The 144,179-nt window shown below is 44.2% G+C and overlaps 4 protein-coding genes and 1 non-coding gene across 9 annotated transcripts; 1 reads left to right on the forward strand and 4 right to left on the reverse strand.

The window, feature by feature from the left end:
- Positions 1-5,805: 5,805 nt before the first annotated feature.
- On the forward strand, positions 5,806-38,771 carry slc7a10a (solute carrier family 7 member 10a). Of its 2 annotated transcripts, XM_034287068.1 has the most exons (12): positions 5,806-6,082; positions 16,970-17,174; positions 21,112-21,263; positions 28,670-28,795; positions 31,233-31,386; positions 33,664-33,787; positions 34,000-34,103; positions 34,290-34,386; positions 34,656-34,805; positions 35,222-35,399; positions 35,898-36,028; positions 36,074-38,771. In XM_034287068.1, the coding sequence occupies exons 1-11, from the start codon at positions 5,926-5,928 to the stop codon at positions 35,999-36,001; spliced, it is 1,551 nt and encodes a 516-aa protein (XP_034142959.1). In that variant the 5' UTR covers positions 5,806-5,925; the 3' UTR covers positions 36,002-36,028; positions 36,074-38,771. The 2 variants fall into 2 exon arrangements, with proteins under 2 accessions (XP_034142959.1, XP_028970116.1); XM_029114283.2 differs by having other exon boundaries at positions 35,898-38,771.
- A 7,329-nt stretch (positions 38,772-46,100) lies between these two features.
- On the reverse strand, positions 46,101-78,782 carry lrp3 (low density lipoprotein receptor-related protein 3). Of its 3 annotated transcripts, none has more exons than XM_029113847.2 (11): positions 78,092-78,782; positions 68,213-68,348; positions 61,537-61,742; positions 59,465-59,658; positions 58,135-58,335; positions 55,586-55,807; positions 55,117-55,323; positions 54,697-54,858; positions 53,199-53,302; positions 50,675-50,807; positions 46,101-47,958 (listed from the first exon to the last, which is right to left on the reverse strand). In XM_029113847.2, the coding sequence occupies exons 1-11, from the start codon at positions 78,165-78,167 to the stop codon at positions 47,191-47,193; spliced, it is 2,409 nt and encodes an 802-aa protein (XP_028969680.2). In that variant the 5' UTR covers positions 78,168-78,782; the 3' UTR covers positions 46,101-47,190. The 3 variants fall into 3 exon arrangements, with proteins under 3 accessions (XP_028969680.2, XP_028969681.2, XP_028969679.2); XM_029113848.2 differs by lacking the exon at positions 78,092-78,782 and adding an exon at positions 73,498-73,527; XM_029113846.2 differs by having other exon boundaries at positions 46,102-47,958; positions 68,213-68,351.
- Positions 78,783-79,031: 249 nt separating this feature from the next.
- On the reverse strand, positions 79,032-79,105 carry trnat-agu. Its single transcript has one exon. It is a non-coding gene; the product is annotated as a tRNA-Thr (tRNA).
- Positions 79,106-79,309: 204 nt separating this feature from the next.
- On the reverse strand, positions 79,310-86,565 carry LOC105006295 (WD repeat-containing protein 88). Of its 2 annotated transcripts, XM_010864748.3 has the most exons (11): positions 86,354-86,565; positions 85,212-85,322; positions 84,772-84,860; positions 81,961-82,024; positions 81,650-81,788; positions 81,244-81,373; positions 80,840-81,024; positions 80,649-80,731; positions 80,471-80,539; positions 79,991-80,089; positions 79,310-79,701 (listed from the first exon to the last, which is right to left on the reverse strand). In XM_010864748.3, exons 1-11 carry the CDS (start codon positions 86,453-86,455, stop codon positions 79,573-79,575), a joined length of 1,200 nt encoding a protein of 399 aa, XP_010863050.1. In that variant the 5' UTR covers positions 86,456-86,565; the 3' UTR covers positions 79,310-79,572. The 2 variants fall into 2 exon arrangements, with proteins under 2 accessions (XP_010863050.1, XP_019910934.1); XM_020055375.2 differs by lacking the exon at positions 79,310-79,701 and having other exon boundaries at positions 79,999-80,089; positions 80,471-80,531.
- Positions 86,566-86,832: 267 nt separating this feature from the next.
- On the reverse strand, positions 86,833-99,405 carry gpatch1 (G patch domain containing 1). The gene is made up of 20 exons (XM_029113845.2): positions 99,311-99,405; positions 98,749-98,883; positions 98,575-98,660; positions 97,852-98,012; positions 97,643-97,740; positions 96,918-96,976; positions 96,390-96,638; positions 95,928-96,078; positions 95,430-95,509; positions 95,102-95,309; positions 94,067-94,268; positions 93,782-93,945; positions 92,213-92,397; positions 90,819-90,946; positions 90,517-90,623; positions 88,575-88,720; positions 88,043-88,391; positions 87,781-87,887; positions 87,348-87,496; positions 86,833-87,054 (listed from the first exon to the last, which is right to left on the reverse strand). The coding sequence occupies exons 1-20, from the start codon at positions 99,378-99,380 to the stop codon at positions 87,021-87,023; spliced, it is 2,868 nt and encodes a 955-aa protein (XP_028969678.1). The 5' UTR covers positions 99,381-99,405; the 3' UTR covers positions 86,833-87,020.
- Positions 99,406-144,179: the final 44,774 nt, after the last annotated feature.

Raw genomic sequence — 144,179 nt, forward strand, 5'->3', positions numbered from 1 at the left:
GCTTTTACTGAGGGAAGGAGGTTGTTGGCCAAGATCTCACGATACATGGCCCCATCCATCCTCCCCTCAATACGGTGCAGTTATCCTGTCCCCTTTGCAGAAAAGCATCCCCAAAGAATGATGTTTCCACTTCCATGCTTCACGGTTGGGATGGTGTTCTTGGGGTTGTACTCATCCTTCTTCTTCCTCCAAACACAGCGAGTGGAGTTTAGACCAAAAAGCTCTATTTTTGTCTCATCAGACCACACAACCTTCTCCTATTCCTCCTCTGGATCATCCAGATGGTCATTGGCAAACCTCAGATGTGCTTGAGCAGGGGGACCTTGCGTGTGCTGCAGGATTTTAATCCATGACGGCGTAGTGTGTTGCTAATGGTTTTCTTTGAGACTGTGGTCCCAGCTCTCTTCAGGTCATTGACCAGGTCCTGCCATGTAGTTCTGAGCTGATCCCTCATCTTCCTCATGATCATTAATGCTCCACGAGGTGAGATCTTGGAGCCCCAGACCTAGGGAGATTGACCGTCATCTTGAACTTCTTCCATTTTGTAATAATTGTGCCAACAGTTGTTGTCTTCTCACCAAGCTGCTTGCCTATTGTCCTGTAGCTCATCCCAGCCTTGTGCAGGTCTACAATTTTATCCCTGATGTCCTTACACAGCTCTCTGGTCTTGGCCATTGTGGAGAGGTTGGAGTCTGTTTGATTGAGTGTGTGGACTGGTGTCTTTTATAGAGGTAACGAGTTAAAACAGGTGCAGTTAATACAGGTAATGAGTAGAGAACAGGAGGTTCTCCACACATATTGTGATGTACGAACTGCACCGACAATGAACACATTGCTCTTGATTTTGGTTTCTATAGCCTAGTTCACACATAGTGGTTAGCTATTCAACTGTGATTGTTTTCTAAAGAAACGAACCAGCCATGGAGTAATTGGAGTCATTGTTTCATTATAGGTACTGTACAGCTATTAGCTAGCCATCTACAGTAATCTCTTTCAGTTGTAACGTGTTGAATGTTGTGTAGCGACACTGTAATACCTTTTGTTGGTTTGGATGTCAGCCAATGTAGGGAACTAGTTTCGAGAACCGTGTAATTTTGACTTATTGGTATGGCAATACAGAAGTAAAGAGACACCACATCTCTACACACGTATCACGTGCAACAACACCCTCTGTTTATTTAGCAGTAAAAGTGATAAAAGACACACTCAGACACATAGAAAACTATGGATCGAATTCAGCCATGGACAACAACATTCATCCCTCCTATGGCGAGCCGACAGAACAAGGCTTGCCTGGTACTTTATCTTGTCTTTAACAATTTTTTACACATATTTACTAGGGGTGCCAATATAAAATCAACATAGACTTGGTACTGCCTCTGTTTCTTCAGAAAGGCAGTAGCTATTAGTGGTCACACTTACATCTAACACTTTCTGCTACCCTGAAACATGAATAGTTCAGCTGAATCAATGGGCATCAGTCTTCTCATATATACCTTATATACCACTCCACTCTCCCTGCCTTTCCAAATGCTTTAAATGCTGCTTCTTTTCTCTACTTGTTTTTTTCTCCTGTTCTCTCTACTCCAGTTTTGGGGCCCAGCTCCCTTGATTATTGTGTATTCCACAGACTGTGTTAGGTGGGGGTGGTGGAATGGGGTGTGCGTATGTGTGGTGGGAGGGTAATTCTAGGAAAGGCCTTGACAGTTCTACTCCTTTAGACTCCTGTAGTACTACTCCTTCAGACTCCTGTAGTACTACTCCTTTAGACTCCTGTAGTACTACACCTTTAGACTTCTGAAGTACTACTCATTTAGACTCCTGTAGTACTACTCCTTTATACTCCTGTAGTACTACTCATTTAGACTCCTGTAGTACTACTCATTTAGACTCCTGTAGTACTACACCTTAGACTCCTGTAGTACTACTCCTTTAGACTCCTGTAGTACTACTCCTTTAGACTCCTGTAGTAATACTCCTTTATACACCTGTAGTTATACTGCTTTATACTCCTGTAGTAATACTCTGGACTGCCTTGTGTTGCCCTCCTGAAGTGATTATGTCATTGGAGGAGAAGAAGAAGGAAGGGCGTCACAGCCAGGGGACAGGCCTGATGGTGACCCTGGTGCTGTCAGGCTCAACTCTCTTTCTCAGCGGCAAATCGGCAGAAGACCTTGTTGGCTCAGTCCTGAAATCCTGTTATTGATTATGCAATAATATAACATTCAAATCTGGTTTTGTGTTTTTTTATTGGTGCATGACAGAGTAGCTTAATGACTAGATTTGTTGTAGTCATATTATACACACTGATACCTGACTAGACTAATTGACTGGTACAGGACTGATCTAGCGAGCAGAGGGAAATCTAACAAAGAACACAGCAGGCAGAATGTGGAACACAAACATTATGACATTTATGTGAACCTCAGACAGGGATCTATTGTTAGGTTTACATGTGGGAGGGAGGTCTGGAGAGGGGACGGGACAGAGGTTGAGAGAGGGGTGGGACAGAGTGGCAGAGGGGATGGGACAGAGTGGCAGAGGGAACGCGACAGAGGGTGAGAGAGGGGTGGGACAGAGGGAGGGTGGGAGAAAGAGAGGCTGCGGGAGAGCGGATGGGACAGAGGGTGGGAGAGGGGTGGGACAGAGGGTGGGAGAGGGGTGGGAGAGGGGTGGGACAGAGTGGCAGAGGGGATGGGACAGAGTGGCAGAGGGAACATGACAGAGGGTGAGAGAGGGGTGGGACACAGGGAGGGTGGGAGAAAGAGAGGCTGCGGGAGAGCGGATGGGACAGAGGGTGGGAGAGGGGTGGGACAGAAGGTGGGAGAGGGGTGGGACAGAGGGTGGGAGAGGGGTGGGACAGAGGGTGGGAGAGAGGGCAACACTGATGTAGGGGGAATAGTGGCATACTGAAGCTGGTAGCCATGCTTGGGGTTGGAGTAAGGGTGGAACGGGGCAGTAGTCTATGGGTGGGGGTTGGAGTAAGGGTGGAACGGGGCAGTAGTCTATGGGTGGGGGTTGGAGTAAGGGTGGAACGGGGCAGTAGTCTATGGGTGGGGGTTGGAGTAAGGGTGGAACGGGGCAGTAGTCTATGGGTGGGGTTGGAGTAAGGGTGGAACGGGGCAGTAGTCTATGGGTGGGGGTTGGAGTAAGGGTGGAACGGGGCAGTAGTCTATGGGTGGGGGTTGGAGTAAGGGTAGAACGGGGCAGTAGTCTATGGGTGGGGGTTGGAGTAAGGGTGGAACGGGGCAGTAGTCTATGGGTGGGGGTTGGAGTAAGGGTGGAACGGGGCAGTTGTCTATGGGTGGGGGTTGGAGTAAGGGTGGAACGGGGCAGTTGTCTATGGGTGGGGGTTGGAGTAAGGGTGGAACGGGGCAGTAGTCTATGGGTGGGGGTTGGAGTAAGGGTGGAACGGGGCAGTAGTCTATGGGTGGGGGTTGGAGTAAGGGTGGAACGGGGCAGTAGTCTATGGGTGGGGGTTGGAGTAAGGGTGGAACGGGGCAGTAGTCTATGGGTGGGGGTTGGAGTAAGGGTGGAACGGGGCAGTAGTCTATGGGTGGGGGTTGGAGTAAGGGTAGAACGGGGCAGTAGTCTATGGGTGGGGGTTGGAGTAAGGGTGGAACGGGGCAGTAGTCTATGGGTGGGGGTTGGAGTAAGGGTGGAACGGGGCAGTAGTCTATGGGTGGGGGTTGGAGTAAGGGTGGAACGGGGCAGTAGTCTATGGGTGGGGGTTGGAGTAAGGGTGGAACGGGGCAGTAGTCTATGGGTGGGGGTTGGAGTAAGGGTGGAACGGGGCAAATCCAGCTTGGGATCAGACTCATTCATCACAGGGCCTTTCACGCTCTTCCTGTCCCTGGTCACCAGTAATAGTGTTTACGCAGAGAAAGGGGCTCTCCACTGCTCAGAGGGATTGAGTGAAAACACGCCAGGGTTTAGAAGACTTCCATCTGCTCAGCAGACTTTTTAACACAGCAGCAGTAAACGTCTTCCACCACCTTTGGCGCAGCGCCACCTTTTGACTTTTATTTCAGTCATTCAGCTGATGTTCCTAACCAGAGCATGCATGTATCATCTTTAGCCCGTTTCATTGATTTCAGTCACACATGTGAGCAGAGGGTATGAGTGAGCCGGGTGGAAGTTGGAGATGATTATTGAAAATGTAACATTCCATTCCTTCAATAAATGCAATGGAGGCTTTAGCAACATCATTAATTCAGATCACCTGTTCACATTAAAATTTTATTAATTTCACAGACACTCTTATCCAGAGACAGTTAAATGTCCAATCACGGCACCCTATGTAGGAAAAATCCTCCTCCTCACTGCCTTGGGAATTGGGGTGTTATCTTTACACCAGAGAAAACAGTGCCCCCTACTGGCTCTTCAACGGCACTTCCAGCAGCATCTGGTCTCCACGGGCCACTAAAAACCACCATGCTTAACTTCGGAGACAAAAGGGCGATGATGGCACCTGTTCTCTTATTTGATGCCTTTATTCTGTCTGTTTTCTTGTTGATGTGTCTTCCTGTTTGATGCCTTTATTCTGTCTGTTTTCTTGTTGATGTGTCTTCCTGTTTGATGTCTTTATTCTCTGTGTCTTCTGGTTTGAAAACTGATGTTTTTCCAACATCCAGGGACACTATTCTTGTACAGGGGCCAATATGCTGGTACTAGAACAATATTCTGGCACTGGGACAATATTCTGGTATGAAGGACATTTTTCTGGTACCGGGGGAATATTCTGGTACCAGGGACAATTTTCAAAAAAGTTGAAAAGGAAGGTTTTGAGTAAGGAACAGAAGGGTTAAGAGACTACTGCAAATTGACCACTCAAAACATTCCTATTAATTTTTTTTGGAAAGGCAAGAAAAAGGTGCAGTGGTCTCTTAATTTTTTCCGGAACTGTATAGTTCCTCCAGGTTGTTCTGCACCCATAATGGGCCAGGTGCTGGCCAGGTGCAGGCCAGGTGCTGGCCAGGTGCAGGCCAGGTGCTGGCCAGGTGTAGGCCAGGTGCAGATCAGGTTCAGACCAGGTCAGGTTCAGGCCAGGTGCAGGCCAGGTGCAGGCCAGGTGCTGGCCAGGTGTAGGTCAGGTGGAGGCCAGGTGCAGGCGAATCATGCCCGAACTACGAGGCTGGAGAGGGGAAGACAGCTTTTAACAAGGTATGGAATGGAATACTTTAAATGGAATGATATCTTGTAACATTCCATAAATTCCGTTTCAGTCATTACTTTTGGTCTGTGTTCCCCAATTAAGGTGAAACCACAACTCAGCCAGTGTTAGCTCAGACACGAAAAATACGTACTGGAAATACTGCTTGGACCACACCCTTTACACTACGTTTTGAGAGAAAGACTAGTTTTAACAATGATGCAATGCAGCTTATTGGACATAATACTTCGTTCGGTTGTTCTGTACTTAAGATAATTTAAAATGGCGTACCATATTTTGAAAGAACAGTACGGTTCAATGGTTTAATGTAATGAATATAGGCTACTGTAACAGGGACGTTCACTAAAAGTTCGGCTACAATACTTTTACTTTATTGGGTTATATATTTCAGATAATTTCAAACAGTGGCTTAAATTCTACAATGCTAAATTAATTTATTAACAGTCAAATTAACATTTTGTTATTACACCACAACAGAAACTAAATTATGTTATATTATTTTTAAGCATATTACAATATGGTTATTGAATGAAACGTCATCAGGTTAGGCGATTATCAAATACCGTACAAACTTCAGGTAACCTGTCCACCAGTCACTACCTCTCCGCGTTGGAAAAAAAGTGCGTTTTGCATGCTTTCCAAATCAAGAATGCACAGCTGCGCATGCGTGTGATGTCCATCGACCGTGAATCGGTGTAGTGTGGGAGCGCAGTCGAAGGATCCGAGGGCTGTTTTGTGGAAGCGCCTCAGACATGGATGGGACAGAGAGGAGTAGGAAGAGCGGCGCTGGTTCGCAAGCTGAACTGCCCGTGATGGAACTCAACGGAAAAGATAAGAGCGGCGCGCCAGCAGACAGAGTCACACTAAAGAAAGAAATCGGACTTCTCAGCGCCTGTGCCATTATAATTGGTGAGACAATATAACATAATTATCCTACATGTCCTGTTATATGTGGATGAAGTGTAGTTGCAAGAGTTCTAATTGTGGAAATGTAGTTATCCTGAGTATTTCAATTACAGTAGTCTAATAATACAATATTTTCTGCTTTTAGTTGCTTCCGCATCTTTCCAGTCTCGTGTGGAGCACGCGAGGTCTGTTAATGAATTTAGATGGCATTGCATTCATATACCTTTGTTTGCGTCAATATGATACTACATATAGATGAGTAAATAGGCTATTGAAAAGATTGGCTGTTTAAACATTAGGCACGAGTAGCCTACTTTTGATGATTTTGTGATGAATGCCGCTATAATCTAGTTTCCCTGCTTATGAATATCTGAGTATCTGAATAGAGTACAGGTTCTCCTAGGAAACTCTTCGCGATGTTGCATCATATGAGGGGATAGCTGGTCGAGGCTACTGTAAAACAATGCTTACGTGGCTGGAAATCTCTCATCTGATCTGGACACCGTAAGACGCCGGTGGACGGTATGAATGGCCATCTGATCTGGAGTGTTATCAGTTTGTGAATTGTCGGTCACTGACGGGTCAGTTCAGCTGTTGCGCTCAAATCTATAACTTAACCGTATGGTTTCTGACAGCACGGGCTATGATGACGATATTAAAGATTGCTGCTTATCAAACGGTACATACAATTATTTTAATGTTATCATTGAACATTTAATGTTCAACTAATTGTCCGGTGACGTTAAAGATAGATCTAGTTTTTGCAGAGGTAATACCTATTATTAGAAAAGTTATGTGTTAGCCTGTTAGGTGGCGTAGCCTATCATTTCACCCTTTAGAAAGAACACGTTATGTGTGTTATGTGTTGAATTCATTGTAATGATAGATAGGCCTAACTATGCTTTTATTCTTTGCTATAACACTAGTTTTATTAGTCGCTGAAAGGGGGAACTGTTTTGCATTGCAAAACACCTGCTGTCAAGGGCACGTTAATTGGTCTTGTATAAAACAATAAAGTCTTATACTAGCCGGATAATTCAACTTGTTAACTTTATCCGTTCCCTTATCAGAAAAAAACCGTTCTAATTCTGAAGCTAGGCCTGTGTACAATTCCCTGTACAATGTCCACATTCCATAAAGGGATAATATCTTGTGATATCCTTGTGATCATGCGTAGGTTTCTCTTGCATATAGGGGCGGTCAGGGTCAATGTGTGCTGGGTTTTTCACGTTGGCTGGGAGGTGGGGGTGGGGGGGGGGGGGTATGACCACACTCCCCTCAACTCTAGGCCCGGGTACTGGATATTCGAGTTCAGTAACCCAGTAGCTTGAAATTTACGATTTTGTTTGCTATAGGCAACCTTGTTGTGTTGGTCAAGCTACAGACCTCGTTTTCCAGTCATGAAAACAACCTTTCAAACATGCACACATCTCACACCAATGTCCTCTTGAAAAGCTTACTAGGCTAAGTATTTCTTTTAAATTTTAAACACTTTTTTGTTTTATTTTATTGAATACATAAAAAAAAGATATATTTCAAGAAGTTTCTCAAGTTTGTATGAACTTAAATATTTATTAATGAAGTGTTGGGAACACAGGTTTTACTGTTGACTCAGTTTTTGTTGTGAGGCCTGTGAAAGAGAGCCTATTCCACATACCTATATTGTCTTTATTGTTTTTGTTATTACTGTGATATTTGCTGTAGTTGTCTCTGGTTGCTAATCCGAGAACCAATCCTGTGACATGGACAGCATTTTCCTTTGGTTGTGACTAGGGCTGATTCTCAAATTACATGCAATCCATACTATACCAGATTAGTATGCCAGAAGATTAGTATGTCCCAAACCGTAGTACGCTGAAAATAGCATGCCAAAACTCCCCAGGTGGTCTACTGTTTCCGGTGGATTCTTGAAGTATGTAACCATGCATGCCTTTTGGGGTAATATAGACTACAACCCCTTGCTCAGTGAAAGAGGAGGGGTTTGCAACAAGTCTCTCAATAAATCAACCAATCAAATGCATTTTATAAAGCTCATTTTACATCAGCAGTTATGAAAAAGTGCTTTTACAGACACCCAGCCTAAAACCCCAAAGAGCAAGCAACAACAGTTCATGCACAATTGCTAGGAAAAAAAACCTTGTAAGGTCAGTTTGGTTGGGTGTGGATTGAGACAGGACTGGGACAGTCAGGTGGGGTGTGGACTGAGACGGTCAGGTGGAGTGTGGACTGGGACAGGACTGGGACAATCTGGTAGGGTGTGGACTGGGACAGGACTGGGACAGGACTGGGAGTAGTCAGGTGGGGTGTGGACTGAGACGGTCAGGTGGAGTGTGGACTGGGACAGGACTAGGACAATCTGGTAGGGTGTGGACTGGGACAGGACTGGGACAGGACTGGGAGTAGTCAGGTGGGGTGTGGACTGAGACGGTCAGGTGGAGTGTGGACTGGGACAGGACTAGGACAATCTGGTAGGGTGTGGACTGGGACAGGACTGGGACAGGACGGGGACAGTCAGGTAGGGTGTGGTTGGGATGGTCGGGTGGGCCTGGACTGGGACAGGACTGGGACAATCAGGTGGGGTGTGGACTGGGACAATCTGGTAGGGTGTAGACTGGGACAGGACTGGGACAATCAGTTGGGGTGTGGATTGGGATGGTCAGTGGGGGTCTGGACTGGGACAGGACTGGGACAATCAGTTGGGGTGTGGATTGGGATGGTCAGTGGGGGTCTGGACTGGGACAGGACTGGGACAATCAGTTGGGGTGTGGACTGGGACAGACTTGGACAGTCAGGTGGGTGTGGACTAGGACAGTCCGGAGGGGTGTGGACTGGGACAGGACTGGGACAGTCGGGTGGGGTGTGGGCAGTGGCCACAGGAGTCATCTGGCAACAACCTGATTGGCAACAAACCAGGAGAACTTGGGGCAGGGACAGCTGCGATTCACTTAGGCCAGGTAGATTTGAGATGTGGTCCAAGTGCTCATGTCCTCATAAGGTCAACTAGAACACCAAGAAAGTTTGAGAGAGCAGACCTCACAAGAATACCTAATCACACTATTTCCCTGGTATAATAACTAGGAGGTACCTTTCCCAAGGTTTTGGCATATTCCTGTCCAGATAAAATCTGGTCAATTCTCCCAGGGGAACAAACTACTCTCAGGCTGAACTTTATAAATAATTGCAGTGTAAAAACTAGGGACTAAAACACTCCTGGACCAGACTACCCTTAATCATAGAACTTGCTAAAGAGATGAGTCTTCAGTAGATAAGTCAGTGTCTCTCAATTTAAACAGCAGATCATTCTACAGTAGTGGAGCTCTGTGGGAAAAAGCCCTGCCTCCAGCTGTTTGTTTAGAAACTCTAGATATAATAATAATGCCTGCATCTTGTGATTTTGGTGTATGTGTATGTATGTATGGCTTTGACCAAGTCAGAGAGATAAGTAGGAGCAACTCCATGTAGTGTTTTGTAGGTTAACAATAATACTCTGAAATCAGTCCTAGCCCTTACAGTCAGCCAGTGTGAAGAGGCAAATATTGGAGTAATGAGATACTTTTTTAAAGTTCTAGTTAAGATTCTAGCACCTGTGTGCTTCAAAAGTCAGATTTTGTTTCCGATGATGGAAAAAAAACTGTTGTTAAAAATCTATTTTATGTGTTCATCGAAAGAAAGATCAGTGTTGAGGGTAATGCTATCATGTCGGTAAAGTTAAATAAAACTATGAGCAAACAGAAAACACCATGGAGAACCACCATGATGGTAAGAACCCTGAAAAGAGAATGTAGGAAAGGGGAACGTAAGTGGAGGAAAACTAAACTTCAAATCCACTATGACATCTATAAACAAAGCCTTGGTATCTTCAACAAAGAGTTATGCAGGGCCAGACAGCAACATTTATCAGGAATGATCAACAAAAATATCAACAATACCCGCACTCTATTTGTCATGGTCGAACAAGCTTACAAACCCAATAAAGCAGATAGCATCAGAACTCATGTCCACTGTGTGTAATGAATGTGTGTTTCTTTAGTGAAAAAAGTAGACGGACCATCAGAACTACACAGTCTAACAAGGACTCTGTACCGTCACCACGACCACCGAGACATAACTTGGTTATTATGTCGCAGTTTAATACAATTAATCAAAAATCCCTAGAAGAAACAGTTCGACATCTTAAAACTTCCACTTGCTGTTTCGACATACTGCCATCAGACTTTAAAAAAACATGTTTACTCTATACCAATGGACCTACAGCAAATAGTTAATAGCTCTCTGCAATCAGGCATTTTCCCAGCATCTCTACAAACTGCTGCCATTAAGCCCCTATTAAAAAAGAGAACACTGGATGCATCTATAATGAACAACTATAGACCTGTATCAAATCTCCCTTTTATAACCAAGATCATTGAGAAGGTTGTCTTCAATCAACTCAGCAATTTTGTGACCTCAAGCGGTCTCTTAGACACATTTCAAACAGGTTTCCGTCCTCACCACAGTAATGAAACGGCCCTGATTAAAGTTTTAATGATATACAGGTGAATACTGATTCAGATAAAATAACAGTTCTGGTTATTAAGATCTCACTGCAGCATTTGACACTGTAGATCAGGGGTCTCCAAACCATTCCACGGAGGGCCATGTGTCTGCTGGTTTTTGGTTTTTCCTATAAATTGGTTCCCAGTTCACACCTAAGAAACCAGGTGAGGGTAGAAACGAACCAATTAGTAACCTAATTAGTCAATCAAATACAAGGAGAGAGCGAAAACCTGCAGACACTCGGCCCTCTGTGGAATAATTTGGAGACCCCTGCTGTAGATCATAGAACACTTATAGATAGGCTGGAAAATTGGGTAGGACTCTCCGGGACAGTCCTTGATTGATTCAGATCTTATCTAGATGGCCGGAGTGACTTTGTCACCATTGGTAATCATGAATCATGACATGCGGAGTTCCACAGGGATCAGTTCTCGGACCGCTTCTGTTCAATCTACAGTGGGGAGAACAAGGTTTTCCCACTATACAAAGCATGTAGAAGTCTGTAATTGTTATCATAGGTACTCTTCAACTGTGAGTGACGGAATCTAAAACAAAAATCCAGAAAATCACATTGCATGATTTTTAAGTAATTCATTTGCTACCTCTGGGCCAAATTCTACAGAACAACAACATTTCCTACCACAGCTTTGCCGATGATACTCAAATACTGTATATATGGCTCTTGAACCGTATGACAGCAGCTCAATAGACTCCATGTCACTGTATAGAGCACATAAATACCTGGATGAACCAAAATTGTCTACAATTAAACTAAATAAACTGAGATGATTGTGTTTAGCAACAAAAATAAAAGAACAAGTATTAGTAAAGAGCTGGATTCTCGGGCCCTTAAAACCAGGGATCAAGTGCGTAATCTTGGTGTTCTGATAGACTGAGACTTTTAACAATCATATCAAAGCGGTCACCAAAACAGCATTCTTTCATCAAAAAAATATAGCCAGAATCAAGGGCTTGGTGTCCCAAAAAGACCAAGAGAAGCTCATCCATGCTTTAATCTCTAGTAGGGTTGACTACTGTAATGGCCTCTTAACTGGAGTCCCCAAAAAGACTGTAAAACAGCTGCAGCTCATTCAGAATGCTGCTGCTTAAATGTTAACCAGGACCAAGAGAACAGAGCACATCACTCCGGTTCTTAAATCTTTGCATTGGCTTCCAGTCAGTTACAGAATAGATTTCAAAGTGGTGCTTTTAGTCTATAAATCTCTGAATGGTTTAGGACCCGAATAATTTTTTTTTATTATTATGTTTTCGTTTGTTTTGATGTTTTCATTTGAGTATTTGTTTTTATGTTATTGTATTTTTATATATTTGTTTTATTTTTCATTGTAAAGCACATTGAATTGCTTCGATGTAAGAATTGTGCTATATAAATAAACTTGCTTGCTTGCTAATGCCAAGGTTTCTCAGAGTTTTTTGCGATGTGACCGTGCAAATGTCAAGATTCACTGTGAGATCAGACAATAGATCTCTTTGTTTCTGAGTTTAGAAGCAAAAAACCTTTCTAATTGTTTCACTTGATGAAAATGTCTGTTACCGTAACCTGTATTAATAGTTGTTGCCTATCATTCACGTATGAAAGAAAAACAAATGCTGTTAGTGCCATGAAATGTAACACGCTAACTTGGTTAACATTTTAGGTGCAATCCAGTAGGTTCAGATGTCAGCTGTGTTTAACTAGCCGTAGCCAGCTACCAAGCAAGGTTAGCATTGTCAGTGTAAAGTTAGTCTGCAGTCTCGCTTGCATGTACTCAATTCTTATGTCTATTCCAAGTAGTAAGATACTACTAGAACTACTGGCTTGTGAACTATTAAAACTTCCAGTGACAAAAGCCACACAGTACATGCCACTTGTAGTGGAAGTAAATGTTTCCTTATAATGTTAGTCAGTTTCACACAATGCTTAATGGTGTCCAGCTAAACATTCAAACTTGACATGATAAAATGATCTAATGTTGAGACGCAATTTCAGGACAAAGTAGTATGTCCCAGTCGGCCCCAGTACTGGCATACTAGCTTACTATATACTAAACAGAACGTACTTCACCATCACCCACAAAGTATGTACATGCTGTACATAGTATGCAATTTGAAATTCAGCCTAGAGCTGAAAGTTCATGACACCAGCCCCTGGCCCTCTGCCCAAGCATGTAGATACACGTTAAACAAGTTTTTTGTGGGAGAGAGTCAATTAATATGTTTCTGGCCCCAAAAGCAACATATTGTCTATCTAGTGAACTACTTTTGACCAAGGTCTCCTGGAGGTAGGGCATTGTGTGTCCTACCTAGTGAGGTGGGAACTACTGAAGAGCCCCAGGTGACTATGAGTTCCTGTTTTAACCCCCTTTTAATTGGTAGCTTTCTGTCCCAAATTAAAGGATTATTTTAATTTAGTTGACAATTGAACAACAAACATTTGACCTTCTGAACAGTTGATTTTTAACCTTGCTTGTTGCAAAAACCCAGCTTTGATACTTTAGAATCAAAGAAATCCACAAGTGAGCTGAACACAGGTCTGCTTAAAATTGTGCTGTTTAGACAAAACTGGTAGAATTTGTATAGAATGTTACTAGCCGATATCTGCCTCATGTCATCAAAAACACTTGCTTGGAAACTTGGAATTTCATGTCTGTCTGAGGTATTATAGAGATTCTACTTATGTGATATGTATGTACAGTATGTACATTGTAAATTATTTTTATGTCTCTATTGCTGGTCATGCAGTATGGCACTCTGCTGCACTTGCAGTCTTTTTTAACTTAAAGTCAGATTTTTATTTTTTATTTATCTTTTACTTATAAGAATTTGACTCATGGATCCTTAATCCATGATATTCTGTCGGACACTTACCTCAAATGTCCTCGAAATGACTACTCTGGATAGATGACTTTTCCTGGATGGTTTGACAATCTTGGATAGATGACTACCCTGGATGAAATGACTACCCTGGACAGATGACTATCCTGGTCGGGTGACTACCCTGAAAGGATTACCTACCTGGACGGATGACCACCCTGGACAGATCCTGTCCCCCTCCCTGTCTCTGTACAGCCACCCTTCTGTCCCCTTCTCCCCCTCCCTGTCTCACCCGTTATAAAACTACAACACATAGTTTGCCTCTGTTAAATGGTTCTGTCTCTTACACTCACAGTACCTATTTCTATCTTCACCAAAACATTGTGATAAACTTCTGGCTGTTATTTACTATATCAATATTGTGAGTCCTGTGTTCTCAGGATTTTATCTGGACTGGATATCTTTTGGACAAGGTCAAGTGCTTTTCCACTACGTGTAGGAAGTGGCTCAGCAACTACTCAAGTACTTTACATCTTAAGACATGGAACGAGTAACTCAGCCAGTTCACCCAGAAGTTAGTATTTGTTTGATGTTGCTTCCGTTTATTTAGGCTGAGGTTTCTGAGTTGTTGTTATGCATAGAACTGCTGTCAGTTGGAAGAACATGGGCCTGTCCTTCGTCAAGTCTGTCAGAGGAGTGTTGATCCAGGATCAGTTGAGTGTTCAGATCATAATGAATTGGACTACATAGAGAGATCCTAGGTTGGCAATCCTACTCTGACTTGATCCAGGATCAGTTGAATGTTTGGATCATATGGAATCAGACTGCAGAGAGAAATCCCTACTCTGATGCTTTGTGAATATAGGGGCTGGACTCTTGGTCTTGTGGAAAAAGACTGTCACTCTGCTCTCTCTCTATAAAACATACTGTGTACATAAAATATATTATAGAACCATGGACTTGAAGCGTGTTGTGTTCAAAGTCAGAGACAGGAAGTCATGTACAGTGAACAGGAAGCCACTGGATTAACAGAATCTAGGCACTGCTCAAAGGCAAATGTGCCCTTGGAGACAGATCGAGGAACAGCTCCTTCTCCACCAACCATGACCTTTTGTGTTAGCAGGAAAATACAGAACTGACTCACGATCAGCCTCTCTGGATAATTATACCCTCCAGGCTTAAAGGCTCTCCACGTCAGCACGACCTCTGCTCTTTGTGCAGGGTTGTTCTTGTGCTCTGGGGGAGCTCCATTACTACAGGTAGAGATGAACCGAGACCACAAAGTAAGAAAAGATTTATGCTTTTTTTTATCCATCTTTTAGTTAAAAGCTTGTTGGATCCTAAAAATATATAACTTGATCAGGACCATCCGCTGAGCGTCTGAAATGCAAATGTCTTTATCGGTTTCATAGTTTAAATCTATTTCAAGCGACAGGGGCTGATATGTCTGCCAAGACAGATGCAGTTGTGCGGGCGGCAGATCTTAGTGGGGCTTCCCCACCGGCCATTTGTCATGGTGACGGCACTGAAAGGTCAAAATGTCTCCCCTCCCCGTTTGTGGAGTCACCCATATAATCTCCACGGCGATGCCACTACCGATTTGTGATGAGGGACGAAAAACAAAACACAACAGAATTATGTAATGCCCCCCCCCCCCTGTCAGCGCTCCTCAGCGTCCTCCCTCTTGATCAGAAGTGACAAGAGGAAGTGTACTGTTCAGAGCTGCCCTATTCACTGGAGCCTTTACAGTACATTGAGGGAGCAGGAGTTGTTTGTGATGGATGCTTTGCTTTGCCGGGCCTCTCCGGAGATCATGGCCCTGGCTGCACTTTCCCACGTCGTTTAAATGTTTGCAGGGGAATGACTTCGAAACCCCCGTCAGCCCTTACCCCCAAATCCCTCTGACTACTTTGGGTTTCTTATCCTGTTTTTAAAAAAGTTTCCCTATTCCCCAGTGCACTTTGAGCCCATAGGACCTAGGTCAAAAGTATGCACTTTAATAGGGAATAGGGGGTCATTTAAGACACATGGTGTCTTGCTGTGGTGTTTGCTTTGACAGGTCTAGCCCGGTCAGATGTAGCCTGGTAGTCTGGCCAGATGTAGCCTGGTAGCCTGGTCAGATGATTCCTGGTCAACTGTAGCCTAGTAGTCTGGTCAGATGTAGCCTGGTCAGATGTAGCCTGGTAGCCTGTTCAGGTGTATCCTGGTAGTATGATTAGATGTAGCCTGGTAGTCTGATTAGATGTAGCCTGGTAGCCTGGTCAGATGAACCCTGGTAGCCTGGTCAGATGTAACCTGGTAGTCTGGTCAGATGTACCCTGGTAGCCTGGTGAGATGTAGCCTGGTAGTCTGGTCAGATGTAGCCTGATAGTCTGGTCAGATGTAGCCTGGAAGTCTGGTCAGATGTAGCCTGGAAGTCTGGTCAGATGTAGCCTGATAGTCTGGTCAGATGTAGCCTGATAGTCTGGTCCGATGTAGCCTGGAAGTCTGGTCAGATGTAGCCTGGTAGTCTGGTCAGATGTAGTCTCCGCTATCGTCAGGATAAGGAGGCTGCTCTGTATAGGGACTATGGTGCCATTTTGGACACAATGTCCAAGCTCCATGATCTGTCCCCGGTGATGAAGACAGAACTCAGACCTACTGACAAACAGATACAGGTTATATAATTTCTCCTAGAGCCTAACTGAAACAGGATGCACTATACTGGCATTAGGACTGATGTCGGGCCAGGGAGAAAACACCACGAATCAGTGAGAAGATCTAACACATTCGGATGACTCCACGAGGGATTTAAATTCTGATGATAACAAGGAGATCATAAACACCCCAGAACTACAATATTCTGATGATAACAAGGAGATCATTAACACCCCAGAACTACAATATTCTGATGATAATAAGGAGATCATTAACACCCCAGAACTACTATATTCTGATGCATTTGATCCACCAGTATGACAACTAGAGGATGGGAGAATATTGTGGTGTCTATTAGACCACATGGTTTGTGAGTTATTATTAAACTTCATGGTAATTCAAACAATGAAATATGTTTTTATAAGTTCCTTTTTAAGCAATTTTAACCATATGCTTATATATGAAATAGCAAGGAAAAACTAATAAAAAAGAGAGTTAATGTATGTTAATGTATTTTACTCATGGTTTCTGCAGATTTTGACCCCCCCCATCAAGGGACATGAGGTTGTTGACAGCCAGATGAATATTCCAGACAAATATATATCTTCACTGATTATGTTTCGAAACAGTGACAACCAGGAAATGGAAGTCTGGAGGTTATCGGCGTAAACCTTTAGACTTGACACTATTGAACACAAAACAAATCTATTTATTTTTAAAGATATCTTTTTTCCAGGCATATTTTCCTTGTACAGGAAACTTTTGAAAGACCAGAGGAGAAAGAGCAGTAGGCCGGATGTAAACCCATGCTGTAGCAGCCCTGGTGCCCTGGAAGCATTGAGGCTGTCCAACAGACCGCCCCGCGCCACACACTAACCTGTCCTCCATGGTCTTCCTTCGCAGGCAACATCATCGGTTCTGGCATCTTCATCTCCCCTAAGGGAGTCCTGGAGCATGCTGGGTCCGTGGGCCTGTCCCTCATCGTGTGGGTGTGTGGAGGGGGCATCTGTGCCCTGGGATCCATGTGCTACGCCGAGCTGGGTGTCACCATCCCCAAGTCGGGGGGAGACTACTCCTACGTCACGGAGATATTCGGAGGCCTGGTGGGGTAGGTGTTGTCAGGGTCGGCGTCCGTTTGTACTGAATGGAAATCAGTTTAGATTATTCTAATCCAACAATCTCAAGTCCATCATTTCCCATTAAACATTAATCTATTTATAAGACGTACCTTTTTTGACTGGGGTTTGAAATTTAAATGTACTTTTTGAAATTGACGACAGTTGACCTGAATTCACCCAAATCAAATGTCATTGGTTGCATTCACAAATTAGGGAGATTTTATGGGGAGATGTTAAATGTGTGAAATGTGACTGTTTCAAGCTCCTAAGAATGCAGGCAAAAAATTACTGACAATAATATCAAGAGAATACCAATGTAAATAAATAAAAAACTAAAAAGAATACAATAAGAAGGGGAACACAATGAGAAGGGTTAAGGGAACTTAGACCTCATCCAATACTACTGAGAAGGAGGTGGCAAGAAAATAGAGGCCACGTGTGTCTTTGTCAGTTATCGCAGTGAAGTAAGTGGATTAAGTCAAATGTAGAATGACCCATGACTCTAATTTCAATTGAGGAAACCAGTGAATGCTCCGGTAAGAGCTCATGGAGAGGTAATTGAGCTTATATAAAGCCTGAGGTCCCTGGAAGTTTTTTTTCTTTACATTCTGTCGTGTTGGGGTCTCAGAGTGTCATGCATCTAAAAATGTTGTATATTGTGAAAAGTCTTCACCGCCCAGAGTAAATACCAGGTGGAAAATACATTTAGCACCTTATATTACGGGCTGCTTGTGTTTGGATATGTCTCTGACAAATTTGCACATTGCGATTTGGCCAAATTTGACCATTACTCTTTATGAAACGGTTTTAGCTTTTTCAAGTTGCTTGTTAAACATTGATGGACAGGTGAACATTTTTGTTTGGAGTTAGGTTGAGGTTTCTGACTGAGCCACCCACTGTAATGCTTAAAGGTGAACTTCCATCACCTGCATACAAGTTTTCCATTTTCCATTTTCATTTTAGTCATTTAGCAGACGCTCCTATCCAGAGCGACTTACAATAGGTGCATTCATCTGGGAAAAATAACATATGACAATCATAATAAGTACATTTTCCTTCACCGAAATCATTAGTTGACAAATTCAGTGCCAGAGAAAAGTTAAGTGTCCCTGAAGTACACCAGGAGTGAGAGGGTGTGGCGCAGACACAGACCCGCTCCATTAAACCTGGTAGGAGCAGCCTGCCTGGTAGGATGCAAACCAAGTGTGGGCAGAACCTGAGACCCCCAGCTCTGAGAGGGTGGAGACGAGGATCTGGTGGTTCACAGTGTCAAAGGCAGCAGAAAGATCAAGGAGGATAAGAACAGAGGAAAAAGAGCTTGCTTTGCCAGTACAAGGTGGCCTTGTGACACAGAGAAGAGCGGTCTTGATCAAGTGACCTGTCGAAACCTGTTTGGTTAAGGTCCAGAAGATTGTTCTGGGACAGATAAGAAGAGAGTTGGTTAGAAACAGCACGCTCTAGCGTTTTAGAAAGAAAAGGAAGAAGGGATACAGGTCTGTAGTTTTGGATCAGAGAGATTAAGAGTTGGTTTCTTGAGGAGGAGGGACATAAGCTGACTGGAAGTCAGAAGGAACACAGCTGGTGGATTGGGAGCAGATGATGAGGAAAATAATGTAAAAATTCCTCTATCACTGTGGTTTATTCCAGATGATGGCTGAGAAGTGAGCCATCATCTGGAATAAAGCTTTCTTACGGAGGGCAGCAGCATTTCCTGAAGGACTTTTCTGTGAATTTCTCCATAGATTTTTCCTTCTATTCTAACAAGTGCCCCTGTCCTTGACAGTGTGAAACATCCCCATAACATGATGCTGCCACCTCCTTGCTCCACAGGCGGGATGATGTTCTTTTAGTGATTTGCTGTGTTTTATTTGCATAAAACGTTCCACTTTCGACCACTGGCCCTTCTGTTCTTTTGAAAGCTCCTTGATTCACATTCTTTGTTCAGAGTTTGATTTGCGGTTCAGAACCCGTCAGAGAGCACCTACAGAAGCTGTTGAGTTTTTCCTGAAATCCTGTGAATAACGAGAATTTAATACAGGTGAAAGCCAATGAACTTCATGTGTGACTGGTTAACCTAAGCTGTATTAGGAACGGTTTTACAAAGGGGTGGAGACTTATCCAATTGTGATTTTTCACTTTTCTAATTGTTCTGTATCATTTCTAATAATTCCTTTTTTTACAAACCCGATTCCAAAAAAGCTGGGACACTGTACAAATTGTGAGTAAAAAAGGAATAATATACAAATCTCATAAACTTATATTTAATTCACAATAGAATATAGATAACATATCGAATGTTGAAAGTGAGACATTTTGTAATGTCATGCCAAATATTGGCTCATTTTGGATTTCATGAGAGCTACATATTCCAAAAAAGTTGGGACAGGTAGCAATAAGAGGCCGGAAAATTTAAATGTACAGATAAGGAACAGCTGAAGGACCAATTTGCAACTTATTATGTCAATTGGCAACATGATTGGGTATAAAAAGAGCCTCTCAGAGTGGCAGTGTCTCTCAGAAGTCAAGATGGGCAGAGGATCACCAATTCCCCCAATGCTGCAGCGAAAAATAGTGGAGCAATATCAGAAAGGAGTTTCTCCGAGAAAAATTGCAAAGAGTTTGAAGTTATCATCATCTACAGTGCATAATATCATCAAAAGATTCAGAGAATCTGGAACAATCTCTGTGCGTAAGGGTCAAGGCCGGAAAACCATACTGGATGCCTGTGATCTTCGGGCCCTCGGACGGCACTGCATCACATAAAGGAATGATACTGTAATGGAAATCACAACATGGGCTCAGGAATACTTCCAGAAAACATTGTCGGTGAACACAATCCACCGTGCCATTCACTGTTGCCGGCTAAAACTCTATAGGTCAAAAAAGAAGCAGTATCTAAACAGGATCCAGAAGCGCAGGCTTTTTTCTGGGCCAAGGATCATTTAAAATGGACTGTGGCAAAGTGGAAAAGTGTTCTGTGGTCAGACTAATCAAAATTTGAAGTTAATTTTGGAAAACTGGGACGCCATGTCATCCGGACTAAAGAGGACAAGGACAACCCAAGTTGTTATCAGCGCTCAGTTCAGAAGCCTGAATCTCTGATGGTATGGGGTTGCATGAGTGCGTGTGGCAAAGTCAGCCTACACATCTGGAAAGGCACCATCAGTGCTGACAGTTATATCCAAGTTCTAGAACAACATATGCTCCCATCCAGACGTTGTCTCTTTCAGGGAAGACCTTGCATATTCCATCATGACAATGCCAGACCACATACTGCATCAATTACAATGTCATGGCTGCATAGAAGAAGGATCCGGGTACTGAAATGGCCAGCCTGCAGTCCAGATCTTTCACCCATAGAAAACATTTGGCGCATCATAAAGAGGAAGGTGCGACAAAGAATACCTAAGACAGTTGAGCAACTAGAAGCCTGTATTGGACAAGAATGGGACAACATTCCTATTCATAAACTTGAGCAACTTGTCTCCTCAGTCCCCAGATGTTTGCAGTCTGTTATAAAAAGAAGAGGGGATGCCACACAGTGGTAAACATGGCCTTGTTCCAACTTTTTTGAGATGTGTTGATGCCATGAAAACTTATTTTTCCCTTAAAGTGATAAATTTTCTCAGTTTAAACATGTGTTATGTCATCTATGTTGTATTCTGAATAGAATATTGAAATTTGAAACTTGCACATCATTGCATTCTGTTTTTATTCACAATTGTACAGTGTCCCAACTTTTTTGGAATCGGGTTTGTAAATGGGGAGTATAATTTCTTGATAAGTGGATTTTATTTTGTACATTTATTATAAGGAAAATCTGACTTGACAAAACATTCAAGGGGCGATGTAGGCTTCCTAAAGGCACTCTCTATTATAACAGTATATAATGGAACAGAAGTGTGTACTGTCTCTATGTTCCTACAGGTTCTTGCTCCTGTGGAGCGCTGTGCTCATCATGTATCCCACCACCCTGGCTGTGATTGCTCTCACCTTCTCCAACTACGTTCTGCAGCCCGTCTTCCAGAACTGTGTGCCTCCATACTTAGCCATCAGGCTACTCTCGACCACCTGTATTTGTAAGTCATATAGCATTAGCATTCCCAAACATCCACTTATTATGGTGAATGTGGTTCCAGGAGTTGTTCCCAATCTGCACATCAAGCCCTGTTCCTACCTTGTTCTGACATCTGGCCTTGGTCCTAATGTTGTCTGCACATTCTGATTATGATAGAAAATAACTAGTGCTTCTCAGCTCTCACTACAGCTTCTCATTCTTACTCAACTCTTACAACTGCCTCTTACCCATATTCAACTCTTGTACTGCCTTTCAGCCATAGTCAAATCTCTCAGCCTCATGCAGACCTTTTACCAGTGAGTCATACTATAAATGTAATCATTAGTTATGTAACCATGTGTGTGTGTGTCTGTTTGTGCAGTATACGCACGTGTGTGTGTGTGCATGCGTGCGTGTGTGTGTGTGTGTGTGTGTGTGTGTTTGTTTCTTCAGTGTGGAGTGCCACAGTGTTTCCTGCCTGTCATGACTTGTGAGTTGTGTTACATAGTTTCAACATTGCATTGATAGTGTGCACATTGAAGCAGACGTTATGGTGGTTATTCTCCTCCTCAACAGTACACATCTAGTTAACAAGGATATAATCACAGTGAATACTAAACTAAAAAACAAATGTAACTGTTCATTATGCATTGTAGTCATTTAGCAAAGGCCATTATTCAGAGTGACTTAGGGTTATGACAATGGTTAGACCAATTTCTGTCGAACACTCCTGTCAGTCAATATTTAGTTGATCAGATGTGTTTGAAATAACAACTACTGAAGTCATATCGCTAAATTATATAACAGCACCTTCCACCCCACCGCTGAAGAGAAAGACCTCTGTCTACCCTATATAGGGAATAGGGTAGACTATATAGGGAATAGGGTAGACTATGTAGGGAATAGGGTAGACTATGTAGGGAATAGGGTAGACTATATAGGGAATAGGGTAGACTATGTAATGAATAGGGTAGACTATGTAGGGAATAGGGTTGACTATATAGGGAATAGGGTAGACTATGTAATGAATAGGGTAGACTATGTAGGGAATAGGGTACACTATATAGGGAATAGGTTGTACTATGTAGGTAATACTGTACACTATGTAATGAAAAGGGTAGACTATATAGGGAATAGGGTAGACTATATAGGGAATACTGTACACTATGTAGGGAATAGGGTGTAGTATGTATGGACTAGGGTGTACTATGTATGGAATAGTGCACATTATGTAAGGAATGGAGTGTACAATGTTGGGTATATGGTGTACTATGTACGGAGTAGGGTACACTTTGTAGGGAATAGGATGCAGATATGTAGGCAATAGGGTACACTTTGTAGGGTATAGGGTGTACAGTGTAGGGAATAGGGTACACAATGTAGGGAACAGGGTAGACTTTGTTGGGAATAGGGTGTTCTATGTAGGGAATAAGGTACACTATTTAAGGAATAGGGAGGTATTTGTTGTTGAGAGATGTCTTGTGGAGAACATTCTGGTTTGTCTGTAAGCCACTGTATAAGGCTGGTGTAAACCAGATGAAGTGGGGAGTGACTAAGGTGTGTGTGTGTGTGTATTTGTGTAAGACTTGCTCACATACTCACACATACTCCCCAGCAGGAACTGGCATGACAATCACATGCCCATGGTCTTGGCACCTGGGTGGTGAGAAGTTGATGCTGCACTATATCTGGCATCAGAATGTAGAGCCAGTGAATTTAGTTATCCAGTCAGTCAGTGTAGAGCCAGTGAGTTTAGTTTTCCAGTCAGTCAGTGTAGAGCCAGTGAGTTTAGTTTTCCAGTCAGTCAATGTAGAGCCAGTGAGTTTAGTTATCCAGTCAGTCAATGTAGAGCCAGTGAGTTTAGTTATCCAGTCAGTCAGTGTAGAGCCAGTGAGTTTAGTTTTCCAGTCATTCAGTATAGAGCCAGTGAGTTTAGTTATCCAGTCATTCAGTGTAGAGCCAGTGAGTTTAGTTTTCCAGTCAGTCAATGTAGAGCCAGTGAGTTTAGTTATCCAGTCAGTCAATGTAGAGCCAGTGAGTTTAGTTATCCAGTCAGTCAGTGTAGAGCCAGTGAGTTTAGTTTTCCAGTCATTCAGTATAGAGCCAGTGAGTTTAGTTATCCAGTCATTCAGTGTAGAGCCAGTGAGTTTAGTTATCCAGTCAGTCAGTGTAGAGCCAGTGAGTTTAGTTTTCCAGTCAGTCAGTGTAGAGCCAGTGAGTTTAGTTATCCAGTCAGTCAGTGTAGAGCCAGTGAGTTTAGTTTTCCAGTCAGTCAGTGTAGAGCCAGTGAGTTTAGTTATCCAGTCATTCAGTGTAGAGCCAGTGAGTTTAGTTTTCCAGTCAGTCAGTGTAGAGCCAGTGAGTTTAGTTTTCCAGTCAGTCAGTGTAGAGCCAGTGAGTTTAGTTATCCAGTCAGTCAGTGTAGAGCCAGTGAGTTTAGTTATCCAGTCAGTCAGTGTAGACCCAGTGAGTTTAGTTATCCAGTCAGTTAGTGTAGAGCCAGTGAGTTTAGTTATCCAGTCAGTCAGTGTAGAGCCAGTGAGTTTAGTTATCCAGTCAGTCAGTGTAGAGCCAGTGAGTTTAGTTATCCAGTCATTCAGTGTAGAGCCAGTGAGTTTAGTTATCCAGTCAGTCAGTGTAGAGCCAGTGAGTTTAGTTTTCCAGTCATTCAGTATAGAGCCAGTGAGTTTAGTTATCCAGTCATTCAGTGTAGAGCCAGTGAGTTTAGTTATCCAGTCAGTTAGTGTAGAGTGTTTAGTTAGCCAGTTTGTTGTTCCCGGGGTGTCGGCTGGTGACTTTCCATCATCTCATTGGGGCCTGACCTGTCCCATCTGTGTGTGTGTTGTCACGCGGTGTGTGTGTCAGACTATATAATGGTGCCAGCCTTTGACTCCACCGCTAATAGGAAGGCGTGTCTTCTCAGCCATTGTGAATTGTTTCCATGGTTGCCGTGACAGTTGCCATGATACTCCTGACGTTGATTTGATTGGCAGTGCAATGCGTGGGCGGGACCACCCTATTAACCACGGTGTGAATGGCGCTTGGTGCCGTTCATGATCCTGTAGGCTAGCTGGGGTTCCAACGGTCTGCCTACATACTATGACGAATGTTTGGGAGATCCTTCTAGACTGTAACAGAATGCCAACCGCCATTCAAAACATCTGAATAGACAGGTACCTGTTCAAATGGCAACCAGCTAGTCTAGCATCACCTGCAAACAAATTCATGTTACTGTTTACATAAACAAATACCTGTATGCATTGGTTTTCCCTGTTCTCAGTCATTCTGTAGATTATAGGCACTAGAACATTCCAGACATTCCTGAGCTAGTTTTAATACCAACGGGTGTCTATCTGACCTTTTCACTACTCCTGGGGCTCCACACATTTACATTCAGCAGACTTACATTGAGGAGGCGCTCTTATCCCCAGGGATTTACAGTAGTGAGGAGATACATCTTCTTAAATGTTTCTACTGGCATCCTGTGGGAATCAAAACCTGGCGTTATAAGTAGTGTCCTTCCAGCTGAGAAACGCAGGAGGAACTGAGGTTTTGGAGCAGAAGGTCCTCTGATACCTGAGACATCACTTCTACACATCCTCTCTGTCTGATTGGTCGTGTCCCAAATGGCTTACTTTCTTCTTTTATAGTGCACTGCTTTTCAGCACAGCCTCATTGGACTTGGTTAAAGGCAGTGCACTTAAGGGAATATAGTGTCATTATGGTCTTAGCTTCTTTCTGCCTGTCTGTCTGTCTGTCTGAGGATTGGCTGGAAAGCCCTTAAGGTATGAGGCCCTCATCCAGGAGGCTGGTAGTTGGGTACAATAAGTATCTTTGAAGACTACGCTCATTACGAACTCTGCCTGCAGGATTCCATGAGTCCTTTATACAGTGAGGCTTTGCTTCAAACAGAATCTTCTACAATGAAATAAAATACTAACTGTACATTGTTTTGTGTTTTTTCCCCTTATTAATAATAAGGTGTATTATGAATTTGTTTTTTATCCAATCCCAAAATTGGTTACGTCACCATGTAGCGATGGGGCGCCCAAATGAACACCTGATTTTAAGATCTTGGAAGTATGTCCCCACAAGGTGCTTAGCAGGACGCTGTTAACCCCCGTTGAAATGGCATGACAATACGCCCGGTGGTTGACAACGGCTTGCTGTGCTTAGTATTCATGTGGTCCTCTAAGTGAAGGCCTGAGTTTTGGCCCAGGATCAAGTCCCCTCCCCCTGGGTCATACATCAACCTGCCTGTGGGGTGACTAAGTCGCTTCTATTTCACATCCCGACTGTAGCTGCAGTCTATAGCCCCCCCCCCAAGCATACATTAACACCCAAATGACACCCCAAACCAGAGCCCTATTCTGTATGTAGTAGACTACCCTGACCAGGGCCGTTTGGGATTCATCCTGGGGCCGAGGGAACAGTTTGTTCAGTATTCATCTGGTTGTCATGCAGTTAGTTGGTTAGCGGGTTACAAAGAGGAACGTTTAGCTTCAAGCGGCTTTGCTGTGTGGCTCCATTACGTAAGAAAGCATCCTGCTACACCTGCAAAAACTGAAATCTGTTATGATCTTTCTGAGTGAGCCGGTGTCCTGAAGTGATCTAGCAGCGTGATGCTTGACTGGTGGAACAAATGTCTACAATGGGACACTGATGTCTGAGTTCCTAGTTTATTTTGTGTTTTATTTATTAATAACCTAATTCAAACAAATAACACCAGATGGAATGTGTGTCGAAATGAGAGTTAACATTCAGGATTACCCCATTATAGTCTCTCTCCATAGTCTTTTTGTAATAGAGCTGTTAGCAGTGTTGTTTTTCCAGGTTTTTAGCGTCTCAGTCAGTGGAAAATCAATTGAAAGGGCCATCCGGGTGGCGCAGTGGTCTAAGGCAGTCTTTTGTAGCACCAAGCCGACCACTGCGGTCTAGATTCAAGCGTCGACTGTATCCCTCATGTATCCGGGAAGGGGGGGGGGGGCGTCTTCTGGGGAGGGGGGAACATTGTGTGGGGATGAGGCGAAGGAAGAGTGTTGGCCCAAGTCGCCACCTCCCGTGACACACACTTCCCTTTGATTATTAATGCGGGCAGTTGCGTCCTGCTTGTGGTGAATTGGCCAGGTAGTCACAGTAAGGAGGTCACAAGGAACGGAACCCCCCCCCCCCGTCGTAAACATGTTGGGGACCACACTGCTCGGTGCCACCGGACCAACGTGCCAACTTTCCGGGGGCAGACAGGGAGCCCACTTCTAAATGTGTTGCGTGTCCTAAATGGAACTCTATTCCCTATGTAGGGTACTACTTTACACCGGGACACTGGGAGAAGTGCCCTTTATAGGCAACAGGGGACCATTTGGGCTACAGTCCAGGCCTGTGGACTGGGTTTTGTTTGTCCGCATCGGAAGCAGTTTGTTTTGGGGGTTAGAGGTTCTGACAGCCCCTCTGTGTGGAGGCGGGACTCTACCCATTGATGGATGAGGCCCCTGTTCCCACCTCCTTCGCCCCCACTTTTCATCCTGGTCTGCACCGCAGACCTCCTATTCCACCCTGCGTGCCTGGCGGTGGGAGGACAGCCCTGGAGACGGACAGCCCGTCATGTCCCAGCATGCACCATTCCAGTCACACAGGAAGTTGTTGCACACTAGACTAACAGGGTTGGACATCTTTGCTATATTGGATGTGCCCACAACGTGTCCAGCCTCAGAGTCTCTGTCCTGGTTGGGAAAAGACTGGTCCAGTCCAGTCTCAGAGGTTCTGTCCTGGTTAGGAAAAGACTGGTCTAGTCCAGTCTCAGATGTTCTGTCCCGGTTATAAAAATATTGATCTAGTCCAGTCTCAGAGGTTTTGTCCTGTTTTGGGAAAAGACTGGTCTAGTCCAGTCTAAGAGGTTTTGTCCTGGTTTGGGAAAAGACTGGTCTTGTCTCAGAGTTTCTGTCCTGGTGTGGGAAAAGACTGGTCCAGACTGAAAAGAGGTCTCTCAGTTTCCATGTTCTTCATACTTCCGCTGCCTCCCCAACAACTGGAGTGGCAGGGCAGTCTAGGGGTTAGTACGATTGGTCGCCGATTCCAATCCTTTAACGTGCAAGGTGAAAAATCTGTTGTTCTTTCCCTGTTCAACGCACTTAACTCAGATGTCTCTCAGTTTGTCTCTGCAGAAATTGGGAATGTTCTTAGTCTGGAAAAAATAAATAAATAGAGACTGAGACCCTGTGATGCAACGCAAGCAGACTGACAGACAGACAGACTGACAGAAAGATAGACAGACAGATAGACAGACAGACAGACAGTCCGTCCAACAAGTAGACAGACTGGCACGCAGACAGGCAGGCAGATAGACAGACAGACAAACAGTCAGGCAGATGGGTAGACAGACAGGCACGCAGACAGTCAGGCAGGTAGACAGACAGACAGACAATCAAGCAGACAGGTAGACAGATAGGCAGACAGACAGACAGAAAGACAGACAGACAGGCATTCTCAGTGATTACAGGGTGTATTACAAAAATACTGTAACAGAATCTGACAGATTTGACTCTGTGAAGAAATAGGAGAAACACGACACCAATTCTCCGCCGACACGGCCATGCTGTTCTGATTAGCCACGTTGTAACTCCTCCCTTTTCCCTCTCTCTGTCCTCCCCTCTCTCCCTACATTACGTTCTCTCTCCCTCCCTCCTTTTCTCTCCCTCCCTCTTTCTCTCCCTCCCTCATTTCCCTCTGAAGGGAACATGTGATTTAACTTTTGTAATTGCAGACCAGCAGCCATGTCACAACTGTTGGGGGAGAGGAAAGATTGAAAGATGAAAAGAGAAGGAGAAATGGAGAGAGAAAAAAGAGAGGGACAAAGGTTTAAAGGAGAGGGAAATCTAGGTGAAAGATGGTACAGTGGGATAGAGGGAAATTATAAAACGTGTACAGAAAGGAGAAAGAGACATGGAGAGACAGGGAGAATTAACGCTAAATTCACACTAATTATAACGACCTCCCTCAGGCTAGCATTTAAAACAGTCAAAGTGAGTTAGAGAGACGGGGAGAAAGACGTTTCTTGTGTGAGAAAGAGACCGTAGAGAAATGGCACTAGAAAACTGTCATCGGTCAGAATGAGTTTGTTGGTTTATTAGTGAAGCTAAATGATTTCTTATGATTGAGGATTATTTTAGTTATTATTTTGGTTAAACACAAGATCTAACCCAACTGGACTCCTGTCTTTAACTTGATCACTCCTGGTCCTGGACTGGGCTCTATATCTATAATGGTCCTGGTCTGGTCTCTCTATATCTAGAATACTCCTGGTATGGTCTCTATATCTATAATGGTCCTGGTCTGGTCTTTATATCGGTAATGGTCCTGGTCTGGTCTCTCTATATCTATAATGGTCCTGGTCTGGTCTCTCTATATCTATAATGGTCCTGGTCTCTGCAGTGTTCCTGACGTGGGTGAACTGTTCCAGTGTTCGCTGGGCCACCAGGATCCAGGACTTCTTCACCGTGGGAAAGCTTCTGGCCCTGGTCCTGATTATCATTGTGGGACTGGTTCAGATATGCAGAGGTGAGAGACACACACACACACACACGCACACTGTTTTCTGTTGAAAATATCTCCCATGTCTGAACTGATATTTAACTATGACTCCCTTAGCGTGCCAAGCAAAGCGCCTACCTCCTTAGCTGTCTCTGCTAATTTTAAAGCTGCTTCTACTATCTTTACAGTTGTCTCTACTACCTTTACATCTTCTACCTCTACAGCTGTCTCTAGTACCTCTACATCTACTACCTCTACATCTACTACCTCTACAGCTGTCTCTACTACCTCTACACCTACTCCCTCTACAGCTGTCTCTACTACCTTTACATCTACTCCCTCTACAGCTGTCTCTACTACCTCTACATCTATTTCCTCTACAGCTGTCTCTACTACCTCTACATCTACTTCCTCTACAGCTGTCTCTACTACCTCTACATCTATTTCCTCTACAGCTGTCTCTACTACCTCTACATCTACTTCCTCTACAGCTGTCTCTACTACCTCTACATCTATTTCCTCTACAGCTGTCTCTACTTCTGTCTGTCATAGAAGACTCATCCCTCCTCCTACAGAGTCAGCGTAAGCAGGCTGAAGCATTCTCAAAGCCTGTAGCTATAGAGTAGAGGTCTGCAGCCCCCCCCCCCCAAAAAAACAAAAACAAAAACTGGTTTGATAAATCAGGTTTTGCGCCCTCACCAGAATTGGGGGTAGGGAACAGTCCATCAACAGTTACAGTTACACATTCCTAAAGGCTTCTGTTTGAGTTGACCTTGTGAAATGCTGAGGAATGTCAGCAAGTGATCCGGTCCCTCTCAGTGTTCAGTAGACCTCTCTCACAGGTCCCTCTCTGTCAGTGTTCAGTAGACCTCTCCCACAGGTCCCTCTCTGTCAGTGTTCAGTAGACCTCTCCCACAGGTCCCTCTCTGTCAGTGTTCAGTAGACCTCTCCCACAGGTCCCTCTCTGTCAGTGTTCAGTAGACCTCTCTCACAGGTCCCTCTCTGTCAGTGTTCAGTAGACCTCTCCCACAGGTCCCTCTCTGTCAGTGTTCAGTAGACCTCTCCCACAGGTCCCTCTCTGTCAGTGTTCAGTAGACCTCTCCCACAGGTCCGTTTCTGTCAGTGTTAAGTAGACCTCTCCCACAGGTCCCTTTCTGTCAGTGTTCAGTAGACCTCTCCCACAGGTCCGTTTCTGTCAGTGTTAAGTAGACCTCTCCCACAGGTCCCTTTCTGTCAGTGTTCAGTAGACCTCTCCCACAGGTCCCTCTCTGTCAGTGTTCAGTAGACCTCTCCCACAGGTCCCTGTCTGTCAGTGTTCAGTAGACCTCTCTCACAGGTCCCTGTGCTCCTTTGATAATGATGCACCTCACCATGCTGGTTGCCGTCATTAACTTCTGGTCACATGAGGGAATACATGCTGTGAAACTAACGACTGTCCCTTCTGTGGTCACGTGTAGCTGACTGAACAGCGAGGATGTCTTCCAAAGATGGGTTGAAAAGTCATGTCAACCTTGGGACACACTCTTGACTTGAATGATGCAATTTGTTGTTAAATTTTAATTCAAATATGCTCCTGTGGTTTATAAGAGTAAATAAACATCATCAACATCATTCAGGCTGTTTAGTTTTCCATGTGTCACGTCTTGAAATTAAATGTAAATAAATGCGTGTCATTTAATTAGGCACGCCTGTCAATTCTTTTGCGTGAAATCGCTCATTCACAAAAATAATGTGTTGCTTTCTGGGGTTCTACACTGCCAACTGCTTGTAGGTGTTGGGCAGAGGTTGGAGTGGTCCATTTGGCATTTAGCTATTCATTGACTCTTCTGCCCCCTGTTGGATGAGCTCGGTCACTATTCATATAGGAGCTTCCACAAGCACAATCACAGATGGTCTCACTGACCTCTAGTGGAGATGGAGGTGTACTTTTCCGGGTCCATCAGGGCATTATCTGGACTGTCCAATAAGGATATCAGTGTAATCTCAGAACTCCTTTTGGTTTGGACACAGTTGGTTTCGTCTTGTGACATTATGACCTCTTTACTAACATGTTGAATACACGGCCTTACATTTGGGTTTTTAAATACTATGCAGAGTTGGTTCTTTCTCATGATTTCACCACTTCTCTGACCACGTCTCTTCAGACAAGATATAATTGGTTCCCTCGTGACTAAACCACATCTAAGAACCCCTTCTTCCCAAGTTGGAACCCTGCATTTGAATAGCATCTTCTCCCATTCTAACTGGCCTTTTCTGTTGCCTGGGTTGATGTTTCCTCAGATGTACAGATGTATTTGGAATATGCACAGATGTATTTGGAATGAAAACGATGAACATGTTTAGTCATCAAAATAGATGGTTTCCCAGAGCCACAGTGTCAAATTTTGATGAAACTTAACATGGCGTTACCTGGTAAAAGTGGAATAAACTGTCCTGATATGATGGTGCATTGCCCCCCTGTCAGGTCACTATGATGCTCTGAGACCCAGTCAGGCGTTTGAGTTCACACGGGACCCATCCGTAGGGCAGATAGCCCTGGCCTTCCTCCAGGCTTCCTTCGCCTTCAGTGGATGGAACTTCCTCAACTACGTCACAGAGGAGGTGGTTGAGCCGCGCAAGTAAGAATGGAGGCACAGACAAAGGACCCATACACCCATGGACACATAGACCCATGGACCCAAAGACACATAGACCCATACACCCATAGACATATAGGCCCATGGACTCAAAGACACACAAACCCATGGACTCATACACCCATAGACATATAGGCCCATGGACTCAAAGACACATAGACCCATACACCCATAGACATAGGCCCATGGACTCAAAGACACACAAACCCATGAACTCATACACCCATAGACCCATTGACGTGTGATGCTGGGACCCATAGACCCATGGATGCGTAGACCTATAGAGCCATAGAACCATAGACATACGGTTAGGTTGGGAAATATTTTGACACTGACACAATTTTCATAATTTTGGCTCTGTACGCCACCACAGTCGATTTGAAATGAAGTGCATACTTTCAGCTTTAATTCAAGGGGTTGAACAAAAAATGAAACGTCTTCAGTTGTTTGTTTGTGGGTTTTTCTGCCTTAAGTTTTGTCTTCAGAAAGTGAAATGCATGCTCGATCAGGTTGAGATCAGTTGATTGACTCAGCCATTGCAGAATATTCCACTTCTTTGCCTTAAAAAAACAGTGTTTCTTTGAAAATATGTTTTGGGTCATTGTCCATCTGTATAGTGAAGAACTGTCCAATCAACCTCACTGAATTTGGCTGAATCTGATCAGATAATATATCCCTATACACTTCAGAATTCATCTGGCTGCTTCTGTCTTCTGTCACATCATCAATAAACACTAGGGACCAGTGCCATCGGAAGCCTTGCATGCCCATGCCATCACACTGCCTCCACCGTGTTTTACAGATGATGTGGTATGCTTCAGATCATCAGTCGTTCCAAGCCTTTCCATACTTTTTTCTTTCTATCATTCTGGTACAGGTGGATCTTAGTTTCATCTGTCCAAAGAATGCTGTTCCAGAACTGGGCAGGCTTCTTGAGATGTTTAGAGTTTTTTTGGCAAAATCTAATTCTATTCTTGAGGCTTATGAATGGTTTGCACCTTGTGGTGAACCCTCTGTATTTGCTGTCATGAAGTCTTCTCTTTATGGTAGACTTGGATAATGATATACCTACCTCCTGGAGAGTGTTTTTCACTTGGCTGAGAGTGTTTTTTTCTTTACCATGGAAAGGATCCTACGATCATGCACCACTGTTGTCTTCCGTGGACGTCCAGGCCTTTATGTATGCAGAGCTCACCAGTGCGTTATTTTTTTCTCAGAATGTACCAAACTGTTGATTTGGCAACTCCTAATGTTCCTGCTATCTCTCTGAAGGATTTTTTTTGCAGCCTAAGGATGGCCTGTTTCACTTGCATTGAGAGCTCCTTTGACTGCGTGTTGTGGGTTCACAGCAACAGCTTCCAAATGTGAATGACACACCTGGAATCAACTCAATACATTTTACCGGCTAAATTTATAAAGAAATTAAGAAGGAATAGCCCACACCAGGCCTTTTGAGTCAATTGTCGAATTGCTTTGGGTCCCTTGAAAAAGAGGGGGCTATATATTAAAGAGCTGTAATTCCTAAACTCTTCCTCCAAGTTGGATGTGAATACCCTCAAATTAAAGCTGAGAGACTGCACTTTAAGATGATATTCATTATTTAACTGTTACTTGAATATATTGTGGTAAACAGCCAAAATAACAGAACTTGTTTCAGTGTCCAATTATTTCCAGACCTAACTGTGTAGACCTGTGGAGACTGACCCATAGACTTATAGAGCTATAGAAAAATAGACCTGTAAACCAATGGAACCTTAGACCCATAGACCCATAGATCCATGGACCCATAGCACCATGAACTCATAGATCCATGGACCCATAGACCCATGAACCCATAGATCCATGGACCCATAGCACCATGAACCCATAGCACCATGAACCCATAGCACCATGAACCCATAGATCCATGAACCCATAGACCCATGGACCCATAGATCCATGGACCCATAGCACCATGAACCCATAGCACCATGAACCCATAGATCCATGAACCCATAGACCCATGGACCCATAGATCCATGGACCCATAGACCCATGAACCCATAGATCCATTGACCCATAGACCCATGAACCCCATAGACCCATGGACGCACAGAATAGATCTTGACAGCATAGATCCAGACAGTAAAGTTACAGGTCTTTCTCCACGTTGGCCTACGTTCTGGTAGCGTCCGACTCATTCCGCCACAGGGCAGAATGTCTGCTGGATTTGACTCCTACTGGAGTTCTGTAATACACAGCCTTTACTGTATCCCACAGGAACCTACCCAGAGCCATCTACATCTCCATCCCATTGGTGACGTTAGTCTACACAATGACCAATATAGCCTACTTCTCCTCCATGACCCCTGAGGAGCTGCTGGCGTCCAATGCCGTGGCTGTGGTGAGAATTTGTCCAATGCTCCTTTAAGACCTATAGCAAACGCAAAGCTGTGACAGGGAATTAAAACGTTGTGTGTAATAGAACCCAGGCCTTAGCGTCTGGTTTTCACCAGGTCAGCAGTATAACGCATGCATTTTTGGATAAGGTCCATGCGTGATTTCCTCAGGTCATTTAGCTGTGTGCCGTTGGTTTGTGTGATTGTTCTCTGCCAGACGTTTGGTGAGAAGTTACTGGGTATGTTCTCCTGGGTGATGCCCATCTCTGTAGCTCTGTCCACCTTTGGGGGGATCAACGGCTACCTCTTCACCTCTTCCAGGTACTAGTCACAATCTTATGGTCATTTAACCCTTTTACCCAAAGTATGTTATACTTGTGTAATCAAAACTGTAATCAAACCCTGTTCCGGGTTGAGTTACCGTCCATCTACATAAGCACTTTGCTTGAACGTACAATAGTCTGATGACACCAGACTCTAGTCCAGCTACTCTGCTTTTCTGCAAAGGTTGTGTTTCTCTGGGGCCAGAGAGGGACATCTGCCCTACCTGCTGGCTATGATTCACCTGAAGAACTGCACTCCTATTCCTGCCCTCTTAGTCTGTGTAAGTACTGTCACTTGCCTGTGTCTGTGTGTGGGTGTGTCTGTGTGGGTGTGTCTGTGTGTGGGTGTGTGTGTGTGTGTGTCTGTGTGTGGGTGTGTGTGTGTGTTTGTGTCTGTGTGTTTGTGTGTGTGTTTGTGTGTGTGTGTCTGTGTGTGGGTGTGTGTGTGTGTCTGTGTGTCTGTGTGTGTGTGTTTGTGTGTGTGTGTGTGTGTGTGTGTGTGTGTTCGCGTATGATCATTAGTGGTGAATATTCACATCTGCCTCCACAGTGCACAGCCACCATCGTGATTCTGTGTATCGGAGAGACCCATAATCTCATCAACTACGTCTCCTTCATTAACTTCCTGTCCTATGGGGTGACCATTGCTGGTCTCCTGTACTATCGATGGAAGAAACCCAACATCCTGCGTCCCATCAAGGTAGAACAATGGCAGCTCAACTCTGACCAATCGGATAAGCTCTGAAAGTCTTTTGATGGGATTGGTCAGATGACTAATTAGTAGACAAAGTGATCAGAATTGGGCTGGCTGTGGGAATGTAGTGTTTGAAATTCACTATACATTAAACTTATTGGACTGACGGTTTCCCAGAAATATTAGAAGCAATGTGTGGAATGTATTCTCCACGTGGAAGCTAGGTGAATTGCACAACTATTCCTTACAATAATCAAACATTGTTTTCTCACAATGTAATGTACATTTCCTACACAGTAGAATTTAAACATCCACATTTTAAGGATTCCCAGTCTGGCCTCTTGAACGAAGGAACGACGTATCTCCATCCCTTCACATACATTAGAAAGACATAATAATCCAAGCCCCGCCCCTCCATCCAGGTGAGCGTACTGATCCCTGTCAGTTACCTGGTGTTCTGGGCCGTGCTGCTGGGGTTCAGCCTGTACTCGGAGCCCGTAGTTTGTGGCATGGGGATTGTGATCATGCTGACTGGTGTACCTGTCTACTTCGTCGGGGTCCACTGGAAGAACAAGCCTAAATTTGTCTACAACATCGTGGGTGAGTGACTTGGCAATTTGTTCTTACTGCAGTAGAGCTCCTGGAAGGACATGCTAATGGACAAAAGGTTGTAGTTGATGCTTTTATGTGGATTTTTAGGTAGGCGTATTAATTTATATGCCAGGTAACATGCTTTGTTTAGTTTTATGTGATTATAGTTTGGAAACAAATGTCTTCAAACTTCATAAGATGATGCCTTTGAATGACCCTGTTGGAGTTCTGTCCCTAATTGCAAAGACAATTTTCTAATTTAAAAGGAAGTTGCCTCAGAGGTGCTGTCCATGGATCTCACAGGACTGTGTGGGTTTCCATCATTTTCTGTGTCATGTAATGTTGCCATCTTCAGGCTATGTGTCGTTAGTGAGGTTATTGAGCACTAGAGGGCAGCACAAGCCTAATTTCCCTGTTTCTTTTGTTATTTTCCCCACAACTTATTGACACCACTGCTTATGTCCCTGGACGTCTGTAGTGTCTTGACCCTGTTGTATTGTGTTCCAGAGTGCGTGACCTACGTGGGCCAGAAGCTATGTTTTGTGGTCTTCCCCCAAGAGGACCTCTCAGAGATATCCCCCCTCACAGCCCCCAACAAACACAAAGACTGACCCTGCTGCCTGTCTTCTGGGGACTAGTTAAAACACAACGACTGACCCTGCTGCCTGTCTTCTGGGGACTAGTTAAAACACAACGACTGACCCTGCCACCTGTCTTCTGGGGACTAGTTAAAACACAACAACTGACCCTGCCGCCTGTCTTCTGGGGACTAGTTAAAACACAACGACTGACCCTGCCACCTGTCTTCTGGGGACTAGTTAAAACACAACAACTGACCCTGCCGCCTGTCTTCTGGGGACTAGTTAAAACACAACAACTGACCCTGCTGCCTGTCTTCTGGGGACTAGTTAAAACACAACGACTGACCCTGCCACCTGTCTTCTGGGGACTAGTTAAAACACAACAACTGACCCTGCCGCCTGTCTTCTGGGGACTAGTTAAAACACAACAACTGACCCTGCCGCCTGTCTTCTGGGGACTAGTTAAAACACAACAACTGACCCTGCCACCTGTCTTCTGGGGACTAGTTAAAACACAACGACTGACCCTGCTGCCTGTCTTCTGGGGACTAGTTAAAACACAACGACTGACCCTGCCACCTGTCTTCTGGGGACTAGTTAAAACACAACAACTGACCCTGCTGCCTTTCTTCTGGGGACTAGTTAAAACACAACGACTGACCCTGCTGCCTGTCTTCCTGGGACTAGTTTGACCTCCATTAGCTTCTTCTGGTTTCGTTCAACTCCTGGTGCTCCTGATTGGCAGTCTTACCCACCATGCACTGCTTCCTTGAGGGCCCCCAGGCGCCTGTTGTTTGCTCAAACGCGTCCCAACCACTGAGGCCCTGAAAATTCCAAGTAAAGCTAGGAAACCACACTGTTTGAAAACGGACCTCCTCTTTCACAAGGAACTTTTTGCACTCCGATTGGTTTTCAGGGAGTTTTGTTCTCAATTTTGTCTTTTGTTTTTGAATATTCTATTGTGCCTTACCAGTGGGAAAATGTTTGTTGTTTTGTTGATTAATTATTAATTTACTTAAATGTCCCACTGCTTCCTGAGACTTCCATGAACCTGACTGACCTACTCATATTGTTTGGTGTTGCCAGGAGAGGGGGAGTGTGGTACCCTATTCCCTTTGTAGTGCACTACTTTGGACCAGAGCTCATGAGGAATAGGGCGCCTTTGGGGATGCTCACAATCTCGTTGTGGAGGAGAGATACAATGGAAACACCCTGAAGCGTTCCTCAGAGATAAGAAAATAATTCCAGCACTTGCTCAACTTGCTTTTTAGTCCAAGTGCCTGAGACATTTGTGCTTTATCTTTCCAAGTCCTTGTAGCTCATTGTGATGTTTGGCTAGACAAAGTCAGCAATGGGCTTGACTAGAGGCCACCTGCCTCTAGACTCACCTGCCTCACTTTTCAAGGAAATTCTAAACGTAAAGATGCGTGTTCCAAACCAGACGCCATTAAGTTACATTAGTCACTAGAACTTTGTCGTTGAGGCACTTGCGATGTCCACAACTATGAAGGCCAGAGGATTAGCCCTGTTCTCTCTAGATATATTTCAGTCTGACAGTATTTCCTGCAGGACTCCCTGTTTAGTCCATTGCTTTTCCCACCTGCTGTCCAGGGAATGCAGATGAGGATTCATTTTTATCGGTGTGGCCCATAGCAGCTGTCAGACAGCTGGGGTTCTGATGTTCTGCACTTGGATGGTTCTGCAGGGTTCTTTAAATGCATGGGTTGGTAATTATGGTAACTACACTAGTTAAATGAAGCCAGGCGTCTTGTCCACCTACAGCCAGCACTGCCAATCATCAGAGCAATGCATTGTTGGGTTATACCGACACTACAGACAATGTCCCAGGCAGTACTTTGTCATGGCTTCAATGCCTCATGCCATGGCATCTCATTGGTGGAAGAAGTGATGCATCCAGGTCAAATACACAAGAAGTGACCTCCATTAAGCCTGGAAGTGACCTCTGTTAAGCCTGGAAGTGACCTCCATTAAGCCTAGTTCTTTCCGTTTTTGGGGCTTTAATTTGTCCCTGTGATGGATTGGCTGTCACTCATGCATCTGAATTGTTAAATGTCAACAACACGCATTTGACTGAATCCTTCCCTAAAGGTCCCTGATCAATGGAAAGTGACTGTTAAGATTATTTCAGTTAATTATATTAGACTTATATTATACTCTCACACACACACTCACACACGCACACGCACACACATACACACACACACACACACACACATACACACACACATACACACACACACATACACACACACATACACACACACACACACACACATTTACCTTTTACTATCTTGATATTATTCCCATTTTTAAATCCTATTTCCTTAAACTTATAACTAACCCCAACCCGTAATCTTCTGACCTTAATTCTAACCATAACCTCTTACCATAAGCTTAACCCTGGAATTGAGAACATCCTGGAGACGGCCCGGCGCGAGTTAAGACAGGATGGGTTTTATTCAACTTTTTATTTGATATTTTTGTTCCTACCTGGAAAATAAAACATGCCCACAGGTTTTATTCTGTTTCAAATGCCACCCTATTCTCTATAAGGCCATTTGGTACACACTAATGTACAACGCTGTTTCCCAAAAAATGACGCTGCGCAAAATGTAAATAAAAACAGAATGCAATGATGTGCAAATCATTTATCTCAATATTTTATGGAAAATGGTTGCGTTTGGTTGGTGGTCCAGTTCGGGGTCCCCGCCAAATGTTTTCAATGGGTGATAGGTCTGGACTGCAGGCAGCCCGGTTTAGCCCTGAAAAATATGTTGCCTGGATGGCAGCGTATGTTGCTCCAAACCCTGTATATATTGTTCAGCATTAATGGTGCCTTCCCAGATGTGCAAGTCACCCATGCCATGTGCATTAATGCACCCCCATACCATCATGGATGCTAGCTTCTGAACTGGGCACTGATTACAAGCTGGACGGCCCCTTTCCTTTTTAGTGTGGAGGATGCGGCATCCATGATTCCCAAAAATAAGTCCATCTTAAATACGCTCAGGCCCAGAGAATTTAGTGGCGTTTCTGGATCTTGTTCATATCTTGTTTCTTCTTTGCATGGTAGAGTTTTAACTTGGATGTAGCGACATACTGTGTTCAAAGACAATGGATTCTGGAAGTGTTCCTGAGCCCATGCAGGGATGTCCACTGCAGAATCGTGTCAGGTTTTAAATGCAGTCGTGTCTGATGGCCCGAAGGTTACGGCCATCCAATATTGGTTTTCGGCCTTGTCCCTTGCATAAAGAGATTTCTCCAGTTTCTCTGAATCTTTTAATGCTATTATATTCCTTAGATGATGAGATCCCCAAACGTTATTCTGAAATTGCTTTTCTATTTGCCCGCAGTCTTTCACAGAGTGGTGATCCCCTCCCCATCTTTACTTCAGAAAGTCTCATCCTCTCTGGCAGTGGCGTCAATAGGCCTGGGCGCCCTCAGATCTTTTATGAATAGCCCTGAAATTATCTCAAATTTACTTTTTTTTAAACAAAAACAATAATAAAAAAATGGCACCTGATCTATTCATCTGTAACTCTAATCATGCATTGTAGCCCTCAAAAAATACTATGATATGTTGATTGAAAAATGCAAATGTTTTAGATCCTCTGTGTTTCATTCACTCAGCAGATCTACTGTCATTTCCCATTTATAAACTGTGGTTTGTACACACAGAATTTAATCATTCTACGCGGAAGTGCAGCTAAAGAGTTGATGTCTGATTGACAATGTATAAGTGCAGGCAGCTCGCATGTACATTACATTTCCCAAATGTATTGTGATCCTAGCAATGCCTCTGCTGTCTGGGATGCTGTTTTTATACCCAATCATGTTACTGACCTGTTGTAACATGTTGCTAGCATCAACTTCAAAGTGGGCATATATCTTTCATGGAACAATAACATTTTTCCGTTTCAACATTTGATGTGTTGTCTTTGTACTATTTTCTATTGAATATATGATTGCGGTCTATTTTTATTTCCATTTTATACAGCATGCCACCCTTTTGGAAACAGGGTTGTATGTTATGTGAGATAACACCAATGGCCAATTCTGCGGACCCAGATGGAGACAAGTCCTGGACTAAAAACAAGATTCCCCATTGAGCTTGATTTTTCTTAGTCCAGGACTAGTCTTTATCCGTCTCAGAGAAACCAACCCAAGTCATTGTTTTTTAAACCAGAAGACTAGCTCGCTAGAATGTGGCTTGTTTATGCTGGACATTTCTGGCCAGACAGACACTCTGCTACCTGGTTTGGGGTCAATTCAGGATGAGATTTTAGAAAAAGGTATAGAATACGATTTTCACTTTGTTGCAAAGCAATTGAAATTATGTCCATTTATGAAATTACTGAATTGGAATTTGAGATTAATTCATGAATGAACTTCCTTCGTATTGAATAGACCCTAAGCCTCCCAGTCTTTCTGTTCTGCTTTCCTATGCATGTCAAGTGGAACAAGCCCATGTTGTGTGGAATGTTGTGTGGCGTGTTCCAGGTAGTCTGTTTTGCCGGTAAACTACGCAATTTACAATATGAAACAGCTTTGTATAATATTTATGGTATTCCAGAAACATTCCAAATCTGCTAGTTAATGTGAGGTCTGGGTAACTATGTATAAATCCTAATAGATCACAATGACTAACTCTCCACAGAAAAGACAACCTGGAACGCACACACACTCAATGCTAATGCTAGAAAAACAACCTGGAACGCACCCACACTCTCAATCCTAAAACTGTAAAGACAACATGGAATGCACCCACACTCTCAATCCTAATACTGTAAAGACAACATGGAACGCACCCACACCCTCAAAAGACCACACGGAACACACCCACACTCTCAATACTAATAATGTAAAAAACTGCTCGGAACGCACCCACACTCTCAATACTAATACTGTAAAAAACTGCTCGGAACGCACCAACACTCATGTGTGGATTCTAAAAACGCCACATTCCTCATGGCCTACTGTCACACGTGCCTCATATAATGAACGTATGGTGTATTTTTGGTGTATCTGTCCGTTTTGTCAAAGATTATTGTCAAACAATAATAGCTCAATAAACAGACGTTGGAGAAAAAGGACATCATGTGTGGATCTTCCTCTACCTTTTCCCCACTAGGCCTTCGTTAGTCGTAGTCGTTTTGACACCAGCGTGGACGCCATGCATCTGTTGACTAGAGACATTCACAGACATGAAACAGTCGTAATCAAAGTATTTTTTATTAAAGACAGAAGGCACCTGGGAATGAGTCTCATAATGGCACCCTATTCCATATGTAGTGTGCACTACTTTTGACCAGGGCCCAAGGTGGTGAAAGTGAATAGGGTGCAATTTGGGGTGCATTCCTTAAAGACAATCAGAAGGCTGTACAGTGTTGCTGTGGCAACAGCTCAACGTGGAACTGTCGCAACGGCCTGCAGTTTCACAAACTCTCATGACAACTTTCAAATCGAGTTTGTAGCGCAAATATACAAATAGTTGCAAAAGAAAACCTCATTATATACAAACATATACACGTATGTACACTTTCTTCTCATTGGGGTTAACATATTCTGATATTATTTGATTAGAAGTGACAATATGCATATCAAATGGCAGCAATGTCTTTCTCCCACCGAGGACACAGAGTTGCAGGAATTTGCGACGCCAAAATAAAACGGCTGCTATTACAACTAATATTATAGCAGTTTTCAAAGCTTTGGGATAGTCATTCTTCCATTCTGATACTCTTATTTTATCCCCTATAACATTTAGGCATGTCTTTATGTGGAGGGAGATGTTTTTAGATGTTTTGGTTCAGATATGGTTTGGAATGTAGGCTTCAATTCTTTTAATAGTTGTTTAAAAATAATAACTTTAGAAATAAAAATGTTTTATTGGCGAGTGAGAATTGTGCCTCTTCCACAATGAGTTGCATATTAATGGTTATTAAAATATTTACAAATAATCAATCTCACTCTTGTGATCGTTATAAATTTGTTTTCCATTTCAATGTGTAAAATATGGAGACCATTACTAAAGCGTCTGAATTGTTTATCCCTGCAGAAAGACATCACGAAACACCCGTGTTGATCTCTGCAGAAAGACACCCTGAAACATCTCCAGTGTTTACCTCAGCAGAAAGACACCCTGAAACATCTCCAGTGTTTACCTCAGCAGAAAGACACCCTGAAACATTTCCAGTGTTTATCTCCACAGAAAGACACCCTGAAACATCTCCAGTGTTTACCTCAGCAGAAAGACACCCTGAAACATTTCCAGTGTTTATCTCCACAGAAAGACACCCTGAAACATCTCCAGTGTTTATATATGCAAAAAGACACCCTGAAACACCTCCAGTGATTATCACTGCAAAAACACTTCCTGAAACACCTCGTGTTTATCACTGCAAAAACACATCCTGAAACACCTCCAGTGTTCATCACTGCAAAAACGCATGCTGAAACAGCTCCAGTGTTTATCTTACAATTCCAGAACTCTAACCAGAAACTTCAGTGTTATACTTTGACCGACTGTGTTGTTGAAGTCATATGAAGGCTTGGCTTCTGAACACAAGCCACCATATGCTAGCAGTGATATTGTCTTGGCCATTGGATTACAATCATAGACATACAGTATCACACAAAAGTGAGTACACCCCTCACATTTTTGTAAATATTTGATTATATCTTTTCATGTGACAATGAAGAAATGACACTTTGCTACAATGTGAAGTAGTGAGTGTACAGCTTGTATAACAGTGTAAATTTGCTGTCCCCTCAAAATAACTCAACACACAGCCAATAATGTCTAAATCGCTGGCAATAAAAGTGAGTACACCCCTAAGTGAAAATGTCCAATTTGGGCCAGTATTTTGTGTGGCCACCATTATTTTACAGAATTGCCTTAACCCTCCTGGGCATGGAGTTCACCAGCGCTTCACAGGTAGCCACTGGAGTCCATGACGACATCACGGAGCTGGTGGATGTTAGAGACCTTGTGCTCCTCCACCTTCGGTTTGAGGATGCCCCACAGATGCTCAATAGGGTTTATGTCTGGAGACATGCTTGGCCAGTCCATCACCTTTACCCTCAGCTTCTTTAGCAAGGCAGTGGTCGTCTTGAAGGTGTGTTTGGGGTCGTTATCATGTTGGAATACTGCCCTGCGGCCCAGTCTCCAAAGGGAGGGGATCATGCTCTCCTTCAGTATGTCACAGTATATGTTGGCATTCATGGTTCCCTCAATGAACTGTAGCTCCCCAGTGCCGGCAGCACTCATACAGCCCCAGACCATGACACTCCCACCACCATACTGTAGGCAAGACACACTTGTCTTTGTACTCCTCACCTGGTTGCCGCCACACATGCTTGACACCGTCTGAACCAAATACGTTTATCTTGGTCTCATCAGACCACAGGACATGGTTCCAGTAATCCATGTCCTTAGTCTGCTTGTCTTCAGTAAACTGTTTGCAGGATTTTTTGTGCATCATCTTTAGAAGAGGCTTCCTTTTGGGACGACAGCCATGCAGACCAATTTGATGCAGTGTGCGGTGTATGGTCTGAGCACTGACAGGCTAACCCCCCACCCCTTCAACCTCTGCAGAAATACTGGCAGCACTCATATGTCAATTTCCCAAAGACAACCTCTGGATATGCATGTGCACTCAACTTCTTTCGTCGACCATGGCGAGGCCTATTCTGAGTGGAACCTGTCCTGTTAAACTGCTGTATGGACTTGGCCACCATGCTGCAGCTCAGTGTCAGGGTCTTGGCAATCTTCTTATATAGTTCTTTGCTGTGAGGTGCCATGTTGAACTTCCAATGACCAGTATGAGGGAGTGTGAGAGCGATGACACCAAATTTAACACACCTGCTCCCCATTCACACATGAGACCTTGTAACACTAACAAATCACATGATACTGGGGAGGGAAAATGGCTAAATGGGCCCAATTTGGACATTTTCACTTTTGTTGCCAGCGGTTTAGACATTAATGGCTGTGTGTTGAATTATTTTGAGGGGACAGCAAATGTACTTGTTATACAAGCTGTACACTCACTACTTTACATTGTAGCAAGGTGTAATTTCTTCAGTGTTGTCACATGAAAAGATATCATCAAATATTTACAAAACTGTGAGGGGTATACTGACTTCTGTGAGATACTGTATATATCCCTAGACAGTCTAATAACATAGGTTTACAATCATAGATATATGGAACCCTAGATGGCAGGGGCCACAGGGTCAAACAAAAGTGACATAAAGCCAAGAAGGAGCCTGTCACAGCGCGTCTGTCAGTCTATGTATGTCTTGCAGTTATTATACAGGCCCACTGGGACCAAATGAAAACCCCAAAGGACAGGCCCACTGGGACCAAATGAAAACCCCAAAGGACAGGCCCACTGGGACCAAATGGCCCAAAATGCTAGATTGCCAGTCTGCTCTTGATACCTTGTGATCGACAAACAAACAAAAAGACAGACAGGGACAAATGTCTCTAAGGGCACATCATTAAGTCTCAATGGCACTGATTAACAACATGACCTGAACAGAAACCAGAATACTTTCTGGTGTCTGTTTCTCCATAGCAGTTGCTAAGCCTGTGTCCCAAAGGGTATCCTATTGTAGCGCGCTCATTTTCCAGTGATTAGCCACGTACAGACCATGAACCATTTGGCTCTGAAAGTAGCACACTAAATAGGGAACATCAAGCCATTTAGAGTCACATCCATCTCCCAGTGACGAACGATAACAGGCATGGGTCAGTTTACATCCCTGAGGTGTCGCCCCCTGACACGACCTTAAGACACACCGCTATGACACGCTACTACGTCAAACAAACACACTGAACGGAATGCAAGCAATCAACAGACATCACACTCAGACATCACACTCAGACATCACACTCAGACATGTCGCAGAGACATCACAATCAGACATCACACTCAGACATGTCGCAGAGACATCACACTCAGACATCACACTCAGACATGTCACAGAGACATCACAATCAGACATCACACTCAGACATGTCGCAGAGACATCACACTCAGACATGTCGCAGAGACATCACAATCAGACATCACACTCAGACATGTCGCAGAGACATCACACTCAGACATGTCGCAGAGACATCACAATCAGACATCACACTCAGACATGTCGCAGAGACATCACACTCAGACATCACACTCAGACATGTCACAGAGACATCACAATCAGACATCACACTCAGACATGTCGCAGAGACATCACACTCAGACATGTCGCAGAGACATCACACTCAGACATGTCGCAGAGACATCACACTCAGACATGTCACAGAGACATCACACTCAGACATGTCACAGAGACATCACACTCAGACATGTCACAGAGACATCACACTCAGACATGTCGCAGAGACATCACACTCAGACATGTCGCAGAGACATCACACTCAGACATGTCGCAGAGACATCACACTCAGACATGTCGCAGAGACATCACACTCAGACATGTCGCAGAGACATCACACTCAGACATGTCGCAGAGACATCACACTCAGACATGTCGCAGAGACATCACACTCAGACATGTCACAGAGACATCACACTCAGACATGTCACAGAGACATCACACTCAGACATGTCACAGAGACATCACACTCAGACATGTCACAGAGACATCACACTCAGACATGTCACAGAGACATCACACTCAGACATGTCACAGAGACATCTCACTCAGACATGTCACAGAGACATCTCACACTCAGACATGTCACAGAGACATCACACTCAGACATGTCACAGAGACATCACACTCAGACATGTCACAGAGACATCACACTCAGACATGTCACAGAGACATCTCACACAGACATGTCACAGAGACATCTCACACTCAGACATGTCACAGAGACATCTCACACTCAGACATGTCACAGAGACATCACACTCAGACATGTCACAGAGACATCACACTCAGACATGTCACAGAGACATCACACTCAGACATGTCACAGAGACATCACACTCAGACATGTCACAGAGACATCTCACTCAGACATGTCACAGAGACATCTCACACTCAGACATGTCACAGAGACATCTCACACTCAGACATGTCACAGAGACATCACACTCAGACATGTCACAGAGACATCACACTCAGACATGTCACAGAGACATCACACTCAGACATGTCACAGAGACATCACACTCAGACATGTCGCAGAGACATCACACTCAGACATGTCGCAGAGACATCACACTCAGACATGTCACAGAGACATCACACTCAGACATGTCACAGAGACATCACACTCAGACATGTCACAGAGACATCTCACACTCGGACATCTCAAACATGGACATCACGTGTACAACAACACTTCAGAACATCCTCTTCCTGTTGCAACCTATTTGTCATTTCAGCAATCCAGACGGTGATGTCCGACTAAACCACACCACCCAGTCAGTGTCAGTTAGTGGATGAAATGCCCTGAGTGAGGCCGGGGGGTGTGAATCAAGGTGGGGGGGGGGTGACAGGACATGGGAGGAGGGGTGTAAGCTTTGTGACTTTCAGATTGTGACAGTCTAATATCCTTCAGAAATTCACCAAACTGTAACTGTTTGGGTGGCTTCCACACCAGGAGCCCAAAGAGCAATTAGGGAAGAACTGTCTTAAACAACAGACATTTATTCCCTTTTCCGGGTCAGGGATTCAAACAAGTAACCTTCTGGTTACTGATGCTCAACCACTGGGCTGCCTTCTGTCGAAATAGGCCCTGTCTTTCTATGATAGTGTGTGTGTTTGATTGCGTGTATTGTGTGTGTGTGTTTTGTGTGTATGTGTGTATGTGTACGTGTGTGTTTGTGTGTTGGCACCTGGTCAAGTTAGAAAAGACAGTTCCCTACCAGCTGGAACTATAAACCGAAAATGATCGACATCGACCAAACAGAATGTGATCTCGTTCATTAACAATATACATGGCACTGTTAGAGAAATGTTTCAAATGAAACCCGTTTGTTAATGTTTGTGACGGCTACAGGGAACATCGACGGCTCCAACATTTGAAGTGGCAGTCGTTTGAAGATGTAATATAAAGAAACTGTGGTCCACGACAATGTTCTAGATGTACATTATAACTGACAGTTATCGTGACAATGCCGTTAATTCCGGGCGAACACAGACGTCTGTCTTCACGCCCAGGTAGGTCCCTAGTAGCGGACCAGGGTCTCACCTCCCTCCTCATCACTGCTGCCCAGAACGTCCAGCTCAGGGTGGCCCTGGTCCCTCTCACTGTCCTCTGATGGGGATGATGTCTGGGGCGAGGTCAAGGGGTGGAAAAGGGGCGTTTGCGGGTCAGGGGTGCGGACGGGGGGAGTAACAGGGGAGGGGAGCCCCAGGGGGGAGTACTGCCGGAAGGCCACCCCTCTCAGGTTGGCTGCCAGGCCCAGGACCATTTTCCTGGAGGCCCGGCGGGTGTAATGACACGTGTCGCCCTCCGTGAGGCGCTGCTGGGCCAGCGAGCAGGGGTGGGGCGCTGCGGAGACGTCCTCCTGCCCGGGGCTGGACGGGAAACTCACTCTGCCTCCCCGGCTCTCTGGGGAACACGGGGAACCTGCGGACAGCTCGCTGTCAGAGGGGGAGACGGGGGACAGGGGTGACGGGGGTGACTCCGAGGCGGGGTAAGACTCGGACAGAGCCTGCGGGGTTGTGGAGCAGGGCGATGGGGTCCTCGCTGTCATCGGCCCCCCGCCGCCCCCGGACCTCCCTGTGGTGTGATAGGAGTGCAGGCCGAGGGCCACCTGACCCGGGTGGGGGCCGGGCGGGGTGAGGAGGGGTGTCTGGCCCCGGAAACGGGTTCCTCGGTGGAAGAGGCGGCTCCACAGGCGGCCGAGGCGACGGCGAGATGTGGCCCGCCGGGAGGAATGTCGTCTGATCTGCCGCCGCATCGCCGTACGAATGTTCTGGAGCACAGACGCCTGGCGACGGGGTTACAAGCAATGGAGAAAGAGAGAGAGGAAAGAGAGAGAGTTGGTCAGCGTGACCATAAAAGCTGGCAGTCATTTGTTAACCCATTGCCATGGGAACACTCAGATCTCACACATCAGAGTCAGATCCAAACTGAGAACCCAGTGATCCAGATAAGTCCCATCTCAGACATACAGGCAGGCAGACATCTGGGGAAGGGAGTGGGCTCTAGGCCATCATTAGTAACTAACTACTATTTCCTAGGAGAATAATAAAGTACACAAATTACTTAAAGCATAGACACTGGTTTCTGACACAGTGTGCACCGACAAAGACCATTTGGTTTGAATAACAGGAAGGGTGCCCCCTAGTGGTATGAATAACAGGAAGGGTGCCCCCTAGTGGTATGAATAACAGGAAGTGTGCCCCCTAGTGGTATGAATAACAGGAAGGGTGCCCCCTAGTGGTTTGAATAACAGGAAGTGTGCCCCCTAGGGGTTCGAATAACAGGAAGGGTGCCCCCTAGTGGTTCGAATAACAGGAAGGGTGCCCCCTAGTGGTTTGAATAACAGGAAGGGTGCCCCCTAGTGGTATGAATAACAGGAAGTGTGCCCCCTAGTGGTATGAATAACAGGAAGGGTGCCCCCTGGTGGTTTGAATAACAGGAAGTGTGCCCCCTAGGGGTTCGAATAACAGGAAGGGTGCCCCCTAGTGGTTTGAATAACAGGAAGGGTGCCCCCTAGTGGTTCGAATAACAGGAAGGGTGCCCCCTAGTGGTTCGAATAACAGGAAGGGTGCCCCCTAGTGGTTCGAATAACAGGAAGGGTGCCCCCTAGTGGTTTGAATAACAGGAAGTGTTCCCCCTAGTGGTTTGAATAACAGGAAGGGTGCCCCCTAGTGGTTTGAATAACAGGAAGTGTGCCCCCTAGTGGTTTGAATAACAGGAAGGGTGCCCCCTAGTGGTTTGAATAACAGGAAGTGTGCCCCCTAGTGGTTTGAATAATAGGAAGTGTGCCCCCTAGTGGTTTGAATAACAGGAAGTGTGCCCCCTATTGGTTTGAATAATAGGAAGTGTGCCCCCTAGTGGTTCGAATAACAGGAAGTGTGCCCCCTAGTGGTTTGAATAACAGGAAGTGTGCCCCCTATTGGTTCGAATAACAGGAAGTGTGCCTCCTAGTGGTTTGAATAATAGGAAGTGTGCCCCCTAGTGGTGTGAATAACAGGAAGTGTGCCCCCTAGTGGTTTGAATAACAGGAAGTGTGCCCCCTAGTGGTTTGAATAACAGGAAGTGTGCCCCCTAGTGGTTTGAATAACAGGAAGTGTGCCCCCTAGTGGTTTGAATAACAGGAAGTGAGTCCCCTAGTAAATGCTGGCTTCATTCGCCTCCCCATCCTATTTCGTGACCCAAGCCCAGGCTGACGTCCAGCGTTGTGTGTGATGATCAGGGGAGAGAGAGCCTTCGCGGCCAGCCTGTGTTGGGTTAATACTGGCTTCACAAGGTGTGTGTGTGAGTGTAAGTGAGAGGGGGCCAGAGGGGGAGAGCCGTAATACTGCACAGGAGGTGTCCCAAATGGTCCTCTATGCCCTAAATGTTCCATAGTGGCGCTGTATATAGGGAACAGGGTGGAATGTGGTCTGTCCTCCTGTCAGTGTCGTGGGACTGAGCCACTCTGTTCAGTCCCGATTAGCCGCAGGTGGAGACATTTAGACATTTAGACCCTGGGCTGCAGGAGGCCTGACAGACATCCGCATTATCCCAGAACTCAAACACATGTAAGTCTCTTCCCTAATCTTCTGAAATCCTGACACGGATGGAAACCCAAACACCGAAACTATTATGACTGGATTAGAATGTTCATAGAATCTATTGAAACTGAGTTATAATATATAGATATACATAAAACTATTAAATCAGATTTTTTTTTTTTATTGTCCTTAACATGATTTTGCATTGTTTATTGGCATTTCATTACAGTGGAAGTAGTAGTAGTTGTAGTAGTAGTAGTGGTGTAGTGGTAGTAGTGTAGTGGTAATAGTTGAAGTGGTAGTGGTAATAGTAGTAGTAGTAGCAGTAGTATTAGTGAAGTGGTAATAGAAGTAGTGGTGGTAGTAGTAGTAGTAGTAGTAGTAGTCGTATTATAGTAGTAATAACAGCAGTTTAGTATTAGTAGTAGTATTGTAGTAATAGTAGAAGCAATATGGTGCTAGTAGAATACTTATTATGGAAGTTGTAATTATGGGAGTAGTATTAGCAGTATTGTTAGTATGGTGGTAGTAGTAATAGTATAGTAGTAGTAATAGTATGGTGGTAGTATTAGTAGTAGTAGTGGTCATAGTAGTAGTGCTAATGGTGGTAGTAGTAGTAGTGGTAGTAGTAGTAGTGGTATGGTGGTAGTAATAGTAGTTTTTGTTGAGGTATGGTGGTAGTTATAGTGGTAGTGTAGTGGTAATAGTTGAAGTGGTAGTGGTAATAGTAGTAGTAGCAGTAGTAGAAGTAGTGTAGTGGTAATAGTTGAAATGGTAGTGGTAATAGTAGTAGTAGTAGTAGTAGTAGTAGCAGTAGTAATAGTGTAGTGCTAATAGAAGTAGTGGTGGTAGTAGTAGTGGTGATAGTAATAGTAGTAGTAAGTAGGTGGTATTATGATGGTGGTAGTAATAGTATAGTAGTAATAGTACGGTAGAATTAGTAGTAGTAGTGGTGGTAGTAGTTTTGCTTGTGTAAGTTACCTGAGTAGGATTGTATACAGGGAAGTCTTCAACAGGTGGAATGAGGCCCTGGGCAATCAGCTGACCGTAGGAGGGTGGAGCCTCTCTCTGAACAAACTCTGCCTCCAAACGAGTCATCTGGGTCTCAAAAGCTCTGCAGAAAGGAAGGAAGGAAGGAGGGAAGGAACAAAAAGAGATAGAGAGAGAGAGAAATTGAGGGGAAACGAGGGGGAGGATTTCTTAGGTACATCATCACTGCAGAGAGGACAGTTAGTCCATGGTATTGAACAATGGATGAAGTTAACATATACACAGGGAGGACAGTTAGTCCATGGTACTGAACAATGGATGAAGTTAACAAATACACAGGGAGGATAGTTGGTCCATGGCACTCAACAATGGATGAAGTTAACAGATACACAGGGAGGATTGTTGGTCCATGGCACTTAACAATGGAGGAAGTTAACAGATACACAGGGAGGATTGTTGGTCCATGGTACTGAACAATGGACGAAGTTAACAGATACACAGGGAGGATAGTTGGTCCATGGCACTTAACAATGGAGGAAGTTAACAGATACACAGGGAGGATTGTTGGTCCATGGTACTGAACAATGGACGAAGTTAACAGATACACAGGGAGGATAGTTGGTCCATGGCACTTAACAATGGATGAAGTTAACAGATACACAGGGAGGACAGTTAGTCCATGGTACTGAACAATGGATGAAGTTAACAGATACACAGGCTGCACCTGAAACAGCAACCTATTCACAATGTAGAAAGCTAATTCGCTAACTAGGGATTAGAGTGCCATTTGGGATACTGACTGAATCTATAACCTCACAGTGGCTGAACTCTGGTAGTTAGAAAAAATCATTATAACCACAAATCGACCTCTACACCGCTTTCTCTCCATAACCCTCTCGTCTCTGGCTGTCCACCTCTCCTCTACCTTTAAAGGTTAAACCCGACAGATGACATAGCCAGCTGCGTTGTGAAGAAAGGTGTCTTTAAATGTCTGATGGTTTATTGTACTTCATTGCACACTGTAGTGTTATGAAACCAAGGCTATTAACAGATTAATACAACAACCTCCTCCTGTCACAGGTTACATTAGTTTGGATGCCAGGCTTATTCCCTCTCTTCCTGTCTCTTCCCAGCTCTGCACACTCTCATTCCATCATACTTCTATCCCTCCCTCTCTTTTCTTTGCTGTCTCTCTCCCTCTCACAGCCTGTCTTTTTCACCCCTCCTCGTGTCTCCGCGTCACATCAGTAGATCAGTATAGTGAGTCATGACAGACTCTGCAGAACCAGATACACTTAACCACCGACGCCACAGGACCGCTAATGATGCAGCCGCGCAATTCACCCTTCTCTCTCCCTCACTCTCCCTCTCTTTACCATTCTCTCTCTCTCCCTCTCTCTACCATTCTCTCTACCATACTCAATCCCACCACAACAATGCTAACAGAGCCAACGAGGCTAGCAGCGTTACCCTATTAGCGCAGCCCCCCCAGTGGGAAATGGAAGCTGTGCTTATTGGCTAACCTCCCAGGCGCCATGGCCTGGCCACAGCTCTCATTAATCATTAAGGGGTTACGTCAGAGTTTTTTGAAATGTCTTTCAACTCTAAATCCACTGTTGTAGGTGATCCATTTTACTCACAGATCGTTTTTGACATTTTGCTTTGTCAGATTTCTTTTCAAATTGTTTGTGGCTTGCTTGAAATGTGTGTGTTTCCCTGCATTGATTAGTGGCTGAACACTAAGAGACTGGGTGGCTCAAAGGGTGGGGAGGAAAGGCTAATTAACTACAAATCCAATCAACAAGTAAAAATAGAGGAGGAGGGAGAGAGGAATTCAACAGAGGGTGAGATCATGGTGCGGAAAGAGAAAGATAATGTTATCAACAGACAGAGTTAGTAACAGAAAGAGAGATAATGTTATCAACAGACAGACTTAGTAACAGAAAGAGAGATAATGTTATCAACAGACAGAGAGTTAGTAACAGAAAGAGAGATAATGTAATCAACAGACAGAGAGTTAGTAACAGAAAGAGAGATAATGTTATCAACAGACAGAGTTAGTAACAGAGAGAGAGATAGACATAAAGAGAGAGCGACTGAGAGAAGGAAAGAAATAAAAGATGCTTCTAACCGGTAGTCTCTGATACATACGTTAGCGTCCCAGACAAAAGACAGACAGATTAGAGACAGACAGACCAGAGACAGACAAACCAGACACATTCAGACCAGAGACAGACAGACAGACCAGACACATTCAGACCAGAGACAGACAGACATACAGACCAGAGACAGACAGACCAGATACAGACAAACCAGACACATTCAGACCAGAAATGGACAGACAGGCAGACAGACCAGAGACAGACAAACCGACAAACCAGACACATTGAGACCAGAAACAAATAAACATACAGACCAGAGACAGACAGACATATAGACCAGAGACAGACAAACAGACATACAGACCAGAGACAGACAGACATACAGACCAGAGACAGACAGACAGTGGTCCTACCTGTACTCTCTGGTCCGGAGGGAGTAGAGTTTGAAGGCACAGCCCAGAGCGATGACCAGAAGGAGGCCACAGACCAGTGAGCCAATGAGTGCTGCAGTGATCACCTGGAATAAAGGAAGGAATATGTTACTGTCCCATAATAACACAGGTAATAAAGGAAGGAATACGTCACTGTCCAGTAATAACACAGATAATAAAGGAAGGAATATGTCACTGTCCCGTAATAACACAGGTAAATAAAGGAAGGAATATGTCACTGTCCCGTAATAACACAGGTAATAAAGGAAGGAATATGTCACTGTCCAGTAATAACACAGGTAATAAAGGAAGGAATGCGTCACTGTCCAGTAATAACACAGATAATAAAGGAAGGAATATGTCACTGTCCCGTAATAACACAGGTAAATAAAGGAAGGAATATGTCACTGTCCCGTAATAACACAGGTAATAAAGGAAGGAATACGTCACTGTCCAGTAATAACACAGCTAATAAAGGAAGGAATATGTCACTGTCCCGTAATAACACAGGTAAATAAAGGAAGGAATATGTCACTGTCCCGTAATAACACAGGTAATAAAGGAAGGAATATGTCACTGTCCAGTAATAACACAGGTAATAAAGGAAGGAATATGTCACTGTCCCGTAATAACACAGGTAATAAAGGAAGGAATATGTCACTGTCCCGTAATAACACAGGTAATAAAGCAATACGTCACTGTCCCATAATAACACAGGTAATAAAGGAATACGTCACTGTCCAGTAATAACACAAGTAAATAAAGGAAGGAATATGTCACTGTCCCGTAATAACACAGGTAATAAAGCAATAAGTCACTGTCCCATAATAACACAGATAATAAAGGAAGGAATACGTCACTGTCCCGTAATAACACAGGTAATAAAGGAAGGAATATGTCACTGTCCCGTAATAACACAGGTAATAAAGGAAGGAATATGTCACTGTCCCGTAATAACACAGGTAATAAAAGAATACGTCACTGTCTCGTAATAACACAGGTAATAAAGGAAGGAATACGTCACTGTCCCATAACAACACAGGTAATAAACGAAGGAATATGTCACTGTCCCGTAATAACACAGGTAATAAAGGAATACGTCACTGTCCCATAATAACACAGGTAATAAAGGAAGGAATACGTCACTGTCCAGTAATAACACAGGTAAAAAAGGAAGGAATACATCACTGTCCAGTAATAACACAGGTAAATAAAGGAAGGAATATGTCACTATCCCGTAATAACACAGGTAATAAATAAAGGAATACGTCAAACAGGCTTGCAGACAGACAGACGGGCAGACAGACAGACGGGCAGACAGACGGGGAGCTATAGATAAAACTTTGGACCTTAGAGCCAGGCCAGCCAGTTTAGATCTATTACCAGGTAGGACAACAAAACCAGTAGGCTCACACCTGGTAGGGTCAGAGGTCAATACCCCACCTTTGAAGATGGGTTATGGTTTGTTTTTGCTGGGTACCTTCCTGGGCACTGCTGCTAGGCAGTCTCTCTCATCGCTGCCGTCCAAACAGTCCTCCTGCCCGTCGCAGCGCCACGTCTCAAAGATGCACAGGTTGGTGCCACAGTGAAAGTTCCCGGGCTGGCAGTCAAAGCAGTTCTTCTCATCCGACCCATCAGGGCACTGTAACGAAGGTGAGCATAAAGGGACCATTCATTAACACATTAATGAATGTATTGAAACATTTTCATTACAGTGGTGTAACAAGCATGACAACCTCAGACCATCTTACTTTGGACATTTCGGGTTTGCTTGTGTGTTTTCTATAGGACCGACAGGTGCTTCTTCACCCGCTGTAACATCGGCACTCTGCACATGACCAGCTAAGAGTGTACATAACCAACAACCCCAAACGTAAGAAATAAGCCGATCCTGATGAACCTTCTTCTGGTTGTTGCATCGTTCGGACGGCGGGTAGCAGACTCCACTGGCGCCCTCGCAGGGGTACTCCCCGTCCTGGCAGACCAGGCAGTCCTCCTCATCGCGACCCGTGGGGCAGTGCCAGTACCCGTCGCAGCGCTGCCGTTCAGAGAAACAGCCTTGGTCCCCGCCACATGGGTGCTCCCCAGGAAAACAGTATCCCTTCACCTGGAGGAAACGACAGACCCTTATTGTCTACGCAGGGTTAGGATTAGGGTCAGGGTTAGGATTAGGGTCAGGGTTAGGATTAGGGTCAGGGTTAGGATTAGGGTCAGGGTTAGGATTAGGGTCAGGGTTAGGATAAGGGTCAGGGTTAGGATTAGGGTCAGGGTTAGGATTAGGGTCAGGGTTAGGATTAGGGTCAGGGTTAGGATTAGGGTCAGGGTTAGGATTAGGGTCAGGGTTCAGGATAAGGTCAGGATGGATCTACCTGGTACGTTGCGTTGAATCCGTGCCCAGGGCTCCGTGGCTGGGCCATATACAGCAGACTCATCTGTCCTCGGCTGGACTCCAGCATGGCTGGTCTGCGGTTGTTATGATGCGACAGGGCCTGCAGGAGGCGCTCTGCCCTCTGAACCAGCCCATCATACACATGGAGGGAGTCTGCAGGACCAAGCCCCAGGTCCAGCTGCAAAATGATGGGCTTGGGGTCCTGGTTGAAGTACCATGTACAGTTAGGTCTGGAAATAATTGGACACTAACACGTTTTGTTATTTTGGCTGTTTACCTAAATATATTAAATGTACAGTTATATAATAACAATATGAGCTTCAAGTGCAGAGTCTCAGCTTTAATTTTAGGGAATTCACATCCAAATTGGAGGAAGGGTTTAGGAATTACAGCTCTTTAATATGTAGCCCCTCTTTTTCACGAGACCAAAAGTAATTGGACAATTGACTCAAAACCTGTTTCATGGACAGGTGTGGGCTTCATTATTTCTTCATCAGTTAAGCAGGTAAAAGGTCTGGAGTTGATTCCAGTTGTGGCATTCACATTTGGAAGCTGTTGCTGTGAACCCACAACACGCAGTCAAAGAAGCTCTCAATACAAGTGAAACAGGCCAAAAAATCCTTCAATAAGTTAGCAGGGACATTAGGAGTGGCCAAATCAACAGTTTGGAGATAAAAATAACACACTGATGATCTCTGCAACACAAAAAGGATTGGATGACCGTAGAATCCTTTCCCAGGTAAAGAAAAACCCCTTCACAACAACCAGCCAAGTGAAGAACACTCTCCAGGAGGTAGGCATATCCTTATCCAAGTCTACCATGACGAGATAACTTCAAGAGAGCAAATACAGAGGGTTCACCACAAGGCGCAAACCATTCATAAGACTCAAGAATAAAAAGGCTACATAAGACATAAACATCCAAAAAAGCCAACCGGGTTCTTGAACAGCATTGGACAGGTGAAACTAAGATCAGCCTGTACCAGAATGATGGGAAGAAAAAAGTATGGAGAAGGCTTGGAAGAAGGCATGATGTTTTTTTGATGTTTTCATTTGAGTTTTTATTTTTATGCTATTGTATTTTTATATTATATATTATTATAATTTTTTCTTTGTAAAGCACATTGAATGGCTTATATGTATGAATTGCGCCATATAAATAAACTTGCTTGCTTGGAACGACTCATAAGCTAAAGCATACCACATAATCTGTAAAACACAATGGAGGCAGTGTGATGGCATGGGCACGCATGGGTTCCAATGGCACTGGGTCACTAGTGTTTATTGATGATGTGACAGAAGACAGAAGGAGCCGGATGAATACTGAAGTGTATAGAGATATACTGTCTGCTCAGATTCAGACAAATTCAGCAGTTGATTGGATGGCGCTTCACTTTTCAGATAGACAATGACCCAAAACATACTGCGAAAGCAATCCAGGAATTTTTTAAGGCAAAGAAGGGGAATATTCTGCAATGGCCGAGTCAATCACCAGATCTCAACCCGATCGAGAATGCATTTCACTTGCTGAAGACAGAACTTAAGGCAGAAAGACCCACGAACAAACAATAACTAAAGACAGCTGCAGTAAAGGCCTGGCAAAGCATCACAAAGGAGGAAACACAGCGTTTGGTGATGTCTGTGCATCGACAAAGTATTAAAAATAAACATTTTATTTATGATAGTGTTTATGTGTCCAATTACATTTGAGCCCCTGAAATAAAGGGACTGTGTATGAAAATTCGTAAAACGTTTCATACAATATTTTTGTTCAACCCCTTGAATTAAAGCTGAAAGTCTGCACGTCAATCGCATCTTGGTTGTTTCATTTCAAATCCATTGTGGTGGCGCAAAATTATGAGAATTGTGTCAGTGTCCAAATATTTCTGGATCAAACTGTATATTCATAACAAATCTATATGTCCATCAAGGGTGTGCATATTGATGTAAAAAAAAAGGTTTTCCTAGCCACTGAAATTCAACACTACTGTTGTTTGCTCCATGTGGTTTAAGGCCGGGTGTCTCTGTAAAAGCCCTTTGTGACAACTGCTAAAAAGGGCTTTATAAATACATTTGATTGATTGATGGATGTAAAAAACTTCATAAAATTGCTGGACATACATCACTAAAGGGAAAGATTAGTTGTTTGGATAACTACTTCAGGAGACTGTATCTACAGAACGTTATGTACCAATTCCAAGTAAATAAAAAGGATTTCAATATATTTACAATGATCTAGAAAAAAGAATGTAAACTTAATATTAGTATATACACACTAAATATTTTGCACTTTCTTGTATTTTTTGTGTACTATGTTCCTACTGTTTGAATTCTAAGTATACAATGTAATTTCCAGGCTTAATCTGCGACTGCAAAAACGTCCCATCCAGTTTCTGTTTTAATTCAGCCTCTCCCGGGGGGGGATAGATTCAAGCATGATACATGCACACCTTTATTTAATCATGTATGAACCTGCTACAAAAATACACTTCCGATTTCTGTGGAAAAAGCCCATATGGTTCACCCCACCTGTGTGTCCAACTGCCAGGAGCACCTCAGCTCTCCCACAGCACTGCGGTTGGGACGGAAGAAGTCAGGAGAAGCGAATGTTCCATAGAAGTTCCCCAGGCGTTTCCCGCAGGCTGTGTCAGGACACCCGGCTTCATCCGAGCCGTCGGGGCAGTCCCGGGCTCCGTCACAGCGCAGCGAGGGGGGCAGGCACCGGGTGGACTACAGAAGAAGAACCAGATGAACCAGAACAATGCTTCATGATAGAGAACATAAATGTAGGATCTAGGATTTAACCCAGCAACCGTCTCGATTGTCTAGTGTCCACAGGACAGCTACCTGGGCCTGGGTGCAGGGGAGGGTTTAGTGTCTACAGGACAGCTACCTGGGCCTGGGTGCAGGGGAGGGTTTAGTGTCCACAGGACAGCTACCTGGGCCTGGGCGCAGGGGAGGGTTTAGTGTCTACAGGACAGCTACCTGGGCCTGGGCGCTGGGGAGGGTTTAGTGTCCACAGGACAGCTACCTGGGCCTGGGTGCAGGGGAGGGTTTAGTGTCCACAGGACAGCTACCTGGGCCTGGGTGCAGGGGAGGGTTTAGTGTCTACAGGACAGCTACCTGGGCCTGGGTGCAGGGGAGGGTTTAGTGTCTACAGGACAGCTACCTGGGCCTGGGTGCAGGGGAGGGTTTAGTGTCTACAGGACAGCTACCTTGGCCTGGGTGCAAGGGATGGTTTAGTGTCTACAGGACAGCTACCTGGGCCTGGGTGCAGGGGAGGGTTTAGTGTCTACAGGACAGCTACCTGGGCCTGGGTGCAGGGGAGGGTTTAGTGTCTACAGGACAGCTACCTGGGCCTGGGTGTTGGGGAGGGTTTAGTGTCTACAGGACAGCTACCTGGGCCTGGGCGCAGGGGAGGGTTTAGTGTCTACAGGACAGCTACCTGGGCCTGGGTGCAGGGGAGGGTTTAGTGTCCACAGGACAGCTACCTGGGCCTGGGTGCAGGGGAGGGTTTAGTGTCTACAGGACAGCTACCTGGGCCTGGGTGCAGGGGAGGGTTTAGTGTCTACAGGACAGCTACCTGGGCCTGGGTGCAGGGGAGGGTTTAGTGTCTACAGGACAGCTACCTGGGCCCGGGCGCAGGGGAGGGTTTAGTGTCTACAGGACAGCTACCTGGGCCTGGGTGCAGGGGAGGGTTTAGTGTCTACAGGACAGCTACCTGGGCCTGGGTGCAGGGGAGGGTTTAGTGTCTACAGGACAGCTACCTGGGCCTGGGTGTTGGGGAGGGTTTAGTGTCTACAGGACAGCTACCTGGGCCTGGGTGCAGGGGAGGGTTTAGTGTCTACAGGACAGCTACCTGGGCCTGGGCGCAGGGGAGGGTTCCGAGGGAACACAGGGATGCGCGGTGAGGAGTGGGGGGCGGGGCACAGCTCCGCTCATCTGTAGTGTCTCCGCACTCATCGAGGCCATTACAGCGCCACGCCCGGGGAAGACATTTACCGTTACCACAGAGGAACTCATCAGACTGACAGCTGGACTGGCCTAGACGACCTGCAGGGACAAACACATTACTGACCCATTAACAGAAACCCATACAAAGATACTACAGACACCACAAAATTGATAATAATATCCACAGAATACATACACCACAACATTGATAACACTGACACATCAACAGAATAAAGACACCACAACATTGATAATACTGACACATCCACAGAATACAGACACCACAACATTGATAACACTGACACATCAACAGAATAAAGACACCACAACATAGATAATACTGACACATCCACAGAATACAGACACCACAACATTGATAATACTGACACATCCACAGACTACAGACACCACAACATTGATAACACTGACACATCCACAGAATACAGACACCACAACATTGATAATACTGACACATCCAGAGACTACAGACACCACAACATTGATAATACTGACACATCCACAGAATACAGACACCCCAACATTGATAACACTGACACATCCAGACTACAGACACCACAACATTGATAATACTGACACATCCACAGACTACAGACACCACAACATTGACAATACTGACACATCCACAGAATACAGACACCACAACATTGATAATACTGACACATCCACAGAAGACAGACACCACAACATTGATAACACTGACACATCAACAGAATACAGACACCACAACATTGATAATACTGACATATCCACAGAATACAGACACCACAACATTGATAATACTGACACAACCACAGACTACAGACACCACAACATTGATAATACTGACACATCCACAGACTACAGACACCACAACATTGATAATAGTGACACATCCACAGACTACAGACAACACAACACTGATAATACTGACACATCCACAGAATACAGACAACACAACATTGATAATACTGACACATTCACATAATACAGACAACACAACATTGATAATACTGACACATCAACAAACCCATAACCACACCACATCTACCTCAAAACATACCAACAGACTGGTTAACTGACACCTCAGACATGACAATCTAACAACAGACTGGTAAACTGACACCTCAGACATGACAATCTAACAACAGACTGGTAAACTGACACCTCAGATATGACCACCTAAAAACAGACTGGTTAACCACAAAATGGAGGAGCAGCACAACGCTGTTGAAATATTTTAACCAATCAGAAGGGACAGTTTGTAGCATCTGGGTTCAAGACTTCAACACAGTCAAATATAGATCATATTGAACCCACAGAGTTCAGACAGCCAATAGCAAAATATCACCCAACAGAATCCTTAACAGAATACCACTTACATCTAATTAGTAACTTTTACCTCAACTGGCTTTAAAACACTGCATATGCTGTCAGTTGATGGGTCCACACACAGAGACAGACAGATATTCACACTGCCCTGACTGCAGACAGTTCTCTGTGTAAGCTGTAGTATCAGAATTATTATAAACCCCAGTTATTTTCTGTGTGAGCTGTAGTATCAGAACTACAAATCCCAGACTATTTCTGTGTAAGATGTAGTACCAGAAGTACAAACCCCAGCCTGTTTCTGTAAAAGCTGTAGAATCCAGAAGATGCATTCTGTTCCATTCCAGGACCAACATTCCTGTCCCTAATCCTCTTCTATCCTCTCCCCCTCCTCCCTCCTCTCCCCCTCCTCCCTCCTCTCCCCCTTGCTCCTCCCCCCTCCGTTTTCCCCTCCTCTTCCCCATCCTCTCCCTCTCCTCCCCTCCCACCCTCAGGCCTCCTATCCAGTGACTTACAGTCAGTGCAATCAACTGAGGTAAATAAATATTAAATAACATCAATAAAAATTAAAAACACTTAAAAACTAAAGTAAAAACGTTCCTTAATTAAAAAAAGTCATAATACAACCTTTGGAAAGTCCTTCTTTCTTACCTCTGATGTAAGACAATCTGAAGCCTTGGGCCAGTCCAGAGCTGTTGGTCTGAGAGTGGAAGTAGAGGTAGACTCTCCCCCTGGAGGAGATGAACGGAGGGGGTAGCATAGAGCCACACACCCGGTACTCCTCCCTCCATGTGGGTCCCAGGAGCAGCCAGTCCCCCTGGCAGCGACCTGAGTCCTCCAGGTCGAAGTTACGGAAACTGGAAGGGAGATAGGACAGTCATACATCAGGGTCTGAATCCTGATTTTGGAGGATTGTTCGCCCTGGGACAGTGAATGGCCTTGAACCGATGATGTGTTGACATACAGTATTTTGAACTAACCAACTGCTGGTTCTCTGTAAAACAGTTGGGCATTGAATGGGTTTTGACAGAGTTGTGACTGCCCAGATGTTCATGGACAGCAGGGACATGCTTTTGGTGCCTATAAACTCTAATAAATACTAAATTATTTTAAAGGTTAGGCCACCCGTACCTTTACCACCACATAAAATATCCAGAATTAGAATCAGGGGCACCAAAACAGGCGCAAACTATTATTTAAAAAATTGAGGGTAACTTGGGAGTGTCCACCCTTCCATAGAGATGAGAAACCTGGTCTGGTTTGCTCTTAACCAGGTGTCCAAACACATCATTCCAAGATCAAAAGACCTATCCATGGCCCTAAGAAGAAAGACTGACAGGGGTTACAAAGTCATATACAAATCCAAGCTATTCCAAGTAGATCATTCCACAGTTTGACAGAAAGTGAGAACATTTCAGACAACTGGCAATCTACATAGGGCAAGTTGACTAGGGCAGCAACAAGTAATCGAAAAAACCCCGATAACATCGATAATCAAAATCATTGGCAACGAATATCCTTATCGATTGGTTGGGTCTACACGAGACGCACGCAGCAAAAAATGTATAGCCTATTTCGAAAGATTGCGGAGGCTGAGATGGCTGAGGTTACACCAAAGGGAAGTTGTGAACAACCACAAACCAGTGTTGCAAGTTATCGCAAGTAAAACAAGCTAATGGGACTGTCAAAAGAAGGCCAAAACAAGCAAATTGGAACTGCGGATGAAGCCCAAAAAAGCAGCACATTTATACGCACACACTTACGTACGTAATCTTGAATGCATGGCTGAGATAACGTTAACGTCTACTTGAACAAGGTGAGTTTTTGTATAATTGAGCTGCTCCAGCTAGTTATGCATTCACAACGTTACTGATGAATTAACCCATTAGTGTACATTTGGTGAGTTCTATATTTCTCCACAATAGGTATTTAAATGCATTACATTTGCATAAACATTTACAGTGTCAGTCAAACGTTTCTCAACTAGCTTCATGAGGTAGTACCCTGGAATGCTTTTCCAACAATTTTGTAGTAATCAACAGACTAATTGATTATCAAAACAGTTGTTAGTTGCAGCCCTAATGTTGTCCCACCAAATTCAGCCCAGGAGTTGACTAAAAGATGATTGAAGAAGTCGCTAATGTCTCGTTTCCACTGGTGCCAAACACTGGTGTTTTACCCCAAAGTCCAGACTATGTTCTGTTCCCATTGACACTGACAGGTGCCAATTGGCCAGTAGGCTGTGGCCAAGTTGCCCGGCTCTCACTTGGAACCAAGCCCCGGACTTTAGGACTTAGGGTGGGGTTTGCGGGTTGACATATTACGTGCTGTGAAAACGCTGCATGTTGTGCTATTCTAATAGCAATGTGCATCATTTGCTTAGTTTTAGGCTACTCGTGATGGTTTCGTCCAATCTAACAAACAGATCCTTGATAAAATAAAGAAAATAAAGCACCAGAACAGAGAAGCAAAGTAAGGAGTTGGAACAACTGAAGGTGGTACGATGCCATTGACACAACAGAGGTAAGAAACTGAGACAACGTTTTATAAAGAAAATGAGCAAGACGTTGTTTTACTTCCAGAAAAATCTAACCTTTTATTTTTCATGAACAGAAAGCCAAATCACGTTAATAGTTTACTAACCTCCCCATCTGAGCCCCTCCTTATATACTAAATGTATAGTCGAAACAGGAAAGTCTAGAGCCAACATTAGCATAAATCACAGGTGTAGCCCTGGTACCGCGGTAAAGCACCAGTGGAAATGCGGCATAATACCCCCAGGGTCACAGGGTAAAGTTGTTTGGCCGCAATGTAATGTTTGGCGAACACAAAAGACCGCCTTCAAATTGAGGAACCTCATACCAAACATAAAGCAAGAAGGCGGTAGCATTATGGTTTGGGGCTGCTTTGCTGCCTCAGGGCCAACCTGCCATCATCATGAAGTGAACAATGAATTCCATATTGTACCAGAGACATATACAATTTTCACATGACTATAAGTATTCAGACTATTTATTCAGTCCTTTGTAAAGGTGCTTTTGATAGCGCTCACAGTTTCAAGTCTGTTCGGCCTGTATTAGGTTTTCTTCAAGGACCTGTCTATATTTTGCTTCATTCATCTTTCGCTCAACCCTGACCATTCTCCCAGGCCCAAACAATTCACAATGATGGAGTCCACTGAGCTCCTGGGAACTTTCAATGCTTTAGCAATTCTTTCATAACCTTCCCCAGATCTTTGCGTCGACGCATTTAGGTCGGAGGTCTATGAGAGTTGCTGGGACTTCATGATTTGGTTTTTGCTCAGGAAGGCACTGTGAAGTGTGGGACCTTACATAGACACGTGTGCGGTTTTCTAAATGCATTTGCAACAGTTCTGTAAGTTAATCTCAAGGATAATAAAATAACTCAGGATGTATCAGAGTGCCATGGCAAAGGGTCTGTACACTGACATGAGGTATTTCATTTATTCATTTTTGATAAATTGGCACACATTTCCAAAAGCATGTTTTGTGTGTAGGTTGACAAAAGAATAAATATATATATATATAATAAACTAAGCCTATGACGCAACAACATGTGAAGAAAGTGAAGGAGAATACTTCACAAAGGCACCATAGACATGACCATATTTATTCAATTATAATTAATTGTTGTTTCTGACAATTGTTTCTGACACACCCTGTGGTGCTACTGCCTGACAGAAGGGCTAGGGTCTGGTCTGTTAAAGGGAAGCCCAGAGGATTAGGAGAACTGTGTTTATGACGATACTCCACACCCCCATAGTCTACTCCACGTTAGAATGGTGACATAATAGTTTTCAGGAGCTAACTGGAAACTCTCTTAGACGTGCCAGAACAGGAAGTAAATCATTCCATCCATGATGACTCAGCTGTGAAGGGCATTAACTGAATGTAGGGATGTGTGTGTGTGTGTGTGTGTGTGTGTGTGTGAGCAAGTTATCATCACACAACTAGATGCTGAGATCATTGCTAAGTGGTTGAGAGAAGCAGAAGAGCAAAAGTTGCTTCTCTGCTGCCTGAGAGCAGTTTCCTGACCGATCGATGTTCCCCTTCTCTATAGGAACTGGTGAACTGCTCCTGACCAGGGCCTAGGGGAGAGGACAGGGAGCAGACTCAGGGTGCCTTTACAAACTGCATTTTACTAGAGACTCTCCATTACCTCAGAAGGGAGCTGTTGGGTCATCAGAGAGTTTTACTAGAGACTCTCCATCACCTCAGAAGGGAGCTGTTGGGTCGTCAGAGAGTTTTACTAGAGACTCTCCATCACCTCAGAAGGGAGCTGTTGGGTCATCAGAGAGTTTTACTAGAGACTCTCCATCACCTCAGAAGGGAGCTGTTGGGTCATCAGAGAGTTTTACTAGAGACTCTCCATCACCTCAGAAGGGAGCTGTTGGGTCATCAGAGAGTTTTACTAGAGACTCTCCATCACCTCAGAAGGGAGCTGTTGGGTCATCAGAGAGTTTTACTAGAGACTCTCCATCACCTCAGAAGGGAGCTGTTGGGTCATCAGAGAGTTTTACTAGAGACTCTCCATCACCTCAGAAGGGAGCTGTTGGGTCGTCAGAGAGTTTTACTAGAGACTCTCCATCACCTCAGAAGGGAGCTGTTGGGTCATCAGAGAGTTTTACTAGAGACTCTCCATCACCTCAGAAGGGAGCTGTTGGGTCGTCAGAGAGTTTTACTAGAGACTCTCCATCACCTCAGAAGGGAGCTGTTGGGTTGTCAGAGAGTTTCACTAGAGACATTTCTGTTAGGGAAAACTAAGTAATTTGCGATCACAGCATAACCAATATTGATATTTTAATGGACTTCAACTAGGCTATTTGCACATTGTTACAACACTGTATCTAGAGAGACGCCAGGACTGTGAGAGATAGTGAGAGAGTGCAACAAAGAGAGACAGTAACCGATAGAGACAGAGCATTCCATATGTCATAATGTTCTTTTCCTGCTGTCTGAGAGTCTGGGATGGAGTCCTAAAGGCCACCCTATTCCATATATTGTACACTACTTTAGACCAATCTATTCCCTTTATAGTACACTCGTTTACACCACCATATTCCCTATATAGTACACTTGTTTACACAACCATATTCCCTATATAGTACACTTGTTTACACCACCATATTCCCTATATAGTACACTTGTTTACACCACCATATTCCCTATATAGTACACTTGTTTACACCACCATATTCCCTATATAGTACACTTGTTTACACCACCATATTCCCTATATAGTACACTTGTTTACACCACCATATTCCCTATATAGTACACTCGTTTACACCACCATATTCCCTATATAGTACACTTGTTTACACCACCATATTCCCTATATAGTACACTCGTTTACACCACCATATTCCCTATATAGTACACTTGTTTACACCACCATATTCCCTATATAGTACACTTGTTTACACCACCATATTCCCTATATATTGCAGTACTTGAGACCACCCTACTCTGCTCTGTACAAGAGGGTTTTGTTGGTTTCTTATTCTGAGTCAAGTCGTCCTTCACCCACACTGCCAAGTATACCCTCAAGAAAACGGCCATCCTGTCAATCCTCACTTATGCCGATGCAGTCGTTAAGCGTTCCACTAGAAACCTCCAGCACAAAAATAACTGAAAATGCATATAGTTAGTATATATGCATATATGTTAGTAGTTATGATTTGTATTCTATTGAAGTCTGATTGATTAAATGTTATCATGACAGATAAAAAACATAGATATGAACAGAGTTCGTTATTGAGGGTGAGAAATCCATGTATCTGGTTGTAGGAGGTGTCCTGGTAGGGAAAAGTGATTTGTCTGCCTGTGTATGTGTGTGGGTGTGCGTGCTTGCGTGCGTATGTGTGTCTGTGTGTGTGCGCGCACGCGTGTGTGTGCGTGCGTATGTGTGCTTGCGTGTGTGCGCGTGCGTATGTGTGCTTGCGTGTGTGTGCTGTCTGTGTGTGTGTGTGCGTATGTGTGTGTGTGTGTGTGTGTGCGTGCGTATGTGTGTGCGTGCGTATGTGTGTGTGCGTTTGTGTGCGTATGTGTGTGTGTGCATGCATATGTGTGTGCATGTGCGTTTGTGTGTGCGTGCGTGTGTTTGCGCGTGTGTGTGTGTGTGTGTGTGCGTGTGTGTGTTGGAGCTGTCCTGATTGTAATCAACATTGGAGAGGAGAAGAGGAGAGTGATTAGTCACAACTGTCTGTGAAACTATCCTTCATCTGGTGCTCTCTCCCACTCTCTCCCACTCTCACTCTCCCCCACTCTCTCCCCCACTCTCTCTCCCACTCTCTCCCACTCTCTCCCACTCTCTCCCACTCTCTCCCCTATCCTCTCTCCCCCACTCTCTCTCCCCCACTCTCTCTCCCCCACTCACTCCCCCACTCTCTCTCTCCCACTCTCTCTCCCCACCTCTCTCCCACTCAGACAGAGTTAATTTGGATAGTAGTACAATAAATGTAAATACAATACTAAAATAGCAGGATTTCACTCTCTCTCTGGAGACTTGATTCGTCATCATCTAGTCCAGATCACGGCTATATTGGTTCACCAAACCCACTTTTCAAAATAAATTACAGTCACATTCTGGTTCAGTGCAGCCCAAAATAGAAGTGCCAAAAGTTATTCTAGTAAATGTATTTTATTTTAATATTATTAAATGTGTGCATTATTCAACTGACCACATATCCCAAGCTTGGCTTCGGCTTTTAAACCAACACTTTGTAACTTCATACCAGATACATGGAAAGACAAACGTTTTGACAGGGCGGGAGCTGGCCTCCTCTACTTCAGTGATACAGAGGGTGTGTTTTGTGTCAGTCGTGTGTGAGTTGTGCGTGTGTTATGTGTGAGATGTGCATGTGGGTGTTAGTTGTGCTTGTGTGTTGTGTACGTGTTTTATGTGTGTAGTGTGGGTGTTGTGTGTGTGTTGTGCGTGTGTTGTATGTATGTTGTACGTGTGTTGTCTGTGTGTTGTCCATGAGTTGCATGTGTTTTGTGTGTGTATTGTATATATTTTTTGTGTATATTGTGCGTGTGTTGTGTGTTGTGCGTGTGTTGTCTGTGTGTTGTGCATGAGTTGCATGTGTGTTGTGTGTGTATTGTATATTTTTATGTGTATATTGTGCGTGTGTTGTGCATGAGTTGCATGTGTGTTGTGCTTGAGTTGCATGTGTGTTGTGTGTGTATTGTATTTTTGTGTGTGTGTTGTGCATGTGTTTAATGTGTTGTATGTGTGTTGTGCATGTGTTTTGTGTGTGTTGTGTGTAGTGTGTTGTGTGTAGTGCTTGTGTTGTGCGTATTACCTGATGGTAATGACCTCTCCCCTGTCTCCTTGGATGTTCCAGGAGCAGTTGACTCCGGGGGGGTAGTTTAGGGGCCAGGAGGGGCTGTAGATCACACCCCTTCTCTCTGAGTGGATCTCCACTTTCCCACTGCAGGCTACTGGGGGGGACAATGTCCAGTTAATATCAGACAGCATTACAATAATTAATGAATTATTAACAACCCCAAAAAAGCAAGACCCAGTAAGACACACATCTGGTTGACTGACACCAACACCTGGTTAACTGACAGTATCACCTGGTTGACTGACACCAACACCTGGTTGACTGACAGTACCACCTGGTTGACTGACAGTATCATCTGGTTGACTGACAGTATCATCTGGTTGACTGACACCAACACCTGGTTGACTGACAGTATCACCTGGTTGACTGACACCAACACCTGGTTGACTGACAGTATCACCTGGTTGACTGACACCAACACCTGGTTGACTGACAGTATCACCTGGTTGACTGACAGTACCACCTGGTTGACTGACAGTATCATCTGGTTGACTGACAGTATCATCTGGTTGACTGACACCAACACCTGGTTGACTGACAGTATCACCTGGTTGACTGACACCAACACCTGGTTGACTGACAGTATCACCTGGTTGACTGACAGTACCACCTGGTTGACTGACAGTACCACCTGGTTGGCTGATACCAACACCTGGTTGATTGACACCAACATCTGGTTGATTGACACCAACATCTGGTTGACTGACAACAACACCTGGTTGACTGACAGTATCATCTGGTTGACTGACAGTATCACCTGGTTGACTGACACCAACACCTGGTTGACTGACAGTATCATCTGGTTGACTGACAATATCACCTGGTTGACTGACAGTATCACCTGGTTGACTGACACCAACACCTGGTTGACTGACACCAACACCTGGTTGACTGACAGTACCACCTGGTTGACTGACAGTATCACCTGGTTGACTGACAGTATCACCTGGTTGACTGACAGTACCACCTGGTTGACTGACAGTATCACCTGGTTGACTGACAGTATCACCTGGTTGACTGACAGTACCACCTGGTTGACTGACAGTACCACCTGGTTGACTGACAGTACCACCTGGTTGGCTGATACCAACACCTGGTTGATTGACACCAACATCTGGTTGATTGACACCAACATCTGGTTGACTGACAACAACACCTGGCTAAACATGAAAGAGACTTAGGTTATTTATGTAAAACCAGTGACCTACAACAGGTGTCATGGTGATGAGACTAGAGAACCGTCTTTGCGTGGTGTGTTGTAGTGAAGTGCTATGAGAGACGTGTGAAAGCAGTTTGGTCAGATGACACCAACTAGATTAGATTCAACTTTATTGTCATTGAACAGTACAATTACAGTACAATGAAATGCAGAAAGCATCTAATCAGAAGTGCAAATAGAGGGCACAATTTACAAGTATTTACCCAGAGGCAGAGCTGTGTGGACTCAACACACTGGGAAAGTTGCCTGGGCAGATCTGGACTCAACACACTGGGACTGTGGCCTGGGCAGATCTGGACTCAACACACTGGGACTGTGGCCTGGGCAGATCTGGACTCAACACACTGGGACTGTGGCCTGGGCAGATCTGGACTCAACACACTGGGACTGTGGCCTGGGCAGATCTGGACTCAACACACTGGGACTGTGGCCTGGGCAGATCTGGACTCAACACACTGGGACTGTGGCCTGGGCAGATCTGGACTCAACACACTGGGACTGTGGCCTGGGCAGATCTGGACTCAACACACTGGGACTGTGGCCTGGGCAGATCTGGACTCAACACACTGGGACTGTGGCCTGGGCAGATCTGGACTCAACACACTGGGACTGTGGCCTGGGCAGATCTGGACTCAACACACTGGGACTGTGGCCTGGGCAGATCTGGACTCAACACACTGGGACTGTGGCCTGGGCAGATCTGGACTCAACACACTGGGACTGTGGCCTGGGCAGAGCTGTATTTCACTGACTACCTGGATATGGTAATGCTAGCCTGGTTCTCCCCAGAGGACAGACAAGCTCTCAGCTATTCTTTATTCATGCTGACGGCTGAATAATAGATCATATGAGCAGCATTAGCCCAGGTCCAGAGGTCGTCGTCGTCCCAGAGACACACTTGTCACTATGATCCTCGGCCTGTCTGTCTGCCTACTGCCTGCCTGTGTGCAGACTGCCTGTCTTTCAGTCCTCCTGCCTGTCAGTCTACTGCCTGTCAGTCTGTCAGTTAACTGTCTGCCTGTCTGTCTTGGGTCTAATGCCTGCTTGTCTGTCTGTCTGTCTATTGCGTACCTGCCTGCCTGTCTGTCTACTGCCTGCCTGTCTGTCTGTCTACTGCCTGCCTGTCTGTCTACTGCCTGCCTGCCTGTCTGTCTGTCTACTGCCTGCCTGTCTGTCTGTCCATCTGTTTGTCTACTATCTTAAATGTACCAAGCTGCCACACTGCTCTGTTCTGTCTGTTTATATCGTCCGTCAGTCCAAATTGAACAGATGTCTCCTCTACTCAGGTGGTCTGGACCAGACACGCCTCTCAGAGAATACAAACATGCCTGAGGTAAATTATCAGCTTGAATGGAAAGACAGATCCTGCCAGGAAAACAGGAGTCTGTTCTATCCCTGTTTCATCACCTGGTCTACCATAGCCAAGGACAGCCTGTACTGGGCTGTGAGGTTGTCCTGTTTCTGGTCACTTCCTGATCCTGTGTTCCACTGCCTCATCCAAGACAATGTCTCTCAAGGGGCCAGAACAAAACATGCAGCCCAAATCCAATTCTGTCAGATGAGTGTGTCTGTAATTTACAGAAATGTCCTGACATTACATACAAACATGAAAATGCTTTGTAGGCTTATGGGTAATATTTATGAATAGGGTTAGGAGTTAAGTTTAGGGTTAGGTTATTCAGGTTAGGGTTAAGATTAGGTTAAAATTAGCTTTAGTAGTTTGTTGAAATACAGTGCAGTCCAGGAGTATTTGTGGTGGTTATGGTATAGTTTAAGATTAGGGTTAAGGTTAGAGGTTAGAAAGGAGAGACTTTTTTATAGAAATCAATTGTGATCCCAAAATAATTCTTACAAGCAGAGAACAACAAGTGCATGTGTCTGTGGGAGGCCTCTCGGGCGCTGCACGGCATCTGTCTGCAACTCAGAGAATGTGAGTGCACATGGTGACCATCTTCAGATTTCTCTGCAGTAGAGCCCTCCCGACAATGCTAGTTATTAAAGACGAAGAAACCAGCAGTCTGTGTACGTGTGTGTCTGCGTGTGTGTGTGTGTGTGTATGCGTGTGTGTGTGTGTGTATGCGTGTGTGTGTGTGCAAACTTAGAAGACTGCAGAAATGGTTGTCCATATAGAATCCAATTAACACATAACACACCCAGAGGCTGTGATGTACCCCTGGCTATAAAGAGGAGCAGCTGGATATATTGGCTCTACGCTGCCAGTAGTTATGCAATGGCACACGGTATGATATCCACCCGTTCGGTATGCCCCCTACGGTTCAATACATACACGTGAAACGCAGCGTGTGATATGCCGTCATCTTCCTATTGTTTCCAAAACTTGCTTATTGCGCTGCAGACTACACACACGTTGTAGATTCAGATACACAGAACGAGATGCGTAGCTTTTGAACAGGCAGGCAACTGCTTGGGGCCCCAGGCCGTCAGGGGGCCCCGGGGTTCTGACAAACTTTACTCCACACCAATGTCTCAAAATGAGGCAATCGCAGTGACCACAACCTACTCCCCCTTAAACAACCAATGAGATTAAAACAACCCCTTAAACAACCAATGACATTAAAACAACCCCTTAAACAACCAATGAGATTAAAACAACCCCTTAAACAACCAATGACATTAAAACAACCCCTTAAACAACCAAAGACATTAAAACAACCCCTTAAACAACCAATGACATTAAAACAACCCCTTAAACAACCAATGGACATTTAAAAAGACAAAATAAGACAATTTAAGAGTTTTCAAGGCCTTTTATTTAGATACATTATTTTAAGACTTTTTAAGGACCCACGGACATCCCAGACCCATTGGGGGGAAACTGAAACAACGATTCTCTCAGCTCCAACGTGCCAATGGTAGGCACAAGCGAGACAGAGAGAAGCATATTTAGAGTCAACTCCATCTTTCAAATCCACTGTGCGGGAAAATTCTGGATTCAGCGTTCAATATGATGACCAGGGTAAGAAGACCGTAAACTCAGTAGTCTGCAAGCTTTGCTACTGGAGTGCAAACACTTCTAGCATGATGTGTCATTCCTACCGAAACCATACCGTTACTGTGACCCACAAACCACCATATGTACTGAACCGTGGGCCCAGTGTACCATTGAACCCCACGCTGCCAGTAAGTACACATCTGTCAGGATAATGATGTTAATATCCAATAGATTAGATTAGATTCAACTTCATTGAACAGCACAAGTACAGTACAACAAAATGCAGTTAGCATCTAACCAGAAGTGCAAAGAGTGGGCAGATGTATTAAGTATATGTACAGCTCTGGAGAAAAATAAGAGACCACTGCAACTTTTTCTTTCCTTTCCAAAAAAGTTGAAAAGTAAAGTTTTCAGTGAGGAACAGAAGCATTCAATTTGCAGTGGTCTCTTAATTTTAACCCTTCTGTTCCTCACTCAAAACCTTCCTTTTCGACTTTTTTGGAATGGAAAGAAAAAGGTGCAGTGGTCTCTTAATTTTTTTCTGGAGCTGTATATTACAAGTGGAATGTATAGATGTGCAATGAAAGCAAATGCAGTACAAATGGCAACACTTAAAGTGCAATTAAGGTAAATAGAGAAGGGTGGGAAGTTTACAAGTATAAGGGAGGGAACAAAACAGAACCTTACACGGAAAAAACTAATAGAAGAGCACATGAGAAACCTGAGTGAAAAGGAAATAACCTGAGAAAAAAGAAGAGAACCATAGAGTATATGAGAGAACCTGCAAGAAAAGTAGAAGACGTGCGTGAACATGGGAGAAACCTTAGAGAACAGAAGAGAACCAGAGAGAATAAGAGAAAACAGTAGAGAACCTGAGAAAATACGATGAGACCTGAGAGAACAGGAGATAATCTATGAGAAACAAAGAGAACAAGCGAGAATATAAGAACAGGAAAAAACAAGAGAACAGCAGAGAAAAGCAGAGAACTTGAAACAACAGAGACAGAACCAGAGAGAATATGACTGAGCAGGGGAGAAACTGACAGAACAGGTTAAAAAGGAGCGAACCTGACATGTTTCTTGAGCTGAGTGGGTGAATTTCTCTCTCTTGATTCCTCTCTCTCTTTCTCTCTCTTTATTCCTCTTTCTCTACTACTTTCTCTCTTTCCGTCCCACAGGACTCTGAGCTAGCATGGCAACACAGCAGACGAGTACTGTGTGAGTGTGTCTGTGTGTGTGTGTGTGTGTCTGTGTGTGTGTAAGTGTGCTGGTGCATGCATCTGCATTGCTCTCAGGCCTGACTCAGGGGAGTGTATACAGGCAGGAGAACAGCCATGGTATTCTAACTGTGGTATTATGACGGTGGTATTCTGAAAGCGGTATTCTAACGGTGGTATTCAGACTTTGGTATTCTAATGGTGGTATTCTAATGGTGGTATTCAGACTTTGGTATTCTAATGATGGAATTCTAATGGTGGTATTCTAATGGTGGTATTCAGACTTTGGTATTCTAATGATGGAATTCTAATGGTGGTATTCTAACTGTGGTTTTCTATACGTTGTATTCTAATGGTGGTATTCAGACTTTGGTATTCTAATGATGGAATTCTAATGGTGGTATTCTAATGGTGGTATTCAGACTTTGGTATTCTAATGATGGAATTCTGATGGTGGTATTCTAACTGTGGTATTCTGATGGTGGTATTCTAACAGTGGTATTCTGATGGTAGTGTTCTAGGACTAGCATAAAGAAGGCTTTAGCTAAATTATATAAACAGTTGCACAAAACAGGTTACGACCTTAAGAGATGCTGAGATACACCCATGGCTGGACAAAGCCTGAAGCCTGCCAGCTCTGAAGCCTGACTGCAATACAGAGAAACAAAATATACAGCTCCGGAAAAAATTAAGAGACCACTGCACATTTTTCTTACCTTTCCAAAAAAGTTGAAAAGAATGGTTTTAAGCGAGGAACAGAAGGATTAAAATTAAGAGACCACTGCAATTTTAACCCTTCTGTTCCTCACTCAAAACTTTTCCTTACATTTTTTCCAGAGCTGTAAGAGTAACAACTTACTCACCTCATTCCCTATATAGTACATTATTTACTCACCTCATCCCCTATATAGTACACTATTTACTCTCCTTATTCCCTATATAGTACACTACTTACTCTCCTTATTCCCTATATAGTACACTACTTACTCTCCTTATTCCCTATATAGTACACTACTTACTCTCCTTATTCCCTATATAGTACACTACTTACTCTCCTTATTCCCTATATAGTACACTACTTACTCTCCTTATTCCCTATATAGTACAATACTTAATCTCCGTATTCCCTATAAAGTACACTACTTACTCACCTTATCCCCTATATAGTACACTACTTACTCTCCTTATTCCCTATATAGTACACTTCTTACTCTCCTTATTCCCTATATAGTACACTACTTACTCTCCTTATTCCCTATATAGTACACTAATTACTCACCTTATCCCCTATATAGTACACTACTTACTCTCCTTATTCCCTATATAGTACACTACTTACTCTCCTTATTCCCTATATAGTACACTACTTACTCTCCTTATTCCCTATATAGTACACTACTTACTCACCTCATCCCCTATATAGTACACTACTTACTCTCCTTATTCCCTATATAGTACACTACTTACTCTCCTTATTCCCTATATAGTACACTACTTACTCTCCTTATTCCCTATATAGTACACTACTTACTCACCTCATCCCCTATATAGTACACTACTTACTCTCCTTATTCCCTATATAGTACACTACTTACTCTCCTTATTCCCTATATAGTACACTACTTACTCTCCTTATTCCCCATATAGTACACTACTTACTCTCCTTATTCCCTATATAGTACACTACTTACTCTCCTTATTCCCCATATAGTTCACTAGTTATCACTCTCACACGTCTCTCTCCCTCCTCCCTCATGCCAGTCAGGTGTAATAAACTACACTGGCATCTGCCTTTTCTGTGGGATGGTGGCTGGCACTGCCAAGACAGGGATGCAGAGAGCGAGGAACAAAGAACACCTACCTGCATCACTGGCCAGACGCTGAGCAGCAGCGGTGCATCGACACCCTTCTGACACACCCTTTCTTCAAATGACCAATCTCTCTTCTCTGTGTCCAAAGAACGCTGAGACCAGCAGATTGTATACATCATGAAAAGTCTACTCATCCTGCAAAGAGTCTGTCTGTCCAGAAGAGTATATCCATCCAGAACAATCTATCCTTCCAAAACAGAGTCCATGCATCCAAAGCAGAGTCCATGCATCCAAAACAGAGTCCATGCATCCAAAACAGAGTGTTTATTCTGTAGTGTCTATTTACCCAAAACAGATTCTATTCATCCAAAACAGTCTATTCATCCAAAACAGAGATAATTAATCAAGAACAGAGTCTATCCATCCTGTCGAGTATCTCCCTACTTGAGCGTTGGTAAAAACCTGTCTATTTAAATGGATTACTGAGCTGTATAGAACACAGTTATGTCCTTCTATGCTTATGGAGCAAGCTGAACTGGCCAAATTAAATAGGCGTCTCTACATTCACACACCAACTGTCTATCTAGGGAGAAGAAATTAGGCCAATTCGTTCTTGGCCAATACACACATAAACAGACCCACACTGACTAATGCAGTAGATCAGAGGGTGTTTCTCACGTCCATCCATTTCACACACGTGTCGACACAACCCAACGCCAGTCCCACAACAACTAGAGAACAGTTTACTGTAGGTGCCTTCAATGGAACCCTATTCCCTGGTGAAATGTGTGCAGTATATAAGAACTATGATGCTGACTGGGACGCTGCCAAGAGAACACATGCCACTGCAGAGGACTGCTGTATAGCTTTCTGGGTAACTCATCAAATGAAATAACAGCGGCTATATCACGGAAAGGAGTAAATACTTCCAATGTTTTTCTCTGTTGATCCCACTCACCTGAAAATAAAAATAGCTAGAGTACCTCTGTATACCAGGCAAGGTGTCTGTGTTACAGTGCTTTTGTATACCAGGCTAGCAGTCTGTGTTAGAGTACTTCTCTATACCAGGCTAACTATTTGTGTTAGAGAATGTCTATATACCAGGCTAGCTGTCTGTGTTAGAGAACTTCTGTATACCAGGCTAGCTGTCTTTGTTAGAGAACTTCTGTTTAACAGGCTAGCTGTCTGTGTTAGAGAACTTCTGTATACCATGCCAGCTGTCTGTGTTAGAGAACTTCTGTATACCAGGCTAGCTGTCTGTGTTAGAGAACTTCTGTATACCAGGCTAGCTGTCTGAGCTTCAGTCGCTGTGTAGATAAAGGAACCCTCACTTTCTTGTGGTAAGAGGTTGCTATGGTAACAGCAAGCCTCTACATGTGTTCCTGAGCAGAGGGGAGGGGGGGAGGGGGGAAGGGAAGAGGGTGTTCTCAGGGTTCCTCTTTTGTGTGAGGGGTAAAGAAAGGGAAATACAAGTCCATTTGGGGGTGTCAGGTTTCTTTACCCCCCTACACCACCACCACCACAACACACGCACCATAACAACACCTTCAGCTCACACCTTAACCTCTGGAGGCCAGGGCCCCATGAGCATGGAGACACGGAGTCGTGGGGGAGGGGAGACAGAGTCCTGAGGTAGAAGAGAAAGGGAGATGGCTGCCCATAAACACAGCAGAATATAGACAAAACAGATAGACATCAAAGATATACCACAGACAGAGACAAACAGACCGCAGAGAAACAGACAGACAGACCACAGAGAGACAGACAGACCACAGAGAGACAGACAGGACTGCTTGTTTTGAGAGGGACTGGTGGTTTCAGGGCTGAGGGACCAAAGAGAGTCCCATGATAGATATTGGCTTGACCACAGCAGCATAAAATCATTTGAAAAATACAAACATCACACAGGTTAAAATAGTGATAGAAAAGTTATCTTTGTGATAAAGCTACCTTATCTATCTAACTATCTATCTATGTTTTAGTCTTCTTCATGAATAACAATTTGACTTATTACCAGAACAGAGCCTTGATCTTTATAATGCAGTGGCGTTTGCGCTGGCTTGAAGCCAGTCTGTCCTCTGATCTAATGCCATCTGCACCAGAGCCAGACATCTGGATTGATGCTGTGCACGAACAATGATGTAATGCAGATAGCAGATCGGCTGTATTGATGATGAGAGCAAATGTATGTTTTGATGTGTTTGTGTGGACAGGTCATTACACACGCGGATTACAGACAGGGGACCTATGTTTACAAACTCATGCTATAATTTAGCCGGAGAAATCAATTCACAACCGTGATCCATATTGCAGAGCGGAAACATGCCACTGCAGATTTACTGTCTCGGAGAAATGCAATGATAACACAACATTCCAATACAATATCGGACCGCTTCACCTTTCACGAAGTAACCAATATCGTAGTCCTATGATAATTTGTTTAGGACCTTTGTAAGTGAGGAGGGGAGGAAATGAAAACTGCAGAATGTAGCGGATTCACAACTCGGGATTTAAAAGGACACGTTTGTAAATATAACAAAGTTTTAGATCAAGAACTGGCCTAGAGAATGTTAGTCATCCGATGGAATGTTCGTTATTAGGAAGGGTTACATTGTGTTTTCCATAAGTACTCACCAACGCAGTCCAAAGCGAACCGTATACATATCCATTTGATCAACAGAAGCTCTGGCGCTCCAAACCGATCCATCATTCCATTTGCCCAAGTCGTTCTTTTGTCATCTTGGGGGTAATTTCCCTAACATCTGTAGTGAGAGCCTCCGAATATTGTCCGTCCCACTTGAATATGTCATGAACCCACGTCCCTTCGTTGTACAAAGAATAACCACGAGGAAGCGGAAAGGGATTATAACGCCATAAAAAACTACCCAGATGATTTGCTTCGCGCTAGCGCAATGTAGTGATGCCCGGCGAAGGGAAATGGGATCGTACAGCGTCCGTCTCTGTGAATTGCTCCTGGTTTGTTTTCTGCTGTGACGGTTGTTCTGTAATGGAAATAAAGTATCTGCGTTCGCGAGACCGTCCGAGCGAGAACAAAAATATACTTAGGCTGCAGGCGTCTTAAGCTTTCGCTGCTTTATTCCGGTTCGGAACGTTTATGATAGCGCTTGTTTACCTAGCACAACCGAGTATTGTATCTATTTGTATGCATTATTCTGTACAATATGGACGAGAATGTGGCCGTGAATAATTACCCTGCACAATACGCTGCCTGTCATACTCAAGTAATGGTGAACCCTTTGTTTATTCCGTCGTTTCAGTTTGGTATGCCTAATAGATTTTTTTGTTTTGCCCCCATCCCGCGGTGGACGGGGTTTTGACTGAACACGCCGCTCTGATGTTGCCGTAAAATCCTGCCCCCTCCCGGTCGGATGGCAGTATTAAATATGAATCCAGGGTTATGTTTGCTCTGTAACATTTTCGATTCATGTATTTACGTGGATTGCTGGCGAATTTTAATATCTGAATCGCAAATAATGTCTTGATGAGCTAGTTTTACCAAAGCTAGGAAATCCTTGCAAAAATCTTTGAAAAAGTACGTTAATGTAAAGTAAAAAGGCACTGCTGAGATTCGAACTCAGGATCTCCTGTTTACTAGACAGGCGCTTTAACCAACTAAGCCACAGCGCCGCTGGTTCGAGACAGAAATAAAAGGGTTTATGTTTCTAGCTATTGTGGCTAGAAAGAGCACAGCCCTCGACCAGGTATAGGTTATAACGGCTAGACCCCCCCCGCCCCCTTTGTTGTTTAAATAAATAATGGTGTGTGCATGTGTGTTGAGGGCGGGTAACCTGTACGTGGGAGACAAAGACTCACATTTCATGTTTTGCCGAAGTGAATGAAGTAGAGCTTTAATACGATACAGTAAAAGACACTGACGAATTTAACTGCCATTCTGAGGGAGAATATAAACTGCCATTCTGAGGGGGGAATTTAACTGCTTCCCAGACACAATGTGGTAGCACAACTCATCAATTCAGACAGGATGAAAGCAGTCAAATTAAGAAAGGGCCTTGTCTGCTTTGACATCTTAAAACTCTTGATTTAAATACAATCTCCAACAACGATGACAAAATAAGACATTACATAGCCTACATTCAGTTAATGAACTGCAGAGGTTGAAGGTGGTATCTGGTTGGTGTCTTCAGCCGGCAGAAAACACACTTTGTGACCAGATCTGAATTCTCCAGTCGAGAAATGGAGAAAGCTTTTCCACATTCCTCACACTGAAACACAAGAAAATCATAGAGTAGGTTAATGAGAACTGTCACACATGGTCCTCAATCACAGCCCTAACTTGGATCTCCCTATGTAGCATATTCATGATTTAAATTTAACACTGGCCCCAGGTTCACAGCAGAGGATCCCAAACTATGGGTCATGACCCCACATGGGGTCACCTGATATGAAAATGGGTTCGGGGGAGAATGTTTGACAATTGACTCTCATAGCCGCAAATAAAAAAAATTAATGTTCTTAATGTGAACAGAAATAGTGTGTAGATAAAATACCAACCTTGAGGATATGATAACCCATTCCCTGAGTCTTCCTAGCCTCAATAACTGCAGGTATCGCCTCAGCATGTTCAATATTCCACAGCCTTACAGTCGTGTCCTTTAAACAGTACATTTATCAATAACGTAAGATAAAACTAGCACTGTAAAGTAGCACTGTAAAATGGTACAGCTAATATGGCACTGGAAAACTGTACTGACACATGGCACTGGAAAGCAGAGCAGTATTACGGCACCTGAAATTAGCACTGCAAAGAAGCAGTGTATTACAGGAAGATATTCATATTCAACTGAATAGTGGAGTTTTTTGGTTGGTTTAGTCTTTATGTTCCCTTGGTCAGGTTGTCATTGCTGGTTAAATAAAGGTGAAAAAAAGGTCTTTACAGTGTGCCTCATCATACAACAATATAAACTTTCTGTCAAACATTCCCCGTTGCCTACAGCAAGATGACATGACCCTGAGGTACGTATGTGTGTGTACCTTGGAAGCAGAAGCAACACAGTTCCTGTCAGCACTGATTGAGACATCTGTCACCCAATCTCTGTGTCCCTAGGGCAGTTTAGAGATGTTAGGACACACACCACACACACACCTGTTTACCTTCAAATCTGTCTAAACTCAGCTACAGTATTGATACAACTGCACTCTGTTGATATACCTTCAACACCAGAGTCCTGCAGACGGCGTTCATGTCCCACACAGCCACGGTCCTGTCATAGGCCCCCGACACAAGGAGGGACGCTGGTGGACCAGAACACCACAGTCAGCCTGGTGGAGCAGCTTTAATGGGGACTCAGGCTGACACATTGAGACAGGGGTGAGAAGGAACATCCCCTCTGGTGCCCGTACCGTCGCTGGAGAAGGCGCAAGAGCTGATGGAACCGTCGTGACCTTTGCCGAGGACCAGACCTCCGTGGGAACGGTATGTTCCCGTCTGGATGTCCCACAGCCGTAGAGACTTGTCCCATGATGCCGTGCACAGATGGCGACCGTTAGGAGTGAAACAGCAGTTTGCGATGACGTTGGTGTGCGTGCTGAGCAAGGATGCCGTAAAACTCAGATTAGAGCTCAAACAACACTCGACAAGCTTAAACCACAAAGACACATATTAAAGGCAAAGACCCAATGTAATACCATGTTCCTCGTCAAAAACGTGCCAAGATCAGCCGTTGTGTGTGTGTATGTAGTGGGAAATAGTTTGGTCATATTGCTATCATATTAAAATAATAAAGTTAGACAGGTTTAGTCCTGACCTATTGATAGAGAGGGTAGTTTTGTTGGAGACCATGTCCCACAGCTTTATGCTTCTGTCTGCAGATACACTGGCTACATGCTGGCTCTGTGGATCAAAGCAGCACTGCATGATCGTGGCCTTGTGATGACCTGAGGGAAGAACAACATGACATCAACCTAGGCTCACTGACGTTGTTGCCACAGGCAACAGAACATTCCTGAAGAGCACCATGCACGGCGTCACAGTCACTAGAACCGTCTGTGCATGTGCCCGTCTACATGCATTGCTGGCTGCGCCTCTGACAGAAGATCGCTTATGACAGCGTGAACATAGCACAACATATTTGCACAACCTAGCATTAGCACATGTCTATAGAAAAATCCCCATCGAGATCCACTTTCACTACCGGACGACGTTGGCTTCACCTTTGATTTGGAGGATCCTCTCCCCTGTATCGGCTGAGGTGAGGCAGAGACGGTTCTCGGGGTCAGAAGAGGACGCTACGTACTTCCCATCCGCCGAGACGCTGCATGACGTCAGGAGACCGTCCTGAGCTGCCGTCCACTAGGTGACACAGACACAGATGTTGGAAACGGAAGTACATGGGCTGTGATTTAAGAACGGTCCCTTGACATTTAGAGGGTGAAAATACCTCATCTCCCCTGATAATTTGTTAGCTGATATTGACTCATAATGACAAGAGCCAGAGGTGACAACATCCATTAGGCTGACTCACAATGACCGTGCCTGTCTCCATGTCCCAGGCCTTAAGGGTTTTGTCCCATGACGCAGTGATCAGTCTGGGGGAGGGGAAAGAGAGGGGAGAAAAAGGTGGGTGAGAGAAACGAGACATAAGATAGAAGCAATGAGAAAGGGACGAAGGGAGAGCAAAAAACGAGACAAACACTTTGTTTGTGATGATTATTAAACTCCACCTTTATCCAAATGTTTCACAATATTTCACACACAAACCCTGACATGTCATTGAGTGTCAGTGAAGGAATCAAGACCCCATTCTCACATGAACCCCAGTGGCCCACTATTCCACATGTCTCTGGTTATTAGGAACAGGGTACTGCAACATTATTGTCCCAGGGGAATAGTGTCAGTTCCCTTTGTGAATCCAAAGATTGCGCTCTAACTTTCCTTGTGTCAAGTTCATTTTAAACTTAGGACATGAGACCATGGACCACGCCTCTGGACTACCTGGCACAGAATGATTTGAAGCTGTCCCTGTCCAAAGTCCTCCAGGTTGTGCTGCAGATCAAGTTGATGCCTGATGATTCTGGCTGTCACTGCCCACATCCCACCTGACTGTCCCTGTCCTGCCACTGCCCACATCCCACCTGACTGTCCCTGTCCTGCCACTGCCCACATCCCACCTGACTGTCCCTGTCCTGCCACTGCCCACATCCCACCTGACTGTCCCTGTCCTGCCACTGCCCACATCCCACCTGACTGTCCCTGTCCTGCCACTGCCCACATCCCACCTGACTGTCCCTGTCCTGCCACTGCCCACATCCCACCTGACTGTCCCTGTCCTACCCACCTGGTAATGCAGCTGACTTGGATTTTTTATATGAACTCACAGCTAAAATGCATTTATTCATTATTATAATCTTGTATTCTTATAATCTTCACTCTGCACAGCCAGAAGAGGACTGGATATCCCTCAGAGTCTGGTTCTTCTCTAGGTTTCCTCCTTTCAACCTACTACCTTTTTCCTACAACTGTTGTTGTTGCTAGCTCTTTGGGGTTTCAGACTGGTTATCTGCAAAAGCACAATGTGTAAAATGTAAAAATAACTCCTCCCTACAACCCAGTGTTAATATGGAGCTGTAGACCTCCTCCCTACAACCCTGTGTTATTATGGAGCTATAGACCTCCTCCCTACAACCCAGTGTTATTATGGAGCTGTAGACCTCCTCCCTACAACCCAGTGTTATTATGGAGCTGTAGACCTCCTCCCTACAACCCTGTGTTATTATGGAGCTATAGACCTCCTCCCTACAACCCAGTGTTATTATGGAGCTGTAGACCTCCTCCCTACAACCCAGTGTTATTATGGAGCTATAGACCTCCTCCCTACAACCCAGTGTTATTATGGAGCTGTAGACCTCCTCCCTACAACCCAGTGTTATTATGGAGCTGTAGACCTCCTCCCTACAACCCAGTGTTAATATGGAGCTGTAGACCTCCTCCCTACAACCCAGTGTTATTATGGAGCTGTAGACCTCCTCCCTACAACCCAGTGTTATTATAGAGCTGTAGACCTCCTCCCTACAACCCAGTGTTAATATGGAGCTGTAGACCTCCTCCCTACAACCCAGTGTTATTATGGAGCTATAGACCTCCTCCCTACAACCCAGTGTTATTATGGAGCTGTAGACCTCCTCCCTACAACCCAGTGTTAATATGGAGCTATAGACCTCCTCCCTACAACCCAGTGTTAATATGGAGCTATAGACCTCCTCCTTACAACCCAGTGTTATTATGGAGCTGTAGACCTCCTCCCTACAACCCAGTGTTATTATGGAGCTGTAGACCTCCTCCCTACAACCCAGTGTTAATATGGAGCTGTAGACCTCCTCCCTACAACCCAGTGTTAATATGGAGCTATAGACCTCCTCCTTACAACCCAGTGTTATTATGGAGCTGTAGACCTCCTCCCTACAACCCAGTGTTAATATGGAGCTATAGACCTCCTCCCTACAACCCAGTGTTAATATGGAGCTGTAGACCTCCTCCTTACAAACCAGGGTTAATATGGAGCTGAAGACCTTCTCCCTATCCAGTGTTTTTATAATGAAGCTGTATTGCTCCCTACAGGCCAGCATTAATTGTGGTTTATCGTCAACTAATGTAACCTGGCAACAGTGCTGGTCTGTGCCAGTGGGGAGCACAAACAAAGGAGCAGTCAAACACTAAAAGACCTTGACCGGATGAGTCCTAAATGGTGCCCTTTAAAGTACACTACATCTGACAAGTACATATGGATTAGGGTACCATTTCAGAATGTGAAGTGGGTTGTGTGTTTGACCATGCAGAAAGAAAGACAGCCATTTGACTCTCCAAGCTATGAATAGGTTTTCTGAATGCTACAACATATGAATGCCTGGCTCAACAATGATTTGTTTAAATGGAAAAATGTTTTTACGGTGCCAGTAGAAGCACTATGCAGTACAGAATCAATCAATCTGTAAAACAATCCGCCTTGAGTTTGCCTTGAATGGGAACATCCCTAACATCTGAGTCCAGCTCTCGGTAGGTTGTCGAGCGCCTTCTGCTACGAATGCCTCAGCCGTGTGAAAGCAGCTGAGGGGGGGCCTTGGCCCAAGCATAATATTGTATTGTGCTGAATTAATGGACCTAGAAGCGATCAGCACCGAGGTCTCCCAGCACTGGAACATACACAGCTCTCTGTGGGATGTGATATACACGGGCAAAAAGGAGTTTAATCGAGTGAAAACCAATGTAGTCCCCAGCTGGCCACGGGAACAATAGGAGGACTTTTGTGGACAACGTTCGTCTGGGTGGGCAAACTCACCTCTTCTTGTCAGGAACCAAGGCGCACTCAGAGACGTTTAACTGATGTCCACCCTTGTAGGCCAGCAGTGTGGCACCGCTCTCTGCGTCCTTGAAAAGGAGACGACATGAAGCTCACTTCCCAAATCGCAGACTAGTTGCTGCACAGCGCACTAGTGTCGATCAGGACGCGACTTGGAAAGTGAACTGGCTTTAAATCATATTCATTCATTCTAACACTGAATGTGTTCCAAATCCTCTGTGTTCCAAATCTCCTGTGTTCCAAATCGCCTGTGTTCCAAATCTCCTGTGCTCAAATCGCCTGGGTTCCAAATGACCCCTCCCCACATAGCCTGAAACACAGCAAACTCTACATAGCAGTGATTCATCCGGGACACGGACAAAGGCGCCCGGTCAGGTCAGCCACACCACGATAGTCACGGGCATATTAGGTGGACGTACCCACAGTCTGGCCGTCGTGTCTTGGGAGCTGGTCAGGACTTTGGTGTCGTCGAAGCAGAACTGACAGCTGGTGACGGCCTCAGTGTGACCCCTGAGCACCTTGACGGTAATCTGAGGGAAGAGGCACCACCTGGGAATCAGCGCTCATCTCCACAGATCTTCACCACGGACCGTACGGTTGAACCACTGACTGACTTGACCACAACCTAATTAGGAGTATCACCATGCACCTACTATGATTATATGTGGTTCTCTCTCTCAGCCCACATTAGAGGAACGCACTAAGTGCAGGTTGCTCTAGATGTCTTCTAAATGACTAAACTGTAAGTATGACTTAGGGCCAATGATGTAGGTGTTGATAAAACAGGAAGTGTTAACGTCCACTGATTACTAAAAAAATTGCTAGTTGTAGCTTACATCTGGCAGGCTGTCTAACATCCAAACTACTACAAAGACATCTTAACAGATGGTAACTTACATCCCACATTCAGATTGTAAACCACAGTCCTCAGTACTGAACGTGATACCTAGAGCAAGCCTAATAGTTTAGGGCCCAGGGCTAAAACATTTTGTAAATTGTACAAGGTGATTAGCCAATGGAGCAATGAAGTAACGATTAGTCTAATTTTCTATTCCAAAATGGCACCTACATTAATGACACAACTGTGGGGAGGTTTTTTGTCATATATGCGTTTGGACACCTGTCAGGTGTATAGGAAGCGTTTCATGCCGTGCTGTCTGCTCTGCATTCTGCCAATTTAATGGCCGTAAAGAAAAGCATCAAAAAGACTACAAGTGACAGCTGACTGGCCTACAAATCAAATTGCATCATGAGTAAAAAGAAAAATCGAATTCAGCCGGTCAAACATTCAATGAGACATTGAAGTTTTGACTAATTTCTATCACTTAGCTTGGCCGAACTAGACTGAACTAGTGAGTGTATATAATCAGCGGCGCGGTGACGAGAAATTCGCTATGAAAGTGATTCAACTGCAATGACAGCTAGATTCAACAATTCACCACGAGAGTTCCCGCAAAACACTACAGCACACACCTTTCTATTAGTTTATCGACATTATAAAAAATCCGCTCTAGCAATATAGCTAATCAACTTTAGCGAACTACCATTAACAGTCAATAACCTGGGCAAGCGCCTCGTGGGCCCAGAGCGAGACACTCTCCAGATCCTTCCCGTCTTCAGTGGTGTCATCCAGGGCCAACGGGTCGACATCTCTCCGTGACATTTTCTTTCCAGGAACCTAATGTTTCCCTATAACACCCACCGCATATTCATTTCGCGGAACGAGATACCCGGTACTGGCCAATGTCGTACAAAGTTTGCTCCCCCATTCAGTGTTTCCATAGCAATGGCCGTGACAGCAGCAAGACTTGTCGGCCTGGCTAAATGTGAATTACAGTGGATAACGTGTCGGACCATGTCATTTTTTTGTTGTTGTATGTATTGAGAGATAATGTACAATACAATTTAGAAGTAATACAAAATATAAAGTTTAATCCACACAAAAGTATCGTATCGCAACATCCTAAATATCATCACCAGATCTACCACACCAAACTCGACACAACTGTTCAACTTTGATAAAAAAAAAAGAAACAAGTCTTTCTTTACAACCAGCTTTTTTATTTATTACCAGACAGCAGTCAACACGACGCAATTTCCAATAAAGCTTCCATCAGCACCATAGGTAGGTGAGGCCTAATGTACAATTCCTAAATCCCATACAAAATGGACTCCATTTCAGGTATCCTCATAGAGGACATGGTACATCCCTCCTTCGGACCACAGAGTCACTGTAGCTTCTTGCCACGGATGCTTTTCAACCTGTTCAGAAGGAAATATTAATGATATATCATTCCTCTAACTGAATTACCAGTATTATGTATTATTACAGAAGAGTAGACTGTACTGAACACTCATTGTAATTGTAATGATAAATGGAGTTGACTGGATTTCCGGGGCATGTCTGTTCTGACTATTGTAATGATGAATGGAGTTGACTGGATTTCCGGGGCATGTCTGTTCTGAATATTACATTTCTATCTGAACATCGCCACAACTCATAATGAATGTTGGGTAACACAGAGAATGATTTACAGAGAACCATGACCCTGTACCTTCTGAGCAGCACGTCCGTTGATACCCCTGCTCCCTCCTCCTGGCTGTCTCCGTCACCCTCTTCTGTGCTGTTCTCTGATGACTGTTCCTTGTTACTGCTCTTCCTCGGCTTGTCTTTGTGCTTGTGCCTCTTGTGCTTCTTCTTCTGCTGTAAACGGCAAAAAACGACAATGCGGGTCAAGGTGACATACAGTTGAATGATGTTCCCGTCACTCACGCCAAAACCCAACATCTCGGTTGTCATGGAGATACTGTTGAACAACTTGCTTAGCAGGTCACAGAACAGAATGTCTGTTGATTGAGACTTAGAGAGCTTGTTTAGGAAAGGAGATGAGGAGAGAAGAAACCGAGAACATAGAGACAGTGTCCAAAGTTAGAGAGGAAGACACCTTTATCTAGATTCCAGGGTAAATTGCTTGGCACTCGTCATACCTTTTTGTCCTTCTTGTGCTTGCCGTGCTTCTTGGCTTTGTGCTTCTCCTTACACTTTTTATGTTTGTCCTCTTTAGCAGCCAAAACCGAGGACGGGCGTTGCGCCGCTAAAGAACAGAGAAAGACAAATGCATTTCTGTGGTAGAAAAGAATCAATTTGCACCACCTGTTAATTGTTAACCCGGAGTATCAATTGGGTTACCCAATCTTCTAGAGTATACATTTAAACAGATGTATAATGACCATGGCACATATCACTTACTCATCGTGTTGAAAGTGGGAGGCAGCTTGGGACCAAACTCCTCCTCTTCCATGACCTCATCCCGACCCGGTGCAGCAAGACCCCGACCACTTGGCATGCTAGGGGACATCCCAGCAGCAGGGGGTGCCGTTTGGTTGGCGATGAAAGGGTTACCTACCGGAGGCCCGCTCTCAGCCTGGGTCTGACCTAATTCAGATTCTTCCTTCTTCTCCTCCTCCTCCTCCTCATCATCATCATCGCTGTCTCCCTCAGATGAAGATTTCTCGTCAGAAGAGCCGGCAAAGATGGCCTTGAACAGATCCATGGGTGGTCGGCTCACTTCTTCCTCCTCTTTCTTCTCAGCATCTGCCTGCTCAGTACACAGAAAAACAGAGTGGATCCGGGTGATTTTCATACTTGGTTTCAGTCGATCCAAAAGAAACGTCCTGCATGTTTGTTATTAAACGGAGGATTTAATCAAACCTGAAAGTCAACACTGCTTTTACACAGTTTGAGCATCTAAACCATAGGGACACCATGTGACTATCATCACCTCAGCAGTGCCTTCAGAAGTAGTGGTGTCTGGACCAGACTCAGATCCAGAAGCCATGCTGAGCGGAACCTTCTCCTCAAGCTCTGACCCAGCCTTCCCAGACACATCCCACCTGGACGGTTTGCACGGCCCTAAGGCCTTCGCAGCTGTAGGAGTGGGGGTTGGGGAAACAGAGAGAGAAGGGAAGAACAACAGAAAGAGAGAGACGAGGGACAGACAGCATGAGGGAGAAAAGTGGTGGGCGTGTAGAAAATGAGTAAAAAGGACAATTTGGTTCAGGTTAAATACAGTTCTATACATGTTTAATGTTACACAATGGGAGAAAGACACAATCAATCTGTCTTTGGTCAACATTCAAATCTGAGCTCCGCAGTGTAGCTTAATTACAGGACACCTTCGGTTCAGAAAGAATGGTGGTCAAGAATGACTAATCAAGCTGAGATAAAGCTCAATCAGACAGACTTAACCACTAATCAAACCTAGTGATGACGACTTATCAAATAAATAACAGCTAACCAGAGAGATAATGTCTAATCAGGCAGTGAGATAACCATTTAGCCTGAGAGATAACGACTACCCCGCCTGAGAGATAACGACTACCCCGCCTGAGATAACTACTTAGCCTGAGAGATAACGACTACCCCGCCTGAGATAACTACTTAGCCTGAGAGATAACGACTACCCCGCCTGAGAGATAACGACTACCCCGCCTGAGATAACTATTCAGGCCAGAATGTACTGTCTTGAGCTAATGACTATTCAAGCTGAGAGAATGACTAATGAGGCAAAGATAATTGCTTAGAGCATGAATGCTTTCATCACGTGTCGGCTGGATTATTGCAACTCACTATATTGCGGTATATCAGATTCTGTTAGTCCAAAATGCTGCGGCCAGACTTATCCTTAATTGTCGCAAATATGATCATATCTCTCCTATCCTCAGATCTTCACACTGGCTACCAGTTCAGCAGAGAATAGATTTTAAAATCCTCCTCTTTGTCTCCAAATCTTTACACAACATAGCTCAGGTTTATCTCTCTGAACTTAATTCATCCGTACATTCCGTTCAGAAGTCTCAGATCTCACGACCAGGTGCTGCTGGTAGTCCCTCGGGTCAGACTAAAGCGTAGAGGGGAGCGTGCTTTTGCGATGGCAGGGCCTCGTCTGTGGAACACCCTCCCTCTAGAGATCAGAACGGATCCAAACCTCTCTGCTTTTAAGTCTTTGGTTAAAACATACCTGTTCTCTTTAGCATATTGATGATTTTTCTTGGGCTGTTTTTACTATTTTACATTTGTGTCTTTGTTTTAAAGTTAATCTTAGTTTAGATGTTCTCTATATGTTTATGGGTTGTTTTGCTGCTTTTATTTTTTATGTGCTTGTTCTGTAAAGCACTTTGGTCTGTCTAGCGGCTTTAAATGTGCTATATAAATAAATGAACTTGAACTTGATAAATGATCTGTGAACTGCACACTTTTAATGAGTACAGAATGTTCTCTGTCCGTGGGGGAGGAGCACCTGTAGATGATATGTAAGGGAGTAGCATTTGTTGATGGTTGTGCAGAAAGTAACTAACCATACTCTCATTTAAGGAACTCATTTAGCAACCTAGTTTCCTCTCATACTGCATGAATAATGCTATTTTTTTGTTAAGTCTCCCACAAAGCGCAGTGGAGGATCTGATTTAATCACACAAAAATAGCCCATTTCCAAGTATTCCTGCAATTAGACAAGACATCCTTTATTTTTGTGTTTGACCATGGATAGCAGTGACAGGAAGCGAATCGTTCTGTGAGCAGTAGCCTATGGTGCTACTGTACTGGAAAAGTGGAGCAATTAAAGATTTATTTTTAGTAGTCCTGCCAGATTATTTATACCATGTTTTGCGAATCAAAAGAGTTTACAGGTCCCTCTGTACTGTACATACGGTCTTGTCTGTTACCTTGCGGAGCAGGGGACGCAGTGGTGGATGCAGTGCTGTCTAAGGTCAGGAAGTTGAACACAGAGAACTTGTCTCTCTTCACTGTGGGCATTCCCACAAACCCTGACCTGGAACATCCAGACCGTTAATAAAGACAGGACGAAGAAACAAGCAGTGATCTAGCCATTCATATGCATTGAGCTCTCTGAAACGATTTCAAATGTATCTTTTGGTTCAAGAGTGTGTGTGTGTGTGTGTGTGTGTGTGTGTGTGTGTGTGTGTGTGTGTGTGTGTGTGTGTGTGTGCGTGCGTGCATGTCATACCCAGGATAAGGGTCAGGTACGTTAAACCTCTTGCAGAGAAGTTTATCAGGATGCCATTCGAATGTGTCCCTGGTCAGTTTGCCGAACATCTTCATCTTCACTGCAGCCTGTTTGTCATCGACGTCGTTCTGATGAGACAGCAGTTCTTTCACTGGTAAGTTCAGTCAGCTGGAGCACCCTGAAGGCTTTTTGACACTGAACACTTTATTTACACACTACGGACACAGAATGACATGTTTCAACCAGGGGTATTACATTCTGCTGTTCTTCTGTTCTACCTTATCATTAATGTCACCCACCTGGTGTTCCAGGTATAAATAAGTTGCTGAAAATACAATGAAAAAATGTAACTGGCTTTGAGATTCAAAGTTGAATAACCTTGGTTTAAATCATTCGACTGATGTTTGTACAGCACGCTCTCAACACACAATGTCCTGTCAACGGCTACACATGATGGGATGTATTTTTCCCTCAACAATGGGCGGCTAGATTAATATGATATTCAGGCATTCAAGGTTCGTAGAGCCTACCATTTAGGATTCCAGTACGGATATTGAAACCTGTTCCTGCCTCCCGACTCTGTGTTACCGGGACTCATATTTAATATCACCTCCCGACTCGGTGTTACCGGGACATATTTAATATCACCTCCCCGACTCGGTGTTACCGGGACATATTTAATATCACCTCCCCGACTCGGTGTTACCGGGACATATTTAATATCACCTCCCCGACTCGGTGTTACCGGGACATATTTAATATCACCTCCCCGACTCGGTGTTACCGGGACATATTTAATATCACCTCCCCGACTCGGTGTTACCGGGACATATTTAATATCACCTCCCCGACTCGGTGTTACCGGGACATATTTAATATCACCTCCCCGACTCGGTGTTACCGGGACATATTTAATATCACCTCCCCGACTCGGTGTTACCGGGACATATTTAATATCACCTCCCCGACTCGGTGTTACCGGGACATATTTAATATCACCTCCCGACTCGGTGTTACCGGGACATATTTAATATCACCTCCCGACTCGGTGTTACCGGGACATATTTAATATCACCTCCCGACTCGGTGTTACCGGGACATATTTAATATCACCTCCCGACTTTGTGTTACCGGGACTCATATTTAATATCACCTCCCGACTTTGTGTTACCGGGACTCATATTTAATATCACCTCCCGACTCTGTGTTACCGGGACTCATATTTAATATCACCTCCCGACTGTGTTACCGGGACTCATATTTAATATCACCTCCCCGACTCTGTGTTACCGGGACTCATATTTAATATCACCTCCCCGACTCTGTGTTACCGGGACTCATATTTAATATCACCTCCCCGACTCTGTGTTACCGGGACTCATATTTAATAATACCTCCTGGTCTCGTTTCACCTCCACTGTGTCTTGGTCCACACTGTCGTCGTGTTTCCCTCTGGTGAAGCGGCCCGACAAAGAGGAACTGCTGGGCTTGTAGAGAAGAGCAGCACGGACAAACTCGTCCCTCTCTCTGCCTCTCTCCCACTCTGTCATGCATGGGTCCAGACTGGCCTCCAGGGCATCTGAACACAGAGGACAGTCAGTCAGGAGGAGGTCAGGGAACCGCTAAGATTAGTCAGCATAAAATATCAGCGGGGACACGGTATCAGGACACCTGGCAGTAATACAAGAGGATTATTCACAACATTGTTGAAACCTGAAGTCTGTTTTGAGGTTTCATTATAAATGATTGAAATACTGTCTCATATTCAAGTAGATAAGGACTGTTTTTTACTAACATGCAAAATTGTTTTCGGACCACGGAGGATGTTGCACAAATCCTGTTTTCCTGTGATTTAAACATGTCCAATAGCTATGTATTACATATTTGGTGTTTAACAGCAGGTAATCACACTGATAGTATTAAATACCGGGTGTTTAACAGGTAATCCCACTGATAGTATTACATACCGGGTGTTTAACAGGTAAACACTGATAGTATTACATACCGGGTGTTTAACAGGTAATCCCACTGATAGGATCACATACCGGGTGTTTAACAGGTAATCCCACTGATAGTATTACATACCGGGTGTTTAACAGGTAATCCCACTGATAGTATTACATACCGGGTGTTTAACAGGTAATCCCACAGATAGTATTACATACCGGGTGTTTAACAGGTAATCCCACAGATAGTATTACATACCGGGTGTTTAACAGGTAATCCCACTGATAGTATTACATACCAGGTGTTTAACAGGTAATCCCACTGATAGTATTACATACCGGGTGTTTAACAGGTAATCCCACAGATAGTATTACATACCGGGTGTTTAACAGGTAAACACTGATAGTATTACATACTGGGTGTTTAACAGGTAAACACTGATAGTATTACATACCGGGTGTTTAACAGGTAATCCCACTGATAGGATCACATACCGGGTGTTTAACAGGTAATCCCACTGATAGTATTACATACCGGGTGTTTAACAGGTAATCCCACTGATAGTATTACATACCGGGTGTTTAACAGGTAATCCCACAGATAGTATTACATACCGGGTGTTTAACAGGTAATCCCACAGATAGTATTACATACCGGGTGTTTAACAGGTAATCCCACTGATAGTATTACATACCAGGTGTTTAACAGGTAATCCCACTGATAGTATTACATACCGGGTGTTTAACAGGTAATCCCACAGATAGTATTACATACCGGGTGTTTAACAGGTAATCCCACAGATAGTATTACATACCGGGTGTTTAACAGGTAATCCCACAGATAGTATTACATACCGGGTGTTTAACAGGTAATCCCACAGATAGTATTACATACCGGGTGTTTAACAGGTAAACACTGATAGTATTACATACTGGGTGTTTAACAGGTAAACACTGATAGTATTACATACTGGGTGTTTAACAGGTAATCACAGTAATCAAACCCAGTCTGGTTACCTCGGTCTCCCTGCTTCAGCTTCTCGATGTAGTGGTCATAGCGGGCCTGTTTGTGGGGGGTCTTCTCAAATGGTTTGAAGGTCTGTCCTGTCTGGGCCTGGGCAGTAGGACTACTCCACACACTCAAAGCTTCCATCTGCTGCTGTTCTGCTGGAGGTGCAAACCTGTGGGTGGTGGCAAAAAACTGCTCTGTTGACATGGAGAGTGAAGTGCGGAGAGTGGAGAGACGTTGACACACATTTCAGGACATACCACAGACACACAGGCATACTTGTAGAGGTCTACCTGCTCGACAGGGCCTTCTGGGCGGAGGCTTTGGCTGCAGCCGCCGCTACACCTGTAGCCACCATGGCAGCTCTGGCCTCCTCCGGGGTGGGCTTCCTGGGTGGCGGCTCGTTGGGGGGTCTGGATCCTGACGTGGGCCTCCGCAAGCCAGAGAGCCTCTCCCGGTCTTCTGGCTTCAGCAGGTCAAAGACCGACGTGGGCCCTGGAGAGGGAAAAACAAACCCACCAACACAACTTAGGTATGCTGAGCAACAGCTAAATGGAACAGACCTCCCTAAAGACACGTCAGAAAACAAGTGGCCCAGAGGGAAGCGTGTCAGGAGGAGACAAGTGGCCCAGAGGGAAGCGTGTCAGGAGGAGACAAGCTGCCCAGAGGGAAGCGTGTCAGGAGGAGGGAAGCGGCCCAGAGGGAAGCGTGTCAGGAGGAGGGAAGCGGCCCAGAGGGAAGCGTGTCAGGAGGAGGGAAGCGGCCCAGAGGGAAGCGTGTCAGGAGGAGGGAAGCGGCCCAGAGGGAAGCGTGTCAGGAGGAGGGAAGCGGCCCAGAGGGAAGCGTGTCAGGAGGAGGGAAGCGGCCCAGAGGGAAGCGTGTCAGGAGGAGACAAGCGGCCCAGAGGGAAGCGTGTCAGGAGGAGACAAGCTGCCCAGAGGGAAGCGTGTCAGGAGGAGGGAAGCGGCCCAGAGGGAAGCGTGTCAGGAGGAGGGAAGCGGCCCAGAGGGAAGCGTGTCAGGAGGAGGGAAGCGGCCCAGAGGGAAGCGTGTCAGGAGGAGGGAAGCGGCCCAGAGGGAAGCGTGTCAGGAGGAGGGAAGCGGCCCAGAGGGAAGCGTGTCAGGAGGAGACAAGCGGCCCAGAGGGAAGCGTGTCAGGAGGAGACAAGCGGCCCAGAGGGAAGCGTGTCAGGAGGAGACAAGCGGCCCAGAGGGAAGCGTGTCAGGAGGAGACAAACGGCCCAGAGGGAAGCGTGTCAGGAGGAGACAAGCGGCCCAGAGGGAAGCGTGTCAGGAGGAGACAAGCGGCCCAGAGGGAAGCGTGTCTACCTTGCAGTGTTGCCTCTCCCAGAAGCTCCCTCCTCTGGGCAGAGTCCAACTGGTGGCGTCCTCCCTGAGAGGGCCCTTCCTGGACCATGTGTCCTCGTGACGTCTGCAAGGCCTGGACTACCATGGAGCTGGCATTGGACATGTCAACCACCGGCCGGAAGTAGTGGACAGGTCTGAAGTCCCTGGGGAGGTTGGGAGGGGGGAAGATCTAGAGAAAAGATGAATGGGGTTTAAGAGTAGAGAGAGGTGAGGTAGGTTTGTAAACGGCAGTCTATCTTGCTGCTGATAGGTGGTTCAGATTGTGTTGAAGGAGGGGGGAAGCACCTACCGTCTTGGTCTCAGTCTTTTCCGAAGCCAGGGTGAACCCTTCGATTATTTTTCCCAAATATGCAGCGTCTTTACTGTGGTCTGGGGAAAGAGGTCATTTTGCACAGCATTAGATCCAGTTCCTCTGCTCAGTTGTTCCTGAGGCCCGTCAGATCCTACAGGGCGTGGTCACGTATTTACCCAGCTAACCACATCATATGACTCAACACTCAGCCAGCTAACAGCACGCTACCATTGGTTGATAGATGTAATGTCTGAGCTGGGGAAGGGGACCACTCTTACCTTTCCTCTTCCTGCTGTACTGCTGAGGCGCGGTCCAACCATAAAGGCCATCCCCTGGCTCCTCCCCTCTTACCTTTCTTCCTCCTGCTGTACTGCTGGAGGGCGGTCCAATCATAAAGCCCATCCCCTGGCTCCTCCCCTCCTACCTTTCTCCCTGCTGTACTTGCTGGGGGGCAGTCCAAACCATAAGCCCATCCCCTGGCTCCTCCCCTCTTACCTTTCTTCTTCCTGCTGTACTGCTGGGGGGCGGTCCAACCATAAAGCCCATCCCCTGGCTCCTCCCCTCCCAGTACAGCATCATAGTTGGACATGGTGTCTCTGTGGTAGATGTCATCATCATCATCTTCCATCGCCCCAACGCCAAATGCCTGGAGGGGTCAAAGGTAAAGGATAAAGCAGTGTCTCCCTAACCATGTGACCTGCAAAGAACATTCTGGAAGTTTGCAAGCACAAGCAAAGAATTCCAATGTACATTTTGTCCACATTAAACCAGAGGTTATCATTGATGATAAAGAACCAGATGTTATGTTATCCTCAAAGTTAAAGAACCAGATGTTAATTTATCCTGATTGGTGGAGAGGCTGATGTTAAGTTATTCTAACTGGTTAAGAACCAGATTGCTTAGATAACAACTGGCTGTCTTCCAATGAGGTTATGTAATCCTGATTGGTAGACACACCTGTCCTGACACTCCTCCTCTCCTCTTATGCCCCTTCTTGTCCTCTCCAAACAGACTTGTGGACCTGTCTGAGTCCATGGTGAACAAGTTGATGTGTCCTGCCGCGGGAGCGCCCCTCAGGGCAGCCAGGGGGTTCAGGCCCCGGTACCCTAAACCATGGAGGTCCACTTTGGGGGTGAAGTCAATTGGGGTCACGTCTTTTGGGGCGAAGGTGACATTCTCAGGGACAAACTCATCTTCCTCTTCATCCTGTGGCGAAACAGTAGGGAATGGCTCAATCCATAAATCAATGACATTTTCCATGGTTGGGATTAGAGTACAGTACCAAAGTCACTTTGTCACCCTTTTAAATGGCCCTTTCAGGAACAACTGTCCCCCAAAAAACAAATCGCACACAGCCTGAAAGTAATTTGACCCTGATTCGGTTTGTAAAATGGGACTTCTCTGCGGGAAGGAAGTTTCAGATGGATGACCATGTGACTGGATGATGAGATTCAGGACAACAAGAATTGTCTGCAGGATAGTTACCTGGGACTCCTCTGACCCATGAGGTGGCAGCACAGGGCCCAAAGGCCTGGTGGAAGGATCTGGAAGAAAAGAAAGTTTGTAAAATGATATTGAAGTTGTGGAATCTGAGCATTAACAATTACAATATGAGAACAACAGAAACCTCTCTGTTTAGATTATCTCGCTGTAACAGAAACCTCTCTGTTTATCTCTCTGTAGGAATGTTTACGATGGTCAAATGGCATGGGGGTTGACTTCTAAAGACATGGTCTTAGTTAGAAATGCCCTTAATGTATAGGCTAGCTGGTAACCAACATTACAGTGAGAAGATAATGGAACGTTCACCGTATGACATCTGTGCTGCAATTTTCCAATAAACTTGAACGAACTTCTCCCTCGATTTGATACGGGTTCTACATTATTTGACCACTATACGAAACCACCGATTTCTAACAAAGTCATTAAGCTCATGCTGAATATAATGCATACATATCTTTTCAGTTATATAGCAGACACTCTTGTCCAGGGGAAATGACAGTAGTGAGTGCATACATTCATTTCATACGAGCCCCCTGTGAGAATAACAAGAACACACAAGCCTGCCGTGGTCATTGCCTTGCTCAAATAACTTAACTGAGCTAGACAACACTAATGTAATTCTCAAGCTACTAACATCTTCTCATCCTTTCAGCGAGTGGAGTCCCATTCATTTTTAAGGTTCTCATCTGCAGTCAGTGGCAACCCACCTGCTTTCAGCTTGCCTGGTCTCCTCTTCACTCTTGGCCCCACCCCCTGGCCATCTTTCCAGCCCATCTTTGTCAGTAGCTCCACCCCTATTGATGTCCTGCCAGGCGATAAATGGACAGCATTAAAGCAGCAGGACATGCATTACAGGTAAGATGAACAGAGCAGCACTGTCAGTGTAGCCAGGCAACCACCATAGGGAGCACATCACCTTGCTGGGGCCACCAGATCTTCCAGGAGGGTGTCCCCAGGTATAGGTGCTGACAGAGAGGAGATGGCTCTGGCTTTATCCCTGATGAGGTCCTTCCTGCCTGGGCCAAACTCTGCTGTAGTTGTGATCTCTCTGGGGGCAATGCCATGCTCACCCAAGTCCTACACAGGAGAAACATGTCCAGGACAGGTAGGTTAGTTAGCTATTATTGGGGTGTAGGTGGAGGTCAGTTTCAAAAGAGTGTGGAGTGTCCTAAATACCAACATTAACGGTGATGACCAGGATGGAAACAGAACTATCCCCATTGGGCTTTAATTCTTCATCTACAAAGCTAGGAGCATAATGCCAATAAAAAACCTGACATTTGGGTTATACGATGGGCCTAATATTTTCAATAAAGGGTTGCTTTTCAATTCCTGTTATGATTGAGCAAATGCTTTTCATACGTCTGTAAGAAACAATAAAACCCAAACCAAACAGACCCAATTCACACACCATTACTTTTTTGGTAGTGTTTCTTTATTAGACAGGGTGGTGAGGTCAGTAGGAGAGGGTGTCTACAATTAGAAAAAGTCTGGCTACAACTCTCCTTCCTGGTGATCTCTTATGAACATGGCCCAGATGCAGGACATTGTCATTCGACGATCTGAGATAACTAATGAATACGGGCTTTTTAGCGATGAAGATCCTCAAACTGTAAGATAAAGATGCCTGTAAGCCAACCTCCTCATCCATGAAATCCTCCGGCCTGGCATTCTGTCTCTCTGCTTTCTGCTGTCTGGACGAGACAAAGGTTGATGGTGTCCACCCTACAATGGTAAACACGCTGGTTAAATAACAACTGAGCAGGCCTACATGCAGCAACCCTCTAATGCTGCGAGAGAGTCCTTTACCAACCTTCTTTGGTTCCCACCGTGTTGAAGTAGCCGGCGGAGAATCCTCCAGTGAAGGCACCGTGGAACCTCTGGTAGCGGCCCTTCTCATCCTTCACCGTCTGCTCGTACACTGGGACTGGCTTCCTAAGAGGCTCATCTAAACACGTGAGCACAGCATCAATGACACCGGACTTCAGCCTAAGGCTTCCTCTTTGAAAAGTAGCTTGTTAGTAAATACCCTGGAAATGGCCGGACAATCTTAAAAAGTGCTTTACAACCAGGACTGCCACCAGAGCAGGAAAGAAGCCCCCAGTTCCAGTAATGATGTTGATGTAGCTTTAAAAGTTCCGTACGCCGGACAATACATGTCCTCTATTGTTGTATTAACTGTACTTATCCAGCCAACCATAGGTTATTTACGTAACTTGAGAATAAACCGTGTGGAGCCAGAGCGCTAACATGGCTACCTAACCGGGGTATGGGAGAGTTACCAGCAGCTCGTGGTGACCATGTTAATCATTCTTTCTCAAATAATTGTTATCAAATGGAAACATCGATATCCTACAAAAAGAAAAGTGCATTACCTTCTTCCAGTGGTTCTAAAGGGGTGCCAAACGAAACAAAATCCTCGTCGCTATCATTGTCAGACGCCATGTTTACTAAAAACTACGGAAAGTCGTTTAGGTCATAGTTATTATGCGCATGCGCAGTAAACTGCAAAGGTTTACGTGCAGCTTTAACTAACTGCGTGTTAGTTTTGTAAATTTAAATTGGTACACGTAATTAATTATAAGTGGAAATGTTGTATGTACAATGAGAGCTATGTTTATGCAATTACACCGTGTGCAGAAACCATACCACAGCATACAAAGAAATGGGATCAGTTCTGATCAATCCCTGGATGGGAGAGCAGGTTGGAAGTGAGGATAAAAATGGGGGGATGGTGGGGGGGGGGGGCGCTGTATACCTACCAGTGATTATAATGATATTATTGGTAATGTAATTTGTAAATGTAAAATATTTTTTTATAATATTCGTTTTAGTACATTACACAAAGCTGCACGTTTCTAACGTTTGAGGGACATCTAGTGGTCATAAATGCATACACAGAAATAGAGCCAAGGCAACAGGGAATTCGCTATAACTGGTGATAAAGTCAGAAACAGAAAAATTATAAAAGCACATATTGCTGCACACCAGGGACTGTGAAGAGATGCAGTCATTTTTATGAGTAATATTATGTTTGTATGATTTGGCTGTTTCATATTTGTGGGTCTATATTAGGGCTGTCATTATATCTGATTTTCACTACACGATTATCGTGGCCAAAATAATTCACAGTAACAATATTATCGCTGTATCTATAGAAAATGTAAAGGAAAAATAATAATTCAAATTAATTGTGTTTTTTTCCTCTTTTTTGACAAATGAATTACACTCAAAATATGAGTGTATGGAGGTGAAGAAAGTCTGTAACCATAACTGTACAAATAAAAATATAAAAGCATATAAAAAGAATAATTACACTTAATGGATAGTGAAAAGGCAACCAGATGACCTGATAAACAAAAGATCCACAAGGCCTAACAACCAGAGGAGTTTCTGGAAAAATACAAAACATTTTTGCCTAGTGAATAGGCTATGAAAAGGCATTCATTAAAATGCTAGTGTTTAAGTCCAGACTTGTAGTTTAAGCACCTGCATCGTTTGTCTGTAGGTGACATGAATAAGGTATCGAAAAACCAAGAGGAGTTTTTGGAAAAATACAACATCCTTTTTTCCATGTGAATAGGCTATAAAAATGGTGCGTCTTTGTGAATCTCTCCCAGGGTTTCTAGTGGGGCTAACGGGTTGATTTCAACACCAGTACAAAGGCCCAGTCTCCTTGTTTAACACCAGTGCATAGGCCCAGTCTCCTTGTTTAACACCAGTGCATAGGTCCAGTCTCCTTGTTTAACACCAGTGCATAGGTCCAGTCTCCTTGTTTAACATCAGTGCATAGGTCCAGTCTCCTTGTTTAACACCAGTGCATAGGTCCAGTCTCCTTGTTTAACATCAGTGCATAGGTCCAGTCTCCTTGTTTAAGCACAGGCATCGTTTGTGACATGAATAAGGTATCAAAAAACAGAGTGAATACGATATTATCAACATGATATTCAATATTTCATTTAACATCCCTAGTCTATATTGGGATATATTTTCATATACTGTGCTTCATATACTGATTTCTGTTTGAACCCCAGTTATCTGCTGCCCGGCCAGGGGCTAATAGAAATCTTATTAAAACACTAAACTATTAGAGCAACATGTGCACCCAAAGTGTGTGCTCTGGTTCACACACCTAAACTGACTTCAGAGGGAACCTGTTAAAGTTGTGTTGAAATTACTACTACATTTCAGCAATCCAATGGAATTATCTGTGCCCTAAGTAATAAGTTCACCTGAGTGCTGAAAGCCATGGCTTATCAAACTTTATGTAACAGGTATGACATCAAATATGTACTGTTATAATTGCATTAGTAACAGATAAATGTACAGAGTCTCCATTAGCAGGACTGCACACAAATTCAGACTTAAAATCGGCCACTGGACACTAAATGAGGTCTAATCCTCTCTCCTCCCTGCAACACGACCCTGAAAGACTCATTGGAATCATTTTGAAGGAAGCGTTATGGACGTTTAGTCCACTTTGTGTTTGCATGCATTCAGGGGATTTATGTCAACATACTTCTTTAATAATGAGGTCAGTGTACCTCAGGACACCGGAGATGGAAGAAGGAGGCTGTCACTGACCAACAGTCAAATACTCTGATCTACTCTGATAATCATGTAAAATCCACAGCTATGCCCCTGATACTCTCGAAAGTGATGCTTTTAGTCGATAAAGTTTAGGCCCCGAATACATTTCTGGTATGTTTGAAGAGTATAAAAACAGGGTTCTTAGATCCGTGAACTCAGGTCAGCTAGTAGAGCCCAGAGTCCAAACTAAACATGGCAAAGCTGCGTTTAGCATTTATGCTGTGCACAACTGGAATAAACTACCAGAATTCTTAAATATAGCCTTGGGTAACATTTTACAACTATAAGCCTATTATTGAAAATGGCACCCTGCTAAAAAGGGCAAAGTTAGAAATGACTATACCAGATTTGATCACTAGATGGTAGGTTTCACACACAGAAACAAGGTTCAGCATCTATAGCGCCAGCATTGCACTTCTGATCCCATGGGCTCTCCTGCCCCCACCCCACACCCCCCCACACCCCCCCACACCCCCCCATCCCAGGGTGTCAAATACAAAGCGTTATTTCATTTATTGGATATCAACTTAGTATTAAATTGCTGCTTGAGGTACTCCAGGGACGTTTGATATTCTTCTTTTATTTCCAGTTGTCTATGGCTGGATGGATGAGGCAACGCTGGGTAATATAGCGAGGTCTCTGAGCTGTCTACCTGTTAGTCTGTCAGTGTCTGTCTCCATAGATATTCTCACACTTAACTTTGTCCTAGACTTCACCCTGTCTCCTACATGTTAACAAGGGAGCTGTTTACTGTTCCATCTATAAAAGTTGTAGAAAATCTGATTAGCTGTTTGCAATTCTCCCCCCCCCCCCGCAGACAGTTCAAACACACACACACACACACACACACAGTGCCAGGGACACTGACAGTGGTTACCGCAGAGGCAGCTCTCAGAATAACTGGGAATATTAGTCTGCCTCGGCCTGGCGGAGCCAACAACCCATAACTGCTCATCTCACACTCTCACAAACAGTCCTCAGACACACATCTCTTTTCTTGGAACGCGCCCCACTCAACACGTGTGTGCTTGCACGCTCCCTCGCTCTCTCTCTCTCTCTCTCTCTCTTTCTCTCTGTCTGTCTCTCTCCTCTCAGTCTCCATCTTTACAGTGTGATGTATTTCTGCTTCATGAAAACAAGAGTCCTTTTTAATTGTATTTACTCTTGGAGGTTTATAATTAACAGCCCTAGCCATGCTATTTTCCTAGGCTGAGGGTGGGGGTCGGAGTGTGGTGGGGGGGGGGGGGGGTGCAGTACTGAGGGCCATATATGCCTTCTGAAGAGAGGAACAGGGGACCGTGTTCCAAATAGCACCCTATTTGCTTCACAGAACACTACTTTAATCAGGGTCCACATGGACTATGAAGGGAATAGGGTGTGATCTGGGATACAGGAGTCTGAGTGTGTTGTTAACACAGATGGGAATAGGCATACACACGCTGTCCCAAATGGCACCCCTATGGGTCCTGGTCAAAAGTAGTTCACTAGATTGGAAACAGGACGTTCAGGATGTGGACAGGTGCTGATTTCCATGTAGTATTGGAATAGGCTGCTCCACCCTGCAACACCATGGCTTAGTCACGCTAATCCTGCTCTTCGTGAGCTGGAAAAGATGATGAAGATCCTGGTGATGTTTAAAGCAAAGCACTTCTGCCACATTGCTTACCTGCCCACCAGTGTCGCAAGATGGGGTGATTTCCAGCGCAACTGAGCTATTTTTAATTACAGAGTGTGGGCAATAATGGGCTTGGGTCGATTTACAGATAGCTACATAGATACAGGATTGTATAGAAAAAAGTGCGTTCGGGCGATGGCCTAAACCTCAGGGTTCAGCTTTCTTATTGATTTCTGATCAGTGACAACTGGAACCGTCTGGGCAGGTCTTATCATGACTACTCCTGGCTGGTTGGGAGCCTGTGAGCATAAATGTGATTGTTGGCCGGAAAATGTGCTATCCTCCCATTGCATATCTGCTGACCAGTATGTACTTGTTGAGCATTTCCTGTTGCAGCATGATTATTTCCCCGCTGTAGCAGACCGACTCAAGGGGCATGGCCTCTGTACTTGGGCCTAGAGTCCAACAACATTACAATAGAGCCACATGCTTCCAAACTAAAATGTTTAGCATTGGTTTCATATGATCTTCATTTAAATAGCTTTGCTTCGTCTGGGATCCCAAACCTTATATCCTCCTCACCACAAATCCATAAGCTATTACAACCTTGAATACCAAGGGTGTCTCCTTCAAAAAACATAGGGCGCATTTAGAAGAGCAGATAGCTGTCCATGAAGTCATGCCAAGCCCTGCATGAAGACGATTGAAGGGACATGCCTTGTTTACATCAGAGGCTCAGTTAGGTCTTGCGGTTTTTGGGTTACCCTGGGAGACGAACCCTTTAAGAATGCCTTCTTCTCGACTGTGGCTAATGATGGTTTTGTCACGATACAAGCTCTGGCAGATGTTCTGTGATACGGTGTCGGAGTGTTTTTGAGCGCTGCCCAGCCAGGCTAATAGGCCACATTTCTTCTAGCCGGCTGGGTAACAGTCTGGTCCAAAATGGTGTCATGCATCATTTCACAAATGAAAATGTCACTGGCCTGGTAAGTATGTTTGTGTGTGTGTGTGTCTGACCCAGCTATGTTAAGTTCCAACCCGATAGGTTATTGAGGTTAGGGTTAGAGTTTAGGTGTCTGGAATAGGGAACATGGATTTCTGAGTCAATGCTGGGTCTCAGGATAGAAATACAAACATGTGTGTCTGTGTGTGTGTGAGTGCGAGAGAGAGAAAAAGGCAGTGAGATTGAAAGCGGCGTCTGTTGTCAGTTGATTTGTTCTGCTTTGTCTGTTTAGGCTGGAGGTCATATGATTCAGTGCAGTGAGGGTTTTTAGGAAAAAAGAAAAAGGAAAAGAAAAATCTGATGTGAAGCGTAACATTCATTTTGAAATTAAAATATTCCTACTCTAAAAGAAACGTTTGCATTACGTTTGGAATAGGATGTCATGCGAGTGGCAACCAGAAAGGGTCAAACCAGATGGAAGATGATTGCTGCTAATTCTCCCAGAGATCTCCAAGCAGAGCTGAGATCCAACAGACTTGGAGGCGCGAGGCCAGATCAAACTAAGCACTCCTCATAGATCACACACACACACACACAGGAGATAGGGCCCCATTTAGAACCCAAGCCTGATGGACTAGTGTACAGGCCTGGTTAGGTCTGAGGTTTCTCACGCTCTCCACTGTGCTGGCTGGCTCAGTATTGTGAGTTATAATACCAGCTTTATTCATGCTACTTACTGTTCCTTCTACAAAACCTAGAAAATCTGATTAGCTGTTCGGAGTTCACCCTCTGGATTCATGAATATGTACTCAATTTTTACAGTCAGGATCTACTTCCCCTAGACGCAACTTTCACTAGCATACAGTCACAGGCAAAAATATTGTAATCATTGTACTTTACTTTTAAAATTCCTACTTCCTCTTAATTAAGATGATTCATATTTATGATAGATAATAATATGAATCTAAACATGAATCTTGAATGACCGTTCTTTCTCCACACCATAATATATGCATAAATTGCCCTGGAAGAGGATATAACATTTAAAAACAGAAAGGATGATGTAGAGTAGATTCGTTTTTACACAGGCTTCCTTCTTTTAACTTAGTCCCACAGGCCAGTGTTTGTTAATTTAGTCCAAAAAAGTTTCCAAAAAAGATGCTTGGCAAAACTACTGTTACCAGGAAACGCCACACGGCACCATGTCATTGCCTTATTAAAATATGTATCGACACATTTAAAAACATCCACACACATTGTGTTTTACACAGCAGACCTATGGCATGGACACGCATGTTTTTGGTGTCCTCGTTTTTCTAAGCCAGGAGTGTGACTTGTTTTGTCGATTCCTAGGCCACACTGTCCCTGAGCCATCCCGTCCGATCACATGACCAATGTTCCGCCAAGGTTGCAGCAGGGTTCTGAGGGGCTTATGACGGTCATGAGGTGTGGGACCGAGGCTTGATTCCTTCCCACGTAGCCACCAGCATGTAGACCCAGATCACTCCGTGCCCCCTGTGTAGCGCTACTTAGAGGTTAGGGTGCAGGTTAGGACCTCTGTGGAGTTCCTGGGTAATCTGTGATGGAATGGTATTATCGACACCCAGCCGCATGCGGACGGAGTACAGAGTCCAAATGTCATGTCTTAACTCCTTGACCCCACACACAGTCAGACACACTTCCTCCACCCACCGGCACACTCCTTACAGAGCCCTGGGTCCGAGTCCAAGGTAGTGCACTACTCTGGAGGGGATAGGGGGCCATTTGCTCACAACCTTTCTCAAGAACTCTGAAACCCTCAGACCTCATATCCCAGTGAGACATATGACCAGTTCATATCCCAGTGAGACATATGACCAGTTCATATCCCAATGAGACATATGACCAGTTCATATCCCAATGAGACATATGACCAGTTCATATCACAGTGAGACATATGACCAGTTCATATCCCAGTGAGACATATGACCAGTTCATATCCCAGTGAGACATATGACCAGTTCATATCCCAATGAGACATATGACCAGTTCATATCCCAGTGAGACATATGACCAGTTCATATCACAGTGAGACATATGACCAGTTCATATCCCAGTGAGACATATGACCAGTTCATATCACAGTGAGACATATGACCAGTTCATATCACAGTGAGACATATGACCAGTTCATATCCCAGTGAGACATATGACCAGTTCATATCACAGTGAGACATATGACCAGTTCATATCACAGTGAGACATATGACCAGTTCATATCACAGTGAGACATATGACCAGTTCATATCACAGTGAGACATATGACCAGTTCATATCACAGTGAGACATATGACCAGTTCATATCACAGTGAGTCGTTTGACCAGTTCATATCCCAGTGAGACATATGACCAGTTCATATCACAGTGAGACATATGACCAGTTCATATCACAGTGAGACATATGACCAGTTCATATCACAGTGAGACATATGACCAGTTCATATCACAGTGAGACATATGACCAGTTCATATCACAGTGAGACATATGACCAGTTCATATCACAGTGAGTCGTTTGACCAGTTCATATCCCAGTGAGACATATGACCAGTTCATATCACAGTGAGACATATGACCAGTTCATATCCCAGTGAGACATATGACCAGTTCATATCGCAGTGAGACATATGACCAGTTCATATCACAGTGAGACATATGACCAGTTCATATCACATTGAGACATATGACCAGTTCATATCACAGTGAGACTTATGACCAGTTCATATCACAGTGAAATTTGTGACCACTGTGATACATCTTTAGCATTTTTCCTAGAAATTATTTACAGTCTATAATAGCATTCAGAGCACAAAATAACTTCAAATTTTCAATAAATTAATATGTTTTTATAATAATGTTTTCAGTTCTTCTCAGCGGTGCGCAGTGGATATGTAGTAGTGTCATTGAATTTGATGGGACTTTTGTGTGACATTTACGGGCGAAGTTTAATTTGTACAGAGTTTATATGATTTTGTGTATGATGTTTAACTTTGTGTGAAAATTCTGGGGTTTGGTCAAAACAGTGTAAGTTTCAAAGGTGTTAATAGTTTTGAGTAAGTTTACTGCACATTCAGAAAATGTAACAGAAACTGTGCAAAAGTAAGTTTACACCTTTGTGGTTGCTTTTCAATTGGTTTCAAATAGATACTGTTTCTGGAGGGTCCAGGCTTGTAGTCTGGCCGATGGTGAAAACCACTATTTGGGTAAAAAGTCCTGCTTCCAATTTTGGCCTCATGAGACTGAGGTTCATTCTGGATGGTGGCACCTTCATGAGTTCACAACCCCTGCAAGAGGATGTTAGTTTTGGCTCACGGAAAGATGGAGGGAGGGAGAGGGGGATGGAGAGGGAGAGGGGGATGAAGAAAAAAGGGACATTGAGATCAGGAAAGGGTAACTGTTTGCAAACAAGAGACTCTCAGTGACCCCTAGTCATGTTTCCACATGTTAGAATGATAGATGGAATTACTAAAATAATTCATTCATCTCTCATCTTCTGAAAAGGCCTTTTTGCATACCTGAAATCAAAATATGTTTTTCACTAAGTTCGTGCTATCAAAAGGTAACCTCAATCCTACATGACTAACATCAGGACATGCAGGGTATACTATTAATAAGTACATTTGCGTTTGCTTTCCTTTTTGTTGTGAAGAGATAGTGTTTCGGAAGGGTTTAGGCTTGGAGCCTGGCCGGTGACCACAGACAGGATTTCTTTGGTGAAAACACCTGCTTCCAACTTCGGCCTCATGAAACTGGTTCATTCTGGATGGTGGCACCTCCATGAGTTCACGACCCCTGCAAGAGGATGTTAGTTTTACCTTGGCCCGGGAGATAGAGGGAGCGGGAGGAGTAGAGAAATGGAGGGAGAGAGGGATGGAGGTTGAGAAAGAAGGACATGGAGACAGAGAGGGTCGTTATTTACCAATGAGAGGCGTTAAGTTAACCTTGGGACTTTGAAACATGTCAGGTTGACCACAGAATAACAGGAATAAATGGATACGCTCTTATATTGTCACGTCCTCTGAAGAGGTTTTTGAAAAATACCTCAAATCAAATCATGTCTTTCAGTTAGCTTTTTGCTGACAGTCATCTTGGCATGTTTTAAGAAGCAGTTTCCCATCACCACATGTACACACACACACACACACACATACACACACACACACACACACACACACAGTCACACACACATACAAACACACACAGACACAGACACACACACACACACACACACACACAAACACACACAAACACACACAGACACACACAGACACACACAGACACACACAAACACACACAAACACAGACACACACACACACAGACACACACACACAGACACACACACACAGACACACACAGACACACACAGACACACACACACAGGTTAACTTAGATATCTAAATGTTGACTGCCTATTTCTCACCCTAACCTCCACCTGTAATTCCTAATCTTACTCATTATTCTACATCTAACACCAACCCCAACACCAACACCAACCCCAACACCAACACCAACCCCAACACCAACCCCAACCCCAACACCAACCCCAAAACCAGCACCAACCCCAACACCAACCCCAACCCCAACACCAACCCCAAAACCAACACCAACCCCAACACCAACCCCAAAACCAACACCAACCCCAACACCAACCCCAAAACCAACACCAACCCCAACACCAACCCCAACACCAACCCCAAAACCAGCACCAACCCCAACACCAACCCCAACACAAACCCCAAAACCAACACCAACCCAAACACCAATCCCAAAACCAACACAAACCCCAACACTAACCCCAACACAAACCCCAACACCAACCCCAACACCAACACCAACCCCAACACTAACCCCAACACCAACACCAATAGGAAAATCTACCCATTTGTTGCTCTTGTTTGATTCAACCACATTTTCCGTCACCGATATTTAGTTAAATCCAAAACACACAGAAACCGATGCCTTGGATCCAATCTACTACGCTGTTCGAGAAAGTCACAACCCCTCATGGAGCAGGTTAGGCTCTGGGATGGTGAGACAGAAAACGGGTCAATGAGCCATGCAACAGGAGATCTGTACACCACAGTACATTAACCCAACGGTTGGTATCTTCCTCCTCTGACTGGATAGCTGTCACATATATCAGATTAGAAACATGCTGGTGTGACACTTTCTGTCCTCCATGAGTCATTTCAAGAAGTACCCTCCACACTTTTCTCCGCACTCTCCTGCTTGTTAACTGTCTTCAAATAGATCACGTTTCTCCAGGGTGCAGGCTTGAGGCATGGCCAATCATGGCGGACACTATTTGGGTACAAACTCCTGCTTCAAATTTTGCCCTCATGAGACAGGTTCATCCTCTGAGTTCATAACCGCTGAAAGAGGATGTTTGTTTTGGCTCAGTCTGAATGATGGAGGGGGGAGAGGGGCATAGAAATAGGCAGAAAAATAGGGACATTGAGATGGAAAGGGTCATTATTTGCATTTGTAATATCATGAGGTATCCTCTATCCTCCATGTGTAATATCATGAGGTATCCGCTATCCTTCATGTGTAATATCATGAGGTATCCTCTATCCTCCATGTGTAATATCATGAGGTATCCTTTATCTTCCATGTGTAATATTAAGTGGTGTCCTCTATCATCCATGACTTACATTGAGACATACAGTGTAGTGGATAATGTTTGAAAAGAAAGTTACACTTGCTTTTTTTTTTGTAAAGAAATACTGTTTCTAAAGGGTCCCTTTCTAAAGGGTTCATTCTGGATGGTGGCACCTCTATGAGTTCACAACCCCTGCAAGAGGATGTTTGTTTTACCTTGGCACAAGAGATAACGGGATGGAGAGAGGGATGGAGGGAGGGATGGAGGGAGGATGGAGGGAGGATGGAAGGACATATAGATGGAAAGTGTCATTATTTGCACTTAGTAATCCTTGGGACTTTAATACAAGATAGGCTGATTGAGAGATTAACGAAAGTAAATGGATATAAGCTCTTATTCATGTTCTCACATCTTCTGAAAATAGTTTTAAAAATACTTTTTAAGCAAATTTTTCAACTGACAGTTTTCAACTGACAGTTATCATAGCACGTTTGAAGAATCAGAACCCCCCCCCCCCCCCCCACACACACACACACATACATACACACACATGCACACCAAACCCAATTTCTAAATGGGGACACATTCAGTCTAAACTATCTTCCATGAGTAATACTAACAGCTATCCTCAATCTTCCATGATCTACCAATTAGTGTGAGAGATTCAGACTCTTAACCTTTACATTTTTACTTAAGACTCATCTCTTTAGTAAGGTTTATGATTATGTGTACTGTGTGGTGTGAAGGTGAATAACATGGTCCCGGATAAACAACCAATCCCTGCTGTCCTGCCTGGCAAGCTTTCATCTCCACTGGGATATCCTCTTTCCAACGCTGGCCTACTGGCTCACCCCTGCTGTCATACAATGGGAGTGACCTCTGTGGGCTGAACTCGGCCATGTCTCAGGGTGGTTTGTGGTCACGTAGGTGGTCTTGTGCTTGGCACAGTGGAACTATTTCCTGGCTATTTGGCCATGTCCAGGGTTATCTTTTTCCTACCTGGACTGACAACTCCTGGCTGTCCCTGTCTGCGTTGAAAATTGTTTGTACAGCTGATACACAAACAAGGTGGACAAACAAGGCTAGATACAGCTCACCTGTTTTTTTTTATCGGATAAAATAATGTTCAGAAAATGTACAATCTTCACTACATAGAGGTACAAGTTACAGTATAAAATGAATATGGCCACTGTTGCCATATTCAGTTTCTGAATGCTATAGACACCAAAGACTGGCCAATACTGGCAACCACTATATGTGTAAAAATCCTGCCAACTTGCCTCACTCGGCAGATGACACTGAGGTTCATTCTAGATGGTGGCACCTCTGTGAATTCATCTTAGATGGTGGCACCTCTGTGAGTTCATTCTACAGGGTGGAACCTCTGTGAATTCATCCTAGATGGTGGCACCTCTGTGAGTTAATTCTTGATGGTGGCACCTCTGTGAATTCATCCTAGATGGTGGCACCTTTGTGAGTTCATTCTTGATGGTGGCACCTCTGTGAGTTCATTCTAGATGGTGGCACCTCTGTGAGTTCATTCTAGATGGTGGCACCTCTGTGAGTTCATTCTAGATGGTGGCACCTCTGTGAGTTCATTCTAGAGGGTGGCACCTCTGTGAATTCATTCTAGATGGTGGCACCTCTGTGAGTTCATTCTAGATGGTGGCACCTCTGTGAGTTCATTCTAGATGGTGGCACCTCTGTGAGTTCATTCTAGATGGTGGCACCTCTGTGAGTTCATTCTAGAGGGTGGCACCTCTGTGAGTTCATTCTAGATGGTGGCACCTCTGTGAGTTCATTCTAGATGGTGGCACCTCTGTGAGTTCATTCTAGATGGTGGCACCTCTGTGAGTTCATTCTAGATGGTGGCATCTCTGTGAGTTCATTCTAGATGGTGGCACCTCTGTGAGTTCATTCTAGATGGTGGCACCTCTGTGAGTTCATTCTAGATGGTGGCACCTCTGTGAGTTCATTCTAGATGGTGGCACCTCTGTGAGTTCACAACACCTGAATGAAGATGTTTGTTTTGTCTCAGTCTGAAGGATGTTAGTTTAACCTTGGCCCGGGACATAGAGGGAAGGAGAGAAAAGGACATAAAGTGGGCCTTGCCAGGTAGAGGTAAGTGACCCTTGGGACTGTGGTTCTTGGGACTGTGGTTCTTGTTACGGTTTTGGAATAACACTTCTAAGTATTTGAAAAAAATCTAATAAACTGACACAAATAAACTCAAGTATTTCAAAGTAATATTGGAATTAAGTACTGGATAATCCTCTTAGATAAGTATTTGAAATTCCTCTTTGGTTTTAACAAATAAAAAAATACATTCACAAACAAAAGTACTTGTTTTGGCCTGCTATTTTGAAATAATAACAAAAAAGTTATTGAAATACACATGGAATCAAATTACTGAAATACACATGGAATCAAATTACTGAAATACACATGGAATCAAGTCTGCCAAGCACCCATTGAACACCTAATCAAGAAGAACGAGTCTGGCAGCCCATTGGTCAGGTCGAAGGAAGCTGGCAGCCCAGTGGTCAGGTAGAACGAGGCTGGTAGCCCATTGGTCAGTTAGAAGGAGGCTGGCAGCCCATTGGTTGAAGAGAAGGAGGCTGGTAGCCCATTGGTCAGGTAGAAGGAGGCTGGCAGCCCATTGGTCAGATAAAAGGAGGCTGGTAGCCCATTGGCAGCTCCTAACCCTCTACATACATCCCCTTAGACTCACTGGAGAATAGAATCAAGTGGGTGGAAGAGAGAGAGAGGGGTAGGATGGAAAAATATGAGGAAGTCCAAGACTTGACTTCTCCTTCTACTACCATCTTCCTCCTCTTCATCTTTTTCCTCCTCATCCTCTGTCCTCCTCCTCTTTCAGACTGACAGACAGATAAATAAGTAGAACGAAAGAAAGACAGAGAATAAAACTGTTGAAAACTAAAAAACATATTCAATCACTTTAAAGAATGAGATTGAATATCTTTGAGATCTGACCACTGTCAGCCTTAACCACTGACTCAACACTCTGCTTTCTGCTAGGTTTAGATAGTGGCAGGCATGACCTTTGACACCGATGACGGCGATCATTGCTGAGGTGCTAACATTTAAGGACAGCTCCTCAATCCAAATACATTACAAATCCATCAACCAAATGTCATCCAAAGCAACTCAAATCAAGTATTCCCAGGAATCAAACTGAAGAAATACGTCTGCATTACCAACTGAGCCGTACAACCTGGAGGTTTTGGGATTTCATGGGATTAAACATTGTATCACAGGACATTAATATCCTGTAAAAATAGAGACAAGTCGTGTGCAGCAATTCAGGACCCAGGCCGTAGAGGGTGCTGGAACACACAAAATGAAGTAGGACGACTGGGTAGTACACAAAAAATAATAAATACGTGCTTCTATTGCTTACAACCTCACACATACTTCATAATTACGTCTCTGTAAATATGACTACTTTTATGGGATGTTTTTGGTAAGTGTATTAAGATGTGTTACGGAAGAGAGAAGATGCAGTGTGTATGTTTTGAAAGAGTTGAGTACGGTTATGTAGGCAAACTGAAGTCTCTTACATGGACTGCTGTTCATTTGCCTGTTGCTTTTTAATGTCAGTGGTAGTCAGTTTGATGCTACCAGTGGTCTGGATGTGATAAACGTGTAGATCCGTGTACATATGTTTGCATGTGTGTGTGTATGTCCTCTGTTAACACAGAGTGTGTTAGGGTCAGAGTCGTTCAGTGTTTAGGTTTAAGGAACCTTCATTGTTTTGATTGCCTGCTTCCCAATTTGGAAAGTGTGTGCATGTATTATGACACATGTTGTGCCTTATTGGGTGGTTTAGTCTCCTTTTCGGGGTGTTTTTGTGCTCAACCCGTTTCCTTCAGGCAACTCGAAGTCTAGTAATCGAAGTAGGAGGCCTTTTATCCAGATTGGTCAACTTCCAGGGACGGCACTGAGGTGAGTTTCCTCCTCTCTGTAAGGCCATATATGACTGTTCATCTCCTTCCACTGTCCCCAAGTAATACTGACACTCTTACCGCTTGTTTCAAACACTTTCGTTTTCACACGTTCTAAACTGCACCCAAAACAAAGAAGTATGAGGCTTGCTTTAAAGAATGCAGGGAGCAGATATTCCACATCTTTAACCTTATGTCTGACTCCTCCTCCCACCTGGGTCTGACTCCTCTTCCCACCTGGGTCTGACTCCTCCTCCCACCTGGTTCAGACTCCTCCTCCCACCTGGGTTTGGCTCCTCCTCCCACCTGGGTCTGACGCCACCTCCCACCTGGGTCTGACTCCTCCCAACTGGGTCTGACGCCACCTCCCACCTGGGTCTGACTCCTCCTCCCACCTGGGTCTGACACCTCCTCCCACCTGGATCTCCCCCTAGCTAGATACGACTCCCATCTTCTCACTGTTGAAGTGTCTGTTTCCTGTTTCCTTTCTCATAATTGACCCTAGATCATGACCCTATAGAATTACCTCTGTCTGTCTTCTGTTCCTCTGTCTCTACTTCTGTCTGTCTGCCTGCCTGTCTGTCTTTTTGAATGTCTGTCTGTTTGTCTGCCCTTCTGCCTGTTGAAACACCAGTATCACAGAATTAAAGAAAATTATACCCAGGCTAACCTCAAACCTGCCTAGCTAATCATTTAACGTGCAGCCTAGAGGATAGAGGGGAGAACACAAAACAATCTTTGACCTTTGACCACAGAAAATGCAAAGGTCATCTCTTTAAACAGAGTTTGTGCAAATCCTTCTCTCTATGATTTAGTTATCAGAGTTACTGCAGCCCTTTGACCCTGGCGGCCAGCATCCACCAAACCTGAACCAGATTTCACTGGATCCCACATGAGTCCCAAATGACACCCTACACCATTTGTAGTGTACTACTTTTGACGAGGGTTAATAGGCAATTGGGTACCATTTGGGAAACTACTTTTCAGGTTGATCACACCAGGACAGGATCAGATAAGATGGCATTGGCGTGAAGCAGAGGGATGTATTTTGGAGAAGCTCTCGTTGAGCAGGCACATAGCTGAGCTCATGCTAAGAGGTGGTTGATGGGGTATCACATAATACGTTACCATCTTGTTTTAATAAAATATTTATTATATAAAACATAAAAATCATAAAATGTTTTAAACATTATAAAGTTAATCATGAGCAGAGTTGCAGATCTTTTTCTCAGAGTGTGAATGTGACTGTATGAACCCTTGTGTGTTCCTATATACACCCTTGAGTGTTCCTATATACACCCTTGAGTGTTCCTATATACACCCTTGTGTGTTCCTATATACACCCTTGTGTGTTCCTACACCCTTGTGTGTTCCTATATACACCCTTGTGTGTTCCTATATACACCCTTGAGTGTTCCTATATACACCCTTGATTGTTCCTATATACACCCTTGTGTGTTCCTATATACACCCTTGTGTGTTCCTACACCCTTGTGTGTTCCTATATACACCCTTGTGTGTTCCTATATACACCCTTGGGTGTTCCTATAGACACCCTTGTGTGTTCTTATATACACCCTTGTGTGTTTCTATATACACCCTTGTGTGTTTCTACACCCTTGTGTGTTCCTACACCCTTGTGTGTTTCTACACCCTTGTGTGTTTCTACACCCTTGTGTATTTCTACACCCTTATGTGTTCCTACACCCTTGTGTGCTTCTACAACCTTATGTGTTCCTACACCCTTGTGTATTTCTACACCCTTATGTGTTCCTACACCCTTGTGTGTTTCTATATACACCCTTGTGTGTTTCTACACCCTTGTGTATTTCTACACCTTTATGTGTTCCTACACCCTTGTGTGTTTCTATATACACCCTTGTGTGTTTCTACACCCTTGTGTATTTCTACACCCTTATGTGTTCCTACACCCTTGTGTGTTTCTATATACACCCTTGTGTGTTTCTACACCCTTGTGTGTTTCTACACCCTTATGTGTTCCTACACCCTTGTGTATTTCTAGGCAAGGCAAGACAAGGCAAGGCAATTTTATTTATATAGCACATTTCATACACAATGGTCATTCAAAGTGCTTTACATAAATATCCATTTGACAGAGGTACTGTTACAGAAATAAGAAATAATAAAAACCGTTAAGAATATAAAATCAAATACAGTTTAGAATAAAAAATATAATAAAATAAAGGACAGTGAAAACAGTCGGACGGACAGTGGCACAGTGCTCATTCATTAAATGCAAAGTAAAATAGATGTGTTTTGAGTCTGGATTTGAATGTGACTACTGTAGGAGCACATCTGATCTCTTCTGGAAGCTGGTTCCAGCTGCGACTGGCATAATAGCTAAAAGCAGACTCTCCTTGCTTAGAGTGAACCCTTGGTATTTCTAGCTGATGTGATCCTAATGATCTGAGTGTTCGTTTGGGTTTATATTCATTGAGCATATCTGCAATGTATTGAGGTCCTAGGCCTTTGAACGATTTATATACCAGTAGTAATACTTTAAAATCGATCCTATATGTAACTGGCAGCCAGTGTAAAGACCTGAGGACTGGTGTGATATGATCATATTTTCTGGTTCTGCTGAGAATCCTGGCCGCGGCGTTCTGTACGAGCTGCAACTGTCTTATGGTCTTTTTGGGAAGGCCAGTGAGGAGTCCATTACAATAATCCACCCTGCTGGTGATGAAAGCATGCACTAGTTTTTCTAAGTCTTGACTAGAAACAAAGCATCTAATTCTTGCAATATTTTTCAGATGATAGTATGCTGATTTAGTTATTGCTTTGACATGACTACTGAAGTTAAGGTCTGACTCTATAGACACACCGAGATTCCTGACTTGATTTTTAGTTGTTTGACCTTTAGAGTGAAGGTACGCGTTCACCTTGAGAACTTCATCTTTATTTCCAAACGCAATAACTTCAGTTTTATCTTTGTTTAACTGAAGAAAGTTTTGGCACATCCAACTATTTATTTCATCAATCCATTGGAGCAGGGAGTTAATTGGGCTGTAATCGTTTGGCGATAGGGCTAAGTAGATCTGTGTGTCATCTGCATAGCTGTGATAAGAGATTTGGTTCTTTCTCATTATTTGGCTCATTGGGAGCATGTACAGGTTGAATAGGAGTGGCGCAAGAATTGAGCCTTGAGGAACTCCGCATGTCATGGACGTCCACTCAGACCTATGGTCTCCTATACTCACATAATACCCTCTTGCTTCTAAGTATGACCTGAACCATTTTAGGACTATCCCAGAGAGCCCCACCCAGTTTTCCAGCCTGTCTAGAAGTATGTTGTGATCGACAGTGTCAAATGCAGCACTGAGATCAAGTAGTATCAGCACTGATAATTTGCCTGAGTCAGTATTTAAGCGAATATCGTTTATTATCTTAATGAGCGCTGTCTCTGTGCTGTGATGCGGTCGGAAACCAGATTGAAAATTGTCAAAGTATCCGTATGAGCTTAAGAATTTGTTCAGCTGATTGAAGACAACTTTTTCAATGATCTTGCCTATGAAAGGAAGATTTGAGATCGGTCTATAGTTGTTTAATATGGTCTTATCCAGATTGCTCTTTTTCAGGAGGGGTTTGACAACACCAGTTTTCAGGGAGTTTGGGAAACTTCCAGAGAGAAGTGAGGCATTTACCACTTTTATGAGATCTACTTCTAAACAGTTTAACACACTTTTGAAAAAAGATGTGGGAAGTGCGTCAAGGGCACATGTTGATGTTTTAAGGTGTTGAACAGTTTCTTCCAAAACTTTGCAATCAATTTCTTCGAAATCAGACATAGTAACCACTTTCTCAGGTTGTGGTTGGATCTGTCTGACCCCAGCACTACTCGAGGATGTGCTGATCACCTTTCTGATATTATTGATTTTCTCAGAGAAAAAGAATGCAAACTCACTGCACTTGCTGTCTGAGAGCATTTCACTGGGAATCTGGCTTGGGGGATTTGTTAGTCATTCGACAGTAGCGAAAAGAATGCGAGTATTATTTAGATTTCTGTTTATAATATTTGAGAAAAAAATCTTTGCCTAATTCCATGTTGAAAGCATGGATGGTGTCTTTGTAGATGTTGTAATGGACTACAAGTTTTGTCTTTCGCCACATGCGCTCTGCTTTTCTGCATTGTCTTTTCATATTTTGCACTGCTGTCGAGTTTCTCCAAGGTGCTTTTTGTCTACCATTCTTCCTGACTTTCACAGGAGCAATATCATCAATTACACTTTTAACCTTTGAGTTAAAAGAATCAAGGAGAAAATCAACAGAGTCAGCAGATATGCTTGGTGTTAAAGATATGGCCTTCATAAATAGTATACTAGTGTGCTCATTTAAGCATCTCTTCTTGACAGACACAGATCTAACTTCAATGGCAGGAGAGATCAATATATCAAAGAAAATACAGAAATGATCAGACAGTGCTACATCCTTAATAATAATTGATGAAATATTTATACCCTTGCTGATAAGTAAATCTAGAGTGTGTCCACGATAATGTGTGGGTCCATGTACATGCTGAGTCAGATCAAAAGTTATTAAAACTGTTTTGATTTCTTTTGCCATATTGTTTTCTGCATTATCTATGTGAATGTTAAAATCTCCAGCAATAGCAAAACAGTCAAACTCTGAGGAAACTAACGATAACAGTTCTGTAAAGTCCTCAGCAAAGGCTGGAGAGTATTTAGGAGGTCGGTAAATAGTGATAAGTAAAATGCGAGGAGCACCTTTTAACACAATACCCAGATATTCAAAAGACTGGTAGTTCCCAAATGATATTTGCTTACATTGATAGACATCTTTAAAAAGAGCAGCTACTCCCTTATGTGTTCCTACACCCTTGTGTGTTTCTACACCCTTATGTGTTCCTACACCCTTGTGTGCTTCTACATACATACTGTGTTTCTACATAAAACCTTGAATGTGTGTGTGTGTGTGCGTGTGTGTGTGTGTATGCTCATTCGTGTTTGCATAATTTTGAACAAATATCCACCCGTGCATGTTCCATCTTGATTGATTTATAGAGGGGAGAGGACCACAGGTGACTGGACACTGACGTGTTTTATGATGTAGGAACACACACAAGACTGCACACACATGCATTTCAAGTTTATTTGACATGTATCCTGTTTATTCGATGGACTAGGCATAATGTCAGCATCTCATGTTCTACCATGCTGTCAGTATCTTTATTCTTGTATCATGTTCTGCCATGCTATCAGAATCTTTGTTCTCGTCTCATGTTCTTCCATGCTGTCAGTATCTTTGTTCTCATCTCATGTTCTACCATGCTGTCAGTATCTGAACTCTCATATCATGTTCTAAAATGCTGTCAGCATCTTTATTCTTGTATCATGTTCTACCATGCTGTCAGCATCTTTATTCTTTTATCATGTTGTAAAATGCTGTCAGCATCTTTATTCTTGTATCATGTTCTAACATGCTGTCAGTATCTTTATTCTCGTATCATGTTCTAACATGCTGTCAGTATCTTTATTCTCGTATCATGTTCTACCATTCTGTCAGTATCTTTAGTGTTGTCTCATGTTCTACCATTCTGTCAGTATCTTTAGTGTTGTCTCATGTTCTACCATTCTGTCAGTATCTTTAGTGTTGTCTCATGTTCTACCATTCTATCAGTATCTTTAGTGTTGTCTCATGTTCTACCATTCTGTCAGTATCTTTAGTGTTGTCTCATGTTCTACCATTCTGTCAGTATCTAAATATATGTTTCAACAATATATTTACTTTATAATGTCACATTGATATCTACATCTTTTAGTGAAAACTGAGGACTGAGGAAGTGTCGACAACCCAGACTCCTCCCAGACTCCTCCCAGACTCCTCCCAGACTCCTCCCAGACTCCTCCCCAAGCCATCAGACTGCTAAACACTTGACCTGTCTGACCACACAGACTGACTCTGTTGAACGGATCACACACACTATACAGATCACCTATACAAAAAGACAAACATAAGCAGGTGCTCACCTCATGTGTAAATGTTTATGTAAATGCTACAATTACCAGTGCTGATACCTGACCTGAGACTGGTTGAGACAAATTACCACTCTGGTATGGGCCATTGCCATTGCTATTGAATTTTCATTTTTGCAGCAAATGTTTGCATTTTGAGAGACTATGGTTGAAGCCTTGGCTATCTGTGTTAGTTTGTGGCATTTGGGAGTCAACGCAGACAGTATGTGACCTTTGGATCACGGGCCAACATTACAGGGAACTAAAGTGGCTTGCGAGGTCCTGATCCGTATCAGCGGTCATGAGTGGCCTAGCTGTGTGCCGAAGAAAATGTTGCTTAAATGATTCAGGGTTGATGCCCTTAAACGTTCATATTTTAATCCTATTAGAATGTACAGCCAATAAGTGTGGAGTCGTTTACTGTGGAGTCCCGCTCCTTACTCTGAGCTGTGTGCTCTGAGCTTCGGATTGGAGGATTGCCGGATACATTTCTGTGCTATTCAGTAGTTGTTTAGGCATTAAGCCTATCCCTGACCTCAGCTCCCACCTTAACCAGGTGGGACGTATTCCAAAACCACTGGCGTAGCTGTGGGGGGCTCGTGGGGGAGTGGGGGGGCTCGTATTGTGTGGGGGGGGGGGGCCCATGGAGGGTGGGGCTAGTGGTGGGTGGGGGCCCGTGGTGGATGGAGGCTGTGGTGGGTTGGGGGGCCCATGCTTGACCTCCATGATAAATGTGTTTTTGTCTTTTTATTTTATATTGTGCTTTTCTACGCTGTTATCACAGTCAGACGTCGGCTGTGAGGTCATTCTATGCCAGGATCGGCTTCACATGCGTACATACCGCATCGTCATTTTTCGTCCAGGGATGGCGTCACCACGCTACGCCTCTTTCACCTCATTTTTTCAGTTACATGCAAATAACATATAACTCCTGACAGAACATGAATGCAACAGGCTTCACCTAAATGTTACAGATGGACCAGCAGACTTTCTCTCAAGTCAAACACTCTCTGGGCTAGCCTGCTAACAGCAGCCGCCGCCTACGATGTAGAAGAAGTGCATTTTATCCGTGAAAGTCATCAAATTTGGTTTCTGTTTGAACTTGGGCTGACTAGACTGCCGAGGCATTTCAAATAGATATTGGTTAACTGGAATGAATCTGTGACCACAGTAGTTGCACAGAGGCATAACTGGACAATGCAGATCTGATCCTGAACCATCCCTCCCACTCGACAGTCTGGATTCATGCCCTGTTCTCAAACACACACGCTGTGATGGTGTTTACATTGTTATCGACTCGAAAAAGTCCTTGTTGACCCTGCAGAGAAGCTAAACAACCAAGCAGGAATCAAGTGTATTAATGTGTAACTAGGCTTTGTGTTGTATGTAAAGTTCAAAGTTCAATGTTTTATTGGTCACATGTGTGCTGTAGCAGATGTTACTGTGGGAGAAGGGAAATGCTTGTCTATTGACGCCTAAACATTGCAGTCTGTTAAACGTAGCAACTCTAAATGCAAACAGGAACAAAATCAAGGTAACTGGATATAAAGAAAATGGTATTCAGAATGTTCATGGAGAAAGTACTGAATTTGTAGATATGCGTTGAACAGGGTTTCATTTCCTTCATGAGCTGCAAATAGTATAAAAAAAATTATTGACTGTAGGTAAAATATACTCAACATGTTTCAGGATAAACCCAGTGTCTCCTCAAAGTCACTTATCTGCTAAAAGGCCTTTCCTGAATATTTCTACATACGCCAGATCAATGCAGTGTCATGGATTCTGGACACCCATACTGGTCCTCCACACCCATACTGGTCCTCCACACCCATGGTCCTGACCCGGTTCAGTTGTCATGGATTCTGGACACTCGGACTGGTCCTCCACACCCATACTGGTCCTCCACACCCATGGTCCTGACCCGGTTCAGTTGTCATGGATTCTGGACACTCGGACTGGTCCTCCACACCCATACTGGTCCTCCACACCCATGGTCCTGACCCGGTTCAGTTGTCATGGATTCTGGACACTCGGACTGGTCCTCCACACCCATACTGGTCCTCCACACCCATACTGGTCCTCCACACCCATGGTCCTGACCTGGTTCAGTTGTCAAGGATTCTGAACAGTCAGACCAGTCTTGCACACCCATGGTCCTGACCTGGTTCAGTTGTTATGGATTCTGGACACTCGGACCGGTCCTCTACACCCATGGTCCTGACCTGGTTCAGTTGCTACCAGTACACAGGGATGGAGGAATGGTTTGACCGGTAATCTTTCTCATATTCCCTTTGCAAAAGTCTCTGACGACAGCATTAGCGACCTCAAGGCACAAGCTTTCGAGTTTGTTCTGAGTTCTGTGTAATTCCTCAAGTACTCACTTCATATCAGCTTGGGGAGGTAAATATATAACCATGAGATTCACTGAAACCTTCATAGTATCTACATTTGACTGTGCGCTATTTGAGGTCGGTCAGGAGAGTAAAATATTTTAGGTTCCTGTACCATGTTGAGTTCCTGTGCCATCATAGCAGTTCATGACCTCCTTTCTCCAAGACTGCCCATGACCTCTGCCCCAGAGCAGGACCTCCTCCTCACTTTCAGGCTGCCCATGACCTCTGCCCCAGAGCAGGACCTCTCCTCACTTTCAGGCTGCCCATGACCTCTGACACAGAGCAGTACATCATCCTCACTTTCAGGCTGCCCATGACCTCTGAACCAGAGCAGTACATCCTCCTCACTTCCAGGCTGGCCATGACCTCTGACCCAGAGCAACATATCGTCCTTACTTTCAGGCTGCCCATGACCTCTGACCCGGAGCAGTACCTCCTCCTCACCACCATGCTGTCCATGACCTCTGACCCAGAGCAGTACCCTGTCATCACCTGCAGGCATCCTATGACATTTGACCCAGCCGGTGCTTTGTTAGTTCATTTGTTTTGATTTGAACAGGCCTGCAATCCATAGATTGTCAGCCTGTGAGCATGGACATCCAAATACCATAACTACAATTCCCAAGGCTGTTGAGCTATGACTCAAGTGGGTGGTATTATAGGACCCTATCTGCAAAGGTTTACTCTGTGTAGCAGTTGAATTGTCAGCCCACATTCTCAGACAAACACATACACACAAACACAAACACACACACACACAGTACCAGGATTTAACAACTTAGTCCAGCTGGCGTCTTACGATACAATGCTCAACAATCTCATTATCCCAAGGTCAGATGCATATTTATAAAGTTGCTAGTTTGGATACTAGATGCTGATTGGCTAAAGCAGCATTCCAGACAGGTTTGCCAAAGAACGTCAGTTATCCGTGATATTGTCCACGCCCCCTCGGGCCGTTCTGCTCGGATATAAAAACCATTGATGTCTGCCAACTGTCTTGTGCAGCAGTCAGCTGGGGTAGTTTGAAAGGTTGAAGTTCCTTTTCCACAGGGCTTACCCTATTAAACATTGTCATTGGCTTGGGCGGCGTGGGTTATCGATGTGACAGCTCCATAGGCTGTGATATACCATTTAGATACATCCAGGACTGCCCTCATTCACAGCTACAGCGTACCTACATACAGTGTAGAGGTTAGGAAGAGAGCATTAAATGCTATACTACATCCTCACATAGGTCAACCAGCGTTTGACATGCCTCTGTGCTATGATGATGTTTACAGGAATGTTAATATATGGTGAATGTTACTATATGGTGAATGTTATTACATGGTGAATGTTACTATGTGGTTAATGTTATTATAGGGTGAATGTTAGTACATGGTGAATGTTACTATATGGTGAATGTCACTGAATGGTTAATGTTACTAAATGGTCAATGTTACTAAATGGGGAATGTTACTATATGGTGAATGTTACTAAATGGTGAATGTTACTAAATGGTGAATGTTACTAAATGGTGAATGTTACTATATGGTTAATGTTTCTAAATGGTCAATGTTACTAAATGGGGAATGTTACTATATGTTATTATAGGGTGAATGTTAGTACATGGTGAATGTTACTATATGGTGAATGTCACTATATGGTTAATGTTACTAAATGGTCAATGTTACTAAATGGGGAATGTTACTATATGGTGAATGTTACTAAATGGTGAATGTTACTAAATGGTGAATGTTACTAAATGGTGAATGTTACTATATGGTTAATGTTTCTAAATGGTCAATGTTACTAAATGGGGAATGTTACTATATGGTGAATGTTACTAAATGATGAATGTTACTATATGGTTTATGTTACTATATGGTTTATGTTACTAAATGGTCAATGTTACTATATGGTGAGTGTTACTAAATGGTCAATGTTACTATATGGTGAATGTTACTAAATGGTCAATGTTAGTTTATGGTGATGGTGGCTGTTGTGCTGGACAGGAGATTATGTTGTTAGTCTGATCTGTTCAGAGCGGGACATCGCCTTTCCATCTATCTCCACCCCCCCTCCCTCTCTGTGTATATTTCCCTCTATCCCCCCCCCCCTCCCTCTCTGTTTATTTCCCTCTATCTCCACCCCCCCCCCCCTCTGTGTTTATTTCCCTCTATCTCCACCCCCCACCTGTGTGTTTATTTCCATCTATCTCCACCCCCCCGTGTATATTTCCCTCTATCTCCACCCCCCCGTGTATATTTCCCTCTATCTCCACCCCCCCTCTGTGTTTATTTCCCTCTATCTCCACCCCCCCCCGTGTATATTTCCCTCTATCTCCACCCCCCCTCTGTGTTTATTTCCCTCTATCTCCACCCCCCCGTGTATATTTCCCTCTATCTCCACCCCCCCCCGTGTATATTTCCCTCTATCTCCACCCCCCCTCTGTGTTTATTTCCCTCTATCTCCACCCCCCCTCTGTGTTTATTTCCCTCTATCTCCACCCCCCCTCTGTGTTTATTTCCCTCTATCTACACACATTATGGCAGAAGAACAAGGACTTTAAAGGGAGAGATGAACTACCTAATGCACATTCAATCACCTATCCAAACACTTAGGCCTACATGTCTATCCAATCTCTTATGCTTTTATACAAACATGTGTATGTGTGCTTTTAGGTGTGTAGGTGTAGTGTCAGTAAACACGCTAAGTCAACTACTACAGTACAGACAACTTAGACAACCGAACGCACGTGTAAACGGGTCGAGTTATTTAATCTATACAGTAGAATGCACAGCTCCTCCAGGAATCTCAGGTCTGTTTGAATGTTTCCGTTCAAGCTCTCTTAGCTATCTAAAGTGTAGGCTGTCATTGCATTGTTGCCGGACATTCATCCTCGGAGGGGAACACTGGGGACGTCTAAATAGATGACAACATCAGCCATCCAACAGGAACAACAATACCGATCTGGCGTATCACAATGGAAGCACATCAACTTATCAGGCGCCCTGTTAGCTGTGTACTACATGCAGCTAGCCAGTTAGTGTTAACGTCCCTAGTTAGCTACGTAGGTAAATTAATTCCATGCTGTAAAGGCTGGTCTCGGTCTATGCTGAGCCGGTCGTTGTAGCTCTATGTTCTAGGAGTTTTGGTTCTTGTTTTCCTGTTTCTATGTTCAGTCTTGGTAGTGTATTGCTATCACCTGTGTCTCGTTAACCCCTGGTTCAGTCCCTATTTAAGTTCCTTCTGTGTGTTTCTTGTCCAAGCGTTTCTTATTGGTCATTGCTTTATGTCTGCGGTTGTTTTTTCGTGGGTCTTTGGATTAAAGTATGTTTGCTAATGAAACCTCTGCCCCTGTGTCCTGCCTCCATACTGCACCCTGACAGAACCACCAATCTTCAACAGAAGGACGCAGCAAATGTGGACAATGGAGGAGCTCCTTGGATGGCTGGATTCTGACGCCCAGGAGGAGGACGCCGACCAACACCCGCCCTTTCTCTTAGCCTAAGACTTCTCCTCATTCCTCGGTAAAAGTTGGTCTTAGCTGCTTTGTGAAGAGGTTTTAAAAGAACTCTTAGCTAGGAACTTTTAGTGCTGTTTAGGAGTCCTCCTATTGGTAAGATAAAATGTTTTGTGAATACGGCCCCTGATCAAAATAGGAAAGATAATCAAAATGGTTTAGATACATGAATGACTAGGAATGCATGACTGTAAGATGGTGTGAATGCGTGTTGAGAAGTCTTCATCGCGGAACAGTCCGAGGACGAAGCAGGGAGGTTGTAGTAGTAGTCACTGGAGAATTCCAACTAAGGTGTGTAAACTAAAGCGAAGATTGGGCAGACGAGTCTTCCAGAGACATCGGAAGGAGCTGGAGACATTTATCCTAACCAATGTCACATCTACAGAGTAGACAGAGGAGGGCGGAAAAGAGAAGACAAGGAAATAAAACAACACTTAGTCATAACTCTCAGAACCATCGGTGTTCATTAAGCCCCTATTAACAGAAAGGGAGAAGACGACACAAACTAAATCATCATTGATACATATCCTAAATATCGCATTCATCCATTACATTAGTCAAACTAAACCTGGGCATTAGTAGAGCAAGCAGGTAAAGGTGTCTGTGGAAAATGTTGCTGCCGTCGAGTTTGGCCAGGTTCACACAAACACACACACAAACCCTTTTTTATTCTAACCATTAATATATATTTATTTATATATGTTGATATTTGGCTAACTAATTGTTCTAATATGATAATCACATATCAGTCCATCACTGTCAGTTTTTGTGTACTAGTCATCTGACTTCCTGTCTTACTCATCGTTTGTGTGTGTGTGTGTGTGTGTGTGTGTGTGTTTGTGTGTATGTGTGTGTGTCTGCATGTGTGTTGCTTTGCTCCACGCCCTGCCACCCTGCCACTCTTCCTATCAATACCTGTGTGTGCGTATTTACATGTCTGTGTAGTAATGTTCCTTTCCCGTAACTAATAGACAAGCCTTAACCTGCCCTATGGAACAACAGGAAGTGGTCACTGCCCACATCCTGTCACGTGATGTCACATCCTGTCACCAGAACATTGTGCTATTCCTCTGGACAGGTCCGACTCGTTCTGAATCAGACCAGATTAAACCAGTATATACCCAAGTATGTGAAGGATTTTATTACAGGAGGAGTGTGTGTGTGTGTGTTTGTGAGTACAGGTGAATGTGTAAGTGGGTAATCATCTGTTTCCTGGATCACTTAAGTGTTTCTGAGGTGATTCCCCACTCTCACAAAACCAACCATACTTTTGATTTAGGGTATTTTCTTGGACCTCTCCAGAGGGAAATGGGACTAAGATGTTCAGTAGATTCCAATATTAATATAGACAGTAAAGTTCAGACCAGTTATCTCTCTTTCCCACCTCTCTCTTTTTGCCTCAGTCTCCCTCACTATATTCATCTCTCTTTCGGTCTCTTCAATTCTGTCTCTCCCATTCAAATTGCTTTACTGGCATGTGCTGTACATAATGGGCTACCTACAGCGATTTGTTTGCAATCTCAAAAAGACTAGCTAGCTAGCAAACTCCAGAGACCCTGTGAAAACATTGTACCGTCACCCGTTTTGAAAATCCTCCTTTCGAAGGTGGGAGCAGGGCTCCACTCAGGTGGAGCCTTTACAAAGCCAGAAGAAATTAAAGTGGAAGGTGTTGAGCAGGGTTCAGCATGTAACCGCTATTTGGACACGTTGTGGGTCAGTCCACGGTGTACTAGCTGGGTGCACTGTCTATGGTCCCCTGTCATTGGACAAAACTCAGAGGGTGATGAATAGGGAGTGGCTGGGGGGTTGGCTTGAGTGATCGCAGTTCATGGTCCAGGTCATAGTAAAACAAATGTGACATTCAAATTCTCTCAGTTGTTTAAAAAAGAAATAGGGACAATAGGGACTTTCAAGACTCTAGTTCACATGCGGTAGCTGTGGTGAGCTTAGCACAACTTTAGAGGCTTGTTACAGCGCCACCGTGAGGCCAATTTGCATTGCATTGAATGAGGGGTTGTGGCCCATGGGCCCTTAAGATCATGGAAGCTTGGGACATATTGGGCCTATTTCACACCCTGCTGAACCCCTAATTAGTCCACCTGGCTGTACTAGAATGTTGTGGCAAACAGATACATGGTTGAGGGAGGTCATCATCATCATCATCCTCAGAAGGTTATTTTCCAATGGCTCTACTGAATGTGGACAGCCATATCTACTCGCCAGTAGTACGACTGAGCAAAACAAAGGCTACGCTAATTGCTACAAAACGTGACTCCATACATTTCTACATAGACAGCGGGCTCAATCAACAGAGGATGTACTTGGTTAATCTTTCAGAAACACTGCTGCGTTGCATGATTATGATCCAAATATCACAGAGGATTTCCCCTTATTGTAATAATGTTATAATAATAATGATCAGGATAATTAACAGGACAATCTGTAGACACTAAGAGAAGGTACAGAGAAATGCTTGATGTACAATATTACATTAACACAAAACATAGAGGGTTCTTGGTCTGTCAGACATGTCTGGATATTAGTTTTTGAGAGCAGAGTCTTGTAGGTCTAGTTTGTGCAGTCTCTTTGTGACAGTTGACTCATGCACTTCAACAATGATCGTGGCAAGAGAGGCCTGTAGATGCCTTGATGTTACCCTGGGGTTCTAAGAAATGTCTATGAGCATCTTTCGGTCAGAAACACAGGGATGCCAGGACAGCGCAGAAACCCAGAGATGCCAAAACAGCACAGAGACCCAGAGATGCAGAACATCACTGAAACCATCCATCTCTCATTGACAGCAAAGGGAGCAGTGAGCCAAACAATGATTCCCCCGGTGATTTGCTGTGCTGGGCTGTGGTGCTGCTCTGATAAGACTGTCCAAAAACATGATTAAAGTGATGGAGAGACGAGGCTGAATGGAAAAGGAAAGGAAGGGAGGAGGAGAGACTGCCAAAAAGAGGTTTCTCTCAACAGGCGGTATTTTTAAGCCCCCCCCCCCCCCACACACCCACACACTATCCATTGACAAACATTTACACACACACACACACTAACACTCACAAGCCCATCATACATTCATGCAATGCACAAATGGGCACAAAAATGCTCTGGTTCTTCAAGAATGGTAATGTTCTGTGCAGAACCCCCATTGGGTCGACAAACTGAATTAATGATTCTCAAATAGAACCTGAGGAAAGGGTCCTCCCTCACACCATGTGGCATACAGACGTTCCTCTTTTCATCGGTTAATTGTGTGAAGAAATTACAGTCACGAAACAAATGCTTACAGGAAATCAGTGAAAGACTAAAAGGGTTAGGGCCTGTTGGGGTGAGGTTGTGAGGTGGCTAAGGGGTGAGGGGGGGAGGTGGTTAGGGGGGAGGTGGTTAATGGGTGAGGGGGTGAGGTGGGTTAGGGGGGAGGTGGTTAATGGGTGAGGGGGTGAGGTGGCTAAGGGGGAGGTGGTTAATGGGTGAGGGGGTGATAGGGTGAGGAGGTGAGGTGGTTAAGGGGTGAGGAGGTGAGGGGGTGAGGGGCTGAGTTGGCTAAGGGGTGAGGGCATGAGGTGGTTAGGGGGGAGGTGGTTAATGGGTGAGGAGGTGAGTTGGTTAGGGGGGAGGTGGTTAATGGGTGAGGGGCTGAGTTGGCTAAGGGGTGAGGAGGTGAGGGGGTGAGGGGTGAGGTGGTGATAGGGTGAGGTGGTTAAGGGGTGAGGAGGTGAGGTGGTGATAGGGTGAGGTGGTTAAGGGGTGAGGAGGTGAGGTGGTGAGGGGTGAGGTGGTGATAGGGTGAGGTGGTTAAGGGGTGAGGGGGTGATAGGGTGAGGGGCTGAGTTGGCTAAGGGGTGAGGGCATGAGGTGCTAAATGGGGGGCTGGAGTTACTAATTGCCTTGTCAAGAGCTAGTTTCAAACGAACTCGTTAAAGTATGCCTTCATGTGCAGACAATGAATCAATTATTTTAAAACAATAAAAAAACATTCAATTTATTCTTCTTATAATGGCAAAAGAAATGAATTATAATATGTTTAATAAAAAAATTATATCAATCCATCAGTTATTTAGTACATTTAGGTGATTATTTATACACTATTATTATCTACACACTACAGGCCAGTTGAACTAAAAAACATGAGCTATGCCATGGATGCTCTTAAACCATTTGTATACTAGTGACACGAAAGCCATGATCTTCTGAGGCAGCTACAATAACCTGCTAAACATAGAAACATATTTTCCCACAACACAATTTCAGTTGCCTAAAACACCATAGAGAGAGTAGAGGAAATTCCTGACATATTTTACTTCCCTTTTGTAAAATTCCCTCTTCAAGTTGTCCACATTATATTGTTCTTACTAACTTCTCAAGGGGCTGTTTCATGGGCTGGTTTGCAATATGTGAGGAATGTTGTGGTGTGGATAGCAGTCAACACGCTGGAACCATATATATGCATAGCAAAGCACAAGGATCTGAACAATCACACTAAAACCAACACTGTTTCTCCTGCAGCCGTTCCGTTTATATCTCCCCCCTCTCTTTGCCTCCCATTGCTTCTTTACAAATCCTCTACTCCCTCTTTCCTCCCCCTCTCTCCCTTCTCCCTCAGTCTCTTATCTGCCCTACCTCCCACTCATCTGTCTATCCACCTCTCACTTCTGTCTCTCCCCATTCCTCCTCACTCCCCCTGATCTTTGGGATACCTCACAGCCTCTCTGTCCTCCTAAACCCTAGGGGTTATCAAACAGTATCCTCCTAAACAACCGGGGGTATCTATCAGTGTCCCCTAAACCCCAGAGGTATATATCACAGTGTTTTACAAGGAGTACTCACCAATATCCTCCTGTTTCTCATAAACAGCTGGGGGTATCTATAACTGTTTCCTCATGAACAACTGGGGGTATCTATAACAGTGTCCTCATAAACTGCTAGGGGTATCTATAACAGTGTCCTCATAAACTACTAGGGGTATCTATAACAGTGTCCTCATAAACTGCTAGGGGTATCTATAACAGTGTCCTCATAAACTACTAGGGGTATCTATAACAGTGTCCTCATAAACTACTAGGGGTATCTATAACAGTGTCCTCATAAACTACTAGGGGTATCTATAACACTGTCCTCATAAACTGCTAGGGGTATCTATAACACTGTCCTCATAAACTGCTAGGGGTATCTATAACAGTGTCCTCATAAACTACTAGGGGTATCTATAACAGTCTCCTCATAAACTACTAGGGGTATCTATAACAGTGTCCTCATAAACTGCTAGGGATATCTATAACAGTGTCCTCATAAACTACTAGGGGTATCTATAACAGTGTCCTCATAAACTGCTAGGGGTATCTATAACAGTGTCCTCATAAACTGCTAGGGGTATCTATAACAGTGTCCTCATAAACTACTAGGGGTATCTATAACAGTGTCCTCATAAACTGCTAGGGGTATCTATAACACTGTCCTCATAAACAACTGGGGGTATCTATAACAGTGTCCTCATAAACTGCTAGAGGTATCTATAACAGTGTCCTCATAAACTACTAGGGGTATCTATAACAGTGTCCTCATAAACTACTAGGGGTATCTATAACAGTGTCCTCATAAACTGCTAGGGGTATCTATAACAGTGTCCTCATAAACTACTAGGGGTATCTATAACAGTGTCCTCATAAACTGCTAGGGGTATCTATAACACTGTCCTCATAAACTGCTAGGGGTATCTATAACAGTGTCCTCATAAACTACTAGGGGTATCTATAACAGTGTCCTCATAAACTGCTAGGGGTATCTATAACACTGTCCTCATAAACAGCTGGGGGTATCTATAACAGTGTCCTCATAAACTGCTAGGGGTATCTATAACTGTTTCCTCATAAACAGCTGGGGGTATCTACAACACTGTCCTCTTAAACAGCTCGGGGTATCTATAACAGTGTCCTCATAAACTGCTAGGGGTATCTATAACAGTGTCCTCATAAACAGCTGGGGGTATCTACAACACTGTCCTCTTAAACAGCTCGGGGTATCTATAACAGTGTCCTCATAAACTGCTAGGGGTATCTATAACAGTGTCCTCATAAACTGCTGGGGGTATCTATAACAGTGTCCTCATAAACTGCTAGGGGTATCTATAACTGTTTCCTCAAAAACAGCTGGGGTATCTATAACACAAACCCTAAAGGTTAACCACCCAAGGTTCATGTTGTGCAATGAGCAGTACTGTCCCTGCTGGGGTGCTTTTTATTGGCCAATGAGTGGACAGTAAACCGCTGGTCTAATGTGTCATCTTGGGGATGACATCTGATTGGAGGAGGGCTAAACCTTTTGGCTTTTGGGCTATATGGGGAATGTGAAATTCAACAGAGGGCCATGCATTTTCTTTTCATTTAACAGAACATTTCTTTGTCAAAATAGATTTTGGACTTGAAAAGGGCAGTTATTCAAACATGTATAGCCCCATAATCATCTCTACATGTTGTTGATTTATTTTTAGACATTTTAGATAGCTGGAGAGTTCTTAACCACCCAAAGATATACAATTTCATACTGAAACCTACTGCAGGCCGGATTAAATTGTCTTTGTTTGCCTTACCCTGTTTTATAGGACCCCATTAGTTTGAATGAGAAGAGGGAACTCCTATTAGAGGATTAAACAGACATATTGTAATCAGGATAAGATCAGGACCGGATTTGGACCATGGAGCAAGTCAGAACCAGGTGTAAAATGAGCATGAAGTAGCATCTTGAATACACCTGCAGTTCTGTGTGTTCTTCTGACTGTGTGTTTAACACAAGCATGTGTGTGTTTGTGTGTGTCTATTTGTGTGTGCTTGTGTGCGTGTCTTTGTGTTGGCATGCATGTGTGTGTATGCTGAAGAGTGTAGTGTGTAAAAAGTGTGGACATGATGTGTGCAATCAAGTGAGTAGAAATGTTGATGCTTAATAGATACTAATAACAAGAAGTAAAATATCAAAGGATAAGACAATCAATACTCAATGTTCACAGAATGTGTGTTTTGATGGACTTAAAATAAACGTATTTTATATCAATTGACTTCATACCCAGAAAACACCAGTTTGACTGTATGTCTTTAGTTTAGCTCTACCACTGACATAATTCTATTAATTCCTGGAAACGCAAGAGAAACGTCTCTTTCTAACAGTCATGATCTCTCTTCTATTAGCGGTCTTCTATGTGGTCTTGTAATTGTGATCTCTCTTCTGTTAGCTGTCTTCTATGTGGTGTTTTACTTGACCAATGAGGTAACCACAGGGTCCCTAGCTGCTGCTCAGCCAATGAGCTGTGAGTGTTCCGGTCTGCTTTAAATTAACCGGGATCCCTTGTGCAGCTGACTCAGTGTGTGTGTGTGTGTGTGCGTGTGTGTGTGTGTGTGTGAGACACCTTGGTACATGGATCTTCCTGTCATCCTGCTGGCTATAGTCCAAACTGCTTCTTGGGAATTGTAATGTATGTACTTAAGGGGACTTGGCTGTGAAGATGCTTATTGTCAGTTAGGATCAAACATTTGACATCTCAAGAGACAGACTGAAATTGCGAAATGCAAAACCCCCCACAAAATGCAAACTGTTTTATTAATTACATTAAAGGCACCTTCCATTTTCGACATACATAATACGTAGCAGTATGGTGTCTTAACATAGTCAGTTCATGATGTGTTCATTGTGTTATTTAATATGTTATGACCGTGATCTGTGATTGAGTCTACTGAAGTTGACTGCACTGCCTGCAAGTGCTTTGCACACTTAATATACTGAATGTTATTATAAACACATAATATATTCCGGTATTACTATTCCTGTAAGCAACAGCCACAAACGTACATTTTCATTCTGTCTGGAATGTTGAAACGTGTTTTTAAAGATACAAAATACAGCCCTGTTGTTAAATCAAATGCAAATAGAGTAGTTACTGCTGAGGAATTGAGTGCCATTTGCTCTGTTAACAGACACTCCTATGCAGAATAACTAAGAACTGTGAAATCATCTATTTATTTTGTACCTGCCCAGTGGGAATCAAAAACCACAATCCTGGAGACAACACAACCTGGAGACAACACAACACAACCTGGAGACAACACAACGCAACCCTGGAGACAACACAACACAACCTGGAGACAACACAACACAACCCTGGAGACAACACAACACAACTCTGGAGACAACACAACACAACCCTGGAGACAACATAACACAACCATGGAGACAACACAACCCTGGTATTGCAAACTTCACACACTGGACAGGACCTATAGAGACTGCTCAAGCAGTCATCCAGTCAGTCAGTCTGTCAACCAACCAGCCAGCCAGCCAGCCAACCAGTCAATCAATAAATCAGACAGCTAGTCAGGTAGCCAGTCAGTCATGCAGTCATTCAGCCAAGTAGCCAGACAGACATACCGCTGACTGCCTGCCAGTCAATCAGCCTGTTATAAAGAAACCAATGCAAGTTGTCATTTACTGTCATCCCACCATGACCTGGAGTAACCAGTGATATCATCTCATGATGGAAAATGTGAGAAGTTAAGACAACAGGCGACAACAAAACACATCTTCCCTGGGCTATATTTGACTGCAATTTTGCAGACTCATTGTGTTGTTTTCATTGTCAGGCAAAAGATAACAAAACAGAACAAAACAAAACAGAACTCTGTAAAATGAAAAGCTGCAATCAGTGGTTGATAAAATAACAAAGAGTTTCCCTTGCTGTTCTTCTGCCCATATTTCAGATAGAAAACAGAGGTATGTGACCTTTCTCAAATTCACGGACAACACTGATGTCAATATGACAGTTCAAACCACATTTTGAGCCAATCTATTTTCTATTTATGCTTACCGTTCTATGTTATGATGATGGCGTATAACAGACATTAGACATGAGATTAATTAAAGAAAGCAATACATTGTAATAAACCATGATAAGGTCCAATGATACATTTAACTGCAAATTTCCACTTGAACCTTCCCTAACAAGCACTGACAGAAGTAACTGCAGGTTCCCTAATTAAACTACACTGACAGAAGTCACTTTAACAATGTCAAGAGAAACATTTCAGGATTCCTCTAATATCTACCTGACTGAAAGGGAAATCCCTGTATTAGTCTGACGATTGGTTTGTGGCCATAACTCATGACCTTTCTTCATTTGGCCAAATCAAACCCTAAACACCTAAATCCTGTGACCTTTTGGAAATGTGAAAGGATCTGATTGGGATTAGCAATATGGTGAGTCACACATCTGTTGGAGATCAAAGTGGAGCTGCTCAAATATTACCAGAATGCTAATGCCTGTCAAATCCTGTCCGAAGTGCATGGGGTGTAGAGCTCAAGGGTCCCTTTGGGATTGTACCTCAGTGTGTGTGTTCTCCCTCTGGCATGTTCCCTCTCCTGCCCCACCCACACACACACACACACACACACACACACACAAAGCAGAACAGGTTGGTTTGGCACGGTTGTGTGTTATTGTGGTTCTTTCAGTGATAAATACATATAAATTAACCAACTCAGGCAGATCTTTGCTTTTCATGTGTAGGGCCATTAACCCTGTCAGTATCAACACACCAACATTAACCCTGTCAGTATCAACACCCCAACATTAACCCTGTCAGTATCAACACACCAACATTAACCCTGTCAGTATCAAACTACCAACATTAACCCTGTCAGTATCAACACACCAACATTAACCCTGTCAGTATCAACCCACCACCATTAACCCTGTCAGTATCAACCCACCAACATTAACCCTGTCAGTATCAACACACCAACATTAACCCTGTCAGTATCAACCCACCAACATTAACCCTGTCAGTATCAACACACCAACATTAACCCTGTCAGTATCAACCCACCAACATTAACCCTGTCAGTATCAACACACCAACATTAACCCTGTCAGTATCAACCCACCAACATTAACCCTGTCAGTATCAACACACCAACATTAACCCTGTCAGTATCAACCCACCAACATTAACCCTGTCAGTATCAACACACCAACATTAACCCTGTCAGTATCAACCCACCACCATTAACCCTGTCAGTATCAACCCACCAACATTAACCCTGTCAGTATCAACACACCAACATTAACCCTGTCAGTATCAACCCACCAACATTAACCCTGTCAGTATCAACACACCAACATTAACCCTGTCAGTATCAACCCACCAACATTAACCCTGTCAGTATCAACACACCAACATTAACCCTGTCAGTATCAACCCACCAACATTAACCCTGTCAGTATCAACACACCAACATTAACCCTGTCAGTATCAACCCACCAACATTAACCCTGTCAGTATCAACCCACCAACATTAACCCTGTCAGTATCAAACTACCACCATTAACCCTGTCAGTATCAACCCACCAACATTAACCCTGTCAGTATCAACACACCAACATTAACCCTGTCAGTATCAAACTACCACCATTAACCCTGTCAGTATCAAAACACCAACATTAACCCTGTCAGTATCAACCCTCCACCATTAACCCTGTCAGTATCAACCCACCAACATTAACCCTGTCAGTATCAACCCACCAACATTAACCCTGTCAGTATCAACCCACCACCATTAACCCTGTCAGTATCAACCCACCAACATTAACCCTGTCAGTATCAACCCACCAACATTAACCCTGTCAGCTCACCACCATTAACCCTGTGAGTATCAACCAACATTAACTCTGTCATTATCAACCCACCACCATTAACCCTGTGAGTATCAACCCACCACCATTAACCCTGTCAGTATCAACCCACCAACATTAACCCTGTCAGCTCACCACCATTAACCCTGTGAGTATCAACCAACATTAACTCTGTCATTATCAACCCACCACCATTAACCCTGTGAGTATCAACCCACCACCATTAACCCTGTCAGTATCAACCCACCAACATTAACCCTGTCAGTATCAACCCACCAACATTAACCCTGTCAACCCACCACCATTAACCCTGTGAGTATCAACCCACCACCATTAACCCTGTCAGTATCAACCCACCAACATTAACCCTGTCAGCTCACCACCATTAACCCTGTGAGTATCAACCAACATTAACTCTGTCATTATCAACCCACCACCATTAACCCTGTGAGTATCAACCCACCACCATTAACCCTGTCAACCCACCACCATTAACCCTGTGAGTATCAAACTACCACCATTAACCCTGTCAATCCACCACCATTAACCCTGTGAGTATCAACCCACCACCATTAACCCTGTGAGTATCAACCCACCAACATTAACCCTGTCAATCCACCACCATTAATCCTGTCAGTATCAACAATAATATAAATAACCCCCAACATCCTGTGTGCCTGTCAGAAGCACCGGTCCTCTGGGCGTGACAGAGATGTCATTACATGGACATGGAGGAGGTAATCTATGACACATCTATGATGTCACCACCCTTTGAATAGCTTGTCTGTCTCTGCCATTGTGTTGTGTCATCTAGCGTTCAGTCAGTCACAGGGTGGTTGGGATTTCTGGTAATGACAGGTCTGACGCTGACCTGAATGTGTGTGTGTGTGAATGTTTGTGTGCGTGTGTGTGTGTCTGGGTACGTGTGAGAAAGACACTCCCCTATCAGCCACACCTGTCTGACACCAGTCAGGTTGGAGGAAACAGTCCAGAACTGACAGACAATTACAAAAATACTCAATAAGAAGTAAATCTTTACGGAAAGAGGCAGAAGACATGCCAAATGAAACAGGAGAGTAAGCCTCAGGAACAGAAAGGACAGAACAAGGCACATTATAAATAATGTTTCCTGGGGGATTAGGACAGAACATTATAACTAATGTTTCCTGTGGGATTAGGGTTAGGACATTACATTATAACTAATGTTCCCTTGGGGATTAGGGTTAGGACATTACATTATAACTAATGTTCCATTGGGGATAAGGGTTAGGACTTTACATTATAACTAATGTTTCCTTAGGGGATTATGGTTAGGAGATTACATTATAACTAATGTTCCCTTGAGAATTAGGGTTAGTATATTACATTATAACTAATGTATCCCAGGGGATTAGGGTTAGGACATTACATTATAACTAAGGTTTTCTGGGGGATTAGGGTTAGGACATTACATTATAACTAATGTTCCATTGGGGATTAGGGTTAGGACATTACATTATAACTAATGTTTTCTGGGGGATTATGGTTGGGACATTACATTATAACTAATGTTTCCTTTGGGGATTGGAATTATGACATTACATTATAACCAGAGTTGGGGAGTAATGAATTACCAAAAACTGTAACTGTAATCAGTTATTTTCCCAGCTAAAATATTGTAATCAGATTAGTTTAAAGTTTAAAAAAAAGTGTTGTGTGGCTAACCTGGACTACAGACAGTTCTCGATTGTTCTGAGGGCAGGATTTACCTGGGAGGGGACAATTATGCAGGACATCCTGCTGCTGAGATAGCGCTCTGGGTGGCCGATTAACAGCGGTGAGGTGGTACCTTGGTGTTCCCGGTTAGGAGTCTTTTTAAGGGTAGTTTTGGTGGGGAGTTGTGTGTGTGAGTGCCTGAGTGTGTGAGTGCCTGAGTTTAGTTAGTAATTACATTGATTGGGAACCACATCTGCGTCTGTGTCTCATTCTGTTAGTCGAAGATGTTACAATATGATTACTTCTTTTTTACTTAAATTAATAAGTATGAAACGTTGCAGGTTGAATTTTTTTATTTACTGTTTAAACACATCGTTATTTGAACCCAAATAACAGTTGCACGCCTCAGCTGTTGTGTGTGATCATTTGCGTAGGTGGCCGCACATAACCAGAATAGTGACTGATGAAGTACTAGTTCAATTTTCTCCGCTTTTGGTTGGTTGGTTGGCTGGTACAAACAGAGTATATCCACGACAATTTTAGCAGACCCATAGGCTATAAAATGTGATTTTGTAATCTACTATCCATCCATCAATCAATCAAATTTATTTATAAAGCCCTTTTGTCACAAGGGTGGTGTAGTGCAGTGTTGCATGGACAAGGAACCAGGTGCAGGCAGGGGTAGTCAGTGTTGATACTTTAATTTATAAGAAATAAACAAAACACCGAGCACAAAACACACAAAGCAAAGGGCTGACTAAAGCAGCAAAAACGACAATAAGAAATGACACAAGTACTTACAAATACCGGCAACACACACGACATCCAAACACGACAAGAACAATGAGCCACAATGTGGGGAGCAGAGGGGAAACATATATACACATACAAACGAGCTAGATTGGGACCTGGTGTGGAAGATTGGAAACATGTGACAGTCTGGGATGTGTTCGTGAGATATGGGAACTTGTGAAAACATGGCACGGTGGCGCTGCTGCTCACCGCACCATGACACCTTTTTACAACAGCAGTTGTCACAAAGTGCTTTACAGAGACACCCGGCCTTAAACCCCAAGGAGCAAACAACAGTAGTGTTGAATTTCAGTGGCTAGGAAAAACTCCCTAAGAAGGTCGAATTTTAGGAAGAAACTTTGAGTGGACCCAGGCTCAGAGGGGTGACCAGTCCTCTTCTGGCTGTGCCGGGTGAGATAATTAGAGTCCAATTGGAATAATAAATACATTTATCTGGGCTAAATCCAGAGTCTATTTGATTTTAGAGTAGGTCAGAAGTATGACCAGGTGGACAAGGACAGGGACAGCAACGGGCCCCCCAAACCAGGTAATCCGCAGGTGTGGACCAGGACTTCATCTCCTCCTAAAATGTAAAACTGGAGGAGACTGAGAAAAGTTAATAGTGCATTCCTCATATCGCCCAGCACAAGAATATAGCAGCGTAACACCGGTGACACTGTGGCCCTACCCGGGGGAGGCCCCGGACAGGGCCCAACAGGCAGGAAATCAATCCACCCACATTGCCAGGCATCAAACAAAGGGACACCCACCAACCGCAACCCCCCTGAATGAGGGCCGAGTATTGCTAGCAGTGTACAGCCCAATTGCACAAGTGCGCAACAGAGAGTCAACAACAAGCCAGTTACTCTTCCCCCGAAAGGCATGCATCTTCCTCAGAACAATTATAGGCAATAGGCATACCTGGTGTTTTATGTTTTCAGTTAGGAATTGTTTAGAAGATTAGGCAACTATTTGTTAGATCGCTGTAACATGGCACTGCCTTCAAGATAAAACAATATATGTAATTAATCACGATTTTTGAGGAGAAAGGGTGTGTCAGGAAACACTCTGCCAAAGGATGATGATTTCCATGTGATCCAACTACCTCAACTCCATACAGGTAGGCCATGTGATTCTGCTTGCTGTTCATCTCAGAAAATGACATTCATTGGCAGAAAATGACATTCATTGGCAGAAAATGACATTGGCTGCTGAAAACATTGGAGGAGAACTATCGTCTTCAGTTAAAGATAGCAGAGTTAGAGGCTCAGCTTCTGACACAAATGTCAGGCAAGGATTATGTTAGTGTAGAAATGAGAAAAACTGCATCTGTGCCACCAGGAAGAAACAATAGTGTTGTTAGCCCCCCGGCACTGCTCCTGCAGCCGGGCAAGAACTTTCTCTTGGTCACTGGGAAGAAATGCAGTCCACCAGTTAAACCTGAATCGTTGCTAAATCCAACTGAGACTTTCAACAGGTTTTCCCCACTGGAGTCGGAGTCAAGGCTCAAGCCGTCTTCGGAGGGGAATGATCGGCAGGCATGTTCTACCGGTGGCCTGGAAAAACTGAAAACTTTAGTCATCAGCGATTCCATTACACGCAGTATTAGACTAAAGAATCAGCCGGCGATCGTACACTGTTTACCGGGGGGCAGAGCCAGTCTAAAACTGGCAAGTATAGAGAGTACAGAGATATTTTTATTCATGTTGGCACCAACAACGTTAGGATGAAACAGTCAGAGGTTACGAAGCAGAACATAGCATCAGCGTGTAAACTAGCTATAAAGATGTGTCTGCATCAAGTAATTGTCTCAGGGCCCCTCCCAACTAGGGTGATTACCTCTACAGCAGTTCTATAGAGTCCTGCCCGTCGCAGGAGGTAGAGTTTGTAGATAACTGGCTCTCTTTTTGGGACTATTCCAGAAATAGGGCCTGATCTGCTGAGGAGCGATGGACTCCATCCTAGCTGGAGTGGTGCTCTTCTTTTATCTAGGAACATTGACAGGTGTCTCACTCCTATAGTCTCAGCAAAAGATAGGTTAGCCAGCCTGCTAGTATAGTGAAGTCTGTCGATAGCATAGCCATAGGCCTTCTCTCATAGAGCTCCGCTACTGTGGAATGATTTGTCAATTAAGGTTAGAAATGCAAACTCAGTGCAAACTTTCAATTGTCTACTAAAGAATCATCTCTACAGCATGGTTTATGATTAGGTATAGCCTGGTCAGGGGTGTGAAAGTGACCAGAAAGGATTGATACTGTCCACCCTTGCTGTCTTGCCAGGTGGGCTCTCATCGCCACTGGGATGCCCTCCCTCCAATGCCATTCGTGGGCAGAGTCACTGGCTTGTTGTGGTCTCTCTGTTGCGCACTTGTGCAATTGGGCTGTACTCTGCTGGCAAAACTCGGCTTTCAGGGGGGTTGTGGTTGGTGGGGGTCCCTTTGGTTGATGCTTGGCAATGTGGGTGGATTTATTTCCTGCCTGTTGGGCCCTGTCCGGGCCAAAATATCGCCAGACCCCCCCCCCGTCTCAGTTCCAAGGTGTTACGCTGCTATATTATTGTGCTGGGGGAGGATCCTTAGATCCCTCTAGATCTAAGGAATGCATTTTCAAAGTGTTCCCTGTCTCCTGCCGTTTTAAACTTAGGAGGACTTGAGGTCTTGGCCCACACCTGAGGAGTACCAGGCTTGAAAGACCTGTTGCTGTCCCTGTCCAAAGTCCTCCTGGTTGTGTTGCAGATCAAGATGATACCTGACGATTTCGGCTACCACTGTGCTGACACCTCCCCCCTCCCCTGTGATGTCCTTGTCCATCTGGTCAAGCTTCCGACCTGGACAAAATTTAAAAAGACTCTGGACTCATCCCACATGCATTTATACATTTTTACAATTTGTACTCTTAATATGTTCACACGGCACAGCCAGAAGAGGACTGGCCACCCCTCTGAGCCTGGTTCCTCTCTATGTTTCTTCCTAAATTTCGGCCTTCTTAGGGAGTTTTTCCTAGCCGCAGAAATTCAACACTGCTGTTGTTTGCTCCTTGGGGTTTAAGGTTGGGTGTTTTGTAAAAGCATTTTGTAACTGCCGTTGTAAATAACATTTGATTGATTGATTCTTGAATGTTTTGACAATGTTGGTGGTTGGGGGGCAAAATATGAAACTACTGCAGATTTAGTGTATCCAGGCCCATGTAATTGCTTTCCCAATACTACCAGCTTGTTGCTGATGATTGATTTCACATTGTGGTGCGAGTATGCAATGATGTGGTAGAATGGTATCCACCTACAACAACCTAGAGATAACATGGTGCCGGCAGGTGATCCAGGTCACAATAGAGATCAAGCAGTGGGAGGACGAAGACGAGGAAGACAACGAAGACAAGGAAGACATGTTGGTTAAAGGAATGGCAGGGGACAAGCACCCCTTCAGGTCGAGGGCCTCGTTTGAGACATGTGGGGGAACGTGGTAGAGGACAAGGCCTAGGACCAAGACAGTGGCAGCAATAGCAAAGAGTGTCCAATGAAATCCGAGCAATAGTTGCAAACCATGTTGTAAATCATGGCATTACATTGACTGAAGCAGCTACAACCAAACCTCAGAAGATCAACCGTGGCCTCAATCATCAGAACCTTCTGCAATGAGAACTGGTAAGTCTTCAGCATTCACTAAACATTAGGCTACTCTCAATTATCAAATGACTGTATACTGCTTGCCAATGTGTACCACAGAGTAGGTGATTTGAGGAAATGTGTTCTTACTGTGATTTTCCCTGCAGGACAGAGACTAGGTCAAATGGGGGAGGCAGTGGCAAAATTATGACTGACCAACAAGAGCGGGCTGTGGTCAATTTTCTTTTCAAAATTACTTTTCAGAGGGTGATGGAAATGGATGCTAATGAAAACCATTACAAATTCAAATTTTTGGATGAGGCAGGCTTCAACCTGGCAAAGACAAGGAGGAGTGGTCGGAATTTCATTGGCCAGCGGGCGACCATCAAATACCTGGACAACGTGGGGCCAACATCACCATGTGTGCTGCTGTATCAGAAGTTGGTGTGGTGGGACACAGACCTTGTATTGGATCACTTAACGCAGCTCTCCTTTTAACCTTCCTTGATGTGCTAAATCAGGTCTGTTGAGCTGATGGCGTGACCCATGTCTTTGTGTGGGATAATGTCAGGTTCATCCTTCTAGAGCTGGTGGTGTGACCTATGTCATTGTGTGGGATAATGTCAGTTTACATCATGTATTGCTGATGGTGTGACCCATGTCTTTGTGTGGGATAATGTCAGGTTCCACCATCTAGAGCTGGTGGCGTGACCCATATCATTGTGTGGGATAATGTCAGGTTCCACCATGTTCAAATGGTGCAAGCATGGTTTCAGGCCCATCCACAATTTACCATCCTGTACCTACCCCCATACTCTCCTTTCCCTAACTGAGGAATGTTTCTCGACATGGAGGTAGAAGGTATATGATAGGCGCCCTCACGAGCAAGCAACCCTTCACCAGGCCATGGATTGTGCATGCAATGACTTCACGGCAGACCAGTGTCAGGCCTGGATTTGCCCGAAGATTCTTCCCAAGAAAACATCCAATGTGATGTGGATGAGAACCTGCCAAATCCCCAAGGCAGGGTTGATGGAAATATAGAAATACAGTAATAAATAATTTGTTTTACTGTAATTCTTTCGTAGGTAATAATTTTTGCTTTGATTCAAAGACACTCGAGTTGTGATTTTATAGCATTTTAGCAATAAATGTCAGATTTTGTTTAACGATTCCACTGTGTCTATAGTATTCTCTATACTAGTTATTTTACAGTGTTGTATTTACGTGTGATTGTAAAAAAAAAACTTTTTATTTTGCTTCCAGAAAAATGTCACCTTCTATTTTTTCGTAACAGAATGCCAAATCGCATATATAGTTTACACCTCCCTCCCCATCTGAGCCCCTCAAGTTCTTGGTACTAAACATATATTAGAAACAGGAAAGTCTAGAGCTATTAGCATAAATCACTGGTGTAGCCCTGGTACCGGGGGAAAGCACCAGTGGAAACGCAACATAACATAAACATGCTGAACTGGTCAGAACTGGACTGGTCTGTTTTGGTCAGAACTGGTCTGGTCTGGTCAGAGCAGGTCTGGTCTGTTCTGGTCAGAGCTGGTCTGGTCTGTTCTGGTCAGAGCTGATCTGGTCTGTTCTGGTCAGAGCTGTTCTGTTCTGGTCAGAGCTGATCTGGTCTGGTCACAGTTGGTCTGGTCTGTTCTGGTCAGAACTGGTCTGTTCTGGTCAGAGCTGTTCTGTTCTGGTTTGTTCTGGTCAGAGCTGTTCTGTTCTGGTTTGTTCTGGTCAGAGCTGATCTGGTCTGTTCTGGTCAGAGCTGATCTGGTCTGTTCTGGTCACAGTTGGTCTGGTCTGTTCTGGTCAGAGCTGGTCTGGTC

The sequence above is a fragment of the Esox lucius genome, chromosome 17, assembly GCF_011004845.1.
Source record: "Esox lucius isolate fEsoLuc1 chromosome 17, fEsoLuc1.pri, whole genome shotgun sequence".
Taxonomy (NCBI): domain Eukaryota; kingdom Metazoa; phylum Chordata; class Actinopteri; order Esociformes; family Esocidae; genus Esox; species Esox lucius.

What these genes read in the sequence shown, in the direction of transcription:
- slc7a10a (XM_029114283.2), top strand. Translation starts at nt 5,926, where the DNA reads ATGGATGGGACAGAGAGGAGTAGGAAGAGCGGCGCTGGTTCGCAAGCT. An exon ending in CGCCTGTGCCATTATAATTG is followed by an intron (nt 6,083 to 16,969) that starts GTGAGACAATAT and finishes CTTCCTTCGCAG; the next exon opens with GCAACATCATCGGTTCTGGC. An exon ending in TTCCTGCCCTCTTAGTCTGT is followed by an intron (nt 34,387 to 34,655) that starts GTAAGTACTGTC and finishes CTGCCTCCACAG; the next exon opens with TGCACAGCCACCATCGTGAT.
- lrp3 (XM_029113846.2), bottom strand. Translation starts at nt 78,167, where the DNA reads ATGATGGATCGGTTTGGAGCGCCAGAGCTTCTGTTGATCAAATGGATA. An exon ending in GTTCGCTTTGGACTGCGTTG is followed by an intron (nt 68,352 to 78,091) that starts GTGAGTACTTAT and finishes TGTCCCCCCCAG; the next exon opens with TAGCCTGCAGTGGGAAAGTG. An exon ending in GATTCAACGCAACGTACCAG is followed by an intron (nt 55,324 to 55,585) that starts GTAGATCCATCC and finishes CGTTTCCTCCAG; the next exon opens with GTGAAGGGATACTGTTTTCC.
- LOC105006295 (XM_010864748.3), bottom strand. Translation starts at nt 86,455, where the DNA reads ATGTCACGGAGAGATGTCGACCCGTTGGCCCTGGATGACACCACTGAA. An exon ending in TTGGTTCCTGACAAGAAGAG is followed by an intron (nt 82,025 to 84,771) that starts GTGAGTTTGCCC and finishes CCCCTCCCCCAG; the next exon opens with ACTGATCACTGCGTCATGGG. An exon ending in GTGTTGCTTCTGCTTCCAAG is followed by an intron (nt 80,090 to 80,470) that starts GTACACACACAT and finishes TACTGTTTAAAG; the next exon opens with GACACGACTGTAAGGCTGTG.
- gpatch1 (XM_029113845.2), bottom strand. Translation starts at nt 99,380, where the DNA reads ATGGCGTCTGACAATGATAGCGACGAGGATTTTGTTTCGTTTGGCACC. An exon ending in AAAAGACTGAGACCAAGACG is followed by an intron (nt 95,310 to 95,429) that starts GTAGGTGCTTCC and finishes TCTTTTCTCTAG; the next exon opens with ATCTTCCCCCCTCCCAACCT. An exon ending in CAGAAGGCCCTGTCGAGCAG is followed by an intron (nt 93,946 to 94,066) that starts GTAGACCTCTAC and finishes CACCACCCACAG; the next exon opens with GTTTGCACCTCCAGCAGAAC.